A 144,179-nucleotide genomic window follows, 5' to 3' on the forward strand; every position below is an offset into this window, starting at 1 on the left:
CCTGAAGTAAAGCATCGGAATCTATAACTAGTGTCACAGGAATGGTCCAAAACATAGACATAAGAAAAATCAGTCTTCTTGAACTTAAGTCGGCATTGTGCCTTTTGTATTTAATTTCGATGTAGTTTCTGTGTTTCATCGTCAATAAGAAGGTCAGAGGATACAGTAAAACTGACGTGAAGCATCGGAATCTATAACTAGTGTCACAGGAATGGTTCAAAACATAGACAGTAAAAAGAGTCAGTCTTCTTGTACTTAAGTCGGCATTGTGCCTTTTGTATTTAATTCCGATGCAATTTCTGTGCTTCATCGTCAATAAGATGGTCAGCTGGATACAGTGAACCTGAAGTTAAGCATCGGAATCTATAACTAGTGTCACAGGAATGGTTCAAATCATAGACAGTAAGAGGAGCCAGTCTTCTTGTACTTGAGTCGGCTTTGTGCCTTTTGTATATACTTCCGATCAATTTTCTGTGTTTGATCGTCAGTAAGAAGGTCAGAGGGATAGAGTTAACCTGAAGTGAAGCATCGGAATCTATAACTAGTGTCACAGGAATGGTTCAAAACATAGACAGTAAGAAGAGTCACTGTTCTTGTACTTAAGTCGGCATTGTGCCTTTTGTATAAAATGCCGATGCAATTTCTGTGTTTCATCGTCAATAAGAAGGTCAGCTGGGTACAGTAAACCTAAAGTAAAGCATCGGAATCTATAACTAGTGTCACAGGAATGGTCCAAATCATAGACATTAAGAAGAGTCAGTCTTCTTGGACTTAAGTCGGCATTGTGCCTTTTGTATTTAATTCCGATGTAATTTCTGTGCTTCATCGTCAATAAGATGGTCAGCTGGTAATAGTAAACCTGAAGTGAAGCATCGGAATCTATAACTAGTGTCACAGGAATATTTCAAAACATAAACAGTAAGTAGAGTCAGTCTTCTTGTTCATTAGTTGGCATTGTGCCTTTTGTATTTAATTCCGATGCAATTTATGTGCTTCATCGTCAATAAGAAGGTCAGCTGGATACAGTAAACCTGAAGTGAAGCATCTGAATCGATATGTAGTGTCACAGGAATGGATCACAACATAGACAGTAAGAAGAGCCAGTCTTCTTGTACTTGGGTCGGCATTGTGCCTTTTGTATTTAATTCCGATGAATTTTCTGTGTTTGATCGTCAATAAGAAGGTCAGAGGGATACAGTAAACCAGAAGTGAAGCATCGGAATCTATAACTAGTGTCACAGAAATGGTTCAAAACATAGACAGTAAGAAGAGCCAGTTTCTTGTACCTGAGTTGGCATTGTGCCTTTTGTATTTAATTCCGATGAATTTTCTGTGCTTGATTGTCAATAAGAAGGTCACAGGGATACAGTAAACCTGAATTGAAGCATCGGAATCTATAACTAGTGTCAAAGGAATGATTCAAACCATAGACAGTAAGAAGAGTCAGTATTCTTGTACTGAAGTCGGCATTGTGCCTTTTGTATTTAAATAAGATGCAATTTCTGTGTTTCATCGTCAATAAGAAGGTCAGAGGACTACAGTAAACCAGACGCAAAGCATCATAATCTATAACTAGTGTCACAGGAATGGTTCAAAACATAGACAGTAAGAAGAGTCAGTCTTCTTGTACTTAAGTCGGCATTGTGCCTTTTGTATAAAATGACGATGCAATTTCTGTGTTTCATCCTCAATAAGAAGGTCAGCTGGGTACAGTAAACCTAAAGTAAAGCATCGGAATCTATAACTAGTGTCACAGGAATGGTCCAAATCATAGACATTAAGGAGAGTCAGTCTTCTTGATCTTAAGTCGGCATTGTGCCTTTTGTATTTAATTCCGATGCAATTTATGTGCTTCATCGTCAATAAGAAGGTCAGCTGGATACAGTAAACCTGAAGTGAAGCATCTGAATCTATATGTAGTGTCACAGGAATGGTTCAAAACATAGACAGTAAGAAGAGGCAGTCTTCTTGTACTTGGGTCGGCATTGTGCCTTTTGTATTTAATTCCGATGCAGTTTCTGTGTTTCATCGTCAATAAGAAGGTCAGAGGGATACAGTAAACCTGAAGTGAAGCATCGGAATCCATAACTAGTGTCACAGGAATGGTTCAAACCATAGACAGTAAGAAGAGTCAGTGTTCTTGTACTGAAGTCGGCATTGTGCCTTTTGTATTTAATTAAGATTTAATATCTGTGTTTCATCGTCAATAATAAGGTCAGAGGGATACAGTAAACCTGATGTGATGCATCGGAATCTATAACTAGTGTCACAGGAATGGTTCAAAACATAGACAGTAAGAAGAGTCAATCTTCTTGTACTTAAGTCGGCATTGTGCTTCTGTATTTAATTAAGATGCAATTTCTGTGTTTCATCGTCAATAAGAAGGTGAAATGGATACAGTAAACCTGAAGTGAAGCATCGGAATCTATAACTAGTGTCACAGGAATGGTTCAAAACATAGACAGTAAGAAGGGTCAGTCTTCTTGTACTTAAGTCGGTATAGTGCCTTTTGTATTTAATTCCGATGCAATATCTGTATATCTTCATCAATAAGAAGGTCAGAGTGATACAGTAAACCTGAAGTCAAGCATCGGAAACTATAACTAGTGTCACAGAACTGGTTCAAAACATAGACAGTAAGAAGAGCCAGTCCTCTTGTACCTGAGTTGGCATTGTGCCTTTTGTATTTAATTCCGATGAATTATCTGTGCTTGATCGTCAATAAGAAGGTCAGAGGGATACAGTAAACCTGAAGTGAAGCATCGGAATCTATAACTAGTGTCACAGGAATGGTTCAAAACATAGACAGTAAGAAGAGTCAGTCTTCTTGTACTTAATTCGGCATTGTGTCTTTTGTAATTAATTCCGATGCAATTTCTGTGCTTCATCGTCAATACGATGGTCAGCTGGATACAGTGAACCTGAAGTTAAGTATCGGAACCTATAACTAGTGTCACAGGAATGGTTCAAATCATAGACAGTAGGAGTAGCCAGTCTTCTTGTACTTGAATCGGCATTGTGCGTTTTGTATATAATTCCGATCAATTTTCTGTGTTTGATCGTCAATAAGAAGGTCGGAGGGATACAGTTAACCTGAAGTGAAGCATCGGAATCTATAACTAGTGTCACAGGAATGGTTCAAAACATAGACAGTAAGAAGAGTCAGTTTTCTTGTACTTAAGTCGGCATTGGGCCTTTCGAATATAATTACGATGCCATGTCTGTGTTTCTTCGTCAATAAGAAGGTCAGAGGGATACAGTAAACCTGAAGGGAAGCATCGGAATCTATAACTAGTGTCACAGTAATGGTTCAAAACATAGACAGTAAGAAGAGCCAGTCTTCTTGTACTTGGGTCGTCATTGTGCTTTTTGTATTTAATTCGGATGCAACTTCGGTGTTTCATCGTCAATAAGAGAGTCAGAGGGATACAGTAAACCTGAAGTGAAGCATCGGAATCTATAACTAGTGTCACAGGAATGGTTCAAAACATAGACAGTGGGAAGAGTCAATCTTCTTTTACTTAAGTCGGCATTGTGCCTTTTGTATTTATTTTCTGCTAGAATTTGTGTGTTTCATCGTCAATAAGAAGGTCAGAGGGATACAGTAAACCTGAAGTGCAGCATCGGAATCCGTAACTAGTGTCACAGGAATGGTTCAAATCATAGACAGTAAGAAGAGCCAGTCTTCTTGTACTGAAGTCGCCATTGTGCCTTTTGCATTTAATTAAGATTTAATATCTGTGTTTCATCGTCAATAATAAGGTCAGAGGGATACAGTAAACCTGATGTGAAGCATCGGAATCTATAACCAGTGTCACAGGAATGGTTCAAAACATAGACAGTAAGAAGTGCCCGTCCTCTTGTACCTGAGTTGGCATTGTGCCTTTTGTATTTAATTCCGATGAATTTTCTGTGCTTGATCGTCAATAAGAAGGTCAGAGGGATACAGTAAACCTGAAGTGAAGCATAGGAATCTGTATCTAGTGTCACAGGAATGGCTGAAAACATAGACAGTAAGAAGAGTCAGTCTTCTCGTAGAGTCGGCATTGTGCCTTTTGTATTTAATTCCGACGCAATTTCTGTGCTTCATCGTCAATAAGGTGGTCAGCTGGATACAGTGAACCTAAAGTTAAGCATCGGAATCTATAACTAGTGTCACAGGAATGGTTCAAATCATAGACAGTAAGAAGAGCCAGTCTTCTTGGACTTGAGTCGGCATTGTGCCATTTGTATATAGTTCCGATCAATTTTCTGTGTTTGATCGTCAATAAGAAGGTCAGAGGGATACAGTAAACCTGAAGTGAAGCATCGGAATCTATAACTAGTGTCACAGGAATGGCTGAAAACATAGACAGTAAGAAGAGTCAGTCTTCTTGTACTTAAGTCGGCATGGTGCCTTTTGTATATAATTCCGAGCAATTTCTGTGTTTCATCGTCAATAAGAAGGTCAGAGGGATTCAGTAAACCTGAAGTGAAGCATAGGAATCTGTATCTAGTGTCACAGGAATGGTTCAAAACAAAGACAGTAAGAAGAGCCAGTCATCTCGTACTTGAGTCGGCATTGTGCCTTTTGTAATTAATTCCGATGCCATTTCTGTGTTTCATCGTCAATAAGGAGGTCAGAGGGATACAGTAAACCTAAAGTGAAGCATCGGAATGTATAACTAGTGTCACAGGAATGGTTCAAAACGTAGACAGTAAGAAGAGCCAGTCTTCTTGTACATAAGTCGGCATTGTGCTATTTGTATTTAATTCCTATGCAATTTCTGTGCTTCATCGTCAATAAGAAGGTCAGCTGCATACAGTAAACCTGAAGTGATGCATCGGAATCTATAACTAGTGTCACAGGAATGGTTCAAAACATAGACAGTAAGAAGAGCCAGTCTTCTTGTACTTGAGTCGGCATTGTGCCTTTTGTATATAATTCCGATGAATTTTCTGTGTTTGATCGTCAATAAGAAGGTCAGAGGGATACAGTAAACCTGAAGTGAAGCATCGGAATTTATTACTAGTGTCACAGGAATGGTTCAAAACATAGACAGTAAGAAGAGTCAGTCTTCTTGTACTTACGACTGCATTGTGCCTTTTGTATTTAATGAAGATGCAATTTCTGTGTTTTCTCGTCAATAAGGAGGTCAGTGGGATACAGTAAGCCTAAAGTGAAGCATCGGAATCTATAACTAGTGTCACAGGAATGGTTCAAAACATAGACAGTAAGAAGAGTCACTCTTTTTGTACTTAAGTCGGCATTGTGCCTTTTGTATTTAATTCCGAAGCAATTTCTGTGTTTCATCGTCAATACGAAGGTCAGAGGGATACAGTAATCCTGAAGTGAAGCATCGGAAACTGTAACTAGTGTCACAGGAATGGTTCAAAACATAGACAGTAAGAAGGGTAAGTCTTCTTGTACTTGAGTCGGCATTGTGCATTTTGTATTTAATTCCGATGCAATATCTGTATATCTTAGTCAATAAGAAGGTCAGAGGGATCCAGTAAGCCTGAAGTGAAGCATCGGAATCTGTAACTAGTGTCACAGAAATGGTTCAAAACATAGACAGTAAGAAGAGCCAGTCTTCTTGTACTTGAGTTGGCATTGTGCCTTTTGTATTTAATTCCGATGGAAATTCTGTGCTTGATCGTCAATAAGAAGGTCAGAGGGATACAGTAAAAATGAAGTGAAGCATCGCAATCTATAACTAGTGTCAGAGGAATGGTTCAAATCATAGACAGTAAGAAGACTCAGTATTCTTGTACTGAAGTCGGCATTGTGCCTTTTGTATTTAATTAAGATGCAATTTCTGTGTTTCATCGTCAATAGGAAGGTCAGAGCACTACAGTAAGCCAGACGTAAAGCATCGTAATCTATAACTAGTGTTACAGGAATGGTTCGAAGCATAGAGAGTAAGAAGAGTCAGTCTTCTTGTACTTAAGTCGGCATTGTGCCTTTGGTATAAAATGCCGATGCAATTTCTGTGTTTCATCGTCAATAAGAAAGTCAGCTGGGTACAGTAAACCTGAAGTAAAGCATCGAAATCTATAACTAGTGTCACAGGAATGGTCCAAAACATAGACATAAGAAAAATCAGTCTTCTTGAACTTAAGTCGGCATTGTGCCTTTTGTATTTAATTCCGATGTAATTTCTGTGCTTCATCGTCAATAAGATGGTCAGCTGGTAATAGTAAACCTGAAGTGAAGCATCGGAATCTATAACTAGTGTCACAGGAATATTTCAAAACATAAACAGTAAGTAGAGTCAGTCTTCTTGTTCATTAGTTGGCATTGTGCCTTTTGTATTTAATTCCGATGCAATTTATGTGCTTCATCGTCAATAAGAAGGTCAACTGGATACAGTAAACCTGAAGTGAAGCATCTGAATCGATATGTAGTGTCACAGGAATGGATCACAACATAGACAGTAAGAAGAGCCAGTCTTCTTGTACTTGGGTCGGCATTGTGCCTTTTGTATTTAATTCCGATGAATTTTCTGTGTTTGATCGTCAATAAGAAGGTCAGAGGGATACAGTAAACCAGAAGTGAAGCATCGGAATCTATAACTAGTGTCACAGGAATGGTCCAAATCATAGACATTAAGGAGAGTCAGTCTTCTTGAACTTAAGTCGGCATTGTGCCTTTTGTATTTAATTCCGATGTAATTTCTGTGCTTCATCGTCAATAAGATGGTCAGCTGGATACAGTGAACCTAAAGTTAGGCATCGGAATCTATAACTAGTGTCACAGGAATGGTTCAAAGCATAGACAGTAGGAAGAGACAGCTTTCTTGTACTTAAGTCGGCATAGTGCCTTATGTATTTAATTCCGATGCAATTTCTGTGTTTCATCGTCAACAAGAAGGTCAGCTGGTAATAGTAAACCTGAAGTGAAACATCGGAATCTATAACTAGTGTCACAGGAATATTTCAAAACATAAACAGTAAGTAGAGTCAGTCTTCTTGTTCATTAGTCGGCATTGTGCCTTTTGTATTTAATTCCGATGCAATTTATTTGCTTCATCGTCAATAAGAAGGTCAGCTGGATACAGTAAACCTGAAGTGAAGCATCTGAATCTATATGTAGTGTCACAGGAATGGTTCAAAACATAGACAGTAAGAAGAGGCAGTCTTCTTGTACTTGGGTCGGCATTGTGCCTTTTGTATTTAATTCCGATGAATGTTCTGTGTTTGATCGTCAATAAGAAGGTCAGAGGGATACAGTAAACCTGAAGTGAAGCATCGGAATCTATAACTAGTGTCACAGGAATGGTTCAAACCATAGACAGTAAGAAGAGTCAGTGTTCTTGTACTGAAGTCGGCATTGTGCCTTTTGTATTTAATTAAGATTTAATATCTGTGTTTCATCGTCAATAATAAGGTCATAGGGATACAGTAAACCTGATGTGAAGCATCGGAATCTATAACTAGTGTCACAGGAATGGTTCAAAACATAGATAGTAAGAAGAGTCAATCTTCTTGTACTTAAGTCGGCATTGTGCCGTCTGTATTTAATTAAGATGCAATTTCTGTGTTTCATCGTCAATAAGAAGGTGAAATGGAAACAGTAAACCTGAAGTGAAGCATCGGAATCTATAACTAGTGTCACAGAAATGGTTCAAAACATAGACAGTAAGAAGAGCCAGTCCTCTTGTACCTGAGTTGGCATTGTGCATTTTGTATTTAATTCCGATGAGTTTTCTGTGCTTGATCGTCAATAAGAAGGTCAGAGGGATACAGTAAACCTGAAGTGAAGCATCGGAATCTATAACTAGTGTCACAGAAATGGTTCAAAACATAGACAGTAAGAAGAGCCATCTTCTAGTACCTGAGTTGGCATTGTGCCTTTTGTATTTAATTCCGATGAATTTTCTGTGCTTGATCATCAATAAGAAGGTCAGAGGGATACAGTAAACCTGATTTGAAGCATCGGAATCTATAACTAGTGTCAGAGGGATGATTCAAACCATAGACAGTAAGAAGAGTCAGTAATCTTGTACTGAAGTCGGCATTGTGCGTTTTGTATTTAATTAAGACGCAATTTCTGTGTTTCATCGTCAATACGAAGGTCAGAGGACTGCAGTAAACCAGACGTAAAGCATCATAATCTATAACTAGTGTCACAGGAATGGTTCAAAACATAGACAGTAAGAAGAGTCAGTCTTCTTGTACTTAAGTCGGCATTGTGCCGTTTGTATAAAATGCCGATGCAATTTCTTTGTTTCATCGTCAATAAGAAGGTCAGCTGGGCACAGTAAACCTGAAGTAAAGCATCGGAATCTATAACTAGTGACACAGGAATGGTCCAAATCATAGACATTAAGAAGAGTCAGTCTTCTTGAACATAAGTCGGCATTGTGCCTTTTGTATTTAATTCCGATGCAGTTTCTGTGTTTCATCGTCAATACGAAGGTCAGAGGGATACAGTAAAACTGAAGTGAAGCATCGGAAACTATAACTAGTGTCACAGGAATGGTTCAAAGCATAGACAGTAGGAAGAGTCAGCTTTCTTGTACTTAAGTCGGCATTGTGCCTTATGTATTTAATTCCGATGCAATTTCTGTGTTTCATCGTTAACAAGAAGGTCAGCTGGTAATAGTAAACCTGAAGTGAAACATCGGAGTCTATAACTAGTGTCACAGGAATATTTCAAAACATAAACAGTAAGTAGAGTCAGTCTACTTGTTCATTAGTCGGCATTGTGCCTTTTGTATTTAATTCCGATGCAATTTATGTGCTTCATCGTCAATAAGAAGGTCAGCTGGATACAGTAAACCTGAAGTGAAGCATCTGAATCTATATGTAGTGTCACAGGAATGGTTCAAAACATACACAGTAAGAAGAGGCAGTCTTCTTGTACTTGGGTCGGCATTGTGCCTTTTGTATTTAATTCCGATGCAGTTTCTGTGTTTCATCGTCAATAAGAAGGTCAGAGGGATACAGTAAACCTGAAGTGAAGCATCGGAATCTATAACTAGTGTCACAGGAATGGTTCAAACCATAGACAGTAAGAAGAGTCAGTGTTCTTGTACTGAAGTCGGCATTGTGCCTTTTGTATTTAATTAAGATTTAATATCTGTGTTTCATCGTCAATAATAAGGTCAGAGGGATACAGTAAACCTGATGTGATGCATCGGAATCTATAACTAGTGTCACAGGAATGGTTCAAAACATAGACAGTAAGAAGAGTCAATCTTCTTGTACTTAAGTCGGCATTGTGCTTCTGTATTTAATTAAGATGCAATTTCTGTGTTTCATCGTCAATAAGAAGGTGAAATGGATACAGTAAACCTGAAGTGAAGCATCGGAATCTATAACTAGTGTCACAGGAATGGTTCAAAACATAGACAGTAAGAAGGGTCAGTCTTCTTGTACTTAAGTCGGTATAGTGCCTTTTGTATTTAATTCCGATGCAATATCTGTATATCTTCATCAATAAGAAGGTCAGAGTGATACAGTAAACCTGAAGTTAAGCATCGGAATCTATAACTAGTGTCACAGAAATGGTTCAAAACATAGACAGTAAGAAGAGCCAGTCCTCTTGTACCTGAGTTGGCATTGTGCCTTTTGTATTTAATTCCGATGAATTTTCTGTGCTTGATCGTCAATAAGAAGGTCAGAGGGATACAGTAAACCTGAAGTGAAGCATCGGAATCTATAACTAGTGTCACAGAAATGGTTCAAAACATAGACAGTGAGAAGAGCCATCTTCTTGTACCTGAGTTGGCATTGTGCCTTTTGTATTTAATTCCGATGAATTTTCTGTGCTTGATCATCAATAAGAAGGTCAGAGGGATACAGTAAACCCGAATTGAAGCATCGGAATCAATAACTAGTGTCAGAGGGATGATTCAAACCATAGACAGTAAGAAGAGTCAGTATTCTTGTACTGAACTCGGCATTGTGCGTTTTGTATTTAATTAAGACGCAATTTCTGTGTTTCATCGTCAATAAGAAGGTCAGAGGACTGCAGTAAACCAGACGTAAAGCATCATAATCTATAACTAGTGTCACAGGAATGGTTCAAAACATAGACAGTAAGAAGAGTCAGTCTTCTTGTACTTGAGTCGGCATTGTGCCTTTTGTAATTAATTCCGATGCAATTTCTGTGTTTCATCGTCAATAAGGAGATCAGAGGGATACAGTAAACCTGAAGTGAAGCATCGGAATCTATAACTAGTGTCACAGGAATGGTAGAAACATTGACAGTAAGAAGAGTCAGTCTTCTTGTACTTAAGTCGGCATTGTGCCTTTTGTATAAAATGCCGATGCAATTTCTGTGTTTCATCGGCAATAAGAAGGTCAGCTGGGTACAGTAAACCTAAAGTAAAGCATCGGAATCTATAACAAGTGACACAGGAATGGTCCAAATCATAGACATTAAGGAGAGTCAGTCTTCTTGAACTTAAGTCGGCATTGTGCCTTTTGTATTTAATTCCGATGTAATTTCTGTGCTTCATCGTCAATAAGATGGTCAGCTGGATACAGTGAACCTAAAGTTAAGCATCGGAATCTATAACTAGTGTCACAGGAATGGTTCAAAGCATAGACAGTAGGAAGAGACAGCTTTCTTGTACTTAAGTCGGCATTAGGCCTTATGTATTTAATTCCGATGCAATTTATGTGCTTCATCGTCAATAAGAAGGTCAGCTGGATACAGTAAACCTGAAGTGAAGCATCTGAATCTATATGAAGTGTCACAGGAATGGTTCAAAACATAGACAGTAAGAAGAGGCAGTCTTCTTGTACTTGGATCGGCATTGTGCCTTTTGTATTTAATTCCGATGAATGTTCTGTGTTTGATCGTCAATAAGAAGGTCAGAGGGATACATTAAACCTGAAGTGAAGCATCGGAATCTATAACTAGTGTCACAGGAATGGTTCAAACCATAGACAGTAAGAAGAGTCAGTGTTCTTGTACTGAAGTCGGCATTGTGCCTTTTGTATTTAATTAAGATTTAATATCTGTGTTTCATCGTCAATAATAAGGTCAGAGGGATACAGTAAACCTGATTTGAGGCATCGGAATCTATAACTAGTGTCACAGGAATGGTTCAAAACATAGACAGTAAGAAGAGTCAATCTTCTTGTACTTAAGTCGGCCTTGTGCCGTCTGTATTTAATTAAGATGCAATTTCTGTGTTTCATCGTCAATAAGAAGGTGAAATGGATACAGTAAACCTGAAGTGAAGCATCGGAATCTATAACTAGTGTCACAGGAATGGTTCAAAACATAGACAGTAAGAAGGGTCAGTCTTCTTGTACTTAAGTCGGTATAGTGCCTTTTGTATTTAATTCCGATGCAATATCTGTATATCTTCATCAATAAGAAGGTCAGAGTGATACAGTAAACCTGAAGTTAAGCATCGGAATCTATAACTAGTGTCACAGAAATGGTTCAAAACATAGACAGTAAGAAGAGCCAGTCCTCTTGTACCTGAGTTGGCATTGTGCCTTTTGTATATAATTCCTATGCAATTTCTGTGTTTCATCGTCAATAAGAAGGTCAGAGGGATACAGTAAACCTGAAGTGAAGCATAGGAAGCTATAGCTAGTGTCACAGGAATGGTTCAAAACAAATACAGTAAGAAGAGCCAGTCTTCTTGTACTTGAGTCGGCATTGTGCCTTTTGTAATTAATTCCGATGCAATTTCTGTGTTTCATCGTCAATAAGGAGATCAGAGGGATACAGTAAACCTGAAGTGAAGCTTCGGAATCTATAACTAGTGTCACAGAAATGGTTCAAAACATAGACAGTAAGAAGAGTCAGTTTTCTTGTACTTAAGTCGGCTTTGTGCCTTTTGTATTTAATTCCGGTGCAATTTCTGTGTTTCGTCGACAATAAGAAGGTCAGAGTTATACAGTGAACCAGAAGTGAAGCATCGGAATCCATAACTAGTATCACAGGAATGGTTCAAACATAGAGAGTAAGATGAGTCAGCCTTTGTGTACTTATGTCGGCATTGTGCCTTTTATATTTAATTCCGATGCAATTTCTGTGTTTCATCGTCAATAAGAAGATCAGAGGGATACAGTAAACCTGAAGTGAAGCATCGGAATCTATAACTAGTGTCACAGGAATGGTAGAAACATTGACAGTAAGAAGAGTCAGTCTCCTTGTACTTAAGTCGGCATTGTGCCTTCTGTATTTAATTAAGATGCAATTTCTGTGTTTCATCGTCAATAAGGAGGTCAGAGGGATACAGAAAACCTGACGTGAAGCATCGGAATTTAAAACTAGTGTCACAGGAATGGTTCAAAACATAGACAGTAGGAAGAGTCAGTCTTCTTGTACTTAAGTCGGCATTGTGCCTTTTGTATTTAATTCCGATGCAATTTTTGTGTTTCATCGTCAATAAGAAGGTCAGAGGGATACAGTAAAACAGAAGTGAAGCATCGGAATCTATAACTAGTGTCACAGGAAAGGTCCAAAACGTAGACAGTAAGAAGAGTCAGTCTTCTTGTACTTAAGTCGGCATTGTGCCATTTGTATTTAATTCCTATGCAATTACTGTGCTTCATCGTCAACAAGAAGGTCAGCTGGATACAGTAAACCTGAATTGAAGCATCGGAATCTATAACTAGTGTCACAGGAATGGTTCAAAACATAGACAGTAAGAAGAGCCAGTCTTCTTGTACTTGAGTCGGCATTGTGCCATTTGTATATAAGTCCGATGCATTTTCTGTGTTTGATCGTCAATAAGAAGGTCAGAGGTATACAATAAACCTGAAGTGAAGCATCGGAATCTATAAATAGTGTCACAGGAATGGTTCAAAACAAAGAAAGTAGGAAGGGTCAGTCTTCTTGTACTTAAGTCGGCATTGGGCCTTTTGAATATAATTCCGATGCAATTTCTGTGATTCTTCGTCAATAAGAAGGTCAGAGGGATACAGTAAACCTGAAGGGAAGCATCGGAATCCATAACTAGTGTCACAGAAATGGTTCAAAACATAGACAGTAAGAAGAGCCAGTCTTCTTGTACTTGGGTCGTCATTGTGCCTTTTGTATTTAATTCGGATGCAACTTCTGTGTTTCATAGTCAATAAGAGCGTCAGAGGGATACAGTAAACCTGAAGTGAAGCATCGGAATCTATAACTAGTGTCACAGGTATGGTTCAAAACATAGACAGTAAGAAGAGTCAGTTTTCTTGTACTTAAGTCATCTTTGTGCCTTTTGTATTTAATTCCGATGCAATTTCTGTGTTTCATCGTCAATAAGAAGGTCAGTGGGATACACTAAACCTGAAGTGAAGCATCGGAATCTATAACCTGTGTCATCGGAATGATTCAAAACATAGACAATACATAGAGTCATTCTTCTTGTACTTCAATCGGCATACTGCTTTTGTATTTAATTCCAATGCAATTTCTGTGTTTCATCGTCAATAAGAAGGTCAGGGGGATACAGTAAACCTGAAGTGAAGCATTGGAATCTATAACTAGTGTCACTGGAATGGTTCAAAACATAGACAGTAAGAAGTGTCAGTTTACTTGTACTTATGTCGGCATTGTGCCTTTTGTATTTAATTCCGTTGCAATTTCTATCATTCGTCGTCAATAAGAAGGTCACAGGGATACAGTAAACCTGAAGTGAAGCATCGGAATCATTAACTAGTGTCACAGGAATGGTTCAAAACATAAACAGTAAGACGAGTCAGTTTTCTTGTACTTAAGTCGGTATTGTGCCATTCCAATTTCATTCTGATGCAATTTCTGTGTTTCAGCGTAAATAAGAAGGTCCAAGGGATACAGCAAACCTGGAGTGAAGCATCAGAATCTATAACTAGTGTCACAGGGATGGTTCAAAGTATAGACAGTACGAAGAGTCAGAATTCTTGTACTTAAGTCGGCATTGTGCCTTTTGTTTTTAATTAAGATGATATTTCTGTGTTTCATAGTCAATAAGAATGTCAGAGTTATACAGTAAACCTGAAGTGAAGCATCGGAATCAATAACTAGTGTCACGGGAATGGTTCAACACATAGACAGTGAGAAGAGTCAGTCTTCTTGTACTGAAGTCGGCATTCTGACTTTTGTATATAATTCCGATGCAATTTCTGTGTTTCATCGTCAATAAGAAGCTCAGAGGGATACAGTAAACCTGAAGTGAAGCATCGGAATCTGTAACTAGTGTCACAGAAATGGTTCAAAACATAGACAGTAAGAAGGGTAAGTCTTCTTGTACTTAAGTCGGCATTGTGCCTTATGTATTTATTTCCGAAACAATCTCTGTATATCTTAGTCAATAAGAAGGTCAGAGGGATACAGTAAGCCCGAAGTGAAGCATCGGAATCTATAACTAGTGTCACAGAAATGGTTCAAAACATAGACAGTAAGAAGAGCCAGTCTTCTTTTACTTGAGTTGGCATTGTGCCTTTTGTATTTAATTCCGATGAATTTTCTGTGCTTGATCGCCAATAAGAAGGTCAGAGGGATACAGTAAACCTGAAGTGAAGCATCGGAATCTATAACTAGTGTCAGAGGAATGGTTCAAACCATAGACAGTAAGAAGAGTCAGTATTCTTGTACTGAAGTCGGCATTGTGCCTTTTGTATTTAATTAAGATGCAATTTCTGTGTTTCATCGTCAATAAGAAGGTCAGAGGACTGCAGTAAACCAGACGTAAAGCATCGTAATCTATAACTAGTGTTACAGGAATGGTTCAAAGCATAGACAGTAAGAAGAGTCAGTCTTCTTGTACTTAAGTCGGCATTGTGCCTTTGGTATAAAATGCCGATGCAATTTCTGTGTTTCATCGTCAATAAGAAGGTCAGAGGGATACAGTAAAACTGACGTGAAGCATCGGAATCTATAACTAGTGTCACAGGAATGTTTCAAAACATAGACAGTAAGAAGAGTCAGTCTTCTTGTACTTAAGTCGGCTTTGTGCCTTTTGTATTTAATTCCCATGCAATTTCTGTGCTTCATCGTCAATAAGATGGTCAGCTGGATACAGTGAACCTGAAGTTAAGCATCGTAATCTATAACTAGTGTCACAGGAATGGTTCAAATCATAGACAGAAAGGGGAGCCAGTCTTCTTGTACTTGAGTCGGCATTGTGCCTTTTGTATATAATTCCGATCAATTTTCTGTGTTTGATCGTCAATAAGAAGGTCAGAGGGATACAGTTAACCTGAAGTGAAGCATCGGAATATATAACTAGTGTCACAGGAATAGTTCAAAACATAGACAGTAAGAAGAGTCAGTCTTCTTGTACTTCAGTCGGCATTGTGCCTTTTGTATATAATTCCGATTCAATTTCTGTGTTTCATCGTCAATATGAAGGTCAGAGGGATACAGTAAACCTGAAGTAAAGCATAGGAATCTATAGCTAGTGTCACAGGAATGGTTCAAACAAAGACAGTAAGAAGGGCCAGTCTTCTTGTACTTGAGTCGGCATTGTGCCTTTTGTAATTAATTCCGATGCAATTTCTGTGTTTCATCGTCAACAAGGAGGTCAGAGGGATACAGTAAACCTGAAGTGAAGCATCGGAATCTATAACTAGTGTCACAGGAATGGTTCAAAACATAGACAGTAAGAAGAGTCAGTTTTCTTGTACTTAAGTCGGCTTTGTGCCTTTTGTATTTAATTCCGGTGCAATTTCTGTGTTTCATCGTCAATAAGAAGATCAGAGGCATACAGTAAACCTGAAGTGAAGCATCGGAATCTATAACTAGTGTCACAGGAATGGTTCAAAACTTTGACAGTAGGAAGAGTCAATCTTCTTGTACTTAAGTCGGCATTGTGCCTTTTGTATTTATTTTCCGCTGCAATTTGTGTGTTTCATCGTCAATAAGAGGGTCAGAGGGATACAGTAAACCTGAAGTGCAGCATCGGAATCCATAACTAGTGTCACAGGAATGGTTCAAACCATAGACAGTAAGAAGAGTCAGATTTCTTGTACTTAAGTCGGCATTGTGCCTTATGTATTTAATTCCGATGCAATTTCTGTGTTTCATCGTCAATAAGAAGGTCAGCTGGTAATAGTAATCCTGAAGTGAAGCATCGGAATGTATAACTAGTGTCACAGGAATATTTCAAAGCATAAACTGTAAGTAGAGTCAGTCTTCTTATTCATTAGTCGGCATTGTGAATTTTGTATTTAATTCCGATGCAATTTATGTGCTTCATCGTCAATAAGAAGGTCAGCTGCATACAGTAAACCTGAAGTGAAGCATCTGAATCTATATCTAGTGTCACAGGAATGGTTCAAAACATAGACAGTAAGAAGAGCCAGTCTTCTTGTACTTGGGTCGGCATTGTGCCTTTTGTATTTAATTCCGAAGAATTTTCTGTGTTTGATCGTCAATAAGAAGGTCAGAGGGATACAGTAAACCTGAAGTGAAGCATCGGAATCTATAATTAGTGTCACAGGAATGGTTCAAACCGTAGACAGTAAGAAGAGTCAGTGTTCTTGTACTGAAGTCGGCATTGTGCCTTTTGTATTTAAATAAGATTTAATATCTGTGTTTCATCGTCATTAATAAGGTCAGAGGGATACAGTAAACCTGAAGTTAAGCATCGGAATCTATAACTAGTGTCACAGGAATGGTTCAAAACATAGACAGTAAGAAGAGTCAATCTTCTTGTACTTAAGTCGGCATTGTGCCGTCTGTATTTAGTTAAGATGCAATTTCTGTGTTTCATCGCCTATAAGAAGGTGAAATGGATACAGTAAACATGAAGTGAAGCATCGGAATCTATAAGTAATGTCACAGGAATGGTTCAAAACATAGACAGTAAGAAGTGTCAGTCATCTAATACTTAAGTCGGCATTGTGCCTTTTGTATTTAATTCCGATGCAATATCTGTATATCTTCGTCAATGCGAAGGTCAGAGGGATACAGTAAACCTGAAGTTAAGCATCGGAATCTATAACTAGTGACACAGAAATGGTTCAAAACATAGACAGTAAGAAGAGCCAGTCCTCTTGTACCTGAGTTGGCATTGTCCCTTTTGTATTTAATTCCGATGAATTTTCTTTGCTTGATCGTCAATAAGAAGGTCAGAGGGATACAGTAAACCTGGAGTGAAGCATCGGAATCTATAACTAGTGTCACAGAAATGGTTCAAAACATAGACAGTAAGAAGAGCCAGACTTCTTGTACCTGAGTTGGCATTGTGCCTTTTGTATTTAATTCCGATGAATTTTCTGTGCTTGATCGTCAATAAGAAGGTCAGAGGGATACAGTAAACCTGAAGTGAAGATACGGAATCTATAACTAGTGTCAGAGGAATGATTCAAACCATAGACAGTAAGAGGAGTCAGTATACTTGTACTGAAGTCGGCATTGTGAATTTTGTATTTAATTAAGATGCAATTTCTGTGTTTCATCGTCAATAAGAAGGTCAGAGGACTACAGTAAACCAGACGTAAAGCATCATAATCTATAACTAGTGTCACAGGAATGGTTCAAATCATAGACAGTAAGAAGAGCCAGTCTTCTTGTACTTGAGTCGGCATTGTGCCTTTTGTATTTAATTAAGATGCAATTTCTGTGTTTCATCGTCAATAAGGAGGTCAGAGGGATACAGAAAACCTGAAGTGAAGCATCGGAATCTAAAACTAGTGTCACAGGAATGGTTCAAAACATAGACAGTAGGAAGAGTCAGTCTTCTTGTACTTAAGTCTGCATTGTGCCTTTTGTATTTAATTCCGATGCAATTTCTGTGTTTCATCGTCAATAAGAAGGTTAGAGGGATACAGTAAAACTGAAGTGAAGCATCGGAATCTATAACTAGTGTCACAGGAATGGTTCAAAACGTAGACAGTAAGAAGAGTCAGTCTTCTTGTACTTAAGTCGGCATTGTGCCATTTGTATTTAATTCCTATGCAATTTCTGTGCTTCATCGTCTATAAGAAGGTCAGCTGGATACAGTAAACCTGAAGTGAAGCATCGGAATCTATAACTAGTGTCACAGGAATGGTTCAAAACATAGACAGTATGAAGAGTCACTCTTTTTGTACTTAAGTCGGCTTTGTGCATTTTGTATTTAATTCCGATGCAATTTCTGTGTTTCATCGTCAATACGAAGGTCAGAGGGATACACTAAACCTGAAGTGAAGCATCGGAATCTATAACTAGTGTCACAGGAATGGTTCAAAACAATGACAGTAGGAAGGGTCAATCTTCTTGTACTTAAGTCGGCATTGGGCCTTTTGAATATGATTACGATGCAATTTCTGTGTTTCTTCGTCAATAAGAAGGTCAGAGGGATGTAGTAAACCTGAAGGGAAGCATCGGAATCTATAACTAGTGTCACAGAAATGGTTCAAAACATAGACAGTAAGAAGAGCCAGTCTTCTTGTACTTGGGTCGTCATTGTGGCTTTTGTATTTAATTCCGATGCAATATCTGTATATCTTAGTCAATAAGAAGGTCAGAGGGATACTGTAAGCCTGAAGTGAAGCACCGGAATCTTTAACTAGTGTCACAGGAATGGTTCAAATCATAGACAGTGAGAAGAGTCAGTCTTCTTGTACTGAAGTCGGCATTCCGACTTTTGTACATAATTCCGATGCAATTTCTGTGTTTCATCGTCAATAAGAAGCTCAGAGGGATACAGTAAACCTGAAGTGAAGCATCGGAATCTGTAACTAGTGTCACAGGAATGGTTCAAAACATAGACAGTAAGAAGGGTAAGTCTTCTTGTACTTAAGTCGGCATTGTGACTTTTGTATTTAATTCCGATGCAATATCTGTATATCTTAGTCAATAAGAAGGGCAGAGGGATACTGCAAGCCTGAAATGAAGCATCGGAATCTATAACTAGTGTCAGAGGAATGGTTCAAACCATAGACAGTAAGAAGAGTCAGTATTCTTGTACTGAAGTCGGCATTGTGCCTTTTGTATTTAATTAAGATGCAATTTCTGTGTTTCATCGTCAATAAGAAGGTCAGAGGACTACAGTAAACCAGACGAAAAGCATCGTAATCTATAACTAGTGTTACAGGAATGGTTCAAAGCATAGACAGTAAGAAGAGTCAGTCTTCTTGAACTTAAGTCGGCATTGTGCCTTTTGTAATTAATTCCGATGTAGTTTCTGTGTTTCATCGTCAATAAGAAGGTCAGAGGGATACAGTAAAACTGACATGAAGCATCGGAATCTATAACTAGTGTCACAGGAATGGTTCAAAACATAGACAGTAAAAAGAGTCAGTCTTCTTGTACTTAAGTCGGCATTGTGCCTTTTGTATTTAATTCCAATGCAATTTCTGTGCTTCATCGTCAATAAGATGGTCAGCTGGATACAGTGAACCTGAAGTTAAGCATCGGAATCTATAACTAGTGTCACAGGAATGGTTCAAATCATAGACAGTAAGAGGAGCCAGTCTTCTTGTACTTGAGTCGGCATTGTGCCTTTTGTATATAATTCCGTTCAATTCTCTGTGTTTGATCGTCAATAAGAAGGTCAGAGGGATACAGTTATCCTGAAGTGAAGCATCGGAATCTATATCTAGTGTCACAGGAATGGTTCAAAACATAGACAGTAAGAAGAGTCAGTCTTCTTGTACTTAAGTCGGCATTGTGCCTTTTGTATATAATTCCGATTGAATTTCTGTGTTTCATCGTCAATAAGAAGGTCAGAGGGATACAGTAAACCTGAAGTGAAGCATAGGAATCTATAGCTAGTGTCACAGGAATGGTTCAAAACAAAGACAGTAAGAAGAGCCAGTCTTCTTGTATTTGAGTCGGCATTGTGCCTTTTGTAATTAATTCCGATGCAATTTCTGTGTTTCATCGTGAATAAGAAGGTCAGGGGGATACAGTAAACCTGAAGTGAAGCATCGGAATCTATAACTAGTGTCACAGGAATGGTTCAAAACATAGACAGTAAGAAGAGTCACTCTTTTTGTACTTAAGTCGGCTTTGTGCATTTTGTATTTAATTCCGATGCAATTTCTGTGTTTCATCGTCAATACGAAGGTCAGAGGGATACACTAAACCTGAAGTGAAGCATCGGAATCTATAACTAGTGTCACAGGAATGGTTCAAAACAATGACAGTAGGAAGGGTCAGTCTTCTTGTACTTAAGTCGGCATTGGGCCTTTTGAATATGATTACGATGCAATTTCTGTGTTTCTTCGTCAATAAGAAGGTCAGAGGGATACAGTAAACCTGAAGGGAAGCATCGGAATCTATAACTAGTGTCACAGAAATGGTTCAAACATAGACAGTAAGAAGAGCCAGTCTTCTTGTACTTGGGTCGTCATTGTGGCTTTTGTATTTAATTCCGATGCAATATCTGTATATCTTAGTCAATAAGAAGGTCAGAGGGATACTGTAAGCCTGAAGTGAAGCACCGGAATCTTTAACTAGTGTCACAGGAATGGTTCAAAACATAGACAGTGAGAAGAGTCAGTCTTCTTGTACTGATGTCGGCATTCTGACTTTTGTACATAATTCCGATGCAATTTCTGTGTTTCATCGTCAATAAGAAGCTCAGAGGGATACAGTAAACCTGAAGTGAAGCATCGGAGTCTGTAACTAGTGTCACAGGAATGGTTCAAAACATAGACAGTAAGAAGGGTAAGTCTTCTTGTACTTAAGTCGGCATTGTGACTTTTGTATTTAATTCCGATGCAATATCTGTATATCTTAGTCAATAAGAAGGGCAGAGGGATACTGCAAGCCTGAAGTGAAGCATCGGAATCTATAACTAGTGTCAGAGGAATGGTTCAAACCATAGACAGTAAGAAGAGTCAGTATTCTTGTACTGAAGTCGGCATTGTGCCTTTTGTATTTAATTAAGATGCAATTTCTGTGTTTCATCGTCAATAAGAAGGTCAGAGGACTACAGTAAACCAGACGAAAAGCATCGTAATCTATAACTAGTGTTACAGGAATGGTTCAAAGCATAGACAGTAAGAAGAGTCAGTCTTCTTGTACTTAAGTCGGCATTGTGCCTGTGGAATAAAATGCCGATGCAATTTCTGTGTTTCATCGTCAATAAGATGGTCAGCTGGGTACAGTAAACCTGAAGTAAAGCATCGGAATCTATAACTAGTGACACAGGAATGGTCCAAAACATAGACATTAAGAAGAGTCAGTCTTCTTGAACTTAAGTCGGCATTGTGCCTTTTGTAATTAATTCCGATGTAGTTTCTGTGTTTCATCGTCAATAAGATTGTCAGATGGATACAGTAAAACTGACGTGAAGCATCGGGATCTATAACTAGTGTCACAGGAATGGTTCAAAACATAGACAGTAAGAAGAGTCAGTCTTCTTGTACTTAAGTCGGCATTTTCCTTTTGTATTTAATTCCAATGCAATTTCTGTGCTTCATCGTCAATAAGATGGTCAGCTGGATACAGTGAACCTGAAGTTAAGCATCGGAATCTATAACTAGTGTCACAGGAATGGTTCAAATCATAGACAGTAAGAGGAGCCAGTCTTCTTGTACTTGAGTCGGCATTGTGCCTTTTGTATATAATTCCGATCAATTTTCTGTGTTTGATCGTCAATAAGAAGGTCAGAGGGATACAGTTATCCTGAAGTGAAGCATCGGAATCTATATCTAGTGTCACAGGAATGGTTCAAAACATAGACAGTAAGAAGAGTCAGTCTTCTTGTACTTAAGTCGGCATTGTGCCTTTTGTATATAATTCCGATTGAATTTCTAAGTTTCATCGTCAATAAGAAGGTCAGAGGGATACAGTAAACCTGAAGTGAAGCATAGGAATCTATAGCTAGTGTCACAGGAATGGTTGAAAACAAAGACAGTAAGAAGAGCCAGTCTTCTTGTACTTGAGTCGGCATTGTGCCTTTTGTATTTAATTCCGATGCAATTTATGTGCTTCATCGTCGATAAGAAGGTCAGCTGGATACAGTAAACCTGAAGTGAAGCATCTGAATCTATATCTAGTATCACAGGAATGGTTCAAAACATAGACATTAAGAAGAGCCCGTCTTCTTGTACTTGGGTCGGCATTGTGCCTTTTGTATTTAATTCCGATGAATTTTCTGTGTTTGATCGTCAATAAGAAGGTCAGAGGGATACAGTAAATCTGAAGTGAAGCATCGGAATCTATAACTAGTGTCACAGGAATGGTTCAAACCATAGACATTAAGAAGAGTCAGTGTTCTTGTACTGAAGTCGGCATTGTGCCTTTTGTATTTAATTAAGTTGCAGTTTCTGTCTTTCATCGTCAATAAGAAGGTCAGAGGACTGCAGTAAACCAGACGTAAAGCATCATAATCTATAACTAGTCTCACAGGAATGGTTCAAAACATAGACAGTAAGAAGAGTCAGTCTTCTTGTACTTAAGTCGGCATTGTGCCTTTTGTATATAATTCCGATGCAATTTCTGTGTTTCATCGTCAATAAGAAGGTCAGAGGGATACAGTAAACCTGAAGTGAAGCATAGGAATCTATCGCTAGTGTCACAGGAATGGTTCAAAACAAAGACAGTAAGAAGAGCCAGTCTTCTTGTACTTGAGTCGGCAATTTGCCTTTTGTAATTCATTCCGATGCAATTTCTGTGTTTCATCGTCAATTTGGAGGTCAGAAGGATACGGTAAACCTGAAGTGAAGCATCGGAATCTATAACTAGTGTCACAGGAATCGTTCAAAACATAGACAGTAAGAAGAGTCAGTTTTCTTGTACTTAAGTCGGCTTTGTGCCTTTTGTACTTAATTCCGATGCAATTTCTGTGTTTAGTCGACAATAAGAAAGTCAGAGGGATACAGTAAACCTGAAGTGAAGCATCGGAATCCGTAACTAGTGTCACAGGAATGGTTCAAACATAGAGAGTAAGAAGAGTCAGTCTTCTTGTACTTAAGTCGGCATTGTGCCTTTTGTATTTAATTAAGATGCAATTTCTGTGTTTCATCGTCAATAAGGAGGTCAGAGGGATACAGAAAACCTGAAGTGAAGCAGCGGAATCTAAAACTAGTGTCACAGGAATGGTTCAAAGCATAGACAGTAGAAAGAGACAGTCTTCTTGTACTTAAGTCGGCATTGTGCCTTTTGTATTTAATTTCGATGCGATTTCTGTGTTTCATCGTCAATAAGAAGGTCAGAGGGATACAGTAAAACTGAAGTGAAGCATCGGAATCAATAACTAGTGTCACAGGAATGGTTCAAAACGTAGACAGTAAGAAGAGTCAGTCTTCTTGTACTTAAGTCGGCATTGTGCCATTTGTATTTAATTTCTATGCCATTTCTGTGCTTTATCGTCAATAAGAAGGTCAACTGGATACAGTAAACCTGAAGTGAAGCATCGGAATCTATAATTAGTGTCACAGGAATAGTTCAAACATAGACAGTAAGAAGAGCCAGTCTTCCTGTACTTGAGTCGGCATTGTGCCTTTTGTATATAATTCCGATGAATTTTCTGTGTTTGATCGTCAATAAGAAGGTCAGAGGGATACAGTAAACCTGAAGTGAAGCATCGGAATCTATAACTAGTGTCACAGGAAAGGTTCAAAACATTGACAGTAAGAAGAGTCAGTCTTCTTGTTCTTTAGTCGGCATTGTGCCTTTTGTATTTAATCCCGATGCAGTTTCTGTGTTTCATCGTCAATAAGAAGGTCAGAGGGATACAGTAAAACTGAAGTGAAGCATCGGAATCTATAACTCGTGTCACAGGAATGGTTCAAAGCATAGACAGTAAGAAGAGTCAGTCTTCTTGTACTTAAGTCGGCATTGTGCCATTTGTATTTCATTCCGATGCAATTTCTGTGCTTCATCGTCATTAAGATGGTCAGCTGGATACAGTGAACCTAAAGTTAAGCATCGGAATCTATAATTAGTGTCACAGGAATGGTTCAAAACATAGACAGTAAGCAGAGTCAGTCTTCTTGTACTTAAATCGGCATTGTGCCTTTTGTATATAATTCCGATGCAATTTCTGTGTTTCATCGTCAATAAGAAGGTCAGAGGGATACAGAAAACCTGAAGTGAAGCATCGGAATCCATAACTAATGTCACAGGAATGGTTAAAACATAGACAGTGAGAAGAGTCAGTTTTCTTGTACTTAAGTCGGCATTGTGCCATTTGTATTTAATTAAGATGCAATTTCTGTGTCTCATCGTCAATAAAGAGGTCAGAGGGATACAGTAAACCTGAAGTGAAGCATCGGAATCTAAAACTAGTGTCACAGGAATGGTTCAAAACATAGACAGTAAGAAGAGCCAGTCATCTTGTACTTGGGTCGGCATTGTGCCTTTTGTATTTAAATCCGATGAATTTTCTGTGCTTGATCGTCAATAAGAAGGTCAGAGGGATACAGTAAACCTGGAGTGAAGCATAGGAATCCATAGCTAGTGTCACAGGAATGGTTCAGAAGAAGGACAGTAAGAAGAGCCAGTCTTCTTGTACTTGAGTCGACATTGTGCCTTCTGTAATTAATTCCGATGCAATTTCTGTGTTTCATCGTCAATAAGGAGGTCAGAGGGATACAGTAAACCTGAAGTGAAGCATCGGAATCTATAACTAGTGTCACAGGAATGGTTCAAAACATAGACAGTAAGAAGAGTCAGTTTTCTTGTACTTATGTCGGCTTTGGGCCTTTTGTATTTAATTCCGATGCAATTTCTGTGTTTCGTCGACAATAAGAAGGTCAGAGGGATACACTAAACCTGAAGTGAAGCATCGGAATCCATAACTAGTGTCACAGGAATGGTTCAAACATAGAGAGTAAGAAGAGTCAGTCTTTGTGTTCTTAAGTCGGCATTGTGCCTTTTATATTTAATTCTGATGCAATTTCTGTGTTTCATCGTCAAAAGAAGATCAGAGGGATACAGTAAACCTGAAGTGAAGCATCGGAATCTATAACTAGTGTCACAGGAATGGTAGAAACATTGACAGTAAGAACAGTCAGTCTTTTTGTACTTAAGTCGGCATTGTGCCTTTTGTATTTAATTAAGATGCAATTTCTGTGTTTCATCGTCAATAAGGAGGTCAGAGGGATACAGAAAACCTGAAGTGAAGCATCGGAATCTAAAACTAGTGTCACTGGAATGGTTCAAAACATAGACAGTAGGAAGAGTCAGTCTTCTTGTACTTAAGTCTGCATTGTGCCTTTTGTATTTAATTCCGATGCAATTTCTGTGTTTCATCGTCAATAAGAAGCACAGAGGGATACAGTAAACCTGAAGTGAAGCATCGGAATCTGTAACTAGTGTCACAGGAATGGTTCAAATCATAGACAGTAAGAAGAGCCAGTCTTCTTGTACTTGAGTTGGCATTGTGCCTTTTTATTTAATTCCGATGAATTTTCTGTGCTTGATCGTCAATAAGAGGGTTAGAGGGATACAGTAATCCTGAAGTGAAGCATCGAAATCTATAACTAGTATCAGAGGAATGGTTCAAACCATAGACAGTAATAAGAGTCAGTATTCTTGTACTGAAGTCGGCATTGTGCCTTTTGTATTTAATTAAGATGCAATTTCTGTGTTTCATCGTCAATAAGAAGGTCATAGGACTACAGTAAACCAGACGAAAAGCATCGTAATCTATAACTAGTGTTACAGGAATGGTTCAAAGCATAGACAGTAAGAAGAGTCAGTCTTCTTGTACTTAAGTCGGCATTGTGCCTTTGGTATAAAATGCCGATGCAATTTCTGTGTTTCATCGTCAATAAGAAGGTCAGCTGGGTACAGTAAACCTGAAGTAAAGCATCGGAATCTATAACTAGTGACACAGGAATGGTCCAAAACATTGACATTAAGAAGAGTCAGTCTTCTTGAACTTAAGTCGGCATTGTGCCTTTTGTAATTAATTCCGATGTAGTTTCTGTGTTTCATCGTCAATAAGAAGGTCAGAGGGATACAGTAAAACTGACGTGAAGCATCGGAATCTATAACTAGTGTCACAGGAATGGTTCAAAACATAGACAGTAAGAAGAGTCAGTCTTCTTGTACTTAAGTCGGCATTGTGCCTTTTGTATTTAATTCCAATGCAATTTCTGTGCTTCATCGTCAATAAGATGGTCAGCTGGATACAGTGAACCTGAAGTTAAGCATCGGAATCTATAACTAGTGTCACAGGAATGGTTCAAATCATAGACAGTAAGAGGAGCCAGTCTTCTTGTACTTGAGTCGGCATTGTGCCTTTTGTATATAATTCCGATCAATTTTCTGTGTTTGATCGTCAATAAGAAGGTCAGAGGGATACAGTTATCCTGAAGTGAAGCATCGGAATCTATATCTAGTGTCACAGGAATGGTTCAAACATAGACAGTAAGAAGAGTCAGTCTTCTTGTACTTAAGTCGACATTGTGCCTTTTGTATATAATTCCGATTGAATTTCTGTGTTTCATCGTCAATAAGAAGGTCAGAGGGATACAGTAAACCTGAAGTGAAGCATAGGAATCTATAGCTAGTGTCACAGGAATGGTTCAAAACAAAGACAGTAAGAAGAGCCAGTCTTCTTGTACTTGAGTCGGCATTGTGCCTTTTGTAATTAATTCCGATGCAATTTCTGTGATTCATCGTGAATACGAAGGTCAGGGGGATACAGTAAACCTGAAGTGAAGCATCGGAATCTATAACTAGTGTCACAGGAATTCTTCAAAACATAGACAGTAAGATGAGTCAGTTTTCTTGTACTTAAGTCGGCTTTGTGCCTTTTGTATTTAATTCCGATGCAATTTCTGTGTTTCATCGACAATAAGAAGGTCAGAGGGATACAGTAAACCTGAAGTGAAGCATCGGAATCTGTAACTAGTGTCACAGGAATGGTTCCAACATAGAGAGTAAGAAGAGTCAGTCTTTGTGTACTTAAGTCAGCATCGTGCCTTTTATATTTAATTCCGATGCAATTTCTGTGTTACATCGTCAATAAGAAGATCAGAGGGATACAGTAAACCTGAAGTGAAGCATCGGAATCTATAACTAGTGTCACAGGAATGGTTCAAAACATAGACAGTAAGAAGAGTCAGTTTTCTTGTACTTTAGTCGGCATTGGGCCTTTTGAATATAATTACGATGCAATGTCTGTTTTTCTTCGTCAATAAGAAGGTCAGAGGAATAGAGTAAACCTGAAGGGAAGCATCGGAATCTATAACTAGTGTCACAGTAATGGTGCAAAACATAGACAGTAAAAAGAGCCAGTCTTCTTGTACTTGGGTCGTCATTGTGCCTTTTGTATTTAATTCGGATGCAACTTCTGTGTTTCATCGTCAATAAGGGGGTCCAAGGGATACAGTAAACCTGAAGTGCAGCATCGGAATCCATAACTAATGTCACAGGAATGGTTCAAACATAGACAGCTTTCTTGTACTTAAGTCGGCATTGTGCCTTTTGTATTTAATTCCGATGCAATTTATGTGCTTCATCGCGATAAGAAGGTCAGCTGGATACAGTAAACCTGAAGTGAACCATCTGAATCTATATCTAGTATCACAGGAATGGTTCAAAACATAGACATTAAGAAGAGCCCGTCTTCTTGTACTTGGGTCGGCATTGTGCCTTTTGTATTTAATTCCGATGAATTTTCTGTGTTTGATCGTCAATAAGAAGGTCAGAGGGATACAGTAAACCTGAAGTGAAGCATCGGAATCTATAACTAGTGTCACAGGAATGGTTCAAACCATAGACGGTAAGAAGAGTCAGTGTTCTTGTACTGAAGTCGGCATTGTGCCGTCTGTATTCAATTAAGATGCAATTTCTGTGTTTCATCGTCAATAAGAAGGTGAAATGGATACAGTAAACCAGAAGTGAAGCATCGGAATCTATAACCAGTGTCACAGGAATTGTTCAAAACATAGACAGTAAGAGGAGTCAGTCTTCTTGTACTTAAGTCGGCATTGTGCCTTTTGTATAAAATGCCGATGCAATTTCTGTGTTTCATCGTCAATAAGAAGGTCAGCTGGGTACAGTAAACCTGAAGTAAAGCACCGCAATCTATAACTAGTGTCACAAGAATGGTCCAAATCATAGACAGTAAGAAGAGTCAGTCTTCTTGTACTTAAGTCGGCATTGTTCCTTTTGTATTTAATTCCGACGCAATTTCTGTGCTTCATCGTCAATAAGATGGTCAGCTGGATACAGTGAACCTAAAGTTAAGCATCGGAATCTATAACTAGTGTCACAGGAATGGTTCAAATCATAGACAGTAAGAAGAGCCAGTCTTCTTGTACTTGAGTCGGCATTGTGCCTTTTGTATATAATTCCGATCAATTTTCTGTGTTTGATCGTCAATAAGAAGGTCAGAGGGATACAGTAAACCTGAAGTGAAGCATCGGAATCTATAACTAGTGTCACAGGTATGGTTCAAAACATAGACAGTAAGAAGAGTCAGTCTTCTTGTACTTAAGTCGGCATTGTGCCTTTTGTATATAATTCCGATGCAATTTCTGTGTTTCATCGTCAATAAGAAGGTCAGAGGGATACAGTAAACCTGAAGTGAAGCATAGGAATCTATTGCTAGTGTCACAGGAATGGTTCAAAGCAAAGACAGTAAGAAGAGCCAGTCTTCTTGTACTTGAGTCGGCAATTTGCCTTTTGTAATTCATTCCGATGCAATTTCTGTGTTTCATCGTCAATAAGGAGGTCAGAGGGATACGGTAAACCTGAAGTGAAGCATCGGAATCTATAACTAGTGTCACAGGAATGGTTCAAAACATAGACAGTAAGAAGAGTCAGTTTTCTTGTACTTAAGTCGGCTTTGTGCCTTTTGTACTTAATTCCGATGCAATTTCTGTGTTTCGTCGACAATAAGAAAGTCAGAGGGATACAGTAAACCTGAAGTGAAGCATCGGAATCCGTAACTAGTGTCACAGGAATGGTTCAAACATAGAGAGTAAGAAGAGTCAGTCTTTGTGTACTTAAGTCGGCATTGTGCCATTTATATTTTATTCCGATGCAATTTCTGTTTTTCATCGTCAATAAGAAGATCAGAGGGATACAGTAAACCTGAAGTGAAGCATCGGAGTCTATAACTAGTGTCACAGGAATGGTAGAAACATTGACAGTAAGAAGAGTCAGTTTTCTTGTACTTAAGTCGGCTTTGTGCCTTTTGTACTTAATTCCGATGCAATTTCTGTGTTTCGTCGACAATAAGAAAGTCAGAGGGATACAGTAAACCTGAAGTGAAGCATCGGAATCCGTAACTAGTGTCACAGGAATGGTTCAAACATAGAGAGTAAGAAGAGTCAGTCTTCTTGTACTTAAGTCGGCATTGTGCCTTTTGTATTTAATTCCGATGCGATTTCTGTGTTTCATCGTCAATAAGAAGGTCAGAGGGATACAGTAAAACTGAAGTGAAGCATCGGAATCTATAACTAGTGTCACAGGAATGGTTCAAAACGAAGACAGTAAGAAGAGTCAGTCTTCTTGTACTTAAGTCGGCATTGTGCCATTTGTATTTAATTTCTATGCAATTTCTGTGCTTCATCGTCAATAAGAAGGTCAACTGTATACAGTAAACCTGAAGTGAAGCATCGGAATCTATAATTACTGTCACAGGAATAGTTCAAACATAGACAGTAAGAAGAGCCAGTCTTCCTGTACTTGAGTCGGCATTGTGCCTTTTGTATTTAATTCCGATGAATTTTCTGTGTTTGATCGTCAATAAGAAGGTCAGAGGGATACAGTAAACCTGAAGTGAAGCATCGGAATCTATAACTAGTGTCACAGGAAAGGTTCAAAACATAGACAGTAAGAAGAGTCAGTCTTCTTGTTCTTTAGTCGGCATTGTGCCTTTTGTATTTAATCCCGATGCAGTGTCTGTGTTTCATCGTCAATAAGAAGGTCAGAGGGATACAGTAAAACTGAAGTGAAGCATCGGAATCTATAACTCGTGTCACAGGAATGATTCAAAGCATAGACAGTAAGAAGAGACATTCTTCTTGTACTTAAGTCGGCATTGTGCCATTTGTATTTCATTCCGATGCAATTTCTGTGCTTCATCGTCATTAAGATGGTCAGCTGGATACAGTGAACCTAACGTTAAGCATCGGAATCTATAACTAGTGTCACAGGAATGGTTCAAAACATAGACAGTAAGCAGAGTCAGTCTTCTTGTACTTAAATCGGCATTGTGCCTTTTGTATATAATTCCGATGCAATTTCTGTGTTTCATCGTCAATAAGAAGGTCAGAGGGATACAGTAAACCTGAAGTGAAGCTTAGGAATCTATAGCTAGTGTCACAGGAATGGTTCAAAACGAAGACAGTAAGATGAGCCAGTCTTCTTGTACTTGAGTCGGCATTGTGCCTTTTGTAATTAATTCCGATGCAATTTTTGTGTTTCTTCGTCAATAAGAAGTTCAGAGGGATATAGTAAACCTGAAGTGAAGCATCGGAATCTATAACTAATGTCACAGGAATGGTTAAAACATAGACAGTAAGAAGATTCAGTTTTCTTGTACTTAAGTCGGCATTGTGCCATTTGTATTTAATTAAGATGGAATTTCTGTGTCTCATCGTCAATAAGGAGGTCAGAGGGATACAGTAAACCTGAAGTGAAGCATCGGAATCTAAAACTAGTGTCACAGGAATGGTTCAAAACATAGACAGTAGGAAGGGTCAATCTTCTTGTACTTAAGTCGGCATTGTGCCATTTGTATTTAATTCCGCTGGAATTTGTGTGTTTCATCGTCAATAAGAAGGTCAGAGGGATACAGTAAACTTGAAGTGCAGCATCGGAATCCATAACTAGTGTCACAGGAATGGTTCAAACATAGACAGTAAGAAGAGTCAGTTTTCTTGTACTTAAGTCGGCATTGTGCCTTATGTATTTAATTCCGATGCAATTTCTGTGTTTCATCGTCAGTAAGAAGGTCAGCTGGATATAGTAAGCCTGAAGCATCGGAATCTATAGCTAGTGTCACAGGAACATTTCAAAGCATAAACAGTAAGTAGAGTCAGTTTTCTTGTCCTTTAGTCGGCATTGTGCCTTTTGTATTTAATTCCGATGCTATTTATGTGCTTCATCGTCAATAAGAAGGTCAGCTGGATACAGTAAACCTGAAGTGAAGCATCTGAATCTATATCTAGTGTCACAGCAATGGTTCAAAACATAGACAGTAAGAAGAGCCAGTCTTCTTGTACTTGGTGCGGCATTGTGCCTTTTGTATTTAAATCCGATGAATTTTCTGAGTTTGATCGTCAATAAGAAGGTCAGAGGGATACAGCATACCTGAAGTGAAGTATCGGAATCTATAACTAGTGTCACAGGAATGGTTCAAATCATAGACAGTAAGAAGAGACAGTTTTTTTGTACTTATGTGGGTATTGTGCCTTATGTATTTAATTCCGATGGAGTTTCTGTGTTTCATCGTCAATACGAAGGTCAGAGGGATACAGTAAACCTGAAGTGAAGCATCGGAATCTATAACTAGTGTCAAAGGAATGGTTCAAAACATTGACAGTAAGAAGAGTCAGTTTTCTTGTACTTAAGTCTGCTCTGTGCCTTTTCTATTTAATTCCGATACAATTTCTGTGTTTCATTGACAATAAGAAGGTCGGAGGGATACAGTAAACCTGAAGGGAAGCATCGGAATCTATAACTAGTGTCACAGAAATGGTTCAAAACATAGACAGTAAGAAGAGCCAGTCTTCTTGTACTTGGGTCGGCATTGTGCCTTTTGTATTTAATTCCGATGAATTTTCTGTGTTTCATCGTCAATAAGAAGGTCAGAGGCATACAGTAAACCTGAAGTGAAGCATCAGAATCTATAACTAGTGTCACAGGAATGGTTCAAACCATAGGTAGTAAGAAGAGTCAGTGTTCTTGTACTGAAGTCGGCATTGTGCCTTTTGTATTTAATTAAGATTTAATTTCTGTGCTTCATCGTCAATAATAAGGTCAGAGGGATACAGTAAACCTGAAGTGAAGCATCGGAATCTATAAGTAGTGTCACAGGAATGGTTCAAACATTGAGAGTAAGAAGAGTCAGTTTTCTTGTACTTAAGTCGGCATTGTGCCTTTAGTTTTTAATTCCGCTGCAATTTCTGTGTTTCATCGTCAATAAGAAGGTCAGAGGGATACAGTAAACCTGAAGTGAAGTATCGGAATCTATAACTAGTGTCACAGGAATGGTTCAAAGCATAGACAGTAAGAAGAGACAGTTTTTTTGTACTTAAGTGGGCATCGTGCCTTTTGTATTTAATTCTGATGCAATATCTGTGTTTCTTCGTCAAAAAAAGGTCAGAGGGATACAGTAAACCTGAAGTGAAGCATCGGAATCTGTTACTAGTGTCACAGGAATGGTTCAAACCATAGACAGTAAGGAGAGTCAGTGTTCTTGTACTTAAGTCGGCATTGTGCCTTTTATATTTAATTAAGATGCAATTTCTGTGTTTGATCGTCAATAAGAAGGTCAGAGGGATACAGTAAACCTGAAGTGAAGCATCGGAATCTATAAGTAGTGTCACAGGAATGGTTCAAACATTGAGAGTAAGAAGAGTCAGTCTTCTTGTACATAAGTCGGCATTGTGCCTTTTGTCTTTAATTCCGATTCAATTTAAGTGTTTCATCGTCATTTTGAAGGTCAGAGGGATACAGTAAAACTGGAGTGAAGCATCGGAATCTATAACTAGTGTAACAGCAATGGTTCAAAACATGGACAGTAAGAGAAGTCAGTTTTCTTGTACTTAAGTCGGCATTGTGCCTTTTGTATTTAATTCCAATGCAATTTCTGTGTTTCATCGTCAATAAGAAGGTCACAGGGATACAGTAAACTTGAAATAAAGCATCGGAATCTGTAACTAGTGTCACAGGAATGGTTCAAAACATAAACAGTAAGAAGAGTCAGTTTTCTTGTACTTAAGTCGGCATTGTGCCTTTTGTATTTCATTCCGATGCAATATCTGTGTTTCTTCGACAATAAAAAGGTCAGAGGGATACAGTAAACCTGAAGTGAAGCATCGGAATCTATAACTAGTGTCACAGAATTGGTTCAAAACATAGACAGTAAGAAGAGACAGTCTTCTTGTACTTGAGTCGGCATTGTGCCTTCTGTATTTAATTCCGATGCAATTTCTGTGTTTCATCGTCAATAAGAACGTCAGAGGGATACAGTAAACCTGACGTGAAGCATCGGAATCTATAACTAGTGTCACAGGTATGGTTCAAAACATAGACAGTAAGAAGAGTCAGTCTTCTTGTGCTTAAGTCTGCATTGTGCCTTTTGTATTTAATTCCGATGCAATTTACATGTTTCATCGTCAATACGTAGGTCAGAGGGATACAGTAAACCTGAAGTGAAGCATCGGAATCTTTAACTAGTGTCACAGCAATGGTTCAAAACATAGACAGTAAGAAGAGTCAGCCTTCTTGTACTTAAGTCGGCTTTGTGACTTTTGTATATAATTCCGATGCAATTTCTGTGCTTCATCTCAATAAGAAGGTCAGCTGGATACAGTAAACCTGAAGTGAAGCATCGGAATCTATAACTAGTGTCACAGGAATGGTTCAAAACATAGACAGTAAGAAGAGCCGGTCTTCTAGTACCTGAGTCGGCATTGTGCCTTTTGTATTTAATTCCGATGAATTTTCTGTGTTTGATCGTCAATAAGAAGGTCAGAGGAATACAGTAAACCTGAAGTGAAGGATCGGAATCTATTACTAGTGTCACAGGAATGGTTCAAACCATAGACAGTAAGAAGAGTCAGTGTCCTTGTACTTAAGTCGGCATTGTGCCTTTTGAATTTAATTAAGATGCAATATCTGTGTTTCATCGTCAATAAGAAGGTGAAAGGGATACAGTAAACCTGAAGTGAAGCATCGGAATCTATAACTAGTGTCACAGGAATGGTTCAAACCATAGACAGTAAGAAGAGTCAGTGTTCTTGTACTGAAGTTGGCATTGTGCCGTCTGTATTCAATTAAGATGCAATTTCTGTGTTTCATCGTCAATAAGAAGGTGAAATGGATACAGTAAACCAGAAGTGAAGCATCGGAATCTATAACTAGTGTCACAGGAATTGTTCAAAACATAGACAGTAAAATCGGTCAGTCTTCTTGTACATAAGTCGGCATTGTGCCTTTTGTATTTAATTCCGATGCAATATCTGTATATCTTCGTCAATAAGAAAGTCAGAGGGATACAGTAAACCTGAAGTTAAGCATCGGAATCTATAACTAGTGTCACAGAAATGGTTCAAAACATAGACAGTAAGAAGAGCCAGTCCTCTTGTACCTGAGTTGGCATAGTGCCTTTTGTATTTAATTCCGATGAATTTTCTGTGATTGATCGTCAATAAGAAGGTCAGAGGGATACAGTAAACCTGAAGTGAAGCATCGGAATCTATAACTAGTGTCAGAGGAATGATTCAAACCGTAGACAGTAAGAAGAGTCAGTATTCTTGTACTGAAGTCGGCATTGTGCCTTTTGTATTTAATTAAGTTGCAATTTCTGTCTTTGATCGTCAATAAGAAGGTCAGAGGACTACAGTAAACCAGACGTAAAGCATCATAATCTATAACTAGTGTCACAGGAATGGTTCAAAACATAGACAGTAAGAGGAGTCAGTCTTCTTGTACTTAAGTCGGCATTGTGCCTTTTGTATGAAATGCCGATGCAATTTCTGTGTTTCATCGTCAATAAGAAGGTCAGCTGGGTACAGTAAACCTGAAGTAAAGCACCGCAATCTATAACTAGTGTCACAGGAATGGTCCAAATCATAGACATTAAGAAGAGTCAGTCTTCTAGAACTTAAGTAGGCATTGTGTCTTTTGTATTTAATTCCGGTGCAGTTTCTGTGTTTCATCGTCAATAAGAAGGTCAGAGGGATACAGTGAAACTGAAGTGAAGCATCGGAATCTATAACTCGTGTCACAGGAATGGTTCAAATCATAGACAGTAAGAAGAGTCAGTCTTCTTGTACTTAAGTCGGCATTGTTCCTTTTGTATTTAATTCCGACGCAATTTCTGTGCTTCATCGTCGATAAGATGGTCAGCTGGATACAGTGAACCTAAAGTTAAGCATCGGAATCTATAACTAGTGTCACAGGAATGGTTCAAATCATAGACAGTAAGAAGAGCCAGTCTTCTTGTACTTGAGTCGGCATTGTGCCTTTTGTATATAATTCCGATCAATTTTCTGTGTTTGATCGTCAATAAGAAGGTCAGAGGGATACAGTAAACCTGAAGTGAAGCATCGGAATCTATAACTAGTGTCACAGGAATGGTTCAAAACATAGACAGTAAGAAGAGTCAGTCTTCTTGTACTTAAGTCGGCATTGTGCCTTTTGTATATAATTCCGATGCAATTTCTGTGTTTCATCGTCAATAAGAAGGTCAGAGGGATACAGTAAACCTGAAGTGAAGCATCGGAATCTATAACTAGTGTCACAGGAATGGTTCAAAACATAGACAGTAAGAAATGTCAGTTTTCTTGTACTTAAATCGGCTTTGTGCCTTTTGTACTTAATTCCGATGCAATTTCTGTGTTTCGTCGACAATAAGAAAGTCAGAGGGATACAGTAAACCTGAAGTGAAGCATCGGAATCCGTAACTAGTGTCACAGGAATGGTTCAAACATAGAGAGTAAGAAGAGTCAGTCTTTGTGTACTTAAGTCGGCATTGTGCCAATTATATTTTATTCCGATGCAATTTCTGTGTTTCATCGTCAATAAGAAGATCAGAGGGATACAGTAAACCTGAAGTGAAGCATCGGAGTCTATAACTAGTGTCACAGGAATGGTTCAAAACGTAGACAGTAAGAAGAGTCAGTCTTCTTGTACTTAAGTCGGCATTGTGCCATTTGTATTTAATTTCTATGCAATTTCTGTGCTTCATCGTCAATAAGAAGGTCAACTGGATACAGTAAACCTGAAGTGAAGCATCGGAATCTATAATTAGTGTCACAGGAATAGTTCAAACATAGACAGTAAGAAGAGCCAGTCTTCCTGTACTTGAGTCGGCATTGTGCCTTTTGTAATTAATTCCGATGCAATTTCTGTGTTTCATCGTCAATAAGAAGTTCAGAGGGATACAGTAAACCTGAAGTGAAGCATCGGAATCTATAACTAGTGTCACAGGAATGGTTCAAACCATAGACAGTAAGATGGGTTAGTGTTCTTGTACTGAAGTCGGCATTGTGCCTTTTGTAATTAATTAAGATGCAATTTCTGTGTTTCATCGTCAATAAGAAGGTCAGAGGGATAGAGTAAACCTGAAGTGAAGCATCGGAATCTATTACTAGTGTCACAGGAATGGTTCAAACCATAGACAGCAAGAAGAGTCGGTGTTCTTGTACTTTAGTCGGCATTGTGCCTTTTGTATTTAATTAAGATGCAATTTCTGTGTTTCATCGTCAATAAGAAGGTGAAAGGGATACAGTAAACCTGAAGTGAAGCATCGGAATCTTTAACTAGTGTCACAGGAATGGTTCAAAACATAGACAGTAAGAAGAGTCAGTCTTCTTGTACTTAAGTCGGCATTGTTCCTTTTGTATTTAATTCCGACGCAATTTCTGTGCTTCATCGTCGATAAGATGGTCAGCTGGATACAGTGAACCTAAAGTTAAGCATCGGAATCTATAACTAGTGTCACAGGAATGGTTCAAATCATAGACAGTAAGAAGAGCCAGTCTTCTTGTACTTGAGTCGGCATTGTGCCTTTTGTATATAATTCCGATCAATTTTCTGTGTTTGATCGTCAATAAGAAGGTCAGAGGGATACAGTAAACCTGAAGTGAAGCATCGGAATCTTTAACTAGTGTCACAGGAATGGTTCAAAACATAGACAGTAAGAAGAGTCAGTCTTCTAGAACTTAAGTAGGCATTGTGTCTTTTGTATTTAATTCCGGTGCAGTTTCTGTGTTTCATCGTCAATAAGAAGGTCAGAGGGATACAGTGAAACTGAAGTGAAGCATCGGAATCTATAACTCGTGTCACAGGAATGGTTCAAATCATAGACAGTAAGAAGAGTCAGTCTTCTTGTACTTAAGTCGGCATTGTTCCTTTTGTATTTAATTCCGACGCAATTTCTGTGCTTCATCGTCGATAAGATGGTCAGCTGGATACAGTGAACCTAAAGTTAAGCATCGGAATCTATAACTAGTGTCACAGGAATGGTTCAAATCATAGACAGTAAGAAGAGCCAGTCTTCTTGTACTTGAGTCGGCATTGTGCCTTTTGTATATAATTCCGATCAATTTTCTGTGTTTGATCGTCAATAAGAAGGTCAGAGGGATACAGTAAACCTGAAGTGAAGCATCGGAATCTATAACTAGTGTCACAGGAATGGTTCAAAACATAGACAGTAAGAAGAGTCAGTCTTCTTGTACTTAAGTCGGCATTGTGCCTTTTGTATATAATTCCGATGCAATTTCTGTGTTTCATCGTCAATAAGAAGGTCAGAGGGATACAGTAAACCTGAAGTGAAGCATCGGAATCTATAACTAGTGTCACAGGAATGGTTCAAAACATAGACAGTAAGAAATGTCAGTTTTCTTGTACTTAAATCGGCTTTGTGCCTTTTGTACTTAATTCCGATGCAATTTCTGTGTTTCGTCGACAATAAGAAAGTCAGAGGGATACAGTAAACCTGAAGTGAAGCATCGGAATCCGTAACTAGTGTCACAGGAATGGTTCAAACATAGAGAGTAAGAAGAGTCAGTCTTTGTGTACTTAAGTCGGCATTGTGCCAATTATATTTTATTCCGATGCAATTTCTGTGTTTCATCGTCAATAAGAAGATCAGAGGGATACAGTAAACCTGAAGTGAAGCATCGGAGTCTATAACTAGTGTCACAGGAATGGTTCAAAACGTAGACAGTAAGAAGAGTCAGTCTTCTTGTACTTAAGTCGGCATTGTGCCATTTGTATTTAATTTCTATGCAATTTCTGTGCTTCATCGTCAATAAGAAGGTCAACTGGATACAGTAAACCTGAAGTGAAGCATCGGAATCTATAATTAGTGTCACAGGAATAGTTCAAACATAGACAGTAAGAAGAGCCAGTCTTCCTGTACTTGAGTCGGCATTGTGCCTTTTGTAATTAATTCCGATGCAATTTCTGTGTTTCATCGTCAATAAGAAGTTCAGAGGGATACAGTAAACCTGAAGTGAAGCATCGGAATCTATAACTAGTGTCACAGGAATGGTTCAAACCATAGACAGTAAGATGGGTTAGTGTTCTTGTACTGAAGTCGGCATTGTGCCTTTTGTAATTAATTAAGATGCAATTTCTGTGTTTCATCGTCAATAAGAAGGTCAGAGGGATAGAGTAAACCTGAAGTGAAGCATCGGAATCTATTACTAGTGTCACAGGAATGGTTCAAACCATAGACAGCAAGAAGAGTCGGTGTTCTTGTACTTTAGTCGGCATTGTGCCTTTTGTATTTAATTAAGATGCAATTTCTGTGTTTCATCGTCAATAAGAAGGTGAAAGGGATACAGTAAACCTGAAGTGAAGCATCGGAATCTTTAACTAGTGTCACAGGAATGGTTCAAAACATAGACAGTAAGAAGAGTCAGATTTCTTGTACTTATGTCGGCATTGTGGCTTTTGTATTTAATTCCAATGCAATTTCTGTCTTTCATCGTCAATAAGAAGGCCACAGGGATACAGTAAACTTGAAATGAAGCATCGGAATCTATAACTAGTGTCACAGGAACGGTTCAAAACATAGACAGTAAGAAGAGTCAGTCTTTGTGTACTTAAGTCGGCATTGTGCCAATTATATTTTATTCCGATGCAATTTCTGTGTTTCATCGTCAATAAGAAGATCAGAGGGATACAGTAAACCTGAAGTGAAGCATCGGAGTCTATAACTAGTGTCACAGGAATGGTAGAAACATTGACAGTAAGAAGAGTCAGTCTTCTTGTACTTAAGTCGGCATTGTGCCTTTTGTATTTAATTAAGATGCAATTTCTGTGTTTCATCGTCAATAAGGAGGTCAGAGGGATACAGAAAACCTGAAGTGAATCAGCGGAATCTATAACTAGTGTCACAGGAAAGGTTCAAAACATAGACAGTAAGAAGAGTCAGTCTTCTTGTTCTTTAGTCGGCATTGTGCCTTTTGTATTTAATCCCGATGCAGTTTCTGTGTTTCATCGTCAATAAGAAGGTCAGAGGGATACAGTAAAACTGAAGTGAAGCATCGGAATCTATAACTCGTGTCACAGGAATGGTTCAAAACGTAGACAGTAAGAAGAGTCAGTCTTCTTGTACTTAAGTCGGCATTGTGCCATTTGTATTTAATTTCTATGCAATTTCTGTGCTTCATCGTCAATAAGAAGGTCAACTGGATACAGTAAACCTGAAGTGAAGCATCGGAATCTATAATTAGTGTCACAGGAATAGTTCAAACATAGACAGTAAGAAGAGCCAGTCTTCCTGTACTTGAGTCGGCATTGTGCCTTTTGTATTTAATTCCGATGAATTTTCTGTGTTTGATCGTCAATAAGAAGGTCAGAGGGATACAGTAAACCTGAAGTGAAGCATCGGAATCTTTAACTAGTGTCACAGGAAAGGTTCAAAACATAGACAGTAAGGAGAGTCAGTCTTCTTGTTCTTTAGTCGGCATTGTGCCTTTTGTATTTAATCCCGATGCAGTTTCTGTGTTTCATCGTCAATAAGAAGGTCAGAGGGATACAGTAAAACCGAAGTGAAGCATCGGAATCTATAACTCGTGTCACAGGAATGGTTCAAAGCATAGACAGTAAGAAGAGTCAGTCTTCTTGTACTTAAGTCGGCATTGTGCCATTTGTATTTCATTCCGATGCAATTTCTGTGCTTCATCGTCATTAAGATGGTCAGCTGGATACAGTGAACCTAAAGTTAAGCATCGGAATCTATAACTAGTGTCACAGGAATGGTTCAAAACATAGACAGTAAGCAGAGTCAGTCTTCTTGTACTTAAATCGGCATTGTGCCTTTTGTATATAATTCCGATGCAATTTCTGTGTTTCATCGTCAATAAGAAGGTCAGAGGGATACAGTAAACCTGAAGTGAAGCTTAGGAATCTATAGCTAGTGTCACAGGAATGGTTCAAAACAAAGACAGTAAGATGAGCCAGTCTTCTTGTACTTGAGTCGGCATTGTGCCTTTTGTAATTAATTCCGATGCAATTTCTGTGTTTCATCGTCAATAAGAAGTTCAGAGGGATACAGTAAACCTGAAGTGAAGCATCGGAATCTATAACTAGTGTCACAGGAATGGTTCAAACCATAGACAGTAAGATGGGTTAGTGTTCTTGTACTGAAGTCGGCATTGTGCCTTTTGTAATTAATTAAGATGCAATTTCTGTGTTTCATCGTCAATAAGAAGGTCAGAGGGATAGAGTAAACCTGAAGTGAAGCATCGGAATCTATTACTAGTGTCACAGGAATGGTTCAAACCATAGACAGCAAGAAGAGTCGGTGTTCTTGTACTTTAGTCGGCATTGTGCCTTTTGTCTTTAATTAAGATGCAATTTCTGTGTTTCATCGTCAATAAGAAGGTGAAAGGGATACAGTAAACCTGAAGTGAAGCATCGGAATCTTTAACTAGTGTCACAGGAATGGTTCAGAACATAGACAGTAAGAAGAGTCAGATTTCTTGTACTTATGTCGGCATTGTGGCTTTTGTATTTAATTCCAATGCAATTTCTGTCTTTCATCGTCAATAAGAAGGCCACAGGGATACAGTAAACTTGAAATGAAGCATCGGAATCTACAACTAGTGTCACAGGAACGGTTCAAAACATAGACAGTAATAAGAGTCAGTCTTCTTGTGCTTAAGTCCGCATTGTGCCTTTTGTATTTAATTCCGATGCAATTTACGTGTTTCATCGTCAATAAGTAGGTCAGAGGTATACAGTAAACCTGAAGTGAAGCATCGGAATCTATAACTAGTGTCACAGGAATGGTTCAAACCATAGACAGTAAGATGAGTTAGTGTTCTTGTACTGAAGTCGGCATTGTGCCTTTTGTATTTAATTAAGATGCAATTTCTGTGTTTCATCGTCAATAAGAAGGTCAGAGGGATACAGTAAACCTGAAGTGAAGCATCGGAATCTTTAGCTAGTGTCACAGGAATGGTTCAAAGCATAGACAGTAAGAAGAGTCAGTCTTTTTGTACTTAAGTCGGCATTGTGCCTTTTGTATATAATTCCGATGCAATTTCTGTGCTTCATCGTCAATAAGAAGGTCAGCTGGATACAGGAAACCTGAAGTGAAGCATCGGAATATCTAACTAGTGTCACAGGAATGGTTCAAAACATAGACAGTAAGAAGAGCCGGTCTTCTTGTACTTGGGTCGGCATTGTGCATTTTGTATTTAATTCTGATGAATTTTCTGTGTGTGATCGTCAATAAGAAGGTCAGAGCGATACAGTAAACCTGAGGTGAAGCATCGGAATCTATTACTATTGTCACAGGAATGGTTCAAACCATAGACAGTAAGAAGAGTCAGTGTTCTTGTACTTTAGTCGGCATTGTGCCTTTTGTATTTAATTAAGATGCAATTTCTGTGTTTCATCGTCAACAAGAAGGTGAAAGGGATACAAAAACCTGAAGTGAAGCATCGGAATCTTTAACTAGTGTCACAGGAATGGTTCAAAACATAGACAGTAAGAAGAGCCAGTTTTCTTGTACTTATGTCGGCATTCTGCCTTTTGTATTTAATTCCAATGCAATTTCTGTGTTTCATCGTCAATACGAAGGGCACAGGGATACAGTAAACTTGAAATGAAGCATCGGAATCTATAACAAGTGTCACAGGAATGGTTCAAAACATAAACAGTAAGAAGAGTCAGTTTTCTTGTACTTAGGTCGGCATTGTGCCTTTTGTATTTAATTCCGATGCAATTTCTGTGTTTCATCGTCAATAAGAACGTCAGAAGGATACAGTAAACCTGAAGTGAAGCATCGGAATCTATAACTAGTGTCACAGAATTGGTTCAAAACATAGACAGTAAGAAGAGACAGTCTTCTTGTACTTGAGTCGGCATTGTGCCTTTTGTATTTAATTCCGAAGCTATTTACGTGTTTCATCGTCAATAAGTAGGTTAGAGGGATACAGTAAACCTGAAGTGAAGCATCGGAATCTATAACTAGAGTCACAGGAATGGTTCAAACCATAGACAGTAAGATGAGTTAGTGTTCTTGTACTGAAGTCGGCATTGTGCATTTTGTATTTAATTCCGATGCAATTTCTGTGTTTCATCGTCAATTAGAAGGTCACAGGGATACAGTAAACCTGAAATGAAGCATCGGAATCTATAACTAGTGTCACAGGAATGGTTCAAAACATAAAAAGTAAGGAGTGTCAGTTTTCTTGTACTTAGGTCGGCATTGTGCCTTCTGTATTTAATTCCGATGCAATTTCTGTGTTTCATCGTCAATAAGTAGGTTAGAGGGATACAGTAAACCTGAAGTGAAGCATCGGAATCTATAACTAGAGTCACAGGAATGGTTCAAACCATAGACAGTAAGATGAGTTAGTGTTCTTGTACTGAAGTCGGCATTGTGCCTTTTGTATATAATTCCGATGCAATATCTGTGTTTCTTCGTCAATAGGAAGGTCAGAGGGATACAGTAAACCTGAAGTGAAGCATCGGAATCTATAACTGTGTCACAGAATTGGTTCAAAACATGGACAGTAAGAAGAGACAGTCTTCTTGTACTTGAGTCGGCATTGTGCCTTTTGTATTTAATTCCGATGCAATTTCTGTGTTTCATCGTCAATAAGAAGGTCAGAGGGATACAGTAAACCTGAAGTGAAGCATCGGAATCTATAACTGGTGTCACAGGAATGGTTCAAACCATAGATAGTAAGATGGGTTAGTGTTCTTGTACTGAAGCCGGCATTGTGCCTTTTGTATTTAATTAAGATGCAATTTCTGTGTTTCATCGTCAATAAGAAGGTCAGAGGGATACAGTAAACCTGAAGTGAAGCATCGGAATCTATAACTAGTGTCACAGGAATGGTTCAAAACATAGACAGTAAGAAATGTCAGTTTTCTTGTACTTAAATCGGCTTTGTGCCTTTTGTACTTAATTCCGATGCAATTTCTGTGTTTCGTCGACAATAAGAAAGTCAGAGGGATACAGTAAACCTGAAGTGAAGCATCGGAATCCGTAACTAGTGTCACAGGAATGGTTCAAACATAGAGAGTAAGAAGAGTCAGTCTTTGTGTACTTAAGTCGGCATTGTGCCAATTATATTTTATTCCGATGCAATTTCTGTGTTTCATCGTCAATAAGAAGATCAGAGGGATACAGTAAACCTGAAGTGAAGCATCGGAGTCTATAACTAGTGTCACAGGAATGGTTCAAAACGTAGACAGTAAGAAGAGTCAGTCTTCTTGTACTTAAGTCGGCATTGTGCCATTTGTATTTAATTTCTATGCAATTTCTGTGCTTCATCGTCAATAAGAAGGTCAACTGGATACAGTAAACCTGAAGTGAAGCATCGGAATCTATAATTAGTGTCACAGGAATAGTTCAAACATAGACAGTAAGAAGAGCCAGTCTTCCTGTACTTGAGTCGGCATTGTGCCTTTTGTAATTAATTCCGATGCAATTTCTGTGTTTCATCGTCAATAAGAAGTTCAGAGGGATACAGTAAACCTGAAGTGAAGCATCGGAATCTATAACTAGTGTCACAGGAATGGTTCAAACCATAGACAGTAAGATGGGTTAGTGTTCTTGTACTGAAGTCGGCATTGTGCCTTTTGTAATTAATTAAGATGCAATTTCTGTGTTTCATCGTCAATAAGAAGGTCAGAGGGATAGAGTAAACCTGAAGTGAAGCATCGGAATCTATTACTAGTGTCACAGGAATGGTTCAAACCATAGACAGCAAGAAGAGTCGGTGTTCTTGTACTTTAGTCGGCATTGTGCCTTTTGTATTTAATTAAGATGCAATTTCTGTGTTTCATCGTCAATAAGAAGGTGAAAGGGATACAGTAAACCTGAAGTGAAGCATCGGAATCTTTAACTAGTGTCACAGGAATGGTTCAAAACATAGACAGTAAGAAGAGTCAGATTTCTTGTACTTATGTCGGCATTGTGGCTTTTGTATTTAATTCCAATGCAATTTCTGTCTTTCATCGTCAATAAGAAGGCCACAGGGATACAGTAAACTTGAAATGAAGCATCGGAATCTATAACTAGTGTCACAGGAACGGTTCAAAACATAGACAGTAAGAAGAGTCAGTCTTTGTGTACTTAAGTCGGCATTGTGCCAATTATATTTTATTCCGATGCAATTTCTGTGTTTCATCGTCAATAAGAAGATCAGAGGGATACAGTAAACCTGAAGTGAAGCATCGGAGTCTATAACTAGTGTCACAGGAATGGTAGAAACATTGACAGTAAGAAGAGTCAGTCTTCTTGTACTTAAGTCGGCATTGTGCCTTTTGTATTTAATTAAGATGCAATTTCTGTGTTTCATCGTCAATAAGGAGGTCAGAGGGATACAGAAAACCTGAAGTGAATCAGCGGAATCTATAACTAGTGTCACAGGAAAGGTTCAAAACATAGACAGTAAGAAGAGTCAGTCTTCTTGTTCTTTAGTCGGCATTGTGCCTTTTGTATTTAATCCCGATGCAGTTTCTGTGTTTCATCGTCAATAAGAAGGTCAGAGGGATACAGTAAAACTGAAGTGAAGCATCGGAATCTATAACTCGTGTCACAGGAATGGTTCAAAACGTAGACAGTAAGAAGAGTCAGTCTTCTTGTACTTAAGTCGGCATTGTGCCATTTGTATTTAATTTCTATGCAATTTCTGTGCTTCATCGTCAATAAGAAGGTCAACTGGATACAGTAAACCTGAAGTGAAGCATCGGAATCTATAATTAGTGTCACAGGAATAGTTCAAACATAGACAGTAAGAAGAGCCAGTCTTCCTGTACTTGAGTCGGCATTGTGCCTTTTGTATTTAATTCCGATGAATTTTCTGTGTTTGATCGTCAATAAGAAGGTCAGAGGGATACAGTAAACCTGAAGTGAAGCATCGGAATCTTTAACTAGTGTCACAGGAAAGGTTCAAAACATAGACAGTAAGGAGAGTCAGTCTTCTTGTTCTTTAGTCGGCATTGTGCCTTTTGTATTTAATCCCGATGCAGTTTCTGTGTTTCATCGTCAATAAGAAGGTCAGAGGGATACAGTAAAACCGAAGTGAAGCATCGGAATCTATAACTCGTGTCACAGGAATGGTTCAAAGCATAGACAGTAAGAAGAGTCAGTCTTCTTGTACTTAAGTCGGCATTGTGCCATTTGTATTTCATTCCGATGCAATTTCTGTGCTTCATCGTCATTAAGATGGTCAGCTGGATACAGTGAACCTAAAGTTAAGCATCGGAATCTATAACTAGTGTCACAGGAATGGTTCAAAACATAGACAGTAAGCAGAGTCAGTCTTCTTGTACTTAAATCGGCATTGTGCCTTTTGTATATAATTCCGATGCAATTTCTGTGTTTCATCGTCAATAAGAAGGTCAGAGGGATACAGTAAACCTGAAGTGAAGCTTAGGAATCTATAGCTAGTGTCACAGGAATGGTTCAAAACAAAGACAGTAAGATGAGCCAGTCTTCTTGTACTTGAGTCGGCATTGTGCCTTTTGTAATTAATTCCGATGCAATTTCTGTGTTTCATCGTCAATAAGAAGTTCAGAGGGATACAGTAAACCTGAAGTGAAGCATCGGAATCTATAACTAGTGTCACAGGAATGGTTCAAACCATAGACAGTAAGATGGGTTAGTGTTCTTGTACTGAAGTCGGCATTGTGCCTTTTGTAATTAATTAAGATGCAATTTCTGTGTTTCATCGTCAATAAGAAGGTCAGAGGGATAGAGTAAACCTGAAGTGAAGCATCGGAATCTATTACTAGTGTCACAGGAATGGTTCAAACCATAGACAGCAAGAAGAGTCGGTGTTCTTGTACTTTAGTCGGCATTGTGCCTTTTGTCTTTAATTAAGATGCAATTTCTGTGTTTCATCGTCAATAAGAAGGTGAAAGGGATACAGTAAACCTGAAGTGAAGCATCGGAATCTTTAACTAGTGTCACAGGAATGGTTCAGAACATAGACAGTAAGAAGGGTCAGATTTCTTGTACTTATGTCGGCATTGTGGCTTTTGTATTTAATTCCAATGCAATTTCTGTCTTTCATCGTCAATAAGAAGGCCACAGGGATACAGTAAACTTGAAATGAAGCATCGGAATCTACAACTAGTGTCACAGGAACGGTTCAAAACATAGACAGTAATAAGAGTCAGTCTTCTTGTGCTTAAGTCCGCATTGTGCCTTTTGTATTTAATTCCGATGCAATTTACGTGTTTCATCGTCAATAAGTAGGTCAGAGGTATACAGTAAACCTGAAGTGAAGCATCGGAATCTATAACTAGTGTCACAGGAATGGTTCAAACCATAGACAGTAAGATGAGTTAGTGTTCTTGTACTGAAGTCGGCATTGTGCCTTTTGTATTTAATTAAGATGCAATTTCTGTGTTTCATCGTCAATAAGAAGGTCAGAGGGATACAGTAAACCTGAAGTGAAGCATCGGAATCTTTAGCTAGTGTCACAGGAATGGTTCAAAGCATAGACAGTAAGAAGAGTCAGTCTTTTTGTACTTAAGTCGGCATTGTGCCTTTTGTATATAATTCCGATGCAATTTCTGTGCTTCATCGTCAATAAGAAGGTCAGCTGGATACAGGAAACCTGAAGTGAAGCATCGGAATATCTAACTAGTGTCACAGGAATGGTTCAAAACATAGACAGTAAGAAGAGCCGGTCTTCTTGTACTTGGGTCGGCATTGTGCATTTTGTATTTAATTCTGATGAATTTTCTGTGTGTGATCGTCAATAAGAAGGTCAGAGCGATACAGTAAACCTGAGGTGAAGCATCGGAATCTATTACTATTGTCACAGGAATGGTTCAAACCATAGACAGTAAGAAGAGTCAGTGTTCTTGTACTTTAGTCGGCATTGTGCCTTTTGTATTTAATTAAGATGCAATTTCTGTGTTTCATCGTCAACAAGAAGGTGAAAGGGATACAAAAACCTGAAGTGAAGCATCGGAATCTTTAACTAGTGTCACAGGAATGGTTCAAAACATAGACAGTAAGAAGAGCCAGTTTTCTTGTACTTATGTCGGCATTCTGCCTTTTGTATTTAATTCCAATGCAATTTCTGTGTTTCATCGTCAATACGAAGGGCACAGGGATACAGTAAACTTGAAATGAAGCATCGGAATCTATAACAAGTGTCACAGGAATGGTTCAAAACATAAACAGTAAGAAGAGTCAGTTTTCTTGTACTTAGGTCGGCATTGTGCCTTTTGTATTTAATTCCGATGCAATTTCTGTGTTTCATCGTCAATAAGAACGTCAGAAGGATACAGTAAACCTGAAGTGAAGCATCGGAATCTATAACTAGTGTCACAGAATTGGTTCAAAACATAGACAGTAAGAAGAGACAGTCTTCTTGTACTTGAGTCGGCATTGTGCCTTTTGTATTTAATTCCGAAGCTATTTACGTGTTTCATCGTCAATAAGTAGGTTAGAGGGATACAGTAAACCTGAAGTGAAGCATCGGAATCTATAACTAGAGTCACAGGAATGGTTCAAACCATAGACAGTAAGATGAGTTAGTGTTCTTGTACTGAAGTCGGCATTGTGCATTTTGTATTTAATTCCGATGCAATTTCTGTGTTTCATCGTCAATTAGAAGGTCACAGGGATACAGTAAACCTGAAATGAAGCATCGGAATCTATAACTAGTGTCACAGGAATGGTTCAAAACATAAAAAGTAAGGAGTGTCAGTTTTCTTGTACTTAGGTCGGCATTGTGCCTTCTGTATTTAATTCCGATGCAATTTCTGTGTTTCATCGTCAATAAGTAGGTTAGAGGGATACAGTAAACCTGAAGTGAAGCATCGGAATCTATAACTAGAGTCACAGGAATGGTTCAAACCATAGACAGTAAGATGAGTTAGTGTTCTTGTACTGAAGTCGGCATTGTGCCTTTTGTATATAATTCCGATGCAATATCTGTGTTTCTTCGTCAATAGGAAGGTCAGAGGGATACAGTAAACCTGAAGTGAAGCATCGGAATCTATAACTGTGTCACAGAATTGGTTCAAAACATGGACAGTAAGAAGAGACAGTCTTCTTGTACTTGAGTCGGCATTGTGCCTTTTGTATTTAATTCCGATGCAATTTCTGTGTTTCATCGTCAATAAGAAGGTCAGAGGGATACAGTAAACCTGAAGTGAAGCATCGGAATCTATAACTGGTGTCACAGGAATGGTTCAAACCATAGATAGTAAGATGGGTTAGTGTTCTTGTACTGAAGCCGGCATTGTGCCTTTTGTATTTAATTAAGATGCAATTTCTGTGTTTCATCGTCAATAAGAAGGTCAGAGGGATACTGTAAACCTAAAGTAAAGCATCGAAATCTTTAACTAGTGTCACAGGAATGGTTCAAAACATAGACGGTAAGAAGAGTCAGTCTTCTTGTACTTAAGTCGGCATTGTGTCTTTTGTATAAATTTCCGATGCAATTTCTGTGCTTCATCGTCAATAAGAAGGTCAGCTGGATACAGTAAGCCTGAAGTGAAGCATCGGAATCTATAACTAGTGTCACAGGAATGGTTTAAATCATAGACAGTAAGAAGAGCCAGTGTTCTTGTACTTGGGTCGGCATTGTGCCTTTTGTATTTAATTCCGATGAATTTTCTGTGTTTGATCGTCAATAAGAAGGTCAGAGTGATACAGTAAGCCTGAAGTGAAGCATCGGAATCTATTACTAGTGTCACAGGAATGGTTCAAACCGTAGACAGTAAGAAGAGTCAGTGTTCTTGTACTGAAGTCGGCATTGTGCCTTTTGTATTTAATTAAGATGCAATTTTTGTTTTTCATCGTCAATAATAAGGTCAGAGGGATACATTAAACCTGACGTGAAGCATCGGAATCTATAACTAGTGTCACAGGAATGGTTCAAAACATAGACAGTAAGAAAGGTCAGTCTTCTTGTACTTAAGTCGGCATTGTGCCTTTTGTATTTAATCCGATGCAATATCTGTGTTTCTTCGTCAATAAGAATGTCAGAGGGATACAGTAAACCTGAAGTTAAGCATGGGAATCTATAACTAGTGTCACAGAAATGATTCAAAAAATAGACAGTAAGAAGAGCCAGTCTTCTTGTACTTGAGTCGGCATTGTGCCTTTTGTATTTAAATCCAATGCAATTTCTGTGTTTCATCGTCAATACGAAGGTCAGAGGGATACAGTAAACCTGAAGTGAAGCATCGGAATCTATAACTAGTGTCACAGGAATGGTTCAAAACATAGACGGTAAGAAGAGTCAGTCTTCTTGTGCTTAAGTACGCATTGTGCCCTTTGTATTTATTTCCGATGCAATTTACGTGTTTCATCTTCAATAAGTAGGTCAGAGGGATACAGTAAACCTGAAGTGAAGCATCGGAATCTATAACTAGTGTCACAGGAATGGTTCAAAGCATAGTCAGTAAAAAGAGTCAGTCTTCTTGTGCTTAAGTCCGCATTGTGCCTTTTGTATTTAATTCCGATGCAATTTACGTGTTTCATCGTCAATAAGTAGGTCAGAGGGATACAGTACACCTGAAGTGAAGCATCGGAATCTATAACTAGTGTCACAGGAATGGTTCAAACCATAGACAGTAAGATGAGTTAGTGTTCTTGTACTGAAGTCGGCATTGTGCCTTTTGTATTTAATTAAGATGCAATTTCTGTGTTTCATCGTCAATAAGAAGGTCAGAGGGATACAGTAAACCAGAAGTGAAGCATCGGAATCTTTAACTAGTGTCACAGGAATGGTTCAAAACATAGACATTAAGAAGAGTTAGTCTTCTTGTACTTAAGTCGGCATTGTGCCTTTTGTATATAATTACGATGCAATTTCTGTGCTTCATCGTCAATAAGAAGGTCAGCTGGATACAGTAACCTGAAGTGAAGCATCGGAATCTATTACTAGTGTCACAGGAATGGTTCAAACCATAGGCAGTAAGAAGAGTCAGTGTTCTTGTACTTTAGTCGGCATTGTGCCTTTTGTATTTAATTAAGGTTCAATTTCTGTGTTTCATCGTCAATAAGAAGGTGAAAGGGGTACAGTAAACCTGAAGTGAAGCATCGGAATCTTTAACTAGTGTCACAGGAATGGTTCAAAACATAGACAGTAACAAGAGTCAGTTTTCTTGTACTTATGTCGGCATTGTGCCTTTTGTATTTAATTCCAATGCAATTTCTGTGTTTCATCGTCAATAAGAAGGTCACAGGGATACAGTAAACTTGAAATGAAGCAACAGAATCTATAACTAATGTCACAGGAATGGTTCAAAACATAAACAGTAAGAAGAGTCAGTTTTCTTGTACTTAGGTCGGCAGTGTGCCTTTTGTATTTAATTCCGATGCAATTTCTGTGTTTCATCGTCAATAAGAACGTCAGAGGGATACAGTAAACCTGAAGTGAAGCATCGGAATCTATAACTAGTGTCACAGGAATGGTTCAAACCATAGACAGTAAGATGAGTTAGTGTTCTTGTACTGAAGTCGGCATTGTTCCTTTTGTATTTAATTCCGATGCAATTACGTGTTTCATCGTCAATAACAAGGTCAGAGAGATACAGTAAACCTGAAGTGAAGCATCGGAATCTATAAATAGTGTAACAGCAATGGTTCAAATCATGGACAGTAAGAAGTGTCAGTTCTCTTGTACTTAAGTCGGCATTGTGCCTTTTGTATTTAATTCCGATGCAATTTCTGTGTTTCATCGTCAATAAGAAGGTCACAGGGATACAGTAAACCTGAAATGAAGCATCGGAATCTATAACTAGTGTCACAGGAATGGTTCAAAACATAAACAGTAAGAGGAGTCAGTTTTCTTGTACTTAGGTCGGCATTGTGCCTTCTGTATTTAATTCCGATGCAATTTCTGAGTTTCAGCGTCAATAAGAAGGTCAGAGGGATACAGTAAACCTGAAGTGAAGCATTGGAATTTATAACTAGTGTCACAGGATTGGTTCAAAACATAGACAGTAAGAAGGGTCAGTCTTCTTGTACTTAAGTCGGCATTGTGCCTTTCGTATGTAATTCCGATGCAATATCTGTGTTTCTTCGTCAATAGGAAGGTCAGAGGGATACAGTAAACCTGAAGTGAAGCATCGGAATCTATAACTGTGTCACAGAGTTAGTTCAAAACATAGACAGTAAGAAGAGACAGTCTTCTTGTACTTGAGTCGCCATTGTGCCTTTTGTATTTAATTCCGATGCAATTTCTGTGTTTCATCGTCAATGAGAAGGTGAAAGGGATACAGTGAACCTGAAGTGAAATGAATCAAAACATAGACAGTAAGAAGAGGCAGTCTTCTTGTACTTGAGTAGGGATTGTGCCTCTTCTATTTAATTGCGATGCAATTTCTGTGTTTCATCGTCAATAAGAAGGTCAGAGGGATACAGCAAACCTGAAGTGAAGCATTGGAATCTATAACTAGTGTCACAGGAATGGTACAAACCATAGACAGTAATAAGAGTCAGTCTTCTTGTACTTAAGTCGGCATTGTGCCTTTTGTATAAATTCCGATGCAATTTTTGTGCTTCATCGTCAATACGAAGGTCAGCTGGATACAGTAAACCTGAAGTGAAGCATCGGAATCTATAACTAGTGTCACAGGAATGGTTCAAAACATAGACTGTAAGAAGAGCCAGTCTTCTTGTACTTGAGCTGGCATTGTGCCTTTTGTATTTAATTCCGATGATTTTTCTGTGTTTGATCGTCAATAAGAAGTTCTGAGAGATACAGTAAACCTGAAGTGAAGCATCGGAATCTATTACTAGTGTCACAGGAATGGTTCAAACCATAGACAGTAAGAAGAGTCAGTGTTCTTGTACTTAAGTCGGCATTGTGCCTATTGTATTTAATTAAGATGCAATTTCTGTGTTTCATCATCAATAAGAAGGTGAAAGGGATACAGAAACCCTGAAGTGAAGCACCGGTATCTATAACTAGTGTCACAGGAATGGTTCAAAACATAGACAGTAAGAAGAGTCAGTCCTCTTGTACTTAAGTCGGCATTGTGCCTTTTGGATATAATTCTGATGCAATTTCTGTGTTTCATCGTCAATAAGAAGCTCACAGGGATACAGTAAACCCGAAGTGAAGCATACGGAATCTGTAACTATTGTCACAGGAATTTTTCAAAACATAGACAGTAAGAAGAGTCAGTCTTTTTGTACTTAAGTCGGCATTGTGCGTTTTGTATTTAATTCCGATTCAATTTCTGTGTTTCATCGTCAATACGAAGGTCAGAGGGATACAGTGAACCTGAAGTGAAGCATCGGAATCTATAACTAGTCTCACAGGAATGGTTCAAAGCATAGACAGTAAGAAGGGTCAGTCTTCTTGTACTTAAGTCGGCATTGTGCCTTTTGTATTTAATCCGATGAAATATCTGTGTTTCTTCGTCAATAAGAACGTCAGAGGGATACAGTAAACGTGAAGTGAAGCATCGGAATCTATAACTACTGTCACAGAAATGGTTCAAAACATAGACAGTAAGAAGAGTCAGTGTTCGTGTACTTAAGTCGGCATTGTGCCTTTTGTTTATAATTCCGATGCAATATCTGTGTTTCATCGTAAATAAGAACATCAGAGGGATACAGTAAACCTGAAGTGAAGCATCGGAATCTATAACTAGTGTCATAGGAATGGTACAAACCATAGACAGTAAGATTAGTTAGTGTTTTTGTACTGAAGTCGGCATTGTGCCTTTTGTATTTAATTAAGATGCAATTTCTGTGTTTCATCGTCAATAAGAAGGTCAGAGGGATACAGTAACCCTGAAGTGAAGCATCGAAATCTTTAAGTAGTGTCACAGGAATGGTTCAAAACATAGACAGTAAGAAGAGTCAGTCTTCTTGTACTTAAGTCAGCATTGTGCCTTTTGTATATAATTCCGATGCAATATCTGTGCTTCATCGTCAATAAGAAGGTCAGCTGGATACAGTAAACCTGAAGTGAAGCATCGGAATCTATAACTAGTGTCACAGGAATGGTTCAAATCATAGACAGTAAGAAGAGCCAGTCTTCTTGTACTTGAGTCGGCATTGTGCCTTTTGTATTTAATTCCGATGAATTTTCTGTGTTTGATCGTCAATAAGAAGGTCAGAGGGATACAGTAAACCTGAAGTGAAGCATCGGAATCTATTACTAGTGTCACAGGAATGGTTCAAACCATAGACAGTAAGAAGAGTCAGTGTTCGTGTACTTAAGTCGGCATTGTGCCTTTTGTATTTATTTAAGATGCAACTTCTGTGTTTCATCGTTAATACGAAGGTCAGAGGGATACAGTAAACCTGAAGCTAAGCATCGGAATCTATAACTAGTGTCACAGGAATGGTTCAAAACATAGACAGTGATAAGGGTCAGTCTTCTTGTACTTAAGTCAGCATTGTGCCTTTTGTATTTAATTCGATGCAATATCTGTGTTTCTTCGTCAATAAAAAGGTCAGAGGGATACAGTAAACCTGAAGTGAAGCATCGGAATCTATAACTAGTGTCACAAAAATGGTTCAAAACATAGACAGTAAGAAGAGCGAGTCTTCTTGTACTGAAGTCGGCATTGTGCCTTTTGTATATAATTCCGATGAATTTTCTGTGTTTGATCGTCAATAAGAAGGTCCGAGGGATACAGCAAACCTGAAGTGAAGCATCGGAATCTATAACTAGTGTCACAGGAATGGTTCAAAACATAGTCAGTAAAAAGAGTCAGTCTTCTTGTGCTTAAGTCCGCATTGTGCCTTTTGTATTTAATTCCGATGCAATTTACGTGTTTCATCGTCAATAAGTAGGTCAGAGGGATACAGTACACCTGAAGTGAAGCATCGGAATCTATAACTAGTGTCACAGGAATGGTTCAAACCATAGACAGTAAGATGAGTTAGTGTTCTTGTACTGAAGTCGGCATTGTGCCTTTTGTATTTAATTAAGATGCAATTTCTGTGTTTCATCGTCAATAAGAAGGTCAGAGGGATACAGTAAACCAGAAGTGAAGCATCGGAATCTTTAACTAGTGTCACAGGAATGGTTCAAAACATAGACATTAAGAAGAGTTAGTCTTCTTGTACTTAAGTCGGCATTGTGCCTTTTGTATATAATTCCGATGCAATTTCTGTGCTTCATCGTCAATAAGAAGGTCAGCTGGATACAGTAACCTGAAGTGAAGCATCGGAATCTATTACTAGTGTCACAGGAATGGTTCAAACCATAGACAGTAAGAAGAGTCAGTGTTCTTGTACTTTAGTCGGCATTGTGCCTTTTGTATTTAATTAAGGTTCAATTTCTGTGTTTCATCGTCAATAAGAAGGTGAAAGGGGTACAGTAAACCTGAAGTAAAGCATCGGAATCTTTAACTAGTGTCACAGGAATGGTTCAAAACATAGACAGTAACAAGAGTCAGTTTTCTTGTACTTATGTCGGCATTGTGCCTTTTGTATTTAATTCCAATGCAATTTCTGTGTTTCATCGTCAATAAGAAGGTCACAGGGATACAGTAAACTTGAAATGAAGCAACAGAATCTATAACTAATGTCACAGGAATGGTTCAAAACATAAACAGTAAGAAGAGTCAGTTTTCTTGTACTTAGGTCGGCAGTGTGCCTTTTGTATTTAATTCCGATGCAATTTCTGTGTTTCATCGTCAATAAGAACGTCAGAGGGATACAGTAAACCTGAAGTGAAGCATCGGAATCTATAACTAGTGTCACAGGAATGGTTCAAACCATAGACAGTAAGATGAGTTAGTGTTCTTGTACTGAAGTCGGCATTGTTCCTTTTGTATTTAATTCCGATGCAATTACGTGTTTCATCGTCAATAACAAGGTCAGAGAGATACAGTAAACCTGAAGTGAAGCATCGGAATCTATAAATAGTGTAACAGCAATGGTTCAAATCATGGACAGTAAGAAGTGTCAGTTCTCTTGTACTTAAGTCGGCATTGTGCCTTTTGTATTTAATTCCGATGCAATTTCTGTGTTTCATCGTCAATAAGAAGGTCACAGGGATACAGTAAACCTGAAATGAAGCATCGGAATCTATAACTAGTGTCACAGGAATGGTTCAAAACATAAACAGTAAGAGGAGTCAGTTTTCTTGTACTTAGGTCGGCATTGTGCCTTCTGTATTTAATTCCGATGCAATTTCTGAGTTTCAGCGTCAATAAGAAGGTCAGAGGGATACAGTAAACCTGAAGTGAAGCATTGGAATTTATAACTAGTGTCACAGGATTGGTTCAAAACATAGACAGTAAGAAGGGTCAGTCTTCTTGTACTTAAGTCGGCATTGTGCCTTTCGTATATAATTCCGATGCAATATCTGTGTTTCTTCGTCAATAGGAAGGTCAGAGGGATACAGTAAACCTGAAGTGAAGCATCGGAATCTATAACTGTGTCACAGAGTTAGTTCAAAACATAGACAATAAGAAGAGACAGACTTCTTGTACTTGAGTCGCCATTGTGCCTTTTGTATTTAATTCCGATGCAATTTCTGTGTTTCATCGTCAATGAGAAGGTGAAAGGGATACAGTGAACCTGAAGTGAAATGAATCAAAACATAGACAGTAAGAAGAGGCAGTCTTCTTGTACTTGAGTAGGGATTGTGCCTCTTCTATTTAATTGCGATGCAATTTCTGTGTTTCATCGTCAATAAGAAGGTCAGAGGGATACAGCAAACCTGAAGTGAAGCATTGGAATCTATAACTAGTGTCACAGGAATGGTACAAACCATAGACAGTAATAAGAGTCAGTCTTCTTGTACTTAAGTCGGCATTGTGCCTTTTGTATAAATTCCGATGCAATTTTTGTGCTTCATCGTCAATACGAAGGTCAGCTGGATACAGTAAACCTGAAGTGAAGCATCGGAATCTATAACTAGTGTCACAGGAATGGTTCAAAACATAGACTGTAAGAAGAGCCAGTCTTCTTGTACTTGAGCTGGCATTGTGCCTTTTGTATTTAATTCCGATGATTTTTCTGTGTTTGATCGTCAATAAGAAGTTCAGAGAGATACAGTAAACCTGAAGTGAAGCATCGGAATCTATTACTAGTGTCACAGGAATGGTTCAAACCATAGACAGTAAGAAGAGTCAGTGTTCTTGTACTTAAGTCGGCATTGTGCCTATTGTATTTAATTAAGATGCAATTTCTGTGTTTCATCATCAATAAGAAGGTGAAAGGGATACAGAAACCCTGAAGTGAAGCACCGGTATCTATAACTAGTGTCACAGGAATGGTTCAAAACATAGACAGTAAGAAGAGTCAGTCCTCTTGTACTTAAGTCGGCATTGTGCCTTTTGGATATAATTCTGATGCAATTTCTGTGTTTCATCGTCAATAAGAAGCTCACAGGGATACAGTAAACCTGAAGTGAAGCATACGGAATCTATAATTATTGTCACAGGAATTTTTCAAAACATAGACAGTAAGAAGAGTCAGTCTTTTTGTACTTAAGTCGGCATTGTGCGTTTTGTATTTAATTCCGATTCAATTTCTGTGTTTCATCGTCAATACGAAGGTCAGAGGGATACAGTGAACCTGAAGTGAAGCATCGGAATCTATAACTAGTCTCACAGGAATGGTTCAAAGCATAGACAGTAAGAAGGGTCAGTCTTCTTGTACTTAAGTCGGCATTGTGCCTTTTGTATTTAATCCGATGAAATATCTGTGTTTCTTCGTCAATAAGAACGTCAGAGGGATACAGTAAACGTGAAGTGAAGCATCGGAATCTATAACTACTGTCACAGAAATGGTTCAAAACATAGACAGTAAGAAGAGTCAGTGTTCGTGTACTTAAGTCGGCATTGTGCCTTTTGTATATAATTCCGATGCAATATCTGTGTTTCATTGTAAATAAGAACATCAGAGGGATACAGTAAACCTGAAGTGAAGCATCGGAATCTATAACTAGTGTCATAGGAATGGTACAAACCATAGACAGTAAGATTAGTTAGTGTTTTTGTACTGAAGTCGGCATTGTGCCTTTTGTATTTAATTAAGATGCAATTTCTGTGTTTCATCGTCAATAAGAAGGTCAGAGGGATACAGTAACCCTGAAGTGAAGCATCGAAATCTTTAAGTAGTGTCACAGGAATGGTTCAAAACATAGACAGTAAGAAGAGTCAGTCTTCTTGTACTTAAGTCAGCATTGTGCCTTTTGTATATAATTCCGATGCAATATCTGTGCTTCATCGTCAATAAGAAGGTCAGCTGGATACAGTAAACCTGAAGTGAAGCATCGGAATCTATAACTAGTGTCACAGGAATGGTTCAAATCATAGACAGTAAGAAGAGCCAGTCTTCTTGTACTTGAGTCGGCATTGTGCCTTTTGTATTTAATTCCGATGAATTTTCTGTGTTTGATCGTCAATAAGAAGGTCAGAGGGATACAGTAAACCTGAAGTGAAGCATCGGAATCTATTACTAGTGTCACAGGAATGGTTCAAACCATAGACAGTAAGAAGAGTCAGTGTTCGTGTACTTAAGTCGGCATTGTGCCTTTTGTATTTATTTAAGATGCAACTTCTGTGTTTCATCGTTAATACGAAGGTCAGAGGGATACAGTAAACCTGAAGAGAAGCATCGGAATCTATAACTAGTGTCACAGGAATGGTTCAAAACATAGACAGTGATAAGGGTCAGTCTTCTTGTACTTAAGTCAGCATTGTGCCTTTTGTATTTAATTCGTTGCAATATCTGTGTTTCTTCGTCAATAAAAAGGTCAGAGGGATACAGTAAACCTGAAGTGAAGCATCGGAATCTATAACTAGTGTCACAAAAATGGTTCAAAACATAGACAGTAAGAAGAGCGAGTCTTCTTGTACTGAAGTCGGCATTGTGCCTTTTGTATATAATTCCGATGAATTTTCTGTGTTTGATCGTCAATAAGAAGGTCCGAGGGATACAGCAAACCTGAAGTGAAGCATCGGAATCTATAACTAGTGTCACAGGAATGGTTCAAAACATAGTCAGTAAAAAGAGTCAGTCTTCTTGTGCTTAAGTCCGCATTGTGCCTTTTGTATTTAATTCCGATGCAATTTACGTGTTTCATCGTCAATAAGTAGGTCAGAGGGATACAGTACACCTGAAGTGAAGCATCGGAATCTATAACTAGTGTCACAGGAATGGTTCAAACCATAGACAGTAAGATGAGTTAGTGTTCTTGTACTGAAGTCGGCATTGTGCCTTTTGTATTTAATTAAGATGCAATTTCTGTGTTTCATCGTCAATAAGAAGGTCAGAGGGATACAGTAAACAAGAAGTGAAGCATCGGAATCTTTAACTAGTGTCACAGGAATGGTTCAAAACATAGACATTAAGAAGAGTTAGTCTTCTTGTACTTAAGTCGGCATTGTGCCTTTTGTATATAATTCCGATGCAATTTCTGTGCTTCATCGTCAATAAGAAGGTCAGCTGGATACAGTAACCTGAAGTGAAGCATCGGAATCTATTACTAGTGTCACAGGAATGGTTCAAACCATAGACAGTAAGAAGAGTCAGTGTTCTTGTACTTTAGTCGGCATTGTGCCTTTTGTATTTAATTAAGGTTCAATTTCTGTGTTTCATCGTCAATAAGAAGGTGAAAGGGGTACAGTAAACCTGAAGTGAAGCATCGGAATCTTTAACTAGTGTCACAGGAATGGTTCAAAACATAGACAGTAACAAGAGTCAGTTGTCTTGTACTTATGTCGGCATTGTGCCTTTTGTATTTAATTCCAATGCAATTTCTGTGTTTCATCGTCAATAAGAAGGTCACAGGGATACAGTAAACTTGAAATGAAGCAACAGAATCTATAACTAATGTCACAGGAATGGTTCAAAACATAAACAGTAAGAAGAGTCAGTTTTCTTGTACTTAGGTCGGCAGTGTGCCTTTTGTATTTAATTCCGATGCAATTTCTGTGTTTCATCGTCAATAAGAACGTCAGAGGGATACAGTAAACCTGAAGTGAAGCATCGGAATCTATAACTAGTGTCACAGGAATGGTTCAAACCATAGACAGTAAGATGAGTTAGTGTTCTTGTACTGAAGTCGGCATTGTTCCTTTTGTATTTAATTCCGATGCAATTACGTGTTTCATCGCCAATAACAAGGTCAGAGAGATACAGTAAACCTGAAGTGAAGCATCGGAATCTATAAGTAGTGTAACAGCAATGGTTCAAATCATGGACAGTAAGAAGTGTCAGTTCTCTTGTACTTAAGTCGGCATTGTGCCTTTTGTATTTAATTCCGATGCAATTTCTGTGTTTCATCGTCAATAAGAAGGTCACAGGGATACAGTAAACCTGAAATGAAGCATCGGAATCTATAACTAGTGTCACAGGAATGGTTCAAAACATAAACAGTAAGAGGAGTCAGTTTTCTTGTACTTAGGTCGGCATTGTGCCTTCTGTATTTAATTCCGATGCAATTTCTGAGTTTCAGCGTCAATAAGAAGGTCAGAGGGATACAGTAAACCTGAAGTGAAGCATTGGAATTTATAACTAGTGTCACAGGATTGGTTCAAAACATAGACAGTAAGAAGGGTCAGTCTTCTTGTACTTAAGTCGGCATTGTGCCTTTCGTATATAATTCCGATGCAATATCTGTGTTTCTTCGTCAATAGGAAGGTCAGAGGGATACAGTAAACCTGAAGTGAAGCATCGGAATCTATAACTGTGTCACAGAGTTAGTTCAAAACATAGACAATAAGAAGAGACAGACTTCTTGTACTTGAGTCGCCATTGTGCCTTTTGTATTTAATTCCGATGCAATTTCTGTGTTTCATCGTCAATGAGAAGGTGAAAGGGATACAGTGAACCTGAAGTGAAATGAATCAAAACATAGACAGTAAGAAGAGGCAGTCTTCTTGTACTTGAGTAGGGATTGTGCCTCTTCTATTTAATTGCGATGCAATTTCTGTGTTTCATCGTCAATAAGAAGGTCAGAGGGATACAGCAAACCTGAAGTGAAGCATTGGAATCTATAACTAGTGTCACAGGAATGGTACAAACCATAGACAGTAATAAGAGTCAGTCTTCTTGTACTTAAGTCGGCATTGTGCCTTTTGTATAAATTCCGATGCAATTTTTGTGCTTCATCGTCAATACGAAGGTCAGCTGGATACAGTAAACCTGAAGTGAAGCATCGGAATCTATAACTAGTGTCACAGGAATGGTTCAAAACATAGACTGTAAGAAGAGCCAGTCTTCTTGTACTTGAGCTGGCATTGTGCCTTTTGTATTTAATTCCGATGATTTTTCTGTGTTTGATCGTCAATAAGAAGTTCAGAGAGATACAGTAAACCTGAAGCGAAGCATCGGAATCTATTACTAGTGTCACAGGAATGGTTCAAACCATAGACAGTAAGAAGAGTCAGTGTTCTTGTACTTAAGTCGGCATTGTGCCTATTGTATTTAATTAAGATGCAATTTCTGTGTTTCATCATCAATAAGAAGGTGAAAGGGATACAGAAACCCTGAAGTGAAGCACCGGTATCTATAACTAGTGTCACAGGAATGGTTCAAAACATAGACAGTAAGAAGAGTCAGTCCTCTTGTACTTAAGTCGGCATTGTGCCTTTTGGATATAATTCTGATGCAATTTCTGTGTTTCATCGTCAATAAGAAGCTCACAGGGATACAGTAAACCTGAAGTGAAGCATACGGAATCTACAACTATTGTCACAGGAATTTTTCAAAACATAGACAGTAAGAAGAGTCAGTCTTTTTGTACTTAAGTCGGCATTGTGCGTTTTGTATTTAATTCCGATTCAATTTCTGTGTTTCATCGTCAATACGAAGGTCAGAGGGATACAGTGAACCTGAAGTGAAGCATCGGAATCTATAACTAGTCTCACAGGAATGGTTCAAAGCATAGACAGTAAGAAGGGTCAGTCTTCTTGTACTTAAGTCGGCATTGTGCCTTTTGTATTTAATCCGATGAAATATCTGTGTTTCTTCGTCAATAAGAACGTCAGAGGGATACAGTAAACGTGAAATGAAGCATCGGAATCTATAACTACTGTCACAGAAATGGTTCAAAACATAGACAGTAAGAAGAGTCAGTGTTCGTGTACTTAAGTCGGCATTGTGCCTTTTGTATATAATTCCGATGCAATATCTGTGTTTCATCGTAAATAAGAACATCAGAGGGATACAGTAAACCTGAAGTGAAGCATCGGAATCTATAACTAGTGTCATAGGAATGGTACAAACCATAGACAGTAAGATTAGTTAGTGTTTTTGTACTGAAGTCGGCATTGTGCCTTTTGTATTTAATTAAGATGCAATTTCTGTGTTTCATCGTCAATAAGAAGGTCAGAGGGATACAGTAACCCTGAAGTGAAGCATCGAAATCTTTAAGTACTGTCACAGGAATGGTTCAAAACATAGACAGTAAGAAGAGTCAGTCTTCTTGTACTTAAGTCAGCATTGTGCCTTTTGTATATAATTCCGATGCAATATCTGTGCTTCATCGTCAATAAGAAGGTCAGCTGGATACAGTAAACCTGAAGTGAAGCATCGGAATCTATAACTAGTGTCACAGGAATGGTTCAAATCATAGACAGTAAGAAGAGCCAGTCTTCTTGTACTTGAGTCGGCATTGTGCCTTTTGTATTTAATTCCGATGAATTTTCTGTGTTTGATCGTCAATAAGAAGGTCAGAGGGATACAGTAAACCTGAAGTGAAGCATCGGAATCTATTACTAGTGTCACAGGAATGGTTCAAACCATAGACAGTAAGAAGAGTCAGTGTTCGTGTACTTAAGTCGGCATTGTGCCTTTTGTATTTATTTAAGATGCAACTTCTGTGTTTCATCGTTAATACGAAGGTCAGAGGGATACAGTAAACCTGAAGAGAAGCATCGGAATCTATAACTAGTGTCACAGGAATGGTTCAAAACATAGACAGTGATAAGGGTCAGTCTTCTTGTACTTAAGTCAGCATTGTGCCTTTTGTATTTAATTCGATGCAATATCTGTGTTTCTTCGTCAATAAAAAGGTCAGAGGGATACAGTAAACCTGAAGTGAAGCATCGGAATCTATAACTAGTGTCACAAAAATGGTTCAAAACATAGACAGTAAGAAGAGCGAGTCTTCTTGTACTGAAGTCGGCATTGTGCCTTTTGTATATAATTCCGATGAATTTTCTGTGTTTGATCGTCAATAAGAAGGTCCGAGGGATACAGCAAACCTGAAGTGAAGCATCGGAATCTATAACTAGTGTCACAGGAATGGTTCAAAACATAGTCAGTAAAAAGAGTCAGTCTTCTTGTGCTTAAGTCCGCATTGTGCCTTTTGTATTTAATTCCGATGCAATTTACGTGTTTCATCGTCAATAAGTAGGTCAGAGGGATACAGTACACCTGAAGTGAAGCATCGGAATCTATAACTAGTGTCACAGGAATGGTTCAAACCATAGACAGTAAGATGAGTTAGTGTTCTTGTACTGAAGTCGGCATTGTGCCTTTTGTATTTAATTAAGGTGCAATTTCTGTGTTTCATCGTCAATAAGAAGGTCAGAGGGATACAGTAAACCAGAAGTGAAGCATCGGAATCTTTAACTAGTGTCACAGGAATGGTTCAAAACATAGACATTAAGAAGAGTTAGTCTTCTTGTACTTAAGTCGGCATTGTGCCTTTTGTATATAATTCCGATGCAATTTCTGTGCTTCATCGTCAATAAGAAGGTCAGCTGGATACAGTAACCTGAAGTGAAGCATCGGAATCTATTACTAGTGTCACAGGAATGGTTCAAACCATAGACAGTAAGAAGAGTCAGTGTTCTTGTACTTTAGTCGGCATTGTGCCTTTTGTATTTAATTAAGGTTCAATTTCTGTGTTTCATCGTCAATAAGAAGGTGAAAGGGGTACAGTAAACCTGAAGTGAAGCATCGGAATCTTTAACTAGTGTCACAGGAATGGTTCAAAACATAGACAGTAACAAGAGTCAGTTGTCTTGTACTTATGTCGGCATTGTGCCTTTTGTATTTAATTCCAATGCAATTTCTGTGTTTCATCGTCAATAAGAAGGTCACAGGGATACAGTAAACTTGAAATGAAGCAACAGAATCTATAACTAATGTCACAGGAATGGTTCAAAACATAAACAGTAAGAAGAGTCAGTTTTCTTGTACTTAGGTCGGCAGTGTGCCTTTTGTATTTAATTCCGATGCAATTTCTGTGTTTCATCGTCAATAAGAACGTCAGAGGGATACAGTAAACCTGAAGTGAAGCTTCGGAATCTATAACTAGTGTCACAGGAATGGTTCAAACCATAGACAGTAAGATGAGTTAGTGTTCTTGTACTGAAGTCGGCATTGTTCCTTTTGTATTTCATTCCGATGCAATTACGTGTTTCATCGTCAATAACAAGGTCAGAGAGATACAGTAAACCTGAAGTGAAGCATCGGAATCTATAAGTAGTGTAACAGCAATGGTTCAAATCATGGACAGTAAGAAGTGTCAGTTCTCTTGTACTTAAGTCGGCATTGTGCCTTTTGTATTTAATTCCGATGCAATTTCTGTGTTTCATCGTCAATAAGAAGGTCACAGGGATACAGTAAACCTGAAATGAAACATCGGAATCTATAACTAGTGTCACAGGTATGGTTCAAAACATAAACAGTAAGAGGAGTCAGTTTTCTTGTACTTAGGTCGGCATTGTGCCTTCTGTATTTAATTCCGATGCAATTTCTGTGTTTCAGCGTCAATAAGAAGGTCAGAGGGATACAGTAAACCTGAAGTGAAGCATTGGAATTTATAACTAGTGTCACAGGATTGGTTCAAAACATAGACAGTAAGAAGGGTCAGTCTTCTTGTACTTAAGTCGGCATTGTGCCTTTCGTATATAATTCCGATGCAATATCTGTGTTTCTTCGTCAATAGGAAGGTCAGAGGGATACAGTAAACCTGAAGTGAAGCATCGGAATCTATAACTGTGTCACAGAGTTAGTTCAAAACATAGACAGTAAGAAGAGACAGTCTTCTTGTACTTGAGTCGCCATTGTGCCTTTTGTATTTAATTCCGATGCAATTTCTGTGTTTCATCGTCAATGAGAAGGTGAAAGGGATACAGTGAACCTGAAGTGAAATGAATCAAAACATAGACAGTAAGAAGAGGCAGTCTTCTTGTACTTGAGTAGGGATTGTGCCTCTTCTATTTAATTGCGATGCAATTTCTGTGTTTCATCGTCAATAAGAAGGTCAGAGGGATACAGCAAACCTGAAGTGAAGCATTGGAATCTATAACTAGTGTCACAGGAATGGTACAAACCATAGACAGTAATAAGAGTCAGTCCTCTTGTACTTAAGTCGGCATTGTGCCTTTTGTATAAATTCCGATGCAATTTTTGTGCTTCATCGTCAATACGAAGGTCAGCTGGATACAGTAAACCTGAAGTGAAGCATCGGAATCTATAACTAGTGTCACAGGAATGGTTCAAAACATAGACTGTAAGAAGAGCCAGTCTTCTTGTACTTGAGCTGGCATTGTGCCTTTTGTATTTAATTCCGATGATTTTTCTGTGTTTGATCGTCAATAAGAAGTTCAGAGAGATACAGTAAACCTGAAGTGAAGCATCGGAATCTATTACTAGTGTCACAGGAATGGTTCAAACCATAGACAGTAAGAAGAGTCAGTGTTCTTGTACTTAAGTCGGCATTGTGCCTATTGTATTTAATTAAGATGCAATTTCTGTGTTTCATCATCAATAAGAAGGTGAAAGGGATACAGAAACCCTGAAGTGAAGCACCGGTATCTATAACTAGTGTCACAGGAATGGTTGAAAACATAGACAGTAAGAAGAGTCAGTCCTCTTGTACTTAAGTCGGCATTGTGCCTTTTGGATATAATTCTGATGCAATTTCTGTGTTTCATCGTCAATAAGAAGCTCACAGGGATACAGTAAACCTGAAGTGAAGCATACGGAATCTATAACTATTGTCACAGGAATTTTTCAAAACATAGACAGTAAGAAGAGTCAGTCTTTTTGTACTTAAGTCGGCATTGTGCGTTTTGTATTTAATTCCGATTCAATTTCTGTGTTTCATCGTCAATACGAAGGTCAGAGGGATACAGTGAACCTGAAGTGAAGCATCGGAATCTATAACTAGTCTCACAGGAATGGTTCAAAGCATAGACAGTAAGAAGAGACAGTCTTCTTGTACTTGAGTCGGCATTCTGCCTTTTGTATTTAATTCCGATGCAATATCTGTGTTTCATCGTAAATAAGAACATGAGAGGGATACAGTAAACCTGAAGTGAAGCATCGGAATCTATAACTAGTGTCATAGGAATGGTACAAACCATAGACAGTAAGATTAGTTAGTGTTTTTGTACTGAAGTCGGCATTGTGCCTTTTGTATTTAATTAAGATGCAATTTCTGTGTTTCATCGTCAATAAGAAGGTCAGAGGGATACAGTAACCCTGAAGTGAAGCATCGAAATCTTTAAGTAGTGTCACAGGAATGGTTCAAAACATAAACAGTAAGAAGAGTCAGTGTTCGTGTACTTAAGTCGGCATTGTGCCTTTTGTATTTATTTAAGATGCAACTTCTGTGTTTCATCGTTAATACGAAGGTCAGAGGGATACAGTAAACCTGAAGAGAAGCATCGGAATCTATAACTAGTGTCACAGGAATGGTTCAAAACATAGTCAGTAAAAAGAGTCAGTCTTCTTGTGCTTAAGTCCGCATTGTGCCTTTTGTATTTAATTCCGATGCAATTTACGTGTTTCATCGTCAATAAGTAGGTCAGAGGGATACAGTACACCTGAAGTGAAGCATCGGAATCTATAACTAGTGTCACAGGAATGGTTCAAACCATAGACAGTAAGATGAGTTAGTGTTCTTGTACTGAAGTCAGCATTGTGCCTTTTGTATTTAATTAAGATGCAATTTCTGTGTTTCATCGTCAATAAGAAGGTCAGAGGGATACAGTAAACCAGAAGTGAAGCGTCGGAATCTTTAACTAGTGTCACAGGAATGGTTCAAAACATAGACATTAAGAAGAGTTAGTCTTCTTGTACTTAAGTCGGCATTGTGCCTTTTGTATATAATTCCGATGCAATTTCTGTGCTTCATCGTCAATAAGAAGGTCAGCTGGATACAGTAACCTGAAGTGAAGCATCGGAATCTATTACTAGTGTCACAGGAATGGTTCAAACCATAGACAGTAAGAAGAGTCAGTGTTCTTGTACTTTAGTCGGCATTGTGCCTTTTGTATTTAATTAAGGTTCAATTTCTGTGTTTCATCGTCAATAAGAAGGTGAAAGGGGTACAGTAAACCTGAAGTGAAGCATCGGAATCTTTAACTAGTGTCACAGGAATGGTTCAAAACATAGACAGTAAGAAGAGTCAGTTTTCTTGTACTTATGTCGGCATTGTGCCTTTTGTATTTAATTCCAATGCAATTTCTGTGTTTCATCGTCAATAAGAAGGTCACAGGGATACAGTAAACTTGAAATGAAGCAACAGAATCTATAACTAATGTCACAGGAATGGTTCAAAACATAAACAGTAAGAAGAGTCAGTTTTCTTGTACTTAGGTCGGCAGTGTGCCTTTTGTATTTAATTCCGATGCAATTTCTGTGTTTCATCGTCAATAAGAACGTCAGAGGGATACAGTAAACCTGAAGTGAAGCATCGGAATCTATAACTAGTGTCACAGGAATGGTTCAAACCATAGACAGTAAGATGAGTTAGTGTTCTTGTACTGAAGTCGGCATTGTTCCTTTTGTATTTAATTCCGATGCAATTACGTGTTTCATCGTCAATAACAAAGTCAGAGGGATACAGTAAACCTGAAGTGAAGCATCGGAATCTATAAATAGTGTAACAGCAATGGTTCAAATCATGGACAGTAAGAAGTGTCAGTTCTCTTGTACTTAAGTCGGCATTGTGCCTTTTGTATTTAATTCCGATGCAATTTCTGTGTTTCATCGTCAATAAGAAGGTCACAGGGATACAGTAAACCTGAAATGAAGCATCGGAATCTATAACTAGTGTCACAGGAATGGTTCAAAACATAAACAGTAAGAGGAGTCAGTTTTCTTGTACTTAGGTCGGCATTGTGCCTTCTGTATTTAATTCCGATGCAATTTCTGTGTTTCAGCGTCAATAAGAAGGTCAGAGGGATACAGTAAACCTGAAGTGAAGCATTGGAATTTATAACTAGTGTCACAGGATTGGTTCAAAACATAGACAGTAAGAAGGGTCAGTCTTCTTGTACTTAAGTCGGCATTGTGCCTTTCGTATATAATTCCGATGCAATATCTGTGTTTCTTCGTCAATAGGAAGGTCAGAGGGATACAGTAAACCTGAAGTGAAGCATCGGAATCTATAACTGTGTCACAGAGTTAGTTCAAAACATAGACAGTAAGAAGAGACAGTCTTCTTGTACTTGAGTCGGCATTGTGCCTTTTGTATTTAATTCCGATGCAATTTCTGTGTTTCATCGTCAATAAGAAGGTGAAAGGGATACAGTGAACCTGAAGTGAAATGAATCAAAACATAGACAGTAAGAAGAGGCAGTCTTCTTGTACTTGAGTAGGGATTGTGCCTCTTCTATTTAATTGCGATGCAATTTCTGTGTTTCATCGTCAATAAGAAGGTCAGAGGGATACAGCAAACCTGAAGTGAAGCATTGGAATCTATAACTAGTGTCACAGGAATGGTACAAACCATAGACAGTAATAGGAGTCAGTCTTCTTGTACTTAAGTCGGCATTGTGCCTTTTGTATAAATTCCGATGCAATTTTTGTGCTTCATCGTCAATACGAAGGTCAGCTGGATACAGTAAACCTGAAGTGAAGCATCGGAATCTATAACTAGTGTCACAGGAATGGTTCAAAACATAGACTGTAAGAAGAGCCAGTCTTCTTGTACTTGAGCTGGCATTGTGCCTTTTGTATTTAATTCCGATGCTTTTTCTGTGTTTGATCGTCAATAAGAAGTTCAGAGAGATACAGTAAACCTGAAGTGAAGCATCGGAATCTATTACTAGTGTCACAGGAATGGTTCAAACCATAGACAGTAAGAAGAGTCAGTGTTCTTGTACTTAAGTCGGCATTGTGCCTATTGTATTTAATTAAGATGCAATTTCTGTGTTTCATCATCAATAAGAAGGTGAAAGGGATACAGAAACTCTGAAGTGAAGCACCGGTATCTATAACTAGTGTCACAGGAATGGTTCAAAACATAGACAGTAAGAAGAGTCAGTCCTCTTGTACTTAAGTCGGCATTGTGCCTTTTGGATATAATTCTGATGCAATTTCTGTGTTTCATCGTCAATAAGAAGCTCACAGGGATACAGTAAACCTGAAGTGAAGCATACGGAATCTATAACTATTGTCACAGGAATTTTTCAAAACATAGACAGTAAGAAGAGTCAGTCTTTTTGTACTTAAGTCGGCATTGTGCGTTTTGTATTTAATTCCGATTCAATTTCTGTGTTTCATCGTCAATACGAAGGTCAGAGGGATACAGTGAACCTGAAGTGAAGCATCGGAATCTATAACTAGTCTCACAGGAATGGTTCAAAGCATAGACAGTAAGAAGGGTCAGTCTTCTTGTACTTAAGTCGGCATTGTGCCTTTTGTATTTAATCCGATGAAATATCTGTGTTTCTTCGTCAATAAGAACGTCAGAGGGATACAGTAAACGTGAAGTGAAGCATCGGAATCTATAACTACTGTCACAGAAATGGTTCAAAACATAGACAGTAAGAAGAGACAGTCTTCTTGTACTTGAGTCGGCATTCTGCCTTTTGTATTTAATTCCGATGCAATATCTGTGTTTCATCGTAAATAAGAACATCAGAGGGATACAGTAAACCTGAAGTGAAGCATCGGAATCTATAACTAGTGTCATAGGAATGGTACAAACCATAGACAGTAAGATTAGTTAGTGTTTTTGTACTGAAGTCGGCATTGTGCCTTTTGTATTTAATTAAGATGCAATTTCTGTGTTTCATCGTCAATAAGAAGGTCAGAGGGATACAGTAACCCTGAAGTGAAGCATCGAAATCTTTAAGTAGTGTCACAGGAATGGTTCAAAGCATAGACAGTAAGAAGAGTCAGTCTTCTTGTACTTAAGTCAGCATTGTGCCTTTGGTATATAATTCCGATGCAATTTCTGTGCTTCATCGTCAATAAGAAGGTCAGCTGGATACAGTAAACCTGAAGTGAAGCATCGGAATCTATAACTAGTGTCACAGGAATGGTTCAAATCATAGACAGTAAGAAGAGCCAGTCTTCTTGTACTTGAGTCGGCATTGTGCCTTTTGTATTTAATTCCGATGAATTTTCTGTGTTTGATCGTCAATAAGAAGGTCAGAGGGATACAGTAAACCTGAAGTGAAGCATCGGAATCTATAACTAGTGTCACAAAAATGGTTCGAAACATAGACAGTAAGAAGAGCGAGTCTTCTTGTACTGAAGTCGGCATTGTGCCTTTTGTATATAATTCCGATGAATTTTCTGTGTTTGATCGTCAATAAGAAGGTCCGAGGGATACAGCAAACCTGAAGTGAAGCATCGGAATCTATAACTAGTATCACAGGAATGGTTCAAACCGTAGACTGTAAGAAGAGTCAGTGTTCTTGTACTGAAGTCGGCATTGTGCCTTTTGTATTTAATCCGATGCAGTATCTGTGGTTCTTCGTCAATAAGAATGTCAGAGGGATACAGTAAACCTGAAGTTAAGCATGGGAATCTATAACTAGTGTCACAGAAATGGTTCAAAACATAGACAGTAGAAAGAGCCAGTCTTCTTGTACTTGAGTCGGCATTGTGCCCTTTGTATTTAATTCCGATGCAATTTCTGTGTTACATCGTCAATAAGAAGGTCAGAGGATACAGTAAACCTGAAGTGAAGCATCAGAATCTATAACTAGTGTCACAGGAATGGTTCAAAACATAGACCGTAAAAATTGTAAGTGTTCTTGTACTAAAGTCGGCATTGTGCCTTTTGTATTTAATTCCGATGAATTTTCTGCGTTTGATCGTCAATAAGAAGGTCCGAGGGATACAGCCAACCTGAAGGTCCGAGGGGATACAGCCAACCCGAAGTGAAGCATCGGAATCTATAACTAGTGTCACAGGAATGGTTCAAAACATAGTCAGTAAGAAGAGTCCGTTATCTTGTACTTAAGTCGGCATTGTGCCTTTTTGTATTGAATTCCGATGCAATATCTGTGTTTCTTCGTCATTAAGAAGGTCAGAGGGATACAGTAAACTTGAAGTGAAGCATCGGAATCTATAACTTGTGTCACAGAAATGGTTCAAAGCATAGACAGTAAGAAGAGCCAGTCTTGTTTGTACTTGAGTCGGCATTGTGCCTTTTGTATTTAATTCCGATGCAATTTACGTGTTTCATCGTCAATAAGAAGGTCAGAGGGGATACAGTAAAACCTAAAGTGAAGCATCGGAATCTATAACTAGTGTCACAGGAATGGTTCAAAACATAGACAGTAAGAAGAGTCAGTTTTCTTGTGCTTAGGTCGGCATTGTGCCCTTTTGTTTTTAATTCAGATGCAATTTCTGTGTTTCATCGTCAATAAGAAGGTCAGAGGGATACAGTAAACCTGAAGTGAAGCATCGGAATCTATTACTAGTGTCTCAGGAATGGTTCAAACCATAGACAGTAAGAAGAGTCAGTGTTCTTGTACTTAAGTCGGCATTGTGCCTTTTGTATTTAATTAAGATGCAATTTTCTGTGTTTCATCATCAATAAGAAGGTGAAAGGGATACAGAAACCCTGAAGTGAAGCACCGGGAATCTATAACTAGTGTCACAGGAATGGTTCAAAACATACACAGTAAGAAGAGTCAGTCCTCTTGTACTTAAGTCGGCATTGTGCCTTTTGTATATAATTCTGATGCAAATTTCTATGTTTCATCGTCAATAAGAAGCTCACAGGGATACAGTAAACCTGAAGTGAAGCATACGGAATCTATAACTAGTGTCACAGGGAATTTTTCAAAAACATAGACAGTAAGAAGAGTCAGACTTTTTGTACTTAAGTCGGCATTGGTGCCTTTTGTATATAATTCCGATGCAATTTCTGTGTTTCATCGTCAATACGAAAGGTCAGAGGGATACAGTAAACCTGAAGTGAAGCATCGGAATCTATAACTAGTGTCACAGGAATGGTTCAAGAGCATAGACAGTAAGAATTGTCAGTCTTCTTGTACTTAAGACGGCATTGTGCCTTTTCGTCATTTAATTCCGATGAAATATCTGTGTTTCTTCGTCAATAAGAAGGTCAGAGGGATACAGTAAACGTGAAGTGAAGCATCGGAATCTATAACTAGTGTCACAGAAATGGTTCAAAAAATAGACAGTAAGAAGAGCCAGTCTTCTTGTACTTGAGTCGGCATTGTGCCTTTTTTATTTAATTTCCGATGCAATTTCTGTGTTACATCACCAATGAGAAGGTCAGAGGGATACAGTAAACCTGAAGTGAAGCATCGGAATCTATAACTAGTGTCACAGAATTGGTTCAAAACATAGACAGTAAGAAGAGACAGTCTTCTTGTACATGAGTCGGCATTGTGCCTCTTGTATTTAATTCCGATGCAATTTCTGTGTTTCATCGTAAATAAGAACGTCAGAGGGATACAGTAAACCTGACGTGAAGCATCGGAATCTATAACTAGTGTCACAGGAATGGTTCAAAACATAGACAGTAAGAAGAGTCAGTCTTCTTGTGCTTAAGTCGGCATTGTGCCTTTTGTATATGATTCCGATGCAATTTACGTGTTTCATCGTCAATAAGTAAGTCAGAGGGATACAGTAAACCTGAAGTGAAGCATCGGAAACTATAACTAGTGTCATAGGAATGGTTCAAACCATAGACAGTAAGATTAGTTAGTGTTCTTGTACTGAAGTCGGCATTGAGCCTTTTGTATTTAATTAAGATGCAATTTCTGTGTTTCATCGTCAATAAGAAGGTCAGAGGGATACAGTAACCCTGAAGTGAAGCATCGAAATCTTTAAGTAGTGTCACAGAAATGGTTCAAAACATAGACAGTAAGAAGAGTCAGTCTCCTTGTACTTAAGTCAGCATTGTGCCTTTTGTATACAATTCCGATTCAATTTCTGTGCTTCATCGTCAATAAGAAGGTCAGCTGGATACAGTAAACCTGAAGTGAAGCATCGGAATCTATAACTAGTGTCACAGGAATGGTTCAAATCATAGACAGTAAGAAGAGCCAGTCTGCTTGTACTTGAGACGGCATTGTACCTTTTGTATTTAATTCCGATGAATTTTCTGTGTTTGATCGTCAATAAGAAGGTCAGAGGGATACCGTAAACCTGAAGTGAAGCATCGGAATCTATTACTAGTGTCACAGGAATGGTTCAAACCATAGACAGTAAGAAGAGTCAGTGTTCGTGTACTTAAGTCGGCATTGTGCTTTTTGTATTTATTTAAGATGCAACTTCTGTGTTTCATCGTCAATACGAAGGTCAGAGGGATACAGTAAACCTGAAGTGAAGCATCGGAATCTATAACTAGTGTCACAGGAATGGTTCAAAGCCTAGACAGTGAGAAGGGTCAGTCTTCTTGTACTTAAGTACGCATTGTGCCTTTTGTATTTAATTCGATGCAATATCTGTGTTTCTTCGTCAATAAAAAGGTCAGAGGGATACAGTAAACCTGAAGTGAAGCATCGGAATCTATAACTAGTGTCACAGAAATGGTTCAAAACATAGACAGTAAGAAGAGCCAGTCTTCTTGGACTGAAGTCGGCATTGTGCCTTTTGTATATAATTCCGATGAATTTTCTGTGTTTGATCGTCAATAAGAAGGTCCGAGGGATACAGCAAACCTGAAGTGAAGCATCGGAATCTATAACTAGTGTCACAGGAATGGTTCAAACCGTAGACAGTAAGAAGAGTCAGTGTTCTTGTACTGAAGTCGGCATTGCGCCTTTTGTATTTAATTAAGATGCAATTTTTGTGTTTCATCGTCAATAATAAGGTCAGAGGGATACATTAAACCTGACGTGAAGCATCGGAATCAATAAGTAGTATCACAGGAATGGTTCAAAACATAGACAGTAGGAAGAGTCAGTCATCTTGTACTTAAGTCGCCATTGTGCCTTTTGTATTTAATTCCGATGCAATTTCTGTGTTTCATCGTCAATACGAAGGTCAGAGAGATACAGTAAACCTGAAGTGAAGCATCGGAATCTATAACTATTGTCACAGGAATGGTTCAAAACATAGACCGTAAGAATAGTCAGTGTTCTTGTACTGAAGTCGGCATTGTGCCTTTTGTATTTAATTCCGATGCAATTTCTGTGTTTCATCGTCAATAAGAAGGTGAAAGGGATACAGTAAACCTGAAGTGAAGCATCGGATTCTATAACTGGTGTCACTGGAATGGTTCATACCATAGACAGTAAGATGGGTTAGTGTTCTTGTACTGAAGTCGGCATTGTGCCTTTTGTATTTAATTAAGATGCAATTTCTGTGTTTCATCGTCAATAAGTAGGTCAGAGGGATACAGTAAACCTGAAGTGAAGCATCGGAATCTATTACTGGTGTCACAGGAATGGTTCATACCATAGACAGTAAGATGAGTTAGTGTTCTTGTACTGAAATCGGCATTGTGCCTTTTGTATTTAATTCCAATGCAATTTCTGTGTTTCATCGTCAATACGAAGGTCACAGGGATACAGTAAACTTGAAATGAAGCAACAGAATCGGTAACTAGTGTCACAGGAATGGTTCAAAACATAAACAGTAAGAAGAGTCAGTTTTCTTGTACTTAGGTCGGCAGTGTGCTTTTTGTATTAAATTCCGATGCAATTTCTGTGTTTCATCGTCAATAAGAACGTCAGAGAGATACAGTAAACCTGAAGTGAAGCATCGGAATCTATAACTAGTGTCACAGGAATGGTTCAAACCATAGACAGTAAGATGAGTTAGTGTTCTTGTACTGAAGTCGGCATTGTTCCTTTTGTATTTAATTCCGATGCAATTACGTGTTTCATCGTCAATAACAAGGTCAGAGGGATACAGTAAACCTGAAGTGAAGCATCGGAATCTATAACTAGTGTAACAGCAATGGTTCAAATCATGGACAGTAAGAAGTGTCAGTTCTCTTGTACTTAAGTCGGCATTGTGCCTTTTGTATTTAATTCCGATGCAATTTCTGTGTTTCATCGTCAATAAGAAGGTCACAGTGATACAGTAAACCTGAAATGAAGCATCGAAATCTATAACTAGTGTCACAGGAATGGTTCAAAACATAAACAGTAAGAAGAGTCAGTTTTCTTGTACTTAGGTCGGCATTGTGCCTTCTGTATTTAATTCCAATGCAATATCTGTGTCTCATCGTCAATAAGAAGGTCAGAGGGATACAGTAAACCTGAAGTGAAGCATTGGAATTTATAACTAGTGTCACAGGATTGGTTCAAAACATAGACAGTAAGAAGGGTCAGTCTTCTTGTACTTAAGTCGGCATTGTGCCTTTTGTATATAATTCCGATGCAATATCTGTGTTTCTTCGTCAATAGGAAGGTCAGAGGGATACAGTAAACCTGAAGTGAAGGATCGGAATCTATAACTGTGTCACAGAATTGGTTCAAAACATAGACAGTAAGAAGAGTCAGTCTTCTTGTACTTAAGTCAGCATTGTGCCTTTTGTATATAATTCCGATGCAATTTCTGTGCTTCATCGTCAATAAGAAGGTCAGCTGGATACAGTAAACCTGAAGTGAAGCATCGGAATCTATAACTAGTGTCACAGGAATGGTTCAAATCATAGACAGTAAGAAGAGCCAGTCTTCTTGTACTTGAGTCGGCATTGTGCCTTTTGTATTTAATTCCGATGAATTTTCTGTGTTTGATCGTCAATAAGAAGGTCAGAGGGATACAGTAAACCTGCGGTGAACCATCGGAATCTATTACTAGTGTCACAGGAATGGCTCAAACCATAGACAGTAAGAAGAGTCAGTGTTCGTGTACTTAAGTCGGCATTGTGCCTTTTGTATTTATTTAAGATGCAACTTCTGTGTTTCATCGTTAATACGAAGGTCAGAGGGATGCAGTAAACCTGAAGTGAAGCATCGGAATCTATAACTAGTGTCACAGGAATGGTTCAAAACATAGACAGTGAGAAGGGTCAGTCTTCTTGTACTTAAGTCAGCATTGTGCCTTTTGTATTTAATTCGATACAATATCTGTGTTTCTTCGTCAATAAAAAGGTCAGAGGGATACAGTAAACCTGAAGTGAAGCATCGGAATCTATAACTAGTGTCACAGAAATGGTTCAAAACATAGACAGTAAGAAGAGCCAGTCTTCTTGTACTGAAGTCGCCTTGTGCCTTTTGTATCTAATTCCGATGCAATTTCTGCGTTTCATCGTCAATACAAAGGTCAGAGAGATACAGTAAACCTGAAGTGAAGCATCGGAATCTATAACTAGTGTCACAGGAATGGTTCAAACCGTAGACTGTAAGAAGAGTCAGTGTTCTTGTACTGAAGTCGGCGTTGTGCCTTTTGTATTTAATTAAGATGAAATTTTTGTGTTTCATCGTCAATAATAAGGTCAGAGGGATACATTAAACCTGACGTGAAGCATCGGAATCAATAAGTAGTGTCACAGGAATATTTCAAAACATAGACAGTAAGGAGAGTCAGTCATCTTGTACTTATGTCGCCTTGTGCCTTTTGTATTTAATTCCGATGCAATTTCTGCGTTTCATCGTCAATACAAAGGTCAGAGAGATACAGTAAACCTGAAGTGAAGCATCGGAATCTATAACTAGTGTCACAGGAATGGTTCAAAACATAGACAGTAAGAAAGGTCAACCTTCTTGTACTATAGTCGGCATTGTGCCTTTTGTATTTAATTCCGATGCAATTTCTGTGTTACATCGTCAATTAGAAGGTCAGAGGGATACAGTAAACCTGAAGTGAAGCATCGTAATCTATAACTAGTGTCACAGGAATGGTTCAAAACATAGACCGTAAGAATAGTATGTGTTCTTGTACTGAAGTCGGCATTGTGCCTTTTGTATTTAATTCCGATGAATTTTCTGTGTTTGATCGTCAATAAGAAGGTCCGAGGGATACAGCAAACCTGAAGGTCCGAGGGATACAGCAAACCCGAAGTGAAGCATCGGAATCTATAACTAGTGTCACAGGAATGGTTCAAAACATAGTCAGTAAGAAGAGTCAGTTATCTTGTACATAAGTCGGCATTGTGCCTTTTGTATTTAATTCCGATGCAATTTCTGTGTTTCATCGTCAATACGAAGGTCAGAGGGATACAGTAAACCTGAAGTGAAGCATCGGAATCTATGACTAGTGTCACAGGAATCGTTCAAAACATAGACAATAAGAAGGGTCAGTCTTCTTGTACTTAAGTCGGCATTGTGCCTTTTGTATTTAATTCCGATGCAATATCTGTGATTCTTCGTCATTAAGAAGGTCAGAGGGATACAGTAAACCTGAAGTGAAGCATCGGAATCTATAACTTGTGTCACAGAAATGGTTCAAAGCATAGACAGTAAGAAGAGCCAACCTTTTTGTACTTTGGTCGGCATTGTGCCTTTTGTATTTAAATCCGATGCAATTTCTGTGTTTCATCGTCAATAAGAAGGTCAGAGGGATACAGTAAACCTGAAGTGAAGCATCGGAATCTATTACTAGTGTCACAGGAATGGTTCAAACCATAGACAGTAAGAAGAGTCAGTGTTCTTGTACTTAAGTCGGCATTGTGCCTTTTGTATTTAATCAAGATGCAATTTCTGTGTTTCATCATCAATGAGAAGGTGAAAGGGATACAGAAATCCTGAAGTCAAGCACCGGAATCTATAACTAGTGTCACAGGAATGGTTCAAAACATACACAGTAAGAAGAGTCAGTACTCTTGTACATAAGTCGGCATTGTGCCTTTTGTATATAATTCTGATGCAATTGTTATGTTTCATCGTCAATAAGAAGCTCACAGGGATACAGTAAACCTGAAGTGAAGCATACGGAATCTATAACTAGTGTCACAGGAATTTTTCAAAACATAGACAGTAAGAAGAGTCAGTCTTTTTGTACTTAAGTCGGCATTGTGCCTTTTGTATTTAATTCCGATGCAATTTCTGTGTTTCATCGTCAATACGAAGGTAAGAGGGATACAGTAAACCTGAAGTGAAGCATCGGAATCTATAACTAGTGTCACAGGAATGATTCAAAGCATAGACAGTAAGAATTGTCAGTCTTCTTGTACTTAAGACGTCATTGTGCCTTTTGTATTTAATCCGATGAAATATCTATGTTTCTTCGTCAATAAGAAGGTCAGAGGGATACAGTAAACGTGAATTGAAGCATCGGAATCTATAACTAGTGTCACAGAAATGGTTCAAAACATAGACAGTAAGAAGAGCCAGTCTTCTTGTACTTGAGTCGGCATTGTGCCTTTTGTATTTAATTCCGATGCAATTTCTGTGTTACATCACCAATGAGAAGGTCAGAGGGATACAGTAAACCTGAAGTGAAGCATCGGAATCTATAACTAGTGTCACAGAATTGGTTCAAAACATAGACAGTAAGAAGTGACAGTCTTCTTGTACATGAGTCGGCATTGTGCCTTTTGTATTTAATTCCGATGCAATTTCTGTGTTTCATCGTAAATAAGAACGTCAGAGGGATACAGTAAACCTGACGTGAAGCATCGGAATCTATAACTAGTGTCACAGGAATGGTTCAAAACATAGACAGTAAGAAGAGTCAGTCTTCTTGTGCTTAAGTCGGCATTGTGCCTTTTGTATATGATTCCGATGCAATTTACGTGTTTCATCGTCAATAAGTAAGTCAGAGGGATACAGTAAACCTGAAGTGAAGCATCGGAATCTGTAACTAGTGTCATAGGAATGGTTCAAACCATAGACAGTAAGATTAGTTAGTGTTCTTGTACTGAAGTCGGCATTGAGCCTTTTGTATTTAATTAAGATGCAATTTCTGTGTTTTATCGTCAATAAGAAGGTCAGCTGGATACAGTAAACCTGAAGTGAAGCATCGGAATCTATAACTAGTGTCACAGGAATTGTTCAAATCATAGACAGTAAGAAGAGCCAGTCTTCTTGTACTTGAGACGGCATTGTGCCTTTTGTATTTAATTCCGATGAATTTTCTGTGTTTGATCGTCAATAAGAAGGTCAGAGGGATACAGTAAACCTGAAGTGAAGCATCGGAATCTATTACTAGTGTCACAGGAATGGTTCAAACCATAGACAGTAAGAAGAGTCAGTGTTCGTGTACTTAAGTCGGCATTGTGCCTTTTGTATTTATTTAAGATGCAACTTCTGTGTTTCATCGTCAATACGAAGGTCAGAGGGATACAGTAAACCTGAAGTGAAGCATCGGAATCTATAACTAGTGTCACAGGAATGGTTCAAATCCTAGACGGTGATAAGGGTCAGTCTTCTTGTACTTAAATCGGCATTGTGCCTTTTGTATTTAATTCGATGCAATATCTGTGTTTCTTCGTCAATAAAAAGGTCAGAGGGATACAGTAAACCTGAAGTGAAGCATCGGAATCTATAACTAGTGTCACAGAAATGGTTCAAAACATAGACAGTAAGAAGAGCCAGTCTTCTTGGACTGAAGTCGGCATTGTGCCTTTTGTATATAATTCCGATGAATTTTCTGTGTTTGATCGTCAATAAGAAGGTCCGAGGGATACTGCAAACCTGAAGTGAAGCATCGGAATCTATAACTAGTGTCACAGGAATGGTTCAAACCGTAGACAGTAAGAAGAGTCAGTGTTCTTGTACTGAAGTCGGCATTGCGCCTTTTGTATTTAATTAAGATGCAATTTTGGTGTTTCATCGTCAATAATAAGGTCAGAGGGATACATTAAACCTGACGTGAAGCATCGGAATCAATAAGTAGTATCACAGGAATGGTTCATAACATAGACAGTAGGAAGAGTCAGTCATCTTGTACTTAAGTCGCCATTGTGCTTTTTGTATTTAATTCCGATGCAATTTCTGTGTTACATCGTCAATAAGAAGGTCAGAGAGATACAGTAAACCTGAAGTGAAGCATCGGAATCTATAACTAGTGTCACAGGAATGGTTCAAACCATAGACAGTAGGATGAGTTAGTGTTCTTGTACTGAAGTCGGCATTGTGCCTTTGTATTTAATTAAGATGCAATTTCTGTGTTTCATCGTCAATAAGAAGGTCAGAGGGATACAGTAAACCTGAAGTGAAGCATCGGAATCTTTAACTAGTGTCACAGGAATGGTTCAAAACATAGACATTAAGAAGAGTCAGTCTTCTTGTACTTAAGTCGGCATTGTGCCTTTTGTATATAATTCCGATGCAATTTCTGTGCTTCATCGTCAATAAGAAGGTCAGCTGGATACAGTAACCTGAAGTGAAGCATCGGAATCTATTACTAGTGTCACAGGAATGGTTCAAACCATAGACAGTAAGAAGAGTCAGTGTTCTTGTACTTAAGTCGGCATTGTGCCATTTGTATTTAATTAAGATGCAATTTCTGTGTTTCATCGTCAATAAGAAGGTGAAAGGGATACAGTAAACCTGAAGTGAAGCATCGGAATCTATAACTAGTGTCACAGGAATGGTTCAAAACATAGACAGTAAGAAGAGTCAGTTTTCTTGTACTTATGTCGGCATTGTGCCTTTTGTATTTAATTCCAATGCAATTTCTGTGTTTCATCGTCAATAAGAAGGTCACAGGGATACAGTAAACTTGAAATGAAGCAACAGAATCTATAACTAGTGTCACAGGAATGGTTCAAAAGATAAACAGTAAGAAGAGTCAGTTTTCTTGTACTTAGGTCGGCAGTGTGCCTTTTGTATTTAATTCCGATGCAATTTCTGTGTTTCATCGTCAATAAGAACGTCAGAGGGATACAGTAAACTTGAAGTGAAGCATCGGAATCTATAACTAGTGTCACAGAATTGGTTCAAAACATAGGCAGTAAGAAGAGACAGTCTTCTTGTACTTGAGTCGGCATTGTGCCTTTTGTATTTAATTCCGATGCAATTTCTGTGTTTCATCGTCAATAAGAACGTCAGAGGGATACCGTAAACCTGACGTGAAGCATCGGAATCTATAACTAGTGTCACTGGAATGGTTCAAAGCATAGACAGTAAGAAGAGCCAGTCTTCTTGTGCTTAAGTCGGCGTTGTGCCTTTTGTATTTAATTGCGATGCTATTTACGTGTTTCATCGTCAATAAGTAGGTCAGAGGGATACAGTAAACCTGAAGTGAAGCATCGGAATCTATAACTAGTGTCACAGGAATGGTTCAAACCATAGACAGTAAGATGAGTTAGTGTTCTTGTACTGAAGTCGGCATTGTTCCTTTTGTATTTAATTCCGATGCAATTACGTGTTTCATCGTCAATAACAAGGTCAGAGGGATACAGTAAACCTGAAGTGAAGCATCGGAAACTATAACTAGTGTAACAGCAATGGTTCAAATCATGGACAGTAAGAAGTGTCAGTTCTCTTGTACTTAAGTCGGCATTGTGCCTTTTGTATTTAATTCCGATGCAATTTCTGTGTTTCATCGTCAATAAGAAGGTCACAGGGATACAGAAAACCTGAAATGAAGCATCGGAATCTATAACTAGTGTCAAAGGAATGGTTCAAAACATAAACAGTAAGAAGAGCCAGTCTTCTTGTACTTGAGCCGGCATTGTGCCTTTTGTATTTAATTCCGATGAATTTTCTGTGTTTGATCGTCAATAAGAAGGTCAGAGGGATACAGTAAACCTGAAGTGAAGCATCGGAATCTATTACTAGTGTCACAGGAATGGTTCAAACCATAGACAGTAAGAGAGTCAGTGTTCTTGTACTTAAGTCGGCATTGTGCCTTTTGTATTTAATTAAGGTGCAATTTCTGTGTTTCATCATCAACAAGGTGAAATGGATACAGAAACCCTGAAGTGAAGCATCGGAATCTATAACTAGTGTCACAGGAATGGTTCAATACATAGACAGTAAGAAGAGTCAGTCCTCTTGTACTTAAGTCGGCATTGTGCCTTTTGTATATAATTCTGATGCAATTTCTGTGTTTCATCGTCAATACGAAGGTCAGAGGGATACAGTAAATCTGAAGTGAAGCATCGGAATCTATAACTAGTGTCACAGGAATGGTTCAAAACATAGACAGTATGAAGGGTCAGTCTTCTTGTACTTAAGTCGGCATTGTGCCTTTTGTATTTAATCCGATGAAATATCTGTGTTTCTTCGTCAATAAGGAGGTCAGAGGGATACAGTAAACCTGAAGTGAAGCATCGGAATCTATAACTAGTGTCACAGAATTGGTTCAAACCATAGACAGTAAGAAGAGACAGTCTTCTTCTACTTGAGTCGGCATTGTGCCTTTTGTATTTAATTCCGATGCAATTTCTGTGTTTCATCGTAAATAAGAAAGTCTGAGCGATACAGTAAACCTGACGTGAAGCATCGGAATCTATAACTAGTGTCACAGGAATGGTTCAAAACATAGACAGTAAGAAGAGTCAGTCTTCTTGTGCTTAAGTCGGCATTGTGCCGTTTTTATATGATTCCGATGCAATGTACGTGTTTCATCGTCAATAAGTAAGTCAGAGGGATACAGTAAACCTGAAGTGAAGCATCGGAATCTATAACTAGTGTCATAGGAAAGGTTCAAACCATTGACAGTAAGATTAGTTAGTGTTCTTGTACTGAAGTTGGCGTTGTGCCTTTTGTATTTAATGAAGATGCAATTTCTGTCTTTCATCATCAATAAGAAGGTCAGAGGGATACAGTAAACCTGAAGTGAAGCATCGAAAACTTTAAGTAGTGTCACAGGAATGGTTCAAAACATAGACAGTAAGAAGAGTCAGTCTTCTTGTACTTAAGTCAGCATTGTGCCTTTTGTATATAATTCCGATGCAATTTCTGTGTTTCATCGTCAATAAGGTCAGCTGGATACAGTAAACCTGAAGTGAAGCATCGGAATCTATAACTAGTGTCACAGGAATGGTTCAAAATATAGACAGTAAGAAGAGTCAGTCTTCTTGTACTTAAGTCAGCATTGTGCCTTTTGTATTTAATTCCGATGAATTTTCTGTGTTTGATCGTCAATAAGAAGGTCAGAGGGATACAGTAAACCTGAAGGGAAGCATCGGAATCTTTAACTAGTGTCACAGGAATGGTTCAAAACATAGACAGTAAGAAGAGTCAGTGTTCTTGTACTTTAGTCGGCATTGTGCCTTTTGTATGTAATTAAGATGCAATTTCTGTGTTTCATCGTCAATAAGAAGGTGAAAGGGATACAGTAATCCTGAAGTGAAGCATCGGAATCTTTAACTAGTGTCACAGGAATGGTTCAAAACATAGACAGTAAGAAGAGTCAATTTTCTTGTACTTATGTCGGCATTGTGCCTTTTGTATTTAATTCCAATGCAATTTCAGTGTTTCATCGTCAATAAGAAGGTCACAGGGATACAGTAAACTTGAAATGAAGCAACAGATTCTATAACTAGTGTCACAGGTATGGTTCAAATCATAAACAGTAAGAAGAGTCAGTTTTCTTGTACTTAGGTCGGCAGTGTGCCTTTTGTATTTAATTCCGATGCAATTTCTGTGTTTCATCGTCAATAAGAACGTCAGAGGGATACAGTAAACCTGAAGTGAAGCATCGGAATCTATAACTAGTGTCACAGAATGGTTCAAAACATAGACAGTAAGAAGAGACAGTCTTCTTGTACTTGAGTCGGCATTGTGCCTTTAGTATTTAATTCCGATGCAATTTCTGTGTTTCATCGTCAATAAGAACGTCAGAGGGATACAGTAAACCTGACGTGAAGCATCGGAATCTATAACTAGTGTCACAGGAATGGTTCAAAACATAGACAGTAAGAAGAGTCAGTTTTCTTGTACTTATGTCGGCATTGTGCCTTTTGTATTTAATTCCAATGCAATTTCTGTGTTTCATCGTCAATAAGAAGGTCACAGGGATACAGTAAACTTGAAATGAAGCAACAGAATCTATAACTAGTGTCACAGGAATGGTTCAAAAGATAAACAGTAAGAAGAGTCAGTTTTCTTGTACTTAGGTCGGCAGTGTGCCTTTTGTATTTAATTCCGCTGCAATTTCTGTGTTTCATCGTCAATAAGAACGTCAGAGGGATACAGTAAACTTGAAGTGAAGCATCGGAATCTATAACTAGTGTCACAGAATTGGTTCAAAGCATAGACAGTAAGAAGAGACAGTCTTCTTGTACTTGAGTCGGCATTGTGCCTTTTGTATTTAATTCCGATGCAATTTCTGTGTTTCATCGTCAATAAGAACGTCAGAGGGATACCGTAAACCTGACGTGAAGCATCGGAATCTATAACTAGTGTCACTGGAATGGTTCAAAGCATAGACAGTAAGAAGAGCCAGTCTTCTTGTGCTTAAGTCGGCATTGTGCCTTTTGTATTTAATTCCGATGCTATTTACGTGTTTCATCGTCAATAAGTAGGTCAGAGGGATACAGTAATCCTGAAGTGAAGCATCGGAATCTATAACTAGTGTCACAGGAATGGTTCAAACCATAGACAGTAAGATGAGTTAGTGTTCTTGTACTGAAGTCGGCATTGTTCCTTTTGTATTTAATTCCGATGCAATTACGTGTTTCATCGTCAATAACAAGGTCAGAGGGATACAGTAAACCTGAAGTGAAGCATCGGAATCTATAACTAGTGTAACAGCAATGGTTCAAATCATGGACAGTAAGAAGTGTCAGTTCTCTTGTACTTAAGTCGGCATTGTGCCTTTTGTATTTAATTCCGATGCAATTTCTGTGTTTCATCGTCAATAAGAAGGTCACAGGGATACAGAAAACCTGAAATGAAGCATCGGAATCTATAACTAGTGTCAAAGGAATGGTTCAAAACATAAACAGTAAGAAGAGCCAGTCTTCTTGTACTTGAGCCGGCATTGTGCCTTTTGTATTTAATTCCGATGAATTTTCTGTGTTTGATCGTCAATAAGAAGGTCAGAGGGATACAGTAAACCTGAAGTGAAGCATCGGAATCTATTACTAGTGTCACAGGAATGGTTCAAATCATAGACAGTAAGATGAGTTAGTGTTCTTGTACTGAAGTCGGCATTGTTCCTTTTGTATTTAATTCCGATGCAATTACGTGTTTCATCGTCAATAACAAGGTCAGAGGGATACAGTAAACCTGAAGTGAAGCATCGGAATCTATTACTAGTGTCACAGGAATGGTTCAAACCATAGACAGTAAGAAGAGTCAGTCCTCTTGTACTTAAGTCGGCATTGTGCCTTTTGTATATAATTCTGATGCAATTTCTGTGTTTCATCGTCAATACGAAGGTCAGAGGGATACAGTAAACCTGAAGTGAAGCATCGGAATCTATAACTAGTGTCACAGGAATGGTTCAAAACATAGACAGTATGAAGGGTCAGTCTTCTTGTACTTAAGTCGGCATTGTGCCTTTTGTATTTAATCCGATGAAATATCTGTGTTTCTTCGTCAATAAGGAGGTCAGAGGGATACAGTAAACCTGAAGTGAAGCATCGGAATCTATAACTAGTGTCACAGAATTGGTTCAAACCATGGACAGTAAGAAGAGACAGTCTTCTTGTACTTGAGTCGGCATTGTGCCTTTTGTATTTAATTCCGATGCAATTTCTGTGTTTCATCGTAAATAAGAACGTCTGAGCGATACAGTAAACCTGACGTGAAGCATCGGAATCTATAACTAGTGTCACAGGAATGGTTCAAAACATAGACAGTAAGAAGAGTCAGTCTTCTTGTGCTTAAGTCGGCATTGTGCCGTTTTTATATGATTCCGATGCAATGTACGTGTTTCATCGTCAATAAGTAAGTCAGAGGGATACAGTAAACCTGAAGTGAAGCCTCGGAATCTATAACTAGTGTCATAGGAATGGTTCAAACCATTGACAGTAAGATTAGTTAGTGATCTTGTACTGAAGTCGGCGTTGTGCCTTTTGTATTTAATTAAGATGCAATTTCTGTCTTTCATCGTCAATAAGAAGGTCAGAGGGATACAGTAAACCTGAAGTGAAGCATCGAAAACTTTAAGTAGTGTCACAGGAATGGTTCAAAACATAGACAGTAAGAAGAGTCAGTCTTCTTGTACTTAAGTCAGCATTGTGCCTTTTGTATATAATTCCGATGCAATTTCTGTGCTTCATCGTCAATAAGGTCAGAGGGATACAGTAAACCTGAAGTGAAGCATCGGAATCTATAACTAGTGTCACAGGAATGGTTCAAAACATAGACAGTAAGAAGAGTCAGTCTTCTTGTACTTAAGTCAGCATTGTGCCTTTTGTATTTAATTCCGATGAATTTTCTGTGTTTGATCGTCAATAAGAAGGTCAGAGGGATACAGTAAACCTGAAGTGAAACATCGGAATCTATAACTAGTGTCACAGAATGGTTCAAAACATAGACAGTAAGAAGAGACAGTCTTCTTGTACTTGAGTCGGCATTGTGCCTTTTGTATTTAATTCCGATGCAATTTCTGTGTTTCATCGTCAATAAGAACGTCAGAGGGATACAGTAAACCTGACGTGAAGCATCGGAATCTATAACTAGTGTCACAGAAATGGTTCAAAACATAGACAGTAAGAAGAGTCAGTCTTCTTGTGCTTAAGTCGGCATTGTGCCTTTTGTATTTAATTCCGATGCTATTTACGTGTTTCATCGTCAATAAGTAGGTCAGAGGGATACAGTAAACCTGAAGTGAAGCATCGGAATGTATAACTAGTGTAACAGCAATGGTTCGAATCATGGACAGTAAGAAGAGTCAGTTTTCTTGTACGTAAGTCGGCATTGTGCCTTTTGTATTTAATTCCGATGCAATTTCTGCGTTTCATCGTCAATAAGAAGGTCACAGGGATACAAAAAACCTGAAATGAAGCAACGGAATCTATAACTAGTGTCACAGGAATGGTTTAAAACATAAACAGTAAGAAGAGTCAGTTTTCTTGTACTTAGGTCGGCATTGTGCCTTCTGTATTTAATTCCGATGCAATTTCTGTGTTTCATCGTCAACAAGGTCAGAGGGATACAGTAAACCTGAAGTGAAGCATCGGAATTTATAACTAATGTCACAGGATTGGTTCAAAACATAGACAGTAAGAAGGGTCAGTCTTCGTGAACTTAAGGTGACATTGTGCCTTTTGTATTTAATTCCGATGCAATATCTGTGTTTCTTCGTCAATAGAAAGGTCAGAGGGATACAGTAAACCTGAAGTGAAGCATCGGAATCTATAACTAATGTCACAGGAATGGTTCAAACCATAGACAGTAAGATGGGTTAATGTTCTTGTCACGAAGTCGGCATTGTGCCTTTTGTATTTAATTCCGATGCAATTTCTGTGTTTCATCGTCAATACGAAGGTCAGAGGGGTACAGTAAACCTGAAGTGAAGCATCGGAATCTATAACTAGTGTCACAGAAATGGTTCAAAACATAGACAGTATGAAGAGCCAGTCTTCTTGTACTTGAGTCGGCATTGTGCCTTTTGTATTTAATTCCGATGCAATTTCAGTGTTACATCGCCAATAAGAAGGTCAGAGGGATACAGTAAACCTGAAGTGAAGCATCGGAATCTATAACTAGTGTCACAGAATTGGTTCGAAACATAGACAGTAAGAAGAGGCAGTCTTCTTGTACTTGAGTCGGCATTGTGCCTTTTGTATTTCATTCCGATGCAATGTCTGTGTTTCATCGTAAATAAGAACGTCAGAGCGATACAGTAAACCTGACGTGAAGCATCGGAATCTATAACTAGTGTCACAGGAATGGTTCAAAACATAGACAGTAAGAATAGTCAGTCTTCTTGTGCTTAAGTCGGCATTGTGCCTTTTGTATATGATTCCGATGCAATTTACGTGTTTCATCGTCAATAAGTAAGTCAGAGGGATACAGTAAACCTGAAATGAAGCAGCGGAATCTATAACTAGTGTCATAGGAATGGGTCAAACCATAGACAGTAAGATTAGTTAGTGTTCTTGTACTGAAGTCGGCAATGTGCCTTTTGTATTTAATTAAGATGCAATTTCTGTGTTTCATCGTCAATAAGAAGGTCAGAGGGATACAGTAAACCTGAAGTGAAGCATCGAAATCTTTAAGTAGTGTCACAGGAATGGTTAAAACCATAGACAGTAAGAAGAGTCAGTCTTCTTGTACTTAAGTCAGCATTGTGCCTTTTGTATATAATTCCGATCCAATTTCTGTGCTTCATCGTCAATAAGGTCAGCTGGATACAGTAAACCTGAAGTGAGGCATCGGAATCTATAACTAGTGTCACAGGAATGGTTAAAACCATAGACAGTAAGATGAGTCAGTCTTCTTGTACTTGAGTCAGCTTTGTGCCTTTTGTATTTAATTCCGATGAATTTTCTGTGTTTGATCGTCAATACGAAGGTCAGAGGGATACAGTAAACCTGAAGTGAAGCATCGGAATCTATTACTAGTGTCACAGGAATGGTTCAAACCATAGACAGTAAGAGAGTCAGTGTTCTTGTACTTAAGTCGGCATTGTGCCTTTTGTATTTAATTAAGGTGCAATTTCTGTGTTTCATCATCAACAAGGTGAAAGGGATACAGAAACCCTGAAGTGAAGCATCGGAATCTATAACTAGTGTCACAGGAATGGTTCAATACATAGACAGTAAGAAGAGTCAGTCCTCTTGTACTTAAGTCGGCATTGTGCCTTTTGTATATAATTCTGATGCAATTTCTGTGTTTCATCGTCAATACGAAGGTCAGAGGGATACAGTAAACCTGAAGTGAAGCATCGGAATCTATAACTAGTGTCACAGGAATGGTTCAAAACATAGACAGTATGAAGGGTCAGTCTTCTTGTACTTAAGTCGGCATTGTGCCTTTTGTATTTAATCCGATGAAATATCTGTGTTTCTTCGTCAATAATGAGGTCAGAGGGATACAGTAAACCTGAAGTGAAGCATCGGAATCTTTAACTAGTGTCACAGGAATGGTTCAAAACATAGACAGTAAGAAGAGTCAGTGTTCTTGTACTTTAGTCGGCATTGTGCCTTTTGTATGTAATTAAGATGCAATTTCTGTGTTTCATCGTCAATAAGAAGGTGAAAGGGACACAGTAATCCTGAAGTGAAGCATCGGAATCTTTAACTAGTGTCACAGGAATGGTTCAAAACATAGACAGTAAGAAGAGTCAATTTTCTTGTACTTATGTCGGCATTGTGCCTTTTGTATTTAATTCCAATGCAATTTCAGTGTTTCATCGTCAATAAGAAGGTCACAGGGATACAGTAAACTTGAAATGAAGCAACAGATTCTATAACTAGTGTCACAGGTATGGTTCAAAACATAAACAGTAAGAAGAGTCATTTTTATTGTACTTAGGTCGGCAGTGTGCCTTTTGTATTTAATTCCGATGCAATTTCTGTGTTTCATCGTCAATAAGAACGTCAGAGGGATACAGTAGACCTGAAGCGAAGAATCGGAATCTATAACTAGTGTCACAGAATGGTTCAAAACATAGACAGTAAGAAGAGACAGTCTTCTTGTGCTTGAGTCGGCATTGTGCCTTTTGTATTTAATTCCGATGCAATTTCTGTGTTTCATCGTCAATAAGAACGTCAGAGGGATACAGTAAACCTGACGTGAAGCATCGGAATCTATAACTAGTGTCACAGGAATGGTTCAAAACATAGACAGTAAGAAGAGTCAGTTTTCTTGTACTTATGTCGGCATTGTGCCTTTTGTATTTAATTCCAATGCAATTTCTGTGTTTCATCGTCAATAAGAATGTCACAGGGATACAGTAAACTTGAAATGAAGCAACAGAATCTATAACTAGTGTCACAGGAATGGTTCAAAAGATAAACAGTAAGAAGAGTCAGTTTTCTTGTACTTAGGTCGGCAGTGTGCCTTTTGTATTTAATTCCGCTGCAATTTCTGTGTTTCATCGTCAATAAGAACGTCAGAGGGATACAGTAAACTTGAAGTGAAGCATCGGAATCTATAACTAGTGTCACAGAATTGGTTCAAAACATAGACAGTAAGAAGAGACAGTCTTCTTGTACTTGAGTCGGCATTGTGCCTTTTGTATTTAATTCCGATGCAATTTCTGTGTTTCATCGTCAATAAGAACGTCAGAGGGATACCGTAAACCTGACGTGAAGCATCGGAATCTATAACTAGTGTCACTGGAATGGTTCAAAGCATAGACAGTAAGAAGAGCCAGTCTTCTTGTGCTTAAGTCGGCATTGTGCCTTTTGTATTTAATCCGATGAAATATCTGTGTTTCTTCGTCAATAAGGAGGTCAGAGGGATACAGTAAACCTGAAGTGAAGCATCGGAATCTATAACTAGTGTCACAGAATTGGTTCAAACCATAGACAGTTAGAAGAGACAGTCTTCTTGTACTTGAGTCGGCATTGTGCCTTTTGTATTTAATTCCGATGCAATTTCTGTGTTTCATCGTAAATAAGAACGTCTGAGCGATACAGTAAACCTGACGTGAAGCATCGGAATCTATAACTAGTGTCACAGGAATGGTTCAAAACATAGACAGTAAGAAGAGTCAGTCTTCTTGTGCTTAAGTCGGCATTGTGCCGTTTTTATATGATTCCGCTGCAATGTACGTGTTTCATCGTCAATAAGTAAGTCAGAGGGATACAGTAAACCTGAAGTGAAGCCTCGGAATCTATAACTAGTGTCATAGGAATGGTTCAAACCATTGACAGTAAGATTAGTTAGTGTTCTTGTACTGAAGTCGGCGTTGTGCCTTTTGTATTTAATTAAGATGCAATTTCTGTCTTTCATCGTCAATAAGAAGGTCAGAGGGATACAGTAAACCTGAAGTGAAGCATCGAAAACTTTAAGTAGTGTCACAGGAATGGTTCAAAACATAGACAGTAAGAAGAGTCAGTCTTCTTGTACTTAAGTCAGCATTGTGCCTTTTGTATATAATTCCGATGCAATTTCTGTGCTTCATCGTCAATAAGAACGTCAGAGGGATACCGTAAACCTGACGTGAAGCATCGGAATCTATAACTAGTGTCACAGAATGGTTCAAAACATAGACAGTAAGAAGAGACAGTCTTCTTGTACTTGAGTTGGCATTGTGCCTTTTGTATTTAATTCCGATGCAATTTCTGTGTTTCATCGTCAATAAGAACGTCAGAGGGATACAGTAAACCTGACGTGAAGCATCGGAATTTATAACTAGTGTCACAGAAATGGTTCAAAACATAGACAGTAAGAAGAGTCAGTCTTCTTCTGCTTAAGTCGGCATTGTGCCTTTTGTATTTAATTCCGATGCTATTTACGTGTTTCATCGTCAATAAGTAGGTCAGAGGGATACAGTAAACCTGAAGTGAAGCATCGGAATGTATAACTAGTGTAACAGTAATGGTTCGAATCATGGACAGTAAGAAGAGTCAGTTTTCTTGTACGTAAGTCGGCATTGTGCCTTTTGTATTTAATTCCGATGCAATTTCTGCGTTTCATCGTCAATAAGAAGGTCACAGGGATACAAAAAACCTGAAATGAAGCAACGGAATCTATAACTAGTGTCACAGGAATGGTTCAAAACATAAACAGTAAGAAGAGTCAGTTTTCTTGTACTTAGGTCGGCATTGTGCCTTCTGTATTTAATTCCGATGCAATTTCTGTGTTTCATCGTCAACAAGGTCAGAGGGATACAGTAAACCTGAAGTGAAGCATCGGAATTTATAACTAGTGTCACAGGATTGGTTCAAAACATAGACAGTAAGAAGGGTCAGTCTTCGTGTACTTAAGTCGACATTGTGCCTTTTGTATTTAATTCCGATGCAATATCTGTGTTTCTTCGTCAATAGGAAGGTCAGAGGGATACAGTAAACCTGAAGTGAAGCATCGGAATCTATAACTAATGTCACAGGAATGGTTCAAACCATAGACAGTAAGATGGGTTAATGTTCTTGTCACGAAGTCAGCATTGTGCCTTTTGTATTTAATTCCGATGCAATTTCTGTGTTTCATCGTCAATACGAAGGTCAGAGGGATACAGTAAACCTGAAGGAAGCATCGGAATCTATAACTAGTGTCACGGGAATGGTTCAAAACATAGACAGTAAGAAGGGTCAGTCTTCTTGTACTTAAGTCGGCATTGTGCCTTTTGTATTTAATCCGATGAAATATCTGTGTTTCTTCATCAATAAGAAGGTCAGAGGGATACAGTAATCCTGAAGTGAAGCATCGGAATCTATAACTAGTGTCACAGAAATGGTTCAAAACATAGACAGTATGAAGAGCCAGTCTTCTTGTACTTGAGTCGGCATTGTGCCTTTTGTATTTAATTCCGATGCAATTTCAGTTTTACATCGCCAATAAGAAGGTCAGAGGGATACAGTAAACCTGAAGTGAAGCATCGGAATCTATAACTAGTGTCACAGAATTGGTTCGAAACATAGACAGTAAGAAGAGGCAGTTTTCTTGTACTTGAGTCGGCATTGTGCCTTTTGTATTTCATTCCGATGCAATTTCTGTGTTTCATCGTAAATAAGAACGTCAGAGCGATACAGTAAACCTGACGTGAAGCATCGGAATCTATAACTAGTGTCACAGGAATGGTTCAAAACATAGACAGTAAGAAGAGTCAGTCTTCTTGTACTTAAGTCAGCATTGTGCCTTTTGTATATAATTCCGATGCAATTTCTGTGCTTCATCGTCAATAAGGTCAGCTGGATACAGTAAACCTGAAGTGAGGCATCGGAATCTATAACTAGTGTCACAGGAATGGTTAAAACCATAGACAGTAAGATGAGTCAGTCTTCTTGTACTTGAGTCAGCTTTGTGCCTTTTGTATTTAATTCCGATGAATTTTCTGTGTTTGATCGTCAATAAGAAGGTCAGAGGGATACAGTAATCCTGAAGTGAAGCATCGGAATCTATTACTAGTGTCACAGGAATGGTTCAAACCATAGACAGTAAGAAGGGTCAGTGTTCATATACTTAAGTCGGCATTGTGCCTTTTGTATTTATTTAAGATGCAATTTCTGTGTTTCATCGTCAATACGATGGTCAGAGGGATACAGTAAACTTGAAGTGAAGCATCGAAATCTACAACTAGTGTCACAGGAATGGTTCAAAACATAGACAGTGAGAAGGGACAGTCTTCTTGTACTTAAGTCGGCATTGTGCCTTTTGTATTTAATTCGATGCCATATCTGTGTTTCTTCGACAATAAAAAGGTCAGAGGGATACAGTAAACCTGAAGTGAAGCGTCGGAAACTATAACTAGTGTCACAGAAATGGTTCAAAAAATTGACGGTAAGAAGAGCCAGTATTCTTGTACTTAAGTCGCCATTGTGCCTTTTGTATTTAATTCCGATGCAATTTCTGTCTTTCATCGTTAATAAGAAGGTCAGAGGTATACAGTAAACCTGAAGTAAAGCATCGGAATCTATGACTAGTGTCACAGGAATGGTTCAAAACATAGACAGTAAGAAGAGTCAGTCTTTTTGTACTTAAGTCGGATTTGTGCATTTTGTATTTAATTCCGATGCTATTTCTGTGTTTCATCGTCAATACGTAGGTCAGAGCGATACAGTAAACCTGAAGTGAAGCATCGGAATCTATAACTAGTGTCACAGGAATCGTTAAAAGCATAGACAGTAAGAAGGGTCAGTCTTCTTGTACTTGAGTCGGCATTGTGCCTTTTGTATTTAATTCCGATGCAATTTCTGTGTTACATCGTCAATAAGAAGGTCAGAGGGATACAGTAAACCTGAAGTGAAGCATCGGAATCTATAACTAGTGTCACAGGAATGGTTCAAACATAGACAGTAAGCATAGTCAGTGTTCTTGTACTGAAGTCGGCATTGTGTGTTTTGTATTTAATTCCGATGAATTTTCTGTGTTAGATCGTCAATAATAAGGTACGAGGGATACAGCAAACCTGAATGTTCGAGGGATATAGCAAACCTGAAGTGAAGCATCGGAATCTATAACTAGTGTCACAGGAATGGTTCGAAACATAGTCAGTAAGAAGAGTCAGTTATCTTGTACTTAAGTCGGCATTGTGCCTTTTGTATTTAATTCCGATGCTATTTCTGTGTTTCATAGTTAATAAGAAGGTCAGAGGGATACAGTAAACCTGAAGTGAAGCATCGGAACCTATAACTGGTGTCACAGAAATGGTTCATAGCATAGTTAGTAAGAAGAGACAGTCTTCTTGTACTTGAGTCGGCATTGTGCCTTTTGTATTTAATTCCGATGCAATTTACGTGTTTCATCGTCAATAAGAAGGTCAGAGGGATACAGTAAACCTGAAGCGAAGCATCGGAAACTATAACTAGTGTCACAGGAATGTTTCAAAACATAGACAGTAAGAAGAGTCAGTTTTCTTGTACTTAAGTCGGCATTGTGCCTTTTGTATTTAACTCCGATGCAATTTCTGTGTTTCATCGTCAATAATAAGGTCACAGGGATACAGTAAACCTGAGGTGAAGCATCGGAATCTATAACTAGTGTCACAGGAATGGTTTAAACATAGACAGTAAGAAGAGTCAGTTATCTTGTACTTAAGTCGGCATTGGGTCTTTTGAATATAATTACGGTGCAATTTCTGTGTCTCTTCGTCAATAAGAAGGTCTGAGGGATACAGTAAACCTGAAGGGAAGCATCCGAAACTATAACTAGTGTCACAGAGATGGTTCAAAACATAGACAGTAAGAAGCGCTAGTCTTCTTGTACTTGAGTCGGCATTGTGCGTTTTGTATTTAATTCCGATGCAATTTATGTGTTTCTTCGTCAATACGAAGGTCAGAGGGACACAGTAAACCCTAAGTGAAGCGTCGGAATCTACAACTAGTGTCACAGGAATGGTTCACAACATAGACAGTAAGAAGAGCCAGTCTTCTTGTACTTGGGTCGGAATTGTGCCTTTTGTACTTAATTCGGATGCAACTTCTGTGTTTCATAATCAATAAGAGCGTCAGAGGGATACAGTAAACCTGACGTGAAGCATCGGAATCTATAACTAGTGTCACTGGAATGGTTCAAAGCATAGACAGTAAGAAGAGCCAGTCTTCTTGTGCTTAAGTCGGCATTGTGCCTTTTGTATTTAATTCCGATGCTATTTACGTGTTTCATCGTCAATAAGTAGGTCAGAGGGATACAGTAAACCTGAAGTGAAGCATCGGAATCTATAACTAGTGTCACAGGATTGGTTCAAACCATAGACAGTAAGATGAGTTAGTGTTCTTGTACTGAAGTCGGCATTGTTCCTTTTGTATTTAATTAAGGTGCAATTTCTGTGTTTCATCATCAACAAGGTGAAATGGATACAGAAACCCTGAAGTGAAGCATCGGAATCTATAACTAGTGTCACAGGAATGGTTCAATACATAGACAGTAAGAAGAGTCAGTCCTCTTGTACTTAAGTCGGCATTGTGCCTTTTGTATATAATTCTGATAAATTTTCTGTGTTTGATCGTCAATAAGAAGGTCAGAGGGATACAGTAAACCTGAAGTGAAGCATCGGAATCTATTACTAGTGTCACAGGAATGGTTCAAACCATAGACAGTAAGAGAGTCAGTGTTCTTGTACTTAAGTCGGCATTGTGCCTTTTGTATTTAATTAAGTTGCAATTTCTGTGTTTCATCATCAACAAGGTGAAATGGATACAGAAACCCTGAAGTGAAGCATCGGAATCTATAACTAGTGTCACAGGAATGGTTCAATACATAGACAGTAAGAAGAGTCAGTCCTCTTGTACTTAAGTCGGCATTGTGCCTTTTGTATATAATTCTGATGCAATTTCTGTGTTTCATCGTCAATACGAAGGTCAGAGGGATACAGTAAACCTGAAGTGAAGCATCGGAATCTATAACTAGTGTCACAGGAATGGTTCAAAACATAGACAGTATGAAGGGTCAGTCTTCTTGTACTTAAGTCGGCATTGTGCCTTTTGTATTTAATCCGATGAAATATCTGTGTTTCTTCGTCAATAAGGAGGTCAGAGGGATACAGTAAACCTGAAGTGAAGCATCGGAATCTATAACTAGTGTCAAAGGAATGGTTCAAAACATAAACAGTAAGAAGAGCCAGTCTTCTTGTACTTGAGCCGGCATTGTGCCTTTTGTATTTAATTCCGATGAATTTTCTGTGTTTGATCGTCAATAAGAAGGTCAGAGGGATATAGTAAACCTGAAGTGAAGCATCGGAATCTATTACTAGTGTCACAGGAATGGTTCAAACCATAGACAGTAAGAGAGTCAGTGTTCTTGTACTTAAGTTGGCATTGTGCCTTTTGTATTTAATTAAGGTGCAATTTCTCTGTTTCATCATCAACAAGGTGAAATGGATACAGAAACCCTGAAGTGAAGCATCGGAATCTATAACTAGTGTCACAGAAATGGTTCAATACATAGACAGTAAGAAGAGTCAGTCCTCTTGTACTTAAGTCGGCATTGTGCCTTTTGTATATAATTCTGATGCAATTTCTGTGTTTCATCGTCAATACGAAGGTCAGAGGGATACAGTAAACCTGAAGTGAAGCATCGGAATCTATAACTAGTGTCACAGGAATGGTTCAAAACATAGACAGTATGAAGGGTCAGTCTTCTTGTACTTAAGTCGGCATTGTGCCTTTTGTATTTAATCCGATGAAATATCTGTGTTTCTTCGTCAATAAGGAGGTCAGAGGGATACAGTAAACCTGAAGTGAAGCATCGGAATCTATAACTAGTGTCACAGAATTGGTTCAAACCATAGACAGTAAGAAGAGACAGTCTTCTTGTACTTGAGTCGGCATTGTGCCTTTTGTATTTAATTCCGATGCAATTTCTGTGTTTCATCGTAAATAAGAAAGTCTGAGCGATACAGTAAACCTGACTTGAAGCATCGGAATCTATAACTAGTGTCACAGGAATGGTTCAAAACATAGACAGTAAGAAGAGTCAGTCTGCTTGTGCTTAAGTCGGCATTGTGCCGTTTTTATATGATTCCGATGCAATGTACGTGTTTCATCGTCAATAAGTAAGTCAGAGGGATACAGTAAACCTGAAGTGAAGCATCGGAATCTATAACTAGTGTCATAGGAAAGGTTCACACCATTGACAGTAAGATTAGTTAGTGTTCTTGTACTGAAGTTGGCGTTGTGCCTTTTGTATTTAATGAAGATGCAATTTCTGTCTTTCATCATCAATAAGAAGGTCAGAGGGATACAGTAAACCTGAAGTGAAGCATCGAAAACTTTAAGTAGTGTCACAGGAATGGTTCAAAACATAGACAGTAAGAAGAGTCAGTCTTCTTGTACTTAAGTCAGCATTGTGCCTTTTGTATATAATTCCGATGCAATTTCTGTGCTTCATCGTCAATAAGGTCAGCTGGATACAGTAAACCTGAAGTGAAGCATCGGAATCTATAACTAGTGTCACAGGAATGGTTCAAAACATAGACAGTAAGAAGAGTCAGTCTTCTTGTACTTAAGTCAGCATTGTGCCTTTTGTATTTAATTCCGATGAATTTTCTGTGTTTGATCGTCAATAAGAAGGTCAGAGGGATACAGTAAACCTGAAGTGAAGCATCGGAATCTTTAACTAGTGTCACAGGAATGGTTCAAAACATAGACAGTAAGAAGAGTCAGTGTTCTTGTACTTTAGTCGGCATTGTGCCTTTTGTATGTAATTAAGATGCAATTTCTGTGTTTCATCGTCAATAAGAAAGTGAAAGGGATACAGTAATCCTGAAGTGAAGCATCGGAATCTTTAACTAGTGTCACAGGAATGGTTCAAAACATAGACAGTAAGAAGAGTCAATTTTCTTGTACTTATGTCGGCATTGTGCCTTTTGTATTTAATTCCAATGCAATTTCAGTGTTTCATCGTCAATAAGAAGGTCACAGGGATACAGTAAACTTGAAATGAAGCAACAGATTCTATAACTAGTGTCACAGGTATGGTTCAAAACATAAACAGTAAGAAGAGTCATTTTTATTGTACTTAGGTCGGCAGTGTGCCTTTTGTATTTAATTCCGATGCAATTTCTGTGTTTCATCGTCAATAAGAACGTCAGAGGGATACAGTAGACCTGAAGTGAAGAATCGGAATCTATAACTAGTGTCACAGAGTGGTTCAAAACATAGACAGTAAGAAGAGACAGTCTTCTTGTACTTGAGTCGGCATTGTGCCTTTTGTATTTAATTCCAATGCAATTTCTGTGTTTCATCGTCAATAAGAAGGTCACAGGGATACAGTAAACTTGAAATGAAGCAACAGAATCTATAACTAGTGTCACAGGAATGGTTCAAAAGATAAACAGTAAGAAGAGTCAGTTTTCTTGTACTTAGGTCGGCAGTGTGCCTTTTGTATTTAATTCCGCTGCAATTTCTGTGTTTCATCGTCAATAAGAACGTCAGAGGGATACAGTAAACTTGAAGTGAAGCATCGGAATCTATAACTAGTGTCACAGAATTGGTTCAAAGCATAGACAGTAAGAAGAGACAGTCTTCTTGTACTTGAGTCGGCATTGTGCCTTTTGTATTTAATTCCGATGCAATTTCTGTGTTTCATCGTCAATAAGAACGTCAGAGGGATACCGTAAACCTGACGTGAAGCATCGGAATCTATAACTAGTGTCACTGGAATGGTTCAAAGCATAGACAGTAAGAAGAGCCAGTCTTCTTGTGCTTAAGTCGGCATTGTGCCTTTTGTATTTAATTCCGATGCAATTTCTGTGTTTCATCGTCAATAAGAACGTCAGAGGGATACCGTAAACCTGACGTGAAGCATCGGAATCTATAACTAGTGTCACTGGAATGGTTCAAAGCATAGACAGTAAGAAGAGTCAGTTTTCTTGTACTTATGTCGGCATTGTGCCTTTTGTATTTAATTCCAATGCAATTTCTGTGTTTCATCGTCAATAAGAAGGTCACAGGGATACAGTAAACTTGAAATGAAGCAACAGAATCTATAACTAGTGTCACAGGAATGGTTCAAAAGATAAACAGTAAGAAGAGTCAGTTTTCTTGTACTTAGGTCGGCAGTGTGCCTTTTGTATTTAATTCCGCTGCAATTTCTGTGTTTCATCGTCAATAAGAACGTCAGAGGGATACAGTAAACTTGAAGTGAAGCATCGGAATCTATAACTAGTGTCACAGAATTGGTTCAAAGCATAGACAGTAAGAAGAGACAGTCTTCTTGTACTTGAGTCGGCATTGTGCCTTTTGTATTTAATTCCGATGCAATTTCTGTGTTTCATCGTCAATAAGAACGTCAGAGGGATACCGTAAACCTGACGTGAAGCATCGGAATCTATAACTAGTGTCACTGGAATGGTTCAAAGCATAGACAGTAAGAAGAGCCAGTCTTCTTGTGCTTAAGTCGGCATTGTGCCTTTTGTATTTAATTCCGATGCTATTTACGTGTTTCATCGTCAATAAGTAGGTCAGAGGGATACAGTAAACCTGAAGTGAAGCATCGGAATCTATAACTAGTGTCACAGGAATGGTTCAAACCATAGACAGTAAGATGAGTTAGTGTTCTTGTACTGAAGTCGGCATTGTTCCTTTTGTATTTAATTCCGATGCAATTACGTGTTTCATCGTCAATAACAAGGTCAGAGGGATACAGTAAACCTGAAGTGAAGAATCGGAATCTATAACTAGTGTCACAGAGTGGTTCAAAACATAGACAGTAAGAAGAGTCAGTCTTCTTGTACTTGAGTCGGCATTGTGCCTTTTGTATTTAATTCCGATGCAATTTCTGTGTTTCATCGTCAATAAGAACGTCAGAGGGATACAGTAAACCTGACGTGAAGCATCGGAATCTATAACTAGTGTCACAGGAATGGTTCAAAACATAGACAGTAAGAAGAGTCAGTTTTCTTGTACTTATGTCGGCATTGTGCCTTTTGTATTTAATTCCAATGCAATTTCTGTGTTTCATCGTCAATAAGAAGGTCACAGGGATACAGTAAACTTGAAATGAAGCAACAGAATCTATAACTAGTGTCACAGGAATGGTTCAAAAGATAAACAGTAAGAAGAGTCAGTTTTCTTGTACTTAGGTCGGCAGTGTGCCTTTTGTATTTAATTCCGCTGCAATTTCTGTGTTTCATCGTCAATAAGAACGTCAGAGGGATACAGTAAACTTGAAGTGAAGCATCGGAATCTATAACTAGTGTCACAGAATTGGTTCAAAGCATAGACAGTAAGAAGAGACAGTCTTCTTGTACTTGAGTCGGCATTGTGCCTTTTGTATTTAATTCCGATGCAATTTCTGTGTTTCATCGTCAATAAGAACGTCAGAGGGATACCGTAAACCTGACGTGAAGCATCGGAATCTATAACTAGTGTCACTGGAATGGTTCAAAGCATAGACAGTAAGAAGAGCCAGTCTTCTTGTGCTTAAGTCGGCATTGTGCCTTTTGTATTTAATTCCGATGCTATTTACGTGTTTCATCGTCAATAAGTAGGTCAGAGGGATACAGTAAACCTGAAGTGAAGCATCGGAATCTATAACTAGTGTCACAGGAATGGTTCAAACCATAGACAGTAAGATGAGTTAGTGTTCTTGTACTGAAGTCGGCATTGTTCCTTTTGTATTTAATTCCGATGCAATTACGTGTTTCATCGTCAATAACAAGGTCAGAGGGATACAGTAAACCTGAAGTGAAGCATCGGAATCTATTACTAGTGTCACAGGAATGGTTCAAACCATAGACAGTAAGAAGAGTCAGTCCTCTTGTACTTAAGTCGGCATTGTGCCTTTTGTATATAATTCTGATGCAATTTCTGTGTTTCATCGTCAATACGAAGGTCAGAGGGATACAGTAAACCTGAAGTGAAGCATCGGAATCTATAACTAGTGTCACAGGAATGGTTCAAAACATAGGCAGTATGAAGGGTCAGTCTTCTTGTACTTAAGTCGGCATTGTGCCTTTTGTATTTAATCCGATGAAATATCTGTGTTTCTTCGTCAATAAGGAGGTCAGAGGGATACAGTAAACCTGAAGTGAAGCATCGGAATCTATAACTAGTGTCACAGAATTGGTTCAAACCATAGACAGTAAGAAGAGACAGTCTTCTTGTACTTGAGTCGGCATTGTGCCTTTTGTATTTAATTCCGATGCAATTTCTGTGTTTCATCGTAAATAAGAACGTCTGAGCGATACAGTAAACCTGACGTGAAGCATCGGAATCTATAACTAGTGTCACAGGAATGGTTCAAAACATAGACAGTAAGAAGAGTCAGTCTTCTTGTGCTTAAGTCGGCATTGTGCCGTTTTTATATGATTCCGATGCAATGTACGTGTTTCATCGTCAATAAGTAAGTCAGAGGGATACAGTAAACCTGAAGTGAAGCCTCGGAATCTATAACTAGTGTCATAGGAATGGTTCAAACCATTGACAGTAAGATTAGTTAGTGTTCTTGTACTGAAGTCGGCGTTGTGCCTTTTGTATTTAATTAAGATGCAATTTCTGTCTTTCATCGTCAATAAGAAGGTCAGAGGGATACAGTAAACCTGAAGTGAAGCATCGAAAACTTTAAGTAGTGTCACAGGAATGGTTCAAAACATAGACAGTAAGAAGAGTCAGTCTTCTTGTACTTAAGTCAGCATTGTGCCTTTTGTATATAATTCCGATGCAATTTCTGTGCTTCATCGTCAATAAGGTCAGAGGGATACAGTAAACCTGAAGTGAAGCATCGGAATCTATAACTAGTGTCACAGGAATGGTTCAAAACATAGACAGTAAGAAGAGTCAGTCTTCTTGTACTTAAGTCAGCATTGTGCCTTTTGTATTTAATTCCGATGAATTTTCTGTGTTTGATCGTCAATAAGAAGGTCAGAGGGATACAGTAAACCTGAAGTGAAGCATCGGAATCTATAACTAGTGTCACAGAATGGTTCAAAACATAGACAGTAAGAAGAGACAGTCTTCTTGTACTTGAGTCGGCATTGTGCCTTTTGTATTTAATTCCGATGCAATTTCTGTGTTTCATCGTCAATAAGAACGTCAGAGGGATACAGTAAACCTGACGTGAAGCATCGGAATCTATAACTAGTGTCACAGAAATGGTTCAAAACATAGACAGTAAGAAGAGTCAGTCTTCTTGTGCTTAAGTCGGCATTGTGCCTTTTGTATTTAATTCCGATGCTATTTACGTGTTTCATCGTCAATAAGTAGGTCAGAGGGATACAGTAAACCTGAAGTGAAGCATCGGAATGTATAACTAGTGTAACAGCAATGGTTCGAATCATGGACAGTAAGAAGAGTCAGTTTTCTTGTACGTAAGTCGGCATTGTGCCTTTTGTATTTAATTCCGATGCAATTTCTGCGTTTCATCGTCAATAAGAAGGTCACAGGGATACAAAAAACCTGAAATGAAGCAACGGAATCTATAACTAGTGTCACAGGAATGGTTCAAAACATAAACAGTAAGAAGAGTCAGTTTTCTTGTACTTAGGTCGGCATTGTGCCTTCTGTATTTAATTCCGATGCAATTTCTGTGTTTCATCGTCAACAAGGTCAGAGGGATACAGTAAACCTGAAGTGAAGCATCGGAATTTATAACTAGTGTCACAGGATTGGTTCAAAACATAGACAGTAAGAAGGGTCAGTCTTCGTGTACTTAAGTCGACATTGTGCCTTTTGTATTTAATTCCGATGCAATATCTGTGTTTCTTCGTCAATAGGAAGGTCAGAGGGATACAGTAAACCTGAAGTGAAGCATCGGAATCTATAACTAATGTCACAGGAATGGTTCAAACCATAGACAGTAAGATGGGTTAATGTTCTTGTCACGAAGTCAGCATTGTGCCTTTTGTATTTAATTCCGATGCAATTTCAGTGTTACATCGCCAATAAGAAGGTCAGAGGGATACAGTAAACCTGAAGTGAAGCATCGGAATCTATAACTAGTGTCACAGAATTGGTTCGAAACATAGACAGTAAGAAGAGGCAGTCTTCTTGTACTTGAGTCGGCATTGTGCCTTTTGTATTTCATTCCGATGCAATGTCTGTGTTTCATCGTAAATAAGAACGTCAGAGCGATACAGTAAACCTGACGTGAAGCATCGGAATCTATAACTAGTGTCACAGGAATGGTTCAAAACATAGACAGTAAGAAGAGCCAGTCTTCTTGTGCTTAAGTCGGCATTGTGCCTTTTGTATTTAATTCCGATGCTATTTACGTGTTTCATCGTCAATAAGTAGGTCAGAGGGATACAGTAAACCTGAAGTGAAGCATCGGAATCTATAACTAGTGTCACAGGAATGGTTCAAACCATAGACAGTAAGATGAGTTAGTGTTCTTGTACTGAATTCGGCATTGTTCCTTTTGTATTTAATTCCGATGCAATTACGTGTTTCATCGTCAATAACAAGGTCAGAGGGATACAGTAAACCTGAAGTGAAGCATCGGAATCAATAACTAGTGTAACAGCAATGGTTCAAATCATGGACAGTAAGAAGTGTCAGTTCTCTTGTACTTAAGTCGGCATTGTGCCTTTTGTATTTAATTCCGATGCAATTTCTGTGTTTCATCGTCAATAAGAAGGTCACAGGGATACAGAAAACCTGAAATGAAGCATCGGAATCTATAACTAGTATCAAAGGAATGGTTCAAAACATAAACAGTAAGAAGAGCCAGTCTTCTTGTACTTGAGCCGGCATTGTGCCTCTTGTATTTAATTCCGATGAATTTTCTGTGTTTGATCGTCAATAAGAAGGTCAGAGGGATACAGTAAACCTGAAGTGAAGCATCGGAATCTATTACTAGTGTCACAGGAATGGTTCAAACCATAGACAGTAAGAGAGTCAGTGTTCTTGTACTTAAGTCGGCATTGTGCCTTTTGTATTTAATTAAGGTGCAATTTCTGTGTTTCATCATCAACAAGGTGAAAGGGATACAGAAACCCTGAAGTGAAGCATCGGAATCTATAACTAGTGTCACAGGAATGGTTCAATACATAGACAGTAAGAAGAGTCAGTCCTCTTGTACTTAGGTCGGCATTGTGCCTTTTGTATATAATTCTGATGCAATTTCTGTGTTTCATCGTCAATACGAAGGTCAGAGGGATACAGTAAACCTGAAGTGAAGCATCGGAATCTATAACTAGTGTCACAGGAATGGTTCAAAACATAGACAGTATGAAGGGTCAGTCTTCTTGTACTTAAGTCGGCATTGTGCCTTTTGTATTTAATCCGATGAAATATCTGTGTTTCTTCGTCAATAAGGAGGTCAGAGGGATACAGTAAACCTGAAGTGAAGCATCGGAATCTATAACTAGTGTCACAGAATTGGTTCAAACCATAGACAGTAAGAAGAGACAGTCTTCTTGTACTTGAGTCGGCATTGTGCCTTTTGTATTTAATTCCGATGCAATTTATGTGTTTCATTGTAAATAAGAACGTCTGAGCGATACAGTAAACCTGACGTGAAGCATCGGAATCTATAACTAGTGTCACAGGAATGGTTCAAAACATAGACAGTAAGAAGAGTCAGTCGTCTTGTGCTTAAGTCGGCATTGTGCCGTTTTTATATGATTCCGATGCAATGTACGTGTTTCATCGTCAATAAGTAAGTCAGAGGGATACAGTAAACCTGAAGTGAAGCCTCGGAATCTATAACTAGTGTCATAGGAATGGTTCAAACCATTGACAGTAAGATTAGTTAGTGTTCTTGTACTGAAGTCGGCGTTGTGCCTTTTGTATTTAATTAAGATGCAATTTCTGTCTTTCATCGTCAATAAGAAGGTCAGAGGGATACAGTAAACCTGAAGTGAAGCATCGAAAACTTTAAGTAGTGTCACAGGAATGGTTCAAAACATAGACAGTAAGAAGAGTCAGTCTTCTTGTACTTAAGTCAGCATTGTGCCTTTTGTATATAATTCCGATGCAATTTCTGTGCTTCATCGTCAATAAGAACGTCAGAGGGATACCGTAAACCTGACGTGAAGCATCGGAATCTATAACTAGTGTCACAGAATGGTTCAAAACATAGACAGTAAGAAGAGACAGTCTTCTTGTACTTGAGTTGGCATTGTGCCTTTTGTATTTAATTCCGATGCAATTTCTGTGTTTCATCGTCAATAAGAACGTCAGAGGGATACAGTAAACCTGACGTGAAGCATTGGAATTTATAACTAGTGTCACAGAAATGGTTCAAAACATAGACAGTAAGAAGAGTCAGTCTTCTTGTGCTTAAGTAGGCATTGTGCCTTTTGTATTTAATTCCGATGCTATTTACGTGTTTCATCGTCAATAAGTAGGTCAGAGGGATACAGTAAACCTGAAGTGAAGCATCGGAATGTATAACTAGTGTAACAGCAATAGTTCGAATCATGGACAGTACGAAGAGTCAGTTTTCTTGTACGTAAGTCGGCATTGTGCCTTTTGTATTTAATTCCGATGCAATTTCTGCGTTTCATCGTCAATAAGAAGGTCACAGGGATACAAAAAACCTGAAATGAAGCAACGGAATCTATAACTAGTGTCACAGGAATGGTTCAAAACATAAACAGTAAGAAGAGTCAGTTTTCTTGTACTTAGGTCGGCATTGTGCCTTCTGTATTTAATTCCGATGCAATTTCTGTGTTTCATCGTCAACAAGGTCAGAGGGATACAGTAAACCTGAAGTGAAGCATCGGAATTTATAACTAGTGTCACAGGATTGGTTCAAAACATAGACAGTAAGAAGGGTCAGTCTTCGTGTACTTAAGTCGACATTGTGCCTTTTGTATTTAATTCCGATGCAATATCTCTGTTTCTTCGTCAATAGGAAGGTCAGAGGGATACAGTAAACCTGAAGTGAAGCATCGGAATCTATAACTAATGTCACAGGAATGGTTCAAACCATAGACAGTAAGATGGGTTAATGTTCTTGTCACGAAGTCAGCATTGTGCCTTTTGTATTTAATTCCGATGCAATTTCTGTGTTTCATCGTCAATACGAAGGTCAGAGGGATACAGTAAACCTGAAGTGAAGCATCGGAATCTATAACTAGTGTCACGGGAATGGTTCAAAACATAGACAGTAAGAAGGGTCAGTCTTCTTGTACTTAAGTCGGCATTGTGCCTTTTGTATTTAATCCGATGAAATATCTGTGTTTCTTCGTCAATAAGAAGGTCAGAGGGATACAGTAATCCTGAAGTGAAGCATCGGAATCTATAACTAGTGTCACAGAAATGGTTCAAAACATAGACAGTATGAAGAGCCAGTCTTCTTGTACTTGAGTCGGCATTGTGCCTTTTGTATTTAATTCCGATGCAATTTCAGTTTTACATCGCCAATAAGAAGGTCAGAGGGATACAGTAAACCTGAAGTGAAGCATCGGAATCTATAACTAGTGTCACAGAATTGGTTCGAAACATAGACAGTAAGAAGAGGCAGTCTTCTTGTACTTGAGTCGGCATTGTGCCTTTTGTATTTCATTCCGATGCAATTTCTGTGTTTCATCGTAAATAAGAACGTCAGAGCGATACAGTAAACCTGACGTGAAGCATCGGAATCTATAACTAGTGTCACAGGAATGGTTCAAAACATAGACAGTAAGAATAGTCAGTCTTCTTGTGCTTAAGTCGGCATTGTGCCTTTTGTATATGATTCCGATGCAATTTACGTGTTTCATCGTCAATAAGTAAGTCAGAGGGATACAGTAAACCTGAAATGAAGCATCGGAATCTATAACTAGTGTCATAGGAATGGTTCAAACCATAGACAGTAAGATTAGTTAGTGTTCTTGTACTGAAGTCGGCATTGTGCCTTTTGTATTTAATTAAGATGCAATTTCTGTGTTTCATCGTCAATAAGAAGGTCAGAGGGATACAGTAAACCTGAAGTGAAGCATTGAAATCTTTAAGTAGTGTCATTGGAATGGTTAAAACCATAGACAGTAAGAAGAGTCAGTCTTCTTGTACTTAAGTCAGCATTGTGCCTTTTGTATATAATTCCGATGCAATTTCTGTGCTTCATCGTCAATAAGGTCAGCTGGATACAGTAAACCTGAAGTGAGGCATCGGAATCTATAACTAGTGTCACAGGAATGGTTAAAACCATAGACAGTAAGATGAGTCAGTCTTCTTGTACTTGAGTCAGCTTTGTGCCTTTTGTATTTATTTAAGATGCAATTTCTGTGTTTCATCGTCAATACGATGGTCAGAGGGATACAGTAAACTTGAAGTGAAGCATCGAAATCTACAACTAGTGTCACAGGAATGGTTCAAAACATAGACAGTGAGAAGGGACAGTCTTCTTGTACTTAAGTCGGCATTGTGCCTTTTGTATTTAATTCGATGCCATATCTGTGTTTCTTCGACAATAAAAAGGTCAGAGGGATACAGTAAACCTGAAGTGAAGCATCGGAAACTATAACTAGTGTCACAGAAATGGTTCAAAAAATTGACGGTAAGAAGAGCCAGTATTCTTGTACTTAAGTCGCCATTGTGCCTTTTGTATTTAATTCCGATGCAATTTCTGTCTTTCATCGTTAATAAGAAGGTCAGAGGGATACAGTAAACCTGAAGTAAAGCATCGGAATCTATGACTAGTGTCACAGGAATGGTTCAAAACATAGACAGTAAGAAGAGTCAGTCTTTTTGTAGTTAAGTCGGATTTGTGCATTTTGTATTTAATTCCGATGCAATTTCTGTGTTTCATCGTCAATACGAAGGTCAGAGCGATACTTTAAACCTGAAGTGAAGCATCGGAATCTATAACTAGTGTCACAGGAATCGTTAAAAGCATAGACAGTAAGAAGGGTCAGTCTTCTTGTACTTGAGTCGGCATTGTGCCTTTTGTATTTAATTCCGATGCAATTTCTGTGTTACATCGTCAATAAGAAGGTCAGAGGGATACAATAAACCTGAAGTGAAGCATCGGAATCTATAACTAGTGTCACAGGAATGGTTCAAACATTGACAGTAAGCATAGTCAGTGTTCTTGTACTGAAGTCGGCATTGTGTGTTTTGTATTTAATTCCGATGAATTTTCTGTGTTAGATCGTCAATAATAAGGTACGAGGGATACAGCAAACCTGAATGTTCGAGGGATATAGCAAACCTGAAGTGAAGCATCGGAATCTATAACTAGTGTCACAGGAATGGTTCGAAACATAGTCAGTAAGAAGAGTCAGTTATCTTGTACTTAAGTCGGCATTGTGCCTTTTGTATTTAATTCCGATGCAATTTCTGTGTTTCATAGTTAATAAGAAGGTCAGAGGGATACAGTAAACCTGAAGTGAAGCATCGGAACCTATAACTGGTGTCACAGAAATGGTTCATAGCATAGTTAGTAAGAAGAGACAGTCTTCTTGTACTTGAGTCGGCATTGTGCCTTTTGTATTTAATTCCGATGCAATTTACGTGTTTCATCGTCAATAAGAAGGTCAGAGGGATACAGTAAACCTGAAGCGAAGCATCGGAAACTATAACTAGTGTCACAGGAATGGTTCAAAACATAGACAGTAAGAAGAGTCAGTTTTCTTGTACTTAAGTCGGCATTGTGCCTTTTGTATTTACCTCCGATGCAATTTCTGTGTTTCATCGTCAATAATAAGGTCACAGGGATACAGTAAACCTGAGGTGAAGCATCGGAATCTATAACTAGTGTCACAGGAATGGTTTAAACATAGACAGTAAGAAGAGTCAGTTATCTTGTACTTAAGTCGGCATTGGGTCTTTTGAATATAATTACGGTGCAATTTCTGTGTCTCTTCGTCAATAAGAAGGTCTGAGGGATACAGTAAACCTGAAGGGAAGCATCCGAAACTATAACTAGTGTCACAGAGATGGTTCAAAACATAGACAGTAAGAAGCGCTAGTCTTCTTGTACTTGAGTCGGCATTGTGCGTTTTGTATTTAATTCCGATGCAATTTATGTGTTTCTTCGTCAATAAGAAGGTCAGAGGGACACAGTAAACCCTAAGTGAAGCGTCGGAATCTATAACTAGTGTCACAGGAATGGTTCACAACATAGACAGTAAGAAGAGCCAGTCTTCCTGTACTTGGGTCGGAATTGTGCCTTTTGTACTTAATTCGGATGCAACTTCTGTGTTTCATAATCAATAAGAGCGTCAGAGGGATACAGTAAACCTGACGTGAAGCATCGGAATCTATAACTAGTGTCACTGGAATGGTTCAAAGCATAGACAGTAAGAAGAGCCAGTCTTCTTGTGCTTAAGTCGGCATTGTGCCTTTTGTATTTAATTCCGATGCTATTTACGTGTTTCATCGTCAATAAGTAGGTCAGAGGGATACAGTAAACCTGAAGTGAAGCATCGGAATCTATAACTAGTGTCACAGGAATGGTTCAAACCATAGACAGTAAGATGAGTTAGTGTTCTTGTACTGAAGTCGGCATTGTTCCTTTTGTATTTAATTCCGATGCAATTACGTGTTTCATCGTCAATAACAAGGTCAGAGGGATACAGTAAACCTGAAGTGAAGCATCGGAATCTATAACTAGTGTAACAGCAATGGTTCAAATCATGGACAGTAAGAAGTGTCAGTTCTCTTGTACTTAAGTCGGCATTGTGCCTTTTGTATTTAATTCCGATGCAATTTCTGTGTTTCATCGTCAATAAGAAGGTCACAGGGATACAGAAAACCTGAAATGAAGCATCGGAATCTATAACTAGTGTCAAAGAAATGGTTCAAAACATAAACAGTAAGAAGAGCCAGTCTTCTTGTACTTGAGCCGGCATTGTGCCTTTTGTATTTAATTCCGATGAATTTTCTGTGTTTGATCGTCAATAAGAAGGTCAGAGGGATACAGTAAACCTGAAGTGAAGCATCGGAATCTATTACTAGTGTCACAGGAATGGTTCAAACCATAGACAATAAGAGAGTCAGTGTTCTTGTACTTAAGTCGGCATTGTGCCTTTGTTTTTAATTAAGGTGCAATTTCTGTGTTTCATCATCAACAAGGTGAAAGGGATAGAGAAACCCTGAAGTGAAGCATCGGAATCTAGTGTCACAGGAATGGTTCAATACATAGACAGTAAGAACAGTCAGTCCTCTTGTACTTAAGTCGGCATTGTGCCTTTTGTATATAATTCTGATGCAATTTCTGTGTTTCATCGTCAATACGAAGGTCAGAGGGATACAGTAAACCTGAAGTGAAGCATCGGAATCTATAACTAGTGTCACAGGAATGGTTCAAAACATAGACAGTATGAAGGGTCAGTCTTCTTGTACTTAAGTCGGCATTGTGCCTTTTGTATTTAATCCGATGAAATATCTGTGTTTCTTCGTCAATAAGGAGGTCAGAGGGATACAGTAAACCTGAAGTGAGGCATCGGAATCTATAACTAGTGTCACAGAATTGGTTCAAACCATAGACAGTAAGAAGAGACAGTCTTCTTGTACTTGAGTCGGCATTGTGCCTTTTGTATTTAATTCCGATGCAATTTCTGTGTTTCATCGTAAATAAGAACGTCTGAGCGATACAGTAAACCTGACGTGAAGCATCGGAATCTATAACTAGTGTCACAGGAATGGTTCAAAACATAGACAGTAAGAAGAGTCAGTCTTCTTGTGCTTAAGTCGGCATTGTGCCGTTTTTATATGATTCCAATGCAATGTACGTGTTTCATCGTCAATAAGTAAGTCAGAGGGATACAGTAAACCTGAAGTGAAGCCTCGGAATCTATAACTAGTGTCATAGGAATGGTTCAAACCATTGACAGTAAGATTAGTTAGTGTTCTTGTACTGAAGTCGGCGTTGTGCCTTTTGTATTTAATTAAGATGCAATTTCTGTCTTTCATCGTCAATAAGAAGGTCAGAGGGATACAGTAAACCTGAAGTGAAGCATCGAAAACTTTAAGTAGTGTCACAGGAATGGTTCAAAACATAGACAGTAAGAAGAGTCAGTCTTCTTGTACTTAAGTAAGCATTGTGCCTTTTGTATATAATTCCGATGCAATTTCTGTGCTTCATCGTCAATAAGGTCAGCTGGATACAGTAAACCTGAAGTGAAGCATCGGAATCTATAACTAGTGTCACAGGAATGGTTCAAAACATAGACAGTAAGAAGAGTCAGTCATCTTGTACTTAAGTCAGCATTGTGCCTTTTGTATTTAATTCCGATGAATTTTCTGTGTTTGATCGTCAATAAGAAGGTCAGAGGGATACAGTAAACCTGAAGTGAAGCATCGGAATCTATAACTAGTGTCACAGAATGGTTCAAAACATAGACAGTAAGAAGAGTCAGTCTTCTTGTGATTAAGTCGGCATTGTGCCTTTTGTATTTAATTCCGATGCTATTTACGTGTTTCATCGTCAATAAGTAGGTCAGAGGGATACAGTAAACCTGAAGTGAAGCATCGGAATGTATAACTAGTGTAACAGCAATGGTTCGAATCATGGACAGTAAGAAGAGTCAGTTTTCTTGTACGTAAGTCGGCATTGTGCCTTTTGTATTTAATTCCGATGCAATTTCTGCGTTTCATCGTCAATAAGAAGGTCACAGGGATACAAAAAACCTGAAATGAAGCAACGGAATCTATAACTAGTGTCACAGGAATGGTTCAAAACATAAACAGTAAGTAGAGTCAGTTTTCTTGTACTTAGGTCGGCATTGTGCCTTCTGTATTTAATTCCGATGCAATTTCTGTGTTTCATCGTCAACAAGGTCAGAGGGATACAGTAAACCTGAAGTGAAGCATCGGAATCTATAAGTAGTGTCACAGGAATGGTTCAAATCATAGTCAGTAAAAAGAGTCAGTTATCTTGTACTTAAGCCGGCATTGTGCCTTTTGTATTTAATTCCGATGCAATTTCTGTGTTTCATCGTTAATAAGAAGGTCGGAGGGATACAGTAAACCTGAAGTGAAGCATCGGAATCTATGACTAGTGTCACAGGAATGGTTCAAAACATAGACAGTAAGAAGAGTCAGTCTTTTTGTACTTAAGTCGGCTTTGTGCCTTTTGTATTTAATTCCGATGCTATTTCTGTGTTTCATCGTCAATACGAAGGTCAGAGGGATACAGTAAACCTGATGTGAAGCATCGGAATCTATAACTAGTGTCACAGGAATCGTTCAAAACATAGACAGTAAGAAGAGTCAGTTATCTTGTACTTAAGTCGGCATTGTGCCTTTTGTATTTAATTCCGATGCAATTTCTGTGTTTCATCGTCAATACGAAGGTCAGAGAGATACAGTAAACCTGAAGTGTAGCATCGAAATCTATAACTAGTGTCACAGGAATGGTTCAAAACATAGACAGTAAGAAGGGTCAGTGATCTTGTACTGAAGTCAGCATTGTGCCTTTTGTATTTAATTCCGATGAATTTTCTGTGTTTGATCGTCAATAAGAAGGTCCGAGGGATACAGCAAACCTGAAGGTCCGAGGGATACAGCAAACCTGATGTGAAGCATCGGAATCTATAACTAGTGTCACAGGAATGGTTCAAAACACAGTCAGTAAGAAGAGTCAGTTATCTTGTACTTAAGTCGGCATTGTGCCTTTTGTATTTAATTCCGATGCAATTTCTGTGTTTCACCGTTAATAAGAAGGTCAGAGGGATACTGTAAACCTGAAGTGAAGCATCGGAATCTATGACTAGTTCCACAGGAATGGTTCAAAACATAGACAGTAAGAAGAGTCAGTCTTTTTGTACTTAAGTCGGCTTTGTGCCTTTTGTATTTAATTCCGATGCAATTTCTGTGTTTCATCGTCAATACGAAGGTCAGAGGGATACAGTAAACCTGAAGTAAAGCATCGGAATCTATAACTAGTGTCACAGGAATCGTTCAAAACATAGACAGTAAGAAGGGTCAGTCTTCTTGTACTTAAGTCGGCATTGTGCCTTTTGTATTTAATTCCGATGCAATATCTGTGTTTCTTCGTCATTAAGAAGGTCAGAGGGATACAGTAAACCTGAAGTGAAGCATCGGAATCTATAACTAGTGTCACAGAAATGGTTCAAAACATAGTTAGTAAGAAGAGCCAGTCTTCTTGTACTTGAGTCGGCATTTTGCCTTTTGTATTTAATTCCGACGCAATATCTGTGTTTCTTCGTCAATAGTATGTCAGAGGGATACAGTAAACCTGAAGTGAAGCATCGGAATCTATAACTAGTGTCATAGAATTGGTTCAAAGCATATCTGTGTTTCTTCGTCAATAGGAAGGTCAGAGGGATACAGTAAAACTGAAGTGAAGCATCGGAATCTATAACTAGTGTCACAGAATTGGTTCAAAGCATAGACAGTAAGAAGAGACAGTCTTCTTGTGCTTAAGTCTGCACTGTGCCCTTTGTATATGATTCCGATGCAATTTACGTGTTTCATCGTCAATAGGTAGGTCAGAGGGATACAGTAAACCTGAAGTGAAGCATCGGAATCAATAACTAGTGTCACAGGAATGGTTCAAACCATAGACAGTAAGATGGGATAGTGTTCTTGTACTGAAGTCGGCATTGTGCCTTTTGTATTTAATTCCGATGCAATTACGTGTTTCATCGTCAATAACAAAGTCAGAGGGATACAGTAAACCTGAAGTGAAGCATCGGAATCTATAACTAGTGTAACAGCAATGCAGAGGGATACAGTAAACCTGAAGTGAAGCATCGGAATCTATAACTAGTGTCACAGGAATGGTTCAAAACATAGACAGTAAGAAGGGTCAGTCTTCTTGTACTGAAGTCGGCATTGTGACTTTTGTATTTAATCCGATGAAATATCTGTGTTTCTTCGTCAATGAGAAGGTCAGAGGGATACAGTAAACCTGAAGTGAAGCATCGGAATCTATAACTAGTGTCACAGAAATGGTTCAAAACATAGACAGTAAGAAGAGACAGTCTTCTTGTACTTGAGTCGGCATTGTGCTTTTTGTATTTAATTCCGATGCAATTTCTGTGTTTCATCGTAAATAAGAAAGTCAGAGCGATACAGTAAACCTGATGTGAAGCATCGGAATCTATAACTAGTGTCACAGGAATGGTTCAAAACATAGACAGTAAGAAGAGTCAGTCTTCTTGTGCTTAAGTCGGCATTGTGCCTCTTGTATGTGATTCCGATGCAATTTACGTGTTTCATCGTCAATAAGTAAGTCAGAGGGATACAGTAAAACTGAAGTGAAGCATCGGAATCTATAACTAGTGTCATAGGAATGGTTCAAACCATAGACCGTAGATTAGTTAGTGTTCTTGTACTGAAGTCGGCATTGTGCCTTTTGTATTTAATTAAGATACAATTCCTGTGTTTCATCGTCAATAAGAAGGTCAGAGGGATACAGTAAACCTGAAGTGAAGCATCGAAATCTTTAAGTAGTGTCACAGGAATGGTTCAAAACATAGACAGTAAGAAGAGTCAGTCTTCTTGTACTTAAGTCAGCATTGTGCCTTTTGTATATAATTCCGATGCAATTTCTGTGCTTCATCGTCAATAAGGTCAGCTGGATACAGTAAACCTGAAGTGAAGCATCGGAATCTATAACTAGTGTCACAGGAATGGTTCAAATCATAGACAGTAAGAAGAGCCAGTCTTCTTGTACTTGAGTCGGCTTTGTGCCTTTTGTATTTAATTCCGATGAATTTTCTGTGTTTGATCGTCAATAAGAAGGACAGAGGGATACAGTAAACCTGAAGTGAAGCATCGGAATCTATTACTAGTGTCACAGGAATGGTTCAAACCATAGACAGTAAGAAGAGTCAGTGTTCATGTACTTAAGTCGGCATTGTGATTTTTGTATTTATTTAAGATGCAATTTCTTTGTTTCATCGTCAATACGAAGGTCAGAGGGATACAGTAAACCTGAAGTGAAGCATCGGAAACTATAACAAGTGTCACAGAAATGGTTCAAAAAATAGACAGTAAGAAGAGCCAGTCTTCTTGTACTGAAGTCGGCATTGTGGCTTTTGTATTTAATTCCGATGAATTTTCTGTGTTTGATCGTCAATAAGAAGGTCCGAGGGATACAGCAAACCTGAAGTGAAGCATCGGAATCTATAACTAGTGTCACAGGAATGGTTCAAAACATAGACAGTATGAAGAGTCAGTCTTCTTGTACTTAAGTCGCCATTGTGCCTTTTGTATTTAATTCCGATGCAATTTCTGTGTTTCATCGTCAATACGAAGGTCAGAGAGATACAGTAAACCTGAAGTGAAGCATCGGAATCTTTAACTAGTGTCACAGGAATGGTTATAAACATAGACAGTAAGAAGGGTCAGTCTTCTTGTACTTAAGTCGGCATTGTGCCTTTTGTATTTAATCCGATGCAATATCTGTGTTTCTACGTCAATAAGAAGGTCAGAGGGATACAGTAAACCAGAAGTTAAGCATCGGAATCTATTACTAGTGTCACAGAAATGGTTCAACACATAGACAGTAAGAAGAGCCAGTCTTCTTGTACTTGAGTCGGCTTTGTGCCTTTTGTATTTAATTCCGATGAATTTTCTGTGTTTGATCGTCAATAAGAAGGACAGAGGGATACAGTAAACCTGAAGTGAAGCATCGGAATCTATTACTAGTGTCACAGGAATGGTTCAAACCATAGACAGTAAGAAGAGTCAGTGTTCATGTACTTAAGTCGGCATTGTGATTTTTGTATTTATTTAAGATGCAATTTCTTTGTTTCATCGTCAATACGAAGGTCCGAGGGATACAGCAAACCTGATGTGAAGCATCGGAATCTATAACTAGTGTCACAGGAATGGTTCAAAACACAGTCAGTAAGAAGAGTCAGTTATCTTGTACTTAAGTCGGCATTGTGCCTTTTGTATTTAATTCCGATGCAATTTCTGTGTTTCACCGTTAATAAGAAGGTCAGAGGGATACTGTAAACCTGAAGTGAAGCATCGGAATCTATGACTAGTGTAACAGCAATGCAGAGGGATACAGTAAACCTGAAGTGAAGCATCGGAATCTATAACTAGTGTCACAGGAATGGTTCAAAACATAGACAGTAAGAAGGGTCAGTCTTCTTGTACTGAAGTCGGCATTGTGACTTTTGTATTTAATCCGATGAAATATCTGTGTTTCTTCGTCAATGAGAAGGTCAGAGGGATACAGTAAACCTGAAGTGAAGCATCGGAATCTATAACTAGTGTCACAGAAATGGTTCAAAACATAGACAGTAAGAAGAGACAGTCTTCTTGTACTTGAGTCGGCATTGTGCTTTTTGTATTTAATTCCGATGCAATTTCTGTGTTTCATCGTAAATAAGAAAGTCAGAGCGATACAGTAAACCCGATGTGAAGCATCGGAATCTATAACTAGTGTCACAGGAATGGTTCAAAACATAGACAGTAAGAAGAGTCAGTCTTCTTGTGCTTAAGTCGGCATTGTGCCTCTTGTATATGATTCCGATGCAATTTACGTGTTTCATCGTCAATAAGTAAGTCAGAGGGATACAGTAAACCTGAAGTGAAGCATCGGAATCTATAACTAGTGTCATAGGAATGGTTCAAACCATAGACCGTAGATTAGTTAGTGTTCTTGTACTGAAGTCGGCATTGTGCCTTTTGTATTTAATTAAGATACAATTCCTGTGTTTCATCGTCAATAAGAAGGTCAGAGGGATACAGTAAACCTGAAGTGAAGCATCGAAATCTTTAAGTAGTGTCACAGGAATGGTTCAAAACATAGACAGTAAGAAGAGTCAGTCTTCTTGTACTTAAGTCAGCATTGTGCCTTTTGTATATAATTCCGATGCAATTTCTGTGCTTCATCGTCAATAAGGTCAGCTGGATACAGTAAACCTGAAGTGAAGCATCGGAATCTATAACTAGTGTCACAGGAATGGTTCAAATCATAGACAGTAAGAAGAGTCAGTGTTCATGTACTTAAGTCGGCATTGTGATTTTTGTATTTATTTAAGATGCAATTTCTTTGTTTCATCGTCAATACGAAGGTCAGAGGGATACTGTAAACCTGAAGTGAAGCATCGGAAACTATAACTAGTGTCACAGAAATGGTTCAAAAAATTGACAGTAAGAAGAGCCAGTCTTCTTGTACTTGAGTCGGCTTTGTGCCTTTTGTATTTAATTCCGATGAATTTTCTGTGTTTGATCGTCAATAAGAAGGACAGAGGGATACAGTAAACCTGAAGTGAAGCATCGGAATCTATTTCTAGTGTCACAGGAATGGTTCAAACCATAGACAGTAAGAAGAGTCAGTGTTCATGTACTTAAGTCGGCATTGTGATTTTTGTATTTATTTAAGATGCAATTTCTTTGTTTCATCGTCAATACGAAGGTCAGAGGGATACTGTAAACCTGAAGTGAAGCATCGGAAACTATAACTAGTGTCACAGAAATGGTTCAAAAAATAGACAGTAAGAAGAGCCAGTCTTCTTGTACTGAAGTCGGCATTGTGGCTTTTGTATTTAATTCCGATGAATTTTCTGTGTTTGATCGTCAATAAGAAGGTCCGAGGGATACAGCAAACCTGAAGTGAAGCATCGGAATCTATAACTAGTGTCACAGGAATGGTTCAAAACATAGACAGTATGAAGAGTCAGTCTTCTTGTACTTAAGTCGCCATTGTGCCTTTTGTATTTAATTCCGATGCAATTTCTGTGTTTCATCGTCAATACGAAGGTCAGAGAGATACAGTAAACCTGAAGTGAAGCATCGGAATCTATAACTAGTGTCACAGGAATGGTTATAAACATAGACAGTAAGAAGGGTCAGTCTTCTTGTACTTAAGTCGGCATTGTGCCTTTTGTATTTAATCCGATGCAATATCTGTGTTTCTTCGTCAATAAGAAGGTCAGAGGGATACAGTAAACCTGAAGTTAAGCATCGGAATCTATAACTAGTGTCACAGAAATGGTTCAACACATAGACAGTAAGAAGAGCCAGTCTTCTTGTACTTGAGTCGGCTTTGTGCCTTTTGTATTTAATTCCGATGAGTTTTCTGTGTTTGATCGTCAATAAGAAGGACAGAGGGATACAGTAAACCTGAAGTGAAGCATCGGAATCTATTACTAGTGTCACAGGAATGGTTCAAACCATAGACAGTAAGAAGAGTCAGTGTTCATGTACTTAAGTCGGCATTGTGATTTTTGTATTTATTTAAGATGCAATTTCTTTGTTTCATCGTCAATACGAAGGTCCGAGGGATACAGCAAACCTGATGTGAAGCATCGGAATCTATAACTAGTGTCACAGGAATGGTTCAAAACACAGTCAGTAAGAAGAGTCAGTTATCTTGTACTTAAGTCGGCATTGTGCCTTTTGTATTTAATTCCGATGAATTTTCTGTGTTAGATCGTCAATAAGAAGGTACGAGGGATACAGCAAACCTGAAGGTCCGAGGGATACAGCAAACCTGAAGTGAAGCATCGGAATCTATAACTAGTGTCACAAGAATGGTTCAAAACATAGTCAGTAAGAAGAGTCAGTTATCTTGTACTTAAGTCGGCATTGTGCCTTTTGTATTTAATTCCGATGCTATTTACGTGTTTCATCGTCAATAAGTAGGTCAGAGGGATACAGTAAACCTGAAGTGAAGCATCGGAATGTATAACTAGTGTAACAGCAATGGTTCGAATCATGGACAGTAAGAAGAGTCAGTTTTCTTGTACGTAAGTCGGCATTGTGCCTTTTGTATTTAATTCCGATGCAATTTCTGCGTTTCATCGTCAATAAGAAGGTCACAGGGATACAAAAAACCTGAAATGAAGCAACGGAATCTATAACTAGTGTCACAGGAATGGTTCAAAACAAAAACAGTAAGAAGAGTCAGTTTTCTTGTACTTAGGTCGGCATTGTGCCTTCTGTATTTAATTCCGATGCAATTTCTGTGTTTCATCGTCAACAAGGTCAGAGGGATACAGTAAACCTGAAGTGAAGCATCGGAATCTATAAGTAGTGTCACAGGAATGGTTCAAATCATAGTCAGTAAAAAGAGTCAGTTATCTTGTACTTAAGCCGGCATTGTGCCTTTTGTATTTAATTCCGATGCAATTTCTGTGTTTCATCGTTAATAAGAAGGTCGGAGGGATACAGTAAACCTGAAGTGAAGCATCGGAATCTATGACTAGTGTCACAGGAATGGTTCAAAACATAGACAGTAAGAAGAGTCAGTCTTTTTGTACTTAAGTCGGCTTTGTGCCTTTTGTATTTAATTCCGATGCTATTTCTGTGTTTCATCGTCAATACGAAGGTCAGAGGGATACAGTAAACCTGATGTGAAGCATCGGAATCTATAACTAGTGTCACAGGAATCGTTCAAAACATAGACAGTAAGAAGAGTCAGTTATCTTGTACTTAAGTCGGCATTGTGCCTTTTGTATTTAATTCCGATGCAATTTCTGTGTTTCATCGTCAATACGAAGGTCAGAGAGATACAGTAAACCTGAAGTGTAACATCGAAATCTATAACTAGTGTCACAGGAATGGTTCAAAACATAGACAGTAAGAAGGGTCAGTGATCTTGTACTGAAGTCAGCATTGTGCCTTTTGTATTTAATTCCGATGAATTTTCTGTGTTTGATCGTCAATAAGAAGGTCCGAGGGATACAGCAAACCTGAAGGTCCGAGGGATACAGCAAACCTGATGTGAAGCATCGGAATCTATAACTAGTGTCACAGGAATGGTTCAAAACACAGTCAGTAAGAAGAGTCAGTTATCTTGTACTTAAGTCGGCATTGTGCCTTTTGTATTTAATTCCGATGCAATTTCTGTGTTTCACCGTTAATAAGAAGGTCAGAGGGATACTGTAAACCTGAAGTGAAGCATCGGAATCTATGACTAGTGTCACAGGAATGGTTCGAAACATAGACAGTAAGAAGAGTCAGTCTTTTTGTACTGAAGTCGGCATTGTGCCTTTTGTATTTAATTCCGATGAAATTTCTGTGTTAGATCGTCAATAAGAAGGTACGAGGGATACAGCAAACCTGAAGGTCCGAGGGATACAGCAAACCTGAAGTGAAGCATCGGAATCTATAACTAGTGTCACAAGAATGGTTCAAAACATAGTCAGTAAGAAGAGTCAGTTATCTTGTACTTAAGTCGGCATTGTGCCTTTTGTATTTAATTCCGACGCAATTTCTGGGTTTCATCGTTAATAAGAAGGTCAGAGGGATACAGTAAACCTGAAGTGAAGCATCGGAATCTATGACTAGTTCCACAGGAATGGTTCAAAACATAGACAGTAAGAAGAGTCAGTCTTTTTGTACTTAAGTCGGCTTTGTGCCTTTTGTATTTAATTCCGATGCAATTTCTGTGTTTCATCGTCAATACGAAGGTCAGAGGGATACAGTAAACCTGAAGTAAAGCATCGGAATCTATAACTAGTGTCACAGGAATCGTTCAAAACATAGACAGTAAGAAGGGTCAGTCTTCTTGTACTTAAGTCGGCATTGTGCCTTTTGTATTTAATTCCGATGCAATATCTGTGTTTCTTCGTCATTAAGAAGGTCAGAGGGATACAGTAAACCTGAAGTGAAGCATCGGAATCTATAACTAGTGTCACAGAAATGGTTCAAAACATAGTTAGTAAGAAGAGCCAGTCTTCTTGTACTTGAGTCGGCATTTTGCCTTTTGTATTTAATTCCGACGCAATATCTGTGTTTCTTCGTCAATAGTATGTCAGAGGGATACAGTAAACCAGAAGTGAAGCATCGGAATCTATAACTAGTGTCATAGAATTGGTTCAAAGCATATCTGTGTTTCTTCGTCAATAGGAAGGTCAGAGGGATACAGTAAAACTGAAGTGAAGCATCGGAATCTATAACTAGTGTCACAGAATTGGTTCAAAGCATAGACAGTAAGAAGAGACAGTCTTCTTGTGCTTAAGTCTGCACTGTGCCCTTTGTATATGATTCCGATGCAATTTACGTGTTTCATCGTCAATAGGTAGGTCAGAGGGATACAGTAAACCTGAAGTGAAGCATCGGAATCTATAACTAGTGTCATAGGAATGGTTCAAACCATAGACCGTAGATTAGTTAGTGTTCTTGTACTGAAGTCGGCATTGTGCCTTTTGTATTTAATTCCGATGCAATTACGTGTTTCATCGTCAATAACAAAGTCAGAGGGATACAGTAAACCTGAAGTGAAGCATCGGAATCTATAACTAGTGTAACAGCAATGCAGAGGGATACAGTAAACCTGAAGTGAAGCATCGGAATCTATAACTAGTGTCACAGGAATGGTTCAAAACATAGACAGTAAGAAGGGTCAGTCTTCTTGTACTGAAGTCGGCATTGTGACTTTTGTATTTAATCCGATGAAATATCTGTGTTTCTTCGTCAATGAGTAGGTCAGAGGGATACAGTAAACCTGAAGTGAAGCATCGGAATCTATAACTAGTGTCACAGGAATGGTTCAAAACATAGACAGTAAGAAGAGTCAGTCTTCTTGTGCTTAAGTCGGCATTGTGCCTCTTGTATGTGATTCCGATGCAATTTACGTGTTTCATCGTCAATAAGTAAGTCAGAGGGATACAGTAAACCTGAAGTGAAGCATCGGAATCTATAACTAGTGTCATAGGAATGGTTCAAACCATAGACCGTAGATTAGTTAGTGTTCTTGTACTGAAGTCGGCATTGTGCCTTTTGTATTTAATTAAGATACAATTCCTGTGTTTCATCGTCAATAAGAAGGTCAGAGGGATACAGTAAACCTGAAGTGAAGCATCGAAATCTTTAAGTAGTGTCACAGGAATGGTTCAAAACATAGACAGTAAGAAGAGTCAGTCTTCTTGTACTTAAGTCAGCATTGTGCCTTTTGTATATAATTCCGATGCAATTTCTGTGCTTCATCGTCAATAAGGTCAGCTGGATACAGTAAACCTGAAGTGAAGCATCGGAATCTATAACTAGTGTCACAGGAATGGTTCAAATCATAGACAGTAAGAAGAGCCAGTCTTCTTGTACTTGAGTCGGCTTTGTGCCTTTTGTATTTAATTCCGATGAATTTTCTGTGTTTGATCGTCAATAAGAAGGACAGAGGGATACAGTAAACCTGAAGTGAAGCATCGGAATCTATTACTAGTGTCACAGGAATGGTTCAAACCATAGACAGTAAGAAGAGTCAGTGTTCATGTACTTAAGTCGGCATTGTGATTTTTGTATTTATTTAAGATGCAATTTCTTTGTTTCATCGTCAATACGAAGGTCCGAGGGATACAGCAAACCTGATGTGAAGCATCGGAATCTATAACTAGTGTCACATTAATGGTTCAAAACACAGTCAGTAAGAAGAGTCAGTTATCTCGTACTTAAGTCGGCATTGTGCCTTTTGTATTTAATTCCGATGCAATTTCTGTGTTTCACCGTTAATAAGAAGGTCAGAGGGATACTGTAAACCTGAAGTGAAGCATCGGAATCTATGACTAGTGTAACAGCAATGCAGAGGGATACAGTAAACCTGAAGTGAAGCATCGGAATCTATAACTAGTGTCACAGGAATGGTTCAAAACATAGACAGTAAGAAGGGTCAGTCTTCTTGTACTGAAGTCGGCATTGTGACTTTTGTATTTAATCCGATGAAATATCTGTGTTTCTTCGTCAATGAGAAGGTCAGAGGGATACAGTAAACCTGAAGTGAAGCATCGGAATCTATAACTAGTGTCACAGAAATGGTTCAAAACATAGACAGTAAGAAGAGACAGTCTTCTTGTACTTGAGTCGGCATTGTGCTTTTTGTATTTAATTCCGATGCAATTTCTGTGTTTCATCGTAAATAAGAAAGTCAGAGCGATACAGTAAACCTGATGTGAAGCATCGGAATCTATAACTAGTGTCACAGGAATGGTTAAAAACATAGACAGTAAGAAGAGTCAGTCTTCTTGTGCTTAAGTCGGCATTGTGCCTCTTGTATATGATTCCGATGCAATTTACGTGTTTCATCGTCAATAAGTAAGTCAGAGGGATACAGTAAACCTGAAGTGAAGCATCGGAATCTATAACTAGTGTCATAGGAATGGTTCAAACCATAGACCGTAGATTAGTTAGTGTTCTTGTACTGAAGTCGGCATTGTGCCTTTTGTATTTAATTAAGATACAATTCCTGTGTTTCATCGTCAATAAGAAGGTCAGAGGGATACAGTAAACCTGAAGTGAAGCATCGAAATCTTTAAGTAGTGTCACAGGAATGGATCAAAACATAGACAGTAAGAAGAGTCAGTCTTCTTGTACTTAAGTCAGCATTGTGCCTTTTGTATATAATTCCGATGCAATTTCTGTGCTTCATCGTCAATAAGGTCAGCTGGATACAGTAAACCTGAAGTGAAGCATCGGAATCTATAACTAGTGTCACAGAAATGGTTCAACACATAGACAGTAAGAAGAGCCAGTCTTCTTGTACTTGAGTCGGCTTTGTGCCTTTTGTATTTAATTCCGATGCAATTTCTGTGTTTCATCGTCAATACGAAGGTCAGAGAGATACAGTAAACCTGAAGTGAAGCATCGGAATCTATAACTAGTGTCACAGGAATGGTTATAAACATAGACAGTAAGAAGGGTCAGTCTTCTTGTACTTAAGTCGGCATTGTGCCTTTTGTATTTAATCCGATGCAATATCTGTGTTTCTTCGTCAATAAGAAGGTCAGAGGGATACAGTAAACCTGAAGTTAAGCATCGGAATCTATAACTAGTGTCACAGAAATGGTTCAACACATAGACAGTAAGAAGAGCCAGTCTTCTTGTACTTGAGTCGGCTTTGTGCCTTTTGTATTTAATTCCGATGAATTTTCTGTGTTTGATCGTCAATAAGAAGGACAGAGGGATACAGTAAACCTGAAGTGAAGCATCGGAATCTATTACTAGTGTCACAGGAATGGTTCAAACCATAGACAGTAAGAAGAGTCAGTGTTCATGTACTTAAGTCGGCATTGTGATTTTTGTATTTATTTAAGATGCAATTTCTTTGTTTCATCGTCAATACGAAGGTCCGAGGGATACAGCAAACCTGATGTGAAGCATCGGAATCTATAACTAGTGTCACATTAATGGTTCAAAACACAGTCAGTAAGAAGAGTCAGTTATCTCGTACTTAAGTCGGCATTGTGCCTTTTGTATTTAATTCCGATGCAATTTCTGTGTTTCACCGTTAATAAGAAGGTCAGAGGGATACTGTAAACCTGAAGTGAAGCATCGGAATCTATGACTAGTGTAACAGCAATGCAGAGGGATACAGTAAACCTGAAGTGAAGCATCGGAATCTATAACTAGTGTCACAGGAATGGTTCAAAACATAGACAGTAAGAAGGGTCAGTCTTCTTGTACTGAAGTCGGCATTGTGACTTTTGTATTTAATCCGATGAAATATCTGTGTTTCTTCGTCAATGAGAAGGTCAGAGGGATACAGTAAACCTGAAGTGAAGCATCGGAATCTATAACTAGTGTCACAGAAATGGTTCAAAACATAGACAGTAAGAAGAGACAGTCTTCTTGTACTTGAGTCGGCATTGTGCTTTTTGTATTTAATTCCGATGCAATTTCTGTGTTTCATCGTAAATAAGAAAGTCAGAGCGATACAGTAAACCTGATGTGAAGCATCGGAATCTATAACTAGTGTCACAGGAATGGTTAAAAACATAGACAGTAAGAAGAGTCAGTCTTCTTGTGCTTAAGTCGGCATTGTGCCTCTTGTATATGATTCCGATGCAATTTACGTGTTTCATCGTCAATAAGTAAGTCAGAGGGATACAGTAAACCTGAAGTGAAGCATCGGAATCTATAACTAGTGTCATAGGAATGGTTCAAACCATAGACCGTAGATTAGTTAGTGTTCTTGTACTGAAGTCGGCATTGTGCCTTTTGTATTTAATTAAGATACAATTCCTGTGTTTCATCGTCAATAAGAAGGTCAGAGGGATACAGTAAACCTGAAGTGAAGCATCGAAATCTTTAAGTAGTGTCACAGGAATGGATCAAAACATAGACAGTAAGAAGAGTCAGTCTTCTTGTACTTAAGTCAGCATTGTGCCTTTTGTATATAATTCCGATGCAATTTCTGTGCTTCATCGTCAATAAGGTCAGCTGGATACAGTAAACCTGAAGTGAAGCATCGGAATCTATAACTAGTGTCACAGAAATGGTTCAACACATAGACAGTAAGAAGAGCCAGTCTTCTTGTACTTGAGTCGGCTTTGTGCCTTTTGTATTTAATTCCGATGCAATTTCTGTGTTTCATCGTCAATACGAAGGTCAGAGAGATACAGTAAACCTGAAGTGAAGCATCGGAATCTATAACTAGTGTCACAGGAATGGTTATAAACATAGACAGTAAGAAGGGTCAGTCTTCTTGTACTTAAGTCGGCATTGTGCCTTTTGTATTTAATCCGATGCAATATCTGTGTTTCTTCGTCAATAAGAAGGTCAGAGGGATACAGTAAACCTGAAGTTAAGCATCGGAATCTATAACTAGTGTCACAGAAATGGTTCAACACATAGACAGTAAGAAGAGCCAGTCTTCTTGTACTTGAGTCGGCTTTGTGCCTTTTGTATTTAATTCCGATGAATTTTCTGTGTTTGATCGTCAATAAGAAGGACAGAGGGATACAGTAAACCTGAAGTGAAGCATCGAAATCTATAACTAGTATCACAGATATGGTTCAAAACATAGACAGTGAGAAGAGTCAGTCTTCTTGCACTTAACTCGGCATTGTGCCTTTTGTATTTCATTCCGATGCCATTTCTGTGTTTCATCGCGAATAAGAAGGCCCAGGGGATACAGTAAACCTGAAGTGAAGCATCAGAATCTATAACTAGTGTCACAGGAATGGTTCAAAACATAGTCAGTAAGAAGAGTCAGTCTTCTTGTACTGAAGTCGGCCTAGTTCCTTTTGTATTTAATTCCGATGCAATTTCTGTGCTTCATCGTCAATAAGAAGGTCCAAGGGATACCGTAAACCTGTAGTGAAGCATCAGAATATATTTCTAGAGTCACAGGAATGGTTCAAAACACAGTAGGTAAGAAGAATCAGTCTTCTTGTACTTAAGTCGGCATTGTGCCTTTTGTATTTAATTCCGATGCAATTTCTGTGTTTCACCGTTAATAAGAAGGTCAGAGGGATACTGTAAACCTGAAGTGAAGCATCGGAATCTATGACTAGTGTCACAGGAATGGTTCAAAACATAGACAGTAAGAAGAGTCAGTCTTTTTGTACTGAAGTCGGCATTGTGCCTTTTGTATTTAATTCCGATGAATTTTCTGTGTTAGATCGTCAATAAGAAGGTACGAGGGATACAGCAAACCTGAAGGTCCGAGGGATACAGCAAACCTGAAGTGAAGCATCGGAATCTATAACTAGTGTCACAAGAATGGTTCAAAACATAGTCAGTAAGAAGAGTCAGTTACCTTGTACTTAAGTCGGCATTGTGCCTTTTGTATTTAATTCCGATGCTATTTACGTGTTTCATCGTCAATAAGTAGGTCAGAGGGATACAGTAAACCTGAAGTGAAGCATCGGAATGTATAACTAGTGTAACAGCAATGGTTCGAATCATGGACAGTAAGAAGAGTCAGTTTTCTTGTACGTAAGTCGGCATTGTGCCTTTTGTATTTAATTCCGATGCAATTTCTGCGTTTCATCGTCAATAAGAAGGTCACAGGGATACAAAAAACCTGAAATGAAGCAACGGAATCTATAACTAGTGTCACAGGAATGGTTCAAAACATAAACAGTAAGAAGAGTCAGTTTTCTTGTACTTAGGTCGGCATTGTGCCTTCTGTATTTAATTCCGATGCTATTTCTGTGTTTCATCGTCAATACGAAGGTCAGAGGGATACAGTAAACCTGATGTGAAGCATCGGAATCTATAACTAGTGTCACAGGAATCGTTCAAAACATAGACAGTAAGAAGAGTCAGTTATCTTGTACTTAAGTCGGCATTGTGCCTTTTGTATTTAATTCCGATGCAATTTCTGTGTTTCATCGTCAATACGAAGGTCAGAGAGATACAGTAAACCTGAAGTGTAACATCGAAATCTATAACTAGTGTCACAGGAATGGTTCAAAACATAGACAGTAAGAAGGGTCAGTGATCTTGTACTGAAGTCAGCATTGTGCCTTTTGTATTTAATTCCGATGAATTTTCTGTGTTTGATCGTCAATAAGAAGGTCCGAGGGATACAGCAAACCTGAAGGTCCGAGGGATACAGCAAACCTGATGTGAAGCATCGGAATCTATAACTAGTGTCACAGGAATGGTTCAAAACACAGTCAGTAAGAAGAGTCAGTTATCTTGTACTTAAGTCGGCATTGTGCCTTTTGTATTTAATTCCGATGCAATTTCTGTGTTTCACCGTTAATAAGAAGGTCAGAGGGATACTGTAAACCTGAAGTGAAGCATCGGAATCTATGACTAGTGTCACAGGAATGGTTCGAAACATAGACAGTAAGAAGAGTCAGTCTTTTTGTACTGAAGTCGGCATTGTGCCTTTTGTATTTAATTCCGATGAAATTTCTGTGTTAGATCGTCAATAAGAAGGTACGAGGGATACAGCAAACCTGAAGGTCCGAGGGATACAGCAAACCTGAAGTGAAGCATCGGAATCTATAACTAGTGTCACAAGAATGGTTCAAAACATAGTCAGTAAGAAGAGTCAGTTATCTTGTACTTAAGTCGGCATTGTGCCTTTTGTATTTAATTCCGACGCAATTTCTGGGTTTCATCGTTAATAAGAAGGTCAGAGGGATACAGTAAACCTGAAGTGAAGCATCGGAATCTATGACTAGTTCCACAGGAATGGTTCAAAACATAGACAGTAAGAAGAGTCAGTCTTTTTGTACTTAAGTCGGCTTTGTGCCTTTTGTATTTAATTCCGATGCAATTTCTGTGTTTCATCGTCAATACGAAGGTCAGAGGGATACAGTAAACCTGAAGTAAAGCATCGGAATCTATAACTAGTGTCACAGGAATCGTTCAAAACATAGACAGTAAGAAGGGTCAGTCTTCTTGTACTTAAGTCGGCATTGTGCCTTTTGTATTTAATTCCGATGCAATATCTGTGTTTCTTCGTCATTAAGAAGGTCAGAGGGATACAGTAAACCTGAAGTGAAGCATCGGAATCTATAACTAGTGTCACAGAAATGGTTCAAAACATAGTTAGTAAGAAGAGCCAGTCTTCTTGTACTTGAGTCGGCATTTTGCCTTTTGTATTTAATTCCGACGCAATATCTGTGTTTCTTCGTCAATAGTATGTCAGAGGGATACAGTAAACCTGAAGTGAAGCATCGGAATCTATAACTAGTGTCATAGAATTGGTTCAAAGCATATCTGTGTTTCTTCGTCAATAGGAAGGTCAGAGGGATACAGTAAAACTGAAGTGAAGCATCGGAATCTATAACTAGTGTCACAGAATTGGTTCAAAGCATAGACAGTAAGAAGAGACAGTCTTCTTGTGCTTAAGTCTGCACTGTGCCCTTTGTATATGATTCCGATGCAATTTACGTGTTTCATCGTCAATAGGTAGGTCAGAGGGATACAGTAAACCTGAAGTGAAGCATCGGAATCTATAACTAGTGTCATAGGAATGGTGCAAACCATAGACCGTAGATTAGTTAGTGTTCTTGTACTGAAGTCGGCATTGTGCCTTTTGTATTTAATTCCGATGCAATTACGTGTTTCATCGTCAATAACAAAGTCAGAGGGATACAGTAAACCTGAAGTGAAGCATCGGAATCTATAACTAGTGTAACAGCAATGCAGAGGGATACAGTAAACCTGAAGTGAAGCATCGGAATCTATAACTAGTGTCACAGGAATGGTTCAAAACATAGACAGTAAGAAGGGTCAGTCTTCTTTTACTGAAGTCGGCATTGTGACTTTTGTATTTAATCCGATGAAATATCTGTGTTTCTTCGTCAATGAGAAGGTCAGAGGGATACAGTAAACTTGAAGTGAAGCATCGGAATCTATAACTAGTGTCACAGAAATGGTTCAAAACATAGACAGTAAGAAGAGACAGTCTTCTTGTACTTGAGTCGGCATTGTGCTTTTTGTATTTAATCCCGATGCAATTTCTGTGTTTCATCGTAAATAAGAAAGTCAGAGCGATACAGTAAACCTGATGTGAAGCATCGGAATCTATAACTAGTGTCACAGGAATGGTTCAAAACATAGACAGTAAGAAGAGTCAGTCTTCTTGTGCTTAAGTCGGCATTGTGCCTCTTGTATGTGATTCCGATGCAATTTACGTGTTTCATCGTCAATAAGTAAGTCAGAGGGATACAGTAAACCTGAAGTGAAGCATCGGAATCTATAACTAGTGTCATAGGAAAGGTTCAAACCATAGACCGTAGATTAGTTAGTGATCTTGTACTGAAGTCGGCATTGTGCCTTTTGTATTTAATTAAGATACAATTCCTGTGTTTCATCGTCAATAAGAAGGACAGAGGGATACAGTAAACCTGAAGTGAAGCATCGGAATCTATTACTAGTGTCACAGGAATGGTTCAAACCATAGACAGTAAGAAGAGTCAGTGTTCATGTACTTAAGTCGGCATTGTGATTTTTGTATTTATTTAAGATGCAATTTCTTTGTTTCATCGTCAATACGAAGGTCAGAGGGATACAGTAAACCTGAAGTGAAGCATCGGAAACTATAACTAGTGTCACAGAAATGGTTCAAAAAATAGACAGTAAGAAGAGCCAGTCTTCTTGTACTGAAGTCGGCATTGTGGCTTTTGTATTTAATTCCGATGAATTTTCTGTGTTTGATCGTCAATAAGAAGGTCCGAGGGATACAGCAAACCTGAAGTGAAGCATCGGAATCTATAACTAGTGTCACAGGAATGGTTCAAAACATAGACAGTATGAAGAGTGAGTCTTCTTGTACTTAAGTCGCCATTGTGCCTTTTGTATTTAATTCCGATGCAATTTCTGTGTTTCATCGTCAATACGAAGGTCAGAGAGATACAGTAAACCTGAAGTGAAGCATCGGAATCTATAACTAGTGTCACAGGAATGGTTATAAACTTAGACAGTAAGAAGGGTCAGTCTTCTTGTACTTAAGTCGGCATTGTGCCTTTTGTATTTAATCCGATGCAATATCTGTGTTTCTTCGTCAATAAGAAGGTCAGAGGGATACAGTAAACCAGAAGTTAAGCATCGGAATCTATAACTAGTGTCACAGAAATGGTTCAACACATAGACAGTAAGAAGAGCCAGTCTTCTTGTACTTGAGTCGGCTTTGTGCCTTTTGTATTTAATTCCGATGAATTTTCTGTGTTTGATCGTCAATAAGAAGGACAGAGGGATACAGTAAACCTGAAGTGAAGCATCGGAATCTATTACTAGTGTCACAGGAATGGTTCAAACCATAGACAGTAAGAAGAGTCAGTGTTCATGTACTTAAGTCGGCATTGTGATTTTTGTATTTATTTAAGATGCAATTTCTTTGTTTCATCGTCAATACGAAGGTCCGAGGGATACAGCAAACCTGATGTGAAGCATCGGAATCTATAACTAGTGTCACAGGAATGGTTCAAAACACAGTCAGTAAGAAGAGTCAGTTATCTTGTACTTAAGTCGGCATTGTGCCTTTTGTATTTAATTCCGATGCAATTTCTGTGTTTCACCGTTAATAAGAAGGTCAGAGGGATACTGTAAACCTGAAGTGAAGCATCGGAATCTATGACTAGTGTAACAGCAATGCAGAGGGATACAGTAAACCTGAAGTGAAGCATCGGAATCTATAACTAGTGTCACAGGAATGGTTCAAAACATAGACAGTAAGAAGGGTCAGTCTTCTTGTACTGAAGTCGGCATTGTGACTTTTGTATTTAATCCGATGAAATATCTGTGTTTCTTCGTCAATGAGAAGGTCAGAGGGATACAGTAAACCTGAAGTGAAGCATCGGAATCTATAACTAGTGTCACAGAAATGGTTCAAAACATAGACAGTAAGAAGAGACAGTCTTCTTGTACTTGAGTCGGCATTGTGCTTTTTGTATTTAATTCCGATGCAATTTCTGTGTTTCATCGTAAATAAGAAAGTCAGAGCGATACAGTAAACCTGATGTGAAGCATCGGAATCTATAACTAGTGTCACAGGAATGGTTCAAAACATAGACAGTAAGAAGAGTCAGTCTTCTTGTGCTTAAGTCGGCATTGTGCCTCTTGTATATGATTCCGATGCAATTTACGTGTTTCATCGTCAATAAGTAAGTCAGAGGGATACAGTAAACCTGAAGTGAAGCATCGGAATCTATAACTAGTGTCATAGGAATGGTTCAAACCATAGACCGTAGATTAGTTAGTGTTCTTGTACTGAAGTCGGCATTGTGCCTTTTGTATTTAATTAAGATACAATTCCTGTGTTTCATCGTCAACAAGAAGGTCAGAGGGATACAGTAAACCTGAAGTGAAGCATCGAAATCTTTAAGTAGTGTCACAGGAATGGTTCAAAACATAGACAGTAAGAAGAGTCAGTCTTCTTGTACTTAAGTCAGCATTGTGCCTTTTGTATTTAATTCCCATGCAATTTCTGTGCTTCATCGTCAATAAGGTCAGCTGGATACAGTAGACCTGAAGTGAAGCATCGGAATCTATAACTAGTGTCACAGGAATGGTTCAAATCATAGACAGTAAGAAGAGCCAGTCTTCTTGTACTTGAGTCGGCTTTGTGCCTTTTGTATTTAATTCCGATGAATTTTCTGTGTTTGATCGTCAATAAGAAGGACAGAGGGATACAGTAAACCTGAAGTGAAGCATCGGAATCTATTACTAGTGTCACAGGAATGGTTCAAACCATAGACAGTAAGAAGAGTCAGTGTTCATGTACTTAAGTCGGCATTGTGATTTTTGTATTTATTTAAGATGCAATTTCTTTGTTTCATCGTCAATACGAAGGTCAGAGGGATACTGTAAACCTGAAGTGAAGCATCGGAAACTATAACTAGTGTCACAGAAATGGTTCAAAAAATAGACAGTAAGAAGAGCCAGTCTTCTTGTACTGAAGTCGGCATTGTGGCTTTTGTATTTAATTCCGATGAATTTTCTGTGTTTGATCGTCAATAAGAAGGTCCGAGGGATACAGCAAACCTGAAGTGAAGCATCGGAATCTATAACTAGTGTCACAGGAATGGTTCAAAACATAGACAGTATGAAGAGTCAGTCTTCTTGTACTTAAGTCGCCATTGTGCCTTTTGTATTTAATTCCGATGCAATTTCTGTGTTTCATCGTCAATACGAAGGTCAGAGAGATACAGTAAACCTGAAGTGAAGCATCGGAATCTATAACTAGTGTCACAGGAATGGTTATAAACATAGACAGTAAGAAGGGTCAGTCTTCTTGTACTTAAGTCGGCATTGTGCCTTTTGTATTTAATCCGATGCAATATCTGTGTTTCTTCGTCAATAAGAAGGTCAGAGGGATACAGTAAACCTGAAGTTAAGCATCGGAATCTATAACTAGTGTCACAGAAATGGTTCAACACATAGACAGTAAGAAGAGCCAGTCTTCTTGTACTTGAGTCGGCTTTGTGCCTTTTGTATTTAATTCCGATGAATTTTCTGTGTTTGATCGTCAATAAGAAGGACAGAGGGATACAGTAAACCTGAAGTGAAGCATCGGAATCTATTACTAGTGTCACAGGAATGGTTCAAACCATAGACAGTAAGAAGAGTCAGTGTTCATGTACTTAAGTCGGCATTGTGATTTTTTTATTTATTTAAGATGCAATTTCTTTGTTTCATCGTCAATACGAAGGTCCGAGGGATACAGCAAACCTGATGTGAAGCATCGGAATCTATAACTAGTGTCACAGGAATGGTTCAAAACACAGTCAGTAAGAAGAGTCAGTTATCTTGTACTTAAGTCGGCATTGTGCCTTTTGTATTTAATTCCGATGCAATTTCTGTGTTTCACCGTTAATAAGAAGGTCAGAGGGATACTGTAAACCTGAAGTGAAGCATCGGAATCTGTGACTAGTGTCACAGGAATGGTTCAAAACATAGACAGTAAGAAGAGTCAGTCTTTTTGTACTGAAGTCGGCATTGTGCCTTTTGTATTTAATTCCGATGAATTTTCTGTGTTAGATCGTCAATAAGAAGGTACGACGGATTCAGCAAACCTGAAGGTCCGAGGGATACAGCAAACCTGAAGTGAAGCATCGGAATCTATAACTAGTGTCACAAGAATGGTTCAAAACATAGTCAGTAAGAAGAGTCAGTTATCTTGTACTTAAGTCGGCATTGTGCCTTTTGTATTTAATTCCGATGCAATTTCTGGGTTTCATCGTTAATAAGAAGGTCAGAGGGATACAGTAAACCTGAAGTGAAGCATCGGAATCTATAACTAGTGTCACAGAATTGGTTCAAAGCATAGACAGTAAGAAGAGTCAGTCTTCTTGTGCTTAAGTCTGCACTGTGCCCTTTGTATATGATTCCGATGCAATTTACGTGTTTCATCGTCAATAGGTAGGTCAGAGGGATACAGTAAACCTGAAGTGAAGCATCGGAATCAATAACTAGTGTCACAGGAATGGTTCAAACCATAGACAGTAAGATGGGATAGTGTTCTTGTACTGAAGTCGGCATTGTGCCTTTTGTATTTAATTCCGATGCAATTACGTGTTTCATCGTCAATAACAAAGTCAGAGGGATACAGTAAACCTGAAGTGAAGCATCGGAATCTATAACTAGTGTAACAGCAATGCAGAGGGATACAGTAAACCTGAAGTGAAGCATCGGAATCTATAACTAGTGTCACAGGAATGGTTCAAAACATAGACAGTAAGAAGGGTCAGTCTTCTTGTACTGAAGTCGGCATTGTGACTTTTGTATTTAATCCGATGAAATATCTGTGTTTCTTCGTCAATGAGAAGGTCAGAGGGATACAGTAAACCTGAAGTGAAGCATCGGAATCTATAACTAGTGTCACAGAAATGGTTCAAAACATAGACAGTAAGAAGAGACAGTCTTCTTGTACTTGAGTCGGCATTGTGCTTTTTGTATTTAATTCCGATGCAATTTCTGTGTTTCATCGTAAATAAGAAAGTCAGAGCGATACAGTATATCTGATGTGAAGCATCGGAATCTATAACTAGTGTCACAGGAATGGTTCAAAACATAGACAGTAAGAAGAGTCAGTCTTCTTGTGCTTAAGTCGGCATTGTGCCTCTTGTATATGATTCCGATGCAATTTACGTGTTTCATCGTCAATAAGTAAGTCAGAGGGATACAGTAAACCTGAAGTGAAGCATCGGAATCTATAACTAGTGTCATAGGAATGGTTCAAACCATAGACCGTAGATTAGTTAGTGTTCTTGTACTGAAGTCGGCATTGTGCCTTTTGTATTTAATTAAGATACAATTCCTGTGTTTCATCGTCAATAAGAAGGTCAGAGGGATACAGTAAACCTGAAGTGAAGCATCGAAATCTTTAAGTTGTGTCACAGGAATGGTTCAAAACATAGACAGTAAGAAGAGTCAGTCTTCTTGTACTTAAGTCAGCATTGTGCCTTTTGTATATAATTCCGATGCAATTTCTGTGCTTCATCGTCAATAAGGTCAGCTGGATACAGTAAACCTGAAGTGAAGCATCGGAATCTATAACTAGTGTCACAGGAATGGTTCAAATCATAGACAGTAAGAAGAGCCAGTCTTCTTGTACTTGAGTCGGCTTTGTGCCTTTTGTATTTAATTCCGATGAATTTTCTGTGTTTGATCGTCAATAAGAAGGACAGAGGGATACAGTAAACCTGAAGTGAAGCATCGGAATCTATTACTAGTGTCACAGGAATGGTTCAAACCATAGACAGTAAGAAGAGTCAATGTTCATGTACTTAAGTCGGCATTGTGATTTTTGTATTTATTTAAGATGCAATTTCTTTGTTTCATCGTCAATACGAAGGTCAGAGGGATACAGTAAACCTGAAGTGAAGCATCGGAATCTATAACTAGTGTCACAGGAATGGTTCAAAACATAGACAGTGAGAAGGGACAGTCTTCTTGTACTTAAGTCGGCATTGTGCTTTTTGTATTTAATTCGATGCCATATCTGTGTTTCTTCGTCAATAAAAAGGTCAGAGGGATACAGTAAACCTGAAGTGAAGCATCGGAAACTATAACTAGTGTCACAGAAATGGTTCAAAAAATAGACAGTAAGAAGAGCCAGTCTTCTTCTACTGAAGTCGGCATTGTGGCTTTTGTATTTAATTCCGATGAATTTTCTGTGTTTGATCGTCAATAAGAAGGTCCGAGGGATACAGCAAACCTGAAGTGAAGAATCGGAATCTATAACTAGTGTCACAGGAATGGTTCAAAACATAGACAGTAAGAAGAGTCAGTCTTCTTGTACTTAAGTCGCCATTGTGCCTTTTGTATTTAATTCCGATGCAATTTCTGTGTTTCATCGTCAATACGAAGGTCAGAGAGATACAGTAAACCTGAAGTGAAGCATCGGAATCTATAACTAGTGTCACAGGAATGGTTCAAAACATAGACAGTAAGAAGGGTCAGTCTTCTTGTACTTAAGTCGGCATTGTGCCTTTTGTATTTAATCCGATGCAATATCTGTGTTTCTTCGTCAATAAGAAGGTCAGAGGGATACAGTAAACCTGAAGTTAAGCATCGGAATCTATAACTAGTGTCACAGAAATGGTTCAACACATAGACAGTAAGAAGAGCCAGTCTTCTTGTACTTGAGTCGGCATTGTGCCTTTTGTATTTAATTTCGATGCAATTTCTGTGTTACATCGTCAATAAGAAGGTCAGAGGGATACAGTAAACCTGAAGTGAAGCATCGGAATCTATAACTAGTGTCACAGGAATGGTTCAAAGCATAGATAGTAAGAATAGTCAGTGTTCTTGTACTGAAGTCGGCATTGTACCTTTTGTATTTAATTCTGATGAATTTTCTGTGTTAGATCGTCAATAATAAGTTACGAGGGATACAGCAAACCTGAAGGTCCGAGGGATACAGCAAACCTGTAGTGAAGCATCGGAATCTATAACTAGTGTCACAGGAATGGTTCAAAACATAGACAGTAAGAAGGGCCAGTCTTCTTGTACTTGAGTCGGCATTGTGCGTTTTGTATTTAATTCCGATGCAATTTATGTGTTTCTTCGTCAATAAGAAGGTCAGAGGGACACAGTAAACCCTAAGTGAAGCGTCGGAATCTATAACTAGTGTCACAGGAATGGTTCACAACATAGACAGTAAGAAGAGCCAGTCTTCTTCTACTTGGGTCGGAATTGTGCCTTTTGTACTTAATTCGGATGCAACTTCTGTATTTCATAATCATAAGAGCGTCAGAGGGATACAGTATACCTGAAGTGAAGCATCGGAATCTATAAGTAGTGTCACAGGAATGGTTCAAAACATAGACAGTAAGAGGAGTCAGTCTTCTTGTACTTAAGTCGCCATTGTGCCTTTTGTATTTAATTCCGATGCAATTTCTGTGTTTCATCGTCAATACGAAGGTCAGAGGGATGAAGTAAAGCTGAAGTGAAGCATCAGAATCTATAACTAGTGTCACAGGAATGGTTCACAACATAGATAGTAAGAATAGTCAGTGTTCTTGTACTGAAGTCGGCATTGTGCCTTTTGTATTTAATTAAGATGCAATGTTTGTGTTTCATCGTCAATAATAAGGTCAGAGGGATACAGTAAACCTGAAGTGAAGCATCGGAATCTATAAGTAGTGTCACAGGAATCGTTCAAAACATAGACAGTAAGAAGAAGCAGTCTTCTTGTACTTAAGTCGCCATTGTGCTTTTTGTATTTAATTAAGATGCAATTTCTGTGTTTCTTCGTCAATAAAATGGTGAAAGGGATACAGTAAACCTGAAGTGAAGCATCGGAATCTATAACTAGTGTCACAGGAATGATTCAAAACATAGACAGTAAGAATAGTCAGTCTTCTTGTCCTTAAGTCGGCATTGTGCCATTTGTATATGATTCCGATGCAATTTCTGTGTTTCATCGTCAACAAGAAGCTCAGAGGGATACAGTAAACCTGAAGTGAAGCATCGGAATCTATAACTAGTGTCACAGGAATGGTTCAAATCATAGTCAGTAAGAAGGGTCAGTTATCTTGTACTTAAGCCGGCATTGTGCCTTTTGTATTTAATTCCGATGCTATTTCTGTGTTTCATCGTCAATACGAAGGTCAGAGGGATACAGTAAACCTGATGTGAAGCATCGGAATCTATAACTAGTGTCACAGGAATCGTTCAAAACATAGACAGTAAGAAGGGTCAGTCTTCTTGTTATTAAGTCGGCATTGTGCCTTTTGTATTTAATTCCGATGCAATTTCTGTGTTTCATTGTCAATACAAAGGTCAGAGAGATACAGTAAACCTGAAGTGAAGCATCGGAATTCTATAACTAGTGTCACAGGAATGGTTCAAAACATAGACAGTAAGAATAGTCAGTGTTCTTGTACTGAAGTCGGCATTGTGCCTTTTGTATTTAATTCCGATGAATCTTCAGTGTTAGATCGTCAATAAGAAGGTACGAGGGATACAGCAAACCTGAAGGTCCGAGGGATACAGCAAACCAGAAGTGAAGCATCGGAATCTATAACTAGTGTCACAGGAATGGTTCAAAACATAGTCAGTAAGAAGAGTCAGTTATCTTGTACTTAAGTCGGCATTGTGCCTTTTGTATTTAATTCCGATGCAATTTCTGTGTTTCATCGTTAATAAGAAGGTCAGAGGGATACAGTAAACCCGATGTGAAGCATCAGAATCTATGACTAGTGTCACAGGAATGGTTCAAAACATAGACAGTAAGAAGAGTCAGTCTTTTTGTACATAAGTCGGCTTTGTGCCTTTTGTATTTAATTCCGATGCAATTTCTGTGTTTCATCGTCAATACGAAGGTCAGAGGGATACAGTAAACCTGAAGTGAAGCATCGGAATCTATAACTAGTGTCACAGGAATCGTTCAAAACATAGACAGTAAGAAGGGTCAGTCTTCTTCTACTTAAGTCGGCATTGTGCCTTTTGTATTTAATTCCGATGCAATATCTGTGTTTCTTCCTCATTAAGAAGGTCAGAGGGATACAGTAAACCTGAAGTGAAGCATCGGAATCTATAAGTAGTGTCACAGGAATGGTTCAAAACACAGACAGTAAGAAGAAGCAGTCTTCTTGTACTTAAGTCGCCATTGTGCTTTTTGTATTTAATTAAGATGCAATTTCTGTGTTTCATCGTCAATAAAAAGGTGAAAGGGATTCAGTAAACCTGAAGTGAAGCATCGGAATCTATAACTAGTGTCACAGGAATGTTTCAAAACGTAGACAGTAAGAATAGACAGTCTTCTTGTACTTAAGTCGGCTTTGTGCTTTTTGTATTTAATTCCGATGCTATTTCTGTGTTTCATCGTCAATACGAAGGTCAGAGGGATACAGTAAACCTGATGTGAGGCATCGGAATCTATAACTAGTGTCACAGGAATCGTTCAAAACATAGACAGTAAGAAGGGTCAGTCTTCTTGTACTTAAGTCGGCATTGTGCCTTTTGCATTTAATTCCGATGCAATTTCTGTGTTTTATCGTCAATACGAAGGTCAGGGAGATACAGTAAACCTGAAGTGAAGCATCCGAATCTATAACTTGTGTCACAGGAATGGTTCAAAGCATAGTCAGTAAGAAGAGTCATTTATCTTGTACTTAAGTCGGCATTGTAACTTTTGTATTTAATTCCGATGCAATTTCTGTGTTTCATTGTCAATACAAAGGTCAGAGAGATACAGTAAACCTGAAGTGAAGCATCGGAATCTATAACTAGTGTCACAGGAATGGTTCAAAACATAGACAGTAAGAATAGTCAGTGTTCTTGTACTGAAGTCGGCATTGTGCCTTTTGTATTTAATTCCGATGAATTTTCTGTGTTAGATCGTCAATAAGAAGGTACGAGGGATACAGCAAACCTGAAGGTCCGAGGGATACAGCAAACCAGAAGTGAAGCATCGGAATCTATAACTAGTGTCACAGGAATGGTTCAAAACATAGTCAGTAAGAAGAGTCAGTTATCTTGTACTTAAGTCGGCATTGTGCCTTTTGTATTTAATTCCGATGGAATTTCTGTGTTTCATCGTTAATAAGAAGGTCAGAGGGATACAGTAAACCCGATGTGAAGCATCAGAATCTATGACTAGTGTCACAGGAATGGTTCAAAACATAGACAGTAAGAAGAGTCAGTCTCTTTGTACATAAGTCGGCTTTGTGCCTTTTGTATTTAATTCCGATGCAATTTCTGTGTTTCATCGTCAATACGAAGGTCAGAGGGATACAGTAAACCTGAAGTGAAGCATCGGAATCTATTACTAGTGTCACAGGAATCGTTCAAAACATAGACAGTAAGAAGGGTCAGTCTTCTTCTACTTAAGTCGGCATTGTGCCTTTTGTATTTAATTCCGATGCAATATCTGTGTTTCTTCCTCATTAAGAAGGTCAGAGGGATACAGTAAACCTGAAGTGAAGCATCGGAATCTATAAGTAGTGTCACAGGAATGGTTCAAAACACAGACAGTAAGAAGAAGCAGTCTTCTTGTACTTAAGTCGCCATTGTGCTTTTTGTATTTAATTAAGATGCAATTTCTGTGTTTCATCGTCAATAAAAAGGTGAAAGGGATTCAGTAAACCTGAAGTGAAGCATCGGAATCTATAACTAGTGTCACAGGAATGTTTCAAAACGTAGACAGTAAGAATAGACAGTCTTCTTGTACTTAAGTCGGCTTTGTGCTTTTTGTATTTAATTCCGATGCTATTTCTGTGTTTCATCGTCAATACGAAGGTCAGAGGGATACAGTAAACCTGATGTGAGGCATCGGAATCTATAACTAGTGTCACAGGAATCGTTCAAAACATAGACAGTAAGAAGGGTCAGTCTTCTTGTACTTAAGTCGGCATTGTGCCTTTTGCATTTAATTCCGATGCAATTTCTGTGTTTTATCGTCAATACGAAGGTCAGGGAGATACAGTAAACCTGAAGTGAAGCATCCGAATCTATAACTTGTGTCACAGGAATGGTTCAAAGCATAGTCAGTAAGAAGAGTCATTTATCTTGTACTTAAGTCGGCATTGTACCTTTTGTATTTAATTCCGATGCAATTTCTGTGTTTCATTGTCAATACAAAGGTCAGAGAGATACAGTAAACCTGAAGTGAAGCATCGGAATCTATAACTAGTGTCACAGGAATGGTTCAAAACATAGACAGTAAGAATAGTCAGTGTTCTTGTACTGAAGTCGGCATTGTGCCTTTTGTATTTAATTCCGATGAATTTTCTGTGTTTGATCGTCAATAAGAAGGTCCGAGGGATACGGCAAACCTGAAGGTCGGAGGGATACAGCAAACCTGAAGTGAAGCATCGGAATCTATAACTAGTGTCACAGGAATGGTTCAAAACATAGTCAGTAAGAAGAGTCATTTATCTTGTACTTAAGTCGGCATTGTGCCTTTGGTATTTAATTCCGATGCAATTTCTGTGTTTCATCGTTAATAAGAAGGTCAGGGAGATACAGTAAACCTGAAGTGAAGCATCCGAATCTATAACTAGTGTCACAGGAATGGTTCAAAACATAGTCAGTAAGAAGAGTCATTTATCTTGTACTTAAGTCGGCATTGTGCCTTTGGTATTTAATTCCGATGCAATTTCTGTGTTTCATCGTCAATAAGAAGGTCAGAGGGATACAGTAACCCTGAAGTGAAGCATCGAAATCTTTAAGTAGTGTCACAGAAATGGTTCAAAACATAGACAGTAAGAAGAGTCAGTCTCCTTGTACTTAAGTCAGCATTGTGCCTTTTGTATACAATTCCGATTCAATTTCTGTGCTTCATCGTCAATAAGAAGGTCAGCTGGATACAGTAAACCTGAAGTGAAGCATCGGAATCTATAACTAGTGTCACAGGAATGGTTCAAATCATAGACAGTAAGAAGAGCCAGTCTGCTTGTACTTGAGACGGCATTGTACCTTTTGTATTTAATTCCGATGAATTTTCTGTGTTTGATCGTCAATAAGAAGGTCAGAGGGATACCGTAAACCTGAAGTGAAGCATCGGAATCTATTACTAGTGTCACAGGAATGGTTCAAACCATAGACAGTAAGAAGAGTCAGTGTTCGTGTACTTAAGTCGGCATTGTGCTTTTTGTATTTATTTAAGATGCAACTTCTGTGTTTCATCGTCAATACGAAGGTCAGAGGGATACAGTAAACCTGAAGTGAAGCATCGGAATCTATAACTAGTGTCACAGGAATGGTTCAAAGCCTAGACAGTGAGAAGGGTCAGTCTTCTTGTACTTAAGTACGCATTGTGCCTTTTGTATTTAATTCGATGCAATATCTGTGTTTCTTCGTCAATAAAAAGGTCAGAGGGATACAGTAAACCTGAAGTGAAGCATCGGAATCTATAACTAGTGTCACAGAAATGGTTCAAAACATAGACAGTAAGAAGAGCCAGTCTTCTTGGACTGAAGTCGGCATTGTGCCTTTTGTATATAATTCCGATGAATTTTCTGTGTTTGATCGTCAATAAGAAGGTCCGAGGGATACAGCAAACCTGAAGTGAAGCATCGGAATCTATAACTAGTGTCACAGGAATGGTTCAAACCGTAGACAGTAAGAAGAGTCAGTGTTCTTGTACTGAAGTCGGCATTGCGCCTTTTGTATTTAATTAAGATGCAATTTTTGTGTTTCATCGTCAATAATAAGGTCAGAGGGATACATTAAACCTGACGTGAAGCATCGGAATCAATAAGTAGTATCACAGGAATGGTTCAAAACATAGACAGTAGGAAGAGTCAGTCATCTTGTACTTAAGTCGCCATTGTGCCTTTTGTATTTAATTCCGATGCAATTTCTGTGTTTCATCGTCAATACGAAGGTCAGAGAGATACAGTAAACCTGAAGTGAAGCATCGGAATCTATAACTATTGTCACAGGAATGGTTCAAAACATAGACCGTAAGAATAGTCAGTGTTCTTGTACTGAAGTCGGCATTGTGCCTTTTGTATTTAATTCCGATGCAATTTCTGTGTTTCATCGTCAATAAGAAGGTGAAAGGGATACAGTAAACCTGAAGTGAAGCATCGGATTCTATAACTGGTGTCACTGGAATGGTTCATACCATAGACAGTAAGATGGGTTAGTGTTCTTGTACTGAAGTCGGCATTGTGCCTTTTGTATTTAATTAAGATGCAATTTCTGTGTTTCATCGTCAATAAGTAGGTCAGAGGGATACAGTAAACCTGAAGTGAAGCATCGGAATCTATTACTGGTGTCACAGGAATGGTTCATACCATAGACAGTAAGATGAGTTAGTGTTCTTGTACTGAAATCGGCATTGTGCCTTTTGTATTTAATTCCAATGCAATTTCTGTGTTTCATCGTCAATACGAAGGTCACAGGGATACAGTAAACTTGAAATGAAGCAACAGAATCGGTAACTAGTGTCACAGGAATGGTTCAAAACATAAACAGTAAGAAGAGTCAGTTTTCTTGTACTTAGGTCGGCAGTGTGCTTTTTGTATTAAATTCCGATGCAATTTCTGTGTTTCATCGTCAATAAGAACGTCAGAGAGATACAGTAAACCTGAAGTGAAGCATCGGAATCTATAACTAGTGTCACAGGAATGGTTCAAACCATAGACAGTAAGATGAGTTAGTGTTCTTGTACTGAAGTCGGCATTGTTCCTTTTGTATTTAATTCCGATGCAATTACGTGTTTCATCGTCAATAACAAGGTCAGAGGGATACAGTAAACCTGAAGTGAAGCATCGGAATCTATAACTAGTGTAACAGCAATGGTTCAAATCATGGACAGTAAGAAGTGTCAGTTCTCTTGTACTTAAGTCGGCATTGTGCCTTTTGTATTTAATTCCGATGCAATTTCTGTGTTTCATCGTCAATAAGAAGGTCACAGTGATACAGTAAACCTGAAATGAAGCATCGAAATCTATAACTAGTGTCACAGGAATGGTTCAAAACATAAACAGTAAGAAGAGTCAGTTTTCTTGTACTTAGGTCGGCATTGTGCCTTCTGTATTTAATTCCAATGCAATATCTGTGTCTCATCGTCAATAAGAAGGTCAGAGGGATACAGTAAACCTGAAGTGAAGCATTGGAATTTATAACTAGTGTCACAGGATTGGTTCAAAACATAGACAGTAAGAAGGGTCAGTCTTCTTGTACTTAAGTCGGCATTGTGCCTTTTGTATATAATTCCGATGCAATATCTGTGTTTCTTCGTCAATAGGAAGGTCAGAGGGATACAGTAAACCTGAAGTGAAGGATCGGAATCTATAACTGTGTCACAGAATTGGTTCAAAACATAGACAGTAAGAAGAGTCAGTCTTCTTGTACTTAAGTCAGCATTGTGCCTTTTGTATATAATTCCGATGCAATTTCTGTGCTTCATCGTCAATAAGAAGGTCAGCTGGATACAGTAAACCTGAAGTGAAGCATCGGAATCTATAACTAGTGTCACAGGAATGGTTCAAATCATAGACAGTAAGAAGAGCCAGTCTTCTTGTACTTGAGTCGGCATTGTGCCTTTTGTATTTAATTCCGATGAATTTTCTGTGTTTGATCGTCAATAAGAAGGTCAGAGGGATACAGTAAACCTGCGGTGAACCATCGGAATCTATTACTAGTGTCACAGGAATGGCTCAAACCATAGACAGTAAGAAGAGTCAGTGTTCGTGTACTTAAGTCGGCATTGTGCCTTTTGTATTTATTTAAGATGCAACTTCTGTGTTTCATCGTTAATACGAAGGTCAGAGGGATGCAGTAAACCTGAAGTGAAGCATCGGAATCTATAACTAGTGTCACAGGAATGGTTCAAAACATAGACAGTGAGAAGGGTCAGTCTTCTTGTACTTAAGTCAGCATTGTGCCTTTTGTATTTAATTCGATACAATATCTGTGTTTCTTCGTCAATAAAAAGGTCAGAGGGATACAGTAAACCTGAAGTGAAGCATCGGAATCTATAACTAGTGTCACAGAAATGGTTCAAAACATAGACAGTAAGAAGAGCCAGTCTTCTTGTACTGAAGTCGCCTTGTGCCTTTTGTATCTAATTCCGATGCAATTTCTGCGTTTCATCGTCAATACAAAGGTCAGAGAGATACAGTAAACCTGAAGTGAAGCATCGGAATCTATAACTAGTGTCACAGGAATGGTTCAAACCGTAGACTGTAAGAAGAGTCAGTGTTCTTGTACTGAAGTCGGCGTTGTGCCTTTTGTATTTAATTAAGATGAAATTTTTGTGTTTCATCGTCAATAATAAGGTCAGAGGGATACATTAAACCTGACGTGAAGCATCGGAATCAATAAGTAGTGTCACAGGAATATTTCAAAACATAGACAGTAAGGAGAGTCAGTCATCTTGTACTTATGTCGCCTTGTGCCTTTTGTATTTAATTCCGATGCAATTTCTGCGTTTCATCGTCAATACAAAGGTCAGAGAGATACAGTAAACCTGAAGTGAAGCATCGGAATCTATAACTAGTGTCACAGGAATGGTTCAAAACATAGACAGTAAGAAAGGTCAACCTTCTTGTACTATAGTCGGCATTGTGCCTTTTGTATTTAATTCCGATGCAATTTCTGTGTTACATCGTCAATTAGAAGGTCAGAGGGATACAGTAAACCTGAAGTGAAGCATCGTAATCTATAACTAGTGTCACAGGAATGGTTCAAAACATAGACCGTAAGAATAGTATGTGTTCTTGTACTGAAGTCGGCATTGTGCCTTTTGTATTTAATTCCGATGAATTTTCTGTGTTTGATCGTCAATAAGAAGGTCCGAGGGATACAGCAAACCTGAAGGTCCGAGGGATACAGCAAACCCGAAGTGAAGCATCGGAATCTATAACTAGTGTCACAGGAATGGTTCAAAACATAGTCAGTAAGAAGAGTCAGTTATCTTGTACATAAGTCGGCATTGTGCCTTTTGTATTTAATTCCGATGCAATTTCTGTGTTTCATCGTCAATACGAAGGTCAGAGGGATACAGTAAACCTGAAGTGAAGCATCGGAATCTATGACTAGTGTCACAGGAATCGTTCAAAACATAGACAATAAGAAGGGTCAGTCTTCTTGTACTTAAGTCGGCATTGTGCCTTTTGTATTTAATTCCGATGCAATATCTGTGATTCTTCGTCATTAAGAAGGTCAGAGGGATACAGTAAACCTGAAGTGAAGCATCGGAATCTATAACTTGTGTCACAGAAATGGTTCAAAGCATAGACAGTAAGAAGAGCCAACCTTTTTGTACTTTGGTCGGCATTGTGCCTTTTGTATTTAAATCCGATGCAATTTCTGTGTTTCATCGTCAATAAGAAGGTCAGAGGGATACAGTAAACCTGAAGTGAAGCATCGGAATCTATTACTAGTGTCACAGGAATGGTTCAAACCATAGACAGTAAGAAGAGTCAGTGTTC

The sequence above is a fragment of the Schistocerca piceifrons genome, chromosome X (genome assembly GCF_021461385.2).
Source record: "Schistocerca piceifrons isolate TAMUIC-IGC-003096 chromosome X, iqSchPice1.1, whole genome shotgun sequence".
Lineage (NCBI taxonomy): Eukaryota > Metazoa > Arthropoda > Insecta > Orthoptera > Acrididae > Schistocerca > Schistocerca piceifrons.